This window comes from Telopea speciosissima, chromosome 4, assembly GCF_018873765.1.
Source record: "Telopea speciosissima isolate NSW1024214 ecotype Mountain lineage chromosome 4, Tspe_v1, whole genome shotgun sequence".
NCBI classification, from domain to species: domain Eukaryota; kingdom Viridiplantae; phylum Streptophyta; class Magnoliopsida; order Proteales; family Proteaceae; genus Telopea; species Telopea speciosissima.
Window position 1 is genome coordinate 2524821 of NC_057919.1, and position 144179 is coordinate 2668999.

The 144179-nt window shown below is 39.6% G+C and overlaps 10 protein-coding genes and 1 pseudogene across 14 annotated transcripts in view; 3 read left to right on the top strand and 8 right to left on the bottom strand.

The window, feature by feature from the left end:
• The window catches only part of LOC122660404 (thioredoxin H-type), a 9668-nt gene extending 4991 nt beyond the window's left edge, over positions 1–4677 (bottom strand). The window contains exon 1 of the mRNA XM_043855703.1: positions 4517–4677. Within this exon, the coding sequence (XP_043711638.1) occupies positions 4517–4603 (87 nt within the window). The 5' untranslated portion in view covers positions 4604–4677. The remainder of the gene's footprint in view (positions 1–4516) is intronic.
• Positions 4678–7426: 2749 nt separating this feature from the next.
• Positions 7427–21666, bottom strand: LOC122660409 (protein RTE1-HOMOLOG). 2 transcript variants are annotated; one of them, XM_043855712.1, is made up of 3 exons: positions 21624–21666; positions 7983–8313; positions 7427–7883 (listed from the first exon to the last, which is right to left on the bottom strand). In XM_043855712.1, the coding sequence occupies exons 2-3, from the start codon at positions 8253–8255 to the stop codon at positions 7461–7463; spliced, it is 696 nt and encodes a 231-aa protein (XP_043711647.1). In that variant the 5' UTR covers positions 8256–8313; positions 21624–21666; the 3' UTR covers positions 7427–7460. The 2 variants fall into 2 exon arrangements, with proteins under 2 accessions (XP_043711647.1, XP_043711646.1); XM_043855711.1 differs by having other exon boundaries at positions 7427–7886.
• Positions 21667–22007: 341 nt separating this feature from the next.
• LOC122659820 (chromatin remodeling protein EBS-like) lies at positions 22008–30115 on the top strand. Of its 2 annotated transcripts, XM_043854956.1 has the most exons (6): positions 22008–22207; positions 22336–22678; positions 23126–23194; positions 24235–24370; positions 25070–25140; positions 29978–30115. In XM_043854956.1, exons 1-5 carry the CDS (start codon positions 22135–22137, stop codon positions 25094–25096), a joined length of 648 nt encoding a protein of 215 aa, XP_043710891.1. In that variant the 5' UTR covers positions 22008–22134; the 3' UTR covers positions 25097–25140; positions 29978–30115. The 2 variants fall into 2 exon arrangements, with proteins under 2 accessions (XP_043710891.1, XP_043710890.1); XM_043854955.1 differs by lacking the exon at positions 29978–30115 and having other exon boundaries at positions 25070–25585.
• Positions 30116–30176: 61 nt separating this feature from the next.
• Positions 30177–31338, top strand: LOC122659818 (lon protease 2-like). Of its 2 annotated transcripts, none has more exons than XM_043854951.1 (2): positions 30177–31211; positions 31247–31338. In XM_043854951.1, exon 1 carries the CDS (start codon positions 30326–30328, stop codon positions 31205–31207), a length of 882 nt encoding a protein of 293 aa, XP_043710886.1. In that variant the 5' UTR covers positions 30177–30325; the 3' UTR covers positions 31208–31211; positions 31247–31338. The 2 variants fall into 2 exon arrangements, with proteins under 2 accessions (XP_043710886.1, XP_043710885.1); XM_043854950.1 differs by having other exon boundaries at positions 30227–31217; positions 31253–31338.
• A 2839-nt stretch (positions 31339–34177) lies between these two features.
• On the bottom strand, positions 34178–37967 carry LOC122659817 (low-temperature-induced cysteine proteinase). The gene is made up of 5 exons (XM_043854949.1): positions 37483–37967; positions 35381–35616; positions 35103–35243; positions 34584–35012; positions 34178–34347 (listed from the first exon to the last, which is right to left on the bottom strand). The coding sequence occupies exons 1-5, from the start codon at positions 37916–37918 to the stop codon at positions 34249–34251; spliced, it is 1341 nt and encodes a 446-aa protein (XP_043710884.1). The 5' UTR covers positions 37919–37967; the 3' UTR covers positions 34178–34248.
• A 1846-nt stretch (positions 37968–39813) lies between these two features.
• Positions 39814–48767, bottom strand: LOC122659819 (glucose-induced degradation protein 8 homolog). 2 transcript variants are annotated; one of them, XM_043854952.1, is made up of 7 exons: positions 48632–48767; positions 45813–45954; positions 44677–44824; positions 44531–44606; positions 41396–41507; positions 41124–41215; positions 39814–40177 (listed from the first exon to the last, which is right to left on the bottom strand). In XM_043854952.1, the coding sequence occupies exons 1-7, from the start codon at positions 48662–48664 to the stop codon at positions 40100–40102; spliced, it is 681 nt and encodes a 226-aa protein (XP_043710887.1). In that variant the 5' UTR covers positions 48665–48767; the 3' UTR covers positions 39814–40099. The 2 variants fall into 2 exon arrangements, with proteins under 2 accessions (XP_043710887.1, XP_043710889.1); XM_043854954.1 differs by having other exon boundaries at positions 40177–40248; positions 48632–48766.
• Positions 48768–50886: 2119 nt separating this feature from the next.
• On the bottom strand, positions 50887–70210 carry LOC122658532 (WD repeat-containing protein 13). The gene is made up of 12 exons (XM_043853538.1): positions 69826–70210; positions 64785–64894; positions 63469–63538; positions 60274–60418; positions 60020–60157; positions 54164–54303; positions 53457–53504; positions 52887–52997; positions 52616–52797; positions 52388–52509; positions 51428–51504; positions 50887–51323 (listed from the first exon to the last, which is right to left on the bottom strand). Exons 1-12 carry the CDS (start codon positions 70009–70011, stop codon positions 51213–51215), a joined length of 1440 nt encoding a protein of 479 aa, XP_043709473.1. The 5' UTR covers positions 70012–70210; the 3' UTR covers positions 50887–51212.
• Positions 70211–78694: 8484 nt separating this feature from the next.
• LOC122658533 (protein WALLS ARE THIN 1-like) lies at positions 78695–81210 on the bottom strand. The gene is made up of 7 exons (XM_043853539.1): positions 81135–81210; positions 80882–81103; positions 80707–80769; positions 80474–80590; positions 79957–80365; positions 79709–79860; positions 78695–79034 (listed from the first exon to the last, which is right to left on the bottom strand). Exons 2-7 carry the CDS (start codon positions 81097–81099, stop codon positions 78812–78814), a joined length of 1182 nt encoding a protein of 393 aa, XP_043709474.1. The 5' UTR covers positions 81100–81103; positions 81135–81210; the 3' UTR covers positions 78695–78811.
• Positions 81211–91067: 9857 nt separating this feature from the next.
• LOC122657934 (transcription initiation factor IIF subunit beta-like) lies at positions 91068–120137 on the bottom strand. Its single transcript, XM_043852731.1, has 6 exons — positions 119919–120137; positions 95061–95169; positions 92455–92585; positions 92300–92368; positions 91820–91969; positions 91068–91358 (listed from the first exon to the last, which is right to left on the bottom strand). Exons 1-6 carry the CDS (start codon positions 120096–120098, stop codon positions 91239–91241), a joined length of 759 nt encoding a protein of 252 aa, XP_043708666.1. The 5' UTR covers positions 120099–120137; the 3' UTR covers positions 91068–91238.
• Positions 120138–125269: 5132 nt separating this feature from the next.
• On the top strand, positions 125270–127640 carry LOC122657932 (cysteine protease RD19A-like). The gene is made up of 4 exons (XM_043852729.1): positions 125270–125761; positions 125938–126057; positions 126913–127159; positions 127310–127640. Exons 1-4 carry the CDS (start codon positions 125285–125287, stop codon positions 127585–127587), a joined length of 1122 nt encoding a protein of 373 aa, XP_043708664.1. The 5' UTR covers positions 125270–125284; the 3' UTR covers positions 127588–127640.
• Positions 127641–137577: 9937 nt separating this feature from the next.
• Positions 137578–144179, bottom strand: part of LOC122657930 — a 23736-nt pseudogene continuing 17134 nt past the window's right edge.

The window sequence follows — 144179 nt, forward strand, 5'->3', positions numbered from 1 at the left end:
TAAAGCCTAATGATAGTAGATACTACCTATCTAGAAACACAGGCAGAGAATTGTAAAAATAGGGAAAATTACACTGCCACCCCTGAGGTTTGTACTAAATACAGAGCGACCCCCTGTGTTTCTAAATTATACAGCTGCACCCCCTGAATTCCCACTCCGTTAGTTAGTGTTACAATGTTCGTTAAGTTTACCTTCAAATGACTAATATACCCCTTCAAGGTGAACTTACCATTTTGCCCATAGGGCATCATCCCTAATTTCACAACCCCCTCTTCCCCTGGTACTCGAATCAGGATGGTTTCATCCTCTTCAGCGTTGCTTCTGTTACTCGAATTCAGTAAAGCACGAAGGATCTCATAGCTCACAGGCAGTAATCTATATATTTCTGAAGAGGGAAAAAGGCTGTGCAGAAAAAACCCAAGCTTCACTTGGTGGTAGCGTTTCCTCAAGAAGGTGGGAAGTACCATGAGATGATAATCATGAACCTACACAAACACCTCATCTGGGTTTATCACCTCTTATCACTTTATCTGCAAAAATCTTGTTGGCGGAAACATAGGCTTGCCACAGAGCTCGATCGAAACGTGCTCCATGGTTAGGAAATATGGGTAACATGTAACGGAACAGAGGCCATAGATGCTGCTTACAAAAACCATGATAGAACTTATTCTGAATATCGGGAGGCAAAAAGGTAGGAACGCACTGAAACTTGTCGAGAAGCAATTGGGCTACCTCCTCTTGCTCTGAAACATCGATCTCAGCCTTCAAGCAACCAACATAAACAACTTCGACATCAGCAGGGAACCCATCTTTGAGCTGCAACACAAGCGCGTCTTTATCCCATTCAAAAGACCACTTATTAGTCTCCGAATCACGCTGAGTTTTAAAAGGGAGCTGATTTGCAACGATAATCCTTCTTTCTTGAAAAACAGAGGATACAACATCAGAACCACAAGAATCACTCTGACCCTCGTCGTCATAATCATCATCAAAATCAGAGATTATCCCAGGAACAGTCATGACCTTTGGAAGTCGATTCATCGTTCGACCGATATGGGGCAAATCTTCCCCGGAAGAGACCAAATTCAACAAATTCGCACACGGTCTAGAGAACATCCTTTTCTCTTATAAACACAAAACTAGACTAAAAAAAGATCGATTTTCAGGCCAAAATAAAATCTGGAATTCTGATTACTCTGGCAATCTGGCACCATGAGATGATAATCATGAACCCACACAAAAACCTCGTCTGGGTTTATCACCTCTTATCACTTTATCTGCAAAAATCTTGTTGGCGGAAACATAGGCTTGCCACAAAGCTCGATCGAAATGTGCTCCATGGTTAGGAAATATGGGTAACATGTAACGGAACAGAGGGCATAGATGCTGCTTACAAAAACCATGTTAGAACTTATTCTGAATATCGGGAGGCAAAAAGGTAGGAACGCACCGAAACTTGTCGAGAAGCAATTGGGCTACCTCCTCTTGCTCTGAAACATCAAGCTCAGCCTTCAAGCAACCAACATAAACAACTTCGACATCAGCAGGGAACCCATCTTTGAGCTGCAACACAAGCACGTCTTTATCCCATTCAAAAGACCACTTATTAGTCTCCGAATCACGCTGAGTTTTAAAAGGGAGCTGATTTGCAACTATAATCCTTCTTTCTTGAAAAACAAAGGATACAACATCAGAACCACCGGAATCACTCCGACCCTCGTCATCATAATCATCATCAAAATCAGAGATTATCCCAGGAACAGTCATGACCTTTGGAAGTCGATTCATCGTTCAACCGATATGGGGCAAATCTTCCCCGGAAGAGACCAAATTCAACAAATTCGCACACGATCTAGAGAACATCCTTTTCTCTTATAAACACAAAACTAGACTAAAAAAAGATCGATTTTCAGGCCAAAATAAACCCTGGGATTCTGATTACTCTGGCACTCTGGTTTCTTAGGGTTTGAGACTTTAAAAGGGTATATTATAAATGGGTATTACAAACAAGAAGCGAAACTCTGATGGGTCGAAGAAGAAGAATCAAGAGAGAATGGAAAAAACCCATAAAAAAAACCGTTCAATGAGAGCAGAGGAGAACAAAAGAAGAACAGAACTTGATAAACAAGGAAGGTTTATTTGAGAATCTGACGAACGAACACCATCATCATGAATGCAAGTTCACTCTCTCTCTCTTTTTTTTTTTTCTTCTTCTCCTTCAAACCCACAGCCCACCCAGAATTGAAGTTGCAGGAAATGTAAACTGGGACAAAGAAGAAAGGTACAGAAGCGACGCTGAAGAGGATGAAACCACCCTGATTCGAGTAACAGGGGAAGAGGGGGTTGTGAAGTTAGGGATGATGCCCTATGGGTAAAATGGCAAGTTCACCCTGAAGGGGTATATTAGTCATTTGAGGGTAAACTTAACGAACATTGTAACACCTAACTAACGGAGTGGGAATTCAGGGGGTGCAACTGTATAATTTAGAAACACAGGGGGTCGCACAGTATTTAGTACAAACCTTAGGGGGTGGCAGTGAAATTTTCCCTAAATATTTTCCAATGCAGTAGTATTGGATCATTAATACATACAAAAATTCTGCAATGAATATAGATAAAGAGTGAATCATTATAAATATGATAGACACCATGAATCATTTTGGATCCCGCGCAAAAGCAATGATCCTACATCGGATGTGAATAGCCAATACGAAGGCTTATAAGGACTTGGGTACCCTCTCCTTAATGACTAGCTTTTAAAGATAAATCTTATCTACGCACCAGCAATTGGTATCAAAGCTGGGGCATGGCAACTCTGGTGTGCCTCCGAGGATGGAGCAAATCCCTCAAAGAAGATTTTAGTTCTCACAGTGTGTTCCCACGAGGAAAGGGAGATTGTTGGGTTTCCACGCAAAAGCAATGATCCTACATCCTACGTCGTGAATAGCCCGCTGTGAAGGCTTATAAGGACTTGGGATCTCTCTTTTCAATGGCTATCTTTTAAGGGTGAGTACTACTTAATCCAAACAAATCATTACCATTTATCATAGTAATGGTCTAAAAACTCATCTTAACTGATAGAATGGCAAATAATATCATACGGACAAAGTTTTCCTTAACCCGTGGAAAAGAATCCCTTCTCTACTGATACTGTGACCTCATTTTTAGAATCTTGTGTCATAAAAAACTCCCACACCCCGTATTGTATAGGGTCGGACACACCCTTCCCTAGTCCAATCAGATGGGACCGATGGCAATAGTGAGGGGTCTCCTTCTCCACAAGTGAAGGGAAACAGGATCCATATCATTTACATTCAAATAAATGGATGGAAGTTGGAATAGTAGTTCAGAAATGGAGCATAAAAGGAGTGTAGTTAGACTATTCTGCTCTACAAACCATCAGTAATGATTCACTAAAACCAAATGTTAAATAAGTAGCTATAATCACGGGCCCATCACGACTCTACAGTTAAGCATGACCCCTACTTGTAAATCGTAACACATGACCAACATGCAGGGGCTTATAATGCAATTATATTGCCCTCGTCTCCTTGCTGCTGGAACTTCTTCACGATTCCAATAAATTTAATAAATATAAAAAAACAACTCTAAAGATAGGAATTAAGACTAACGGTCATCAACTCAGCGAGCATGTAGGAAGTACATTTGTCAGTATTATTCTACATAGAATAAAAAAAATTAAAAAAAAAAAAAAAACTCAGGGCAACAAGTTTGGATCTTAGAATCGATGAGCAGAGATTTATGTGAATAGGTAAAGAGCCACAAACACCAATTTTGATCTAAAAATACCAAGCAGAAGAGGGATAAATTTTATTTTATTACCCTTTATCAAACATGGACCGCGCCCGCCTCTCCTAGAAGAAATCTTCACAAAAATACATCACCCCAGGATTCACCACCAATAACAAAGAGCCGAATATCATCAATACAATAACATCGATCAAATAAGGCCCAGTACCCAAAAAAAAAAAGAAAAAAAAAGAGAGGCTCAGAATACTAAGAAGGGTCCTGAATCAGAGTATAAGAAACGACGAGTAGATGAATCGGAGAGCAAGGAAATAGGAGAAATAATTCAGACTGATTATCGAAACTCAAAACATAAAGTTCAATATCAGAAACATCAAGTAAATCAGATGGAAATAAACGAAATAAGTAAAACTCTCATAACATCCAAGCTCAGCATAAGGTGGAAAATCAAATTGTACCATAAGACCAAAAACTAAAGCAGAACAATCATTTCAATTCAGCAGTTATTGACGATGAGGGTGAAATTGAGATCGTACCAAAAGAAAACCATACAGCCCTTCGAGACCTAATCCCACCGCCGAAGACAAAAGTTAGAAAGACAACACAATCGAATAAGTCTAACCGGGAAAACTACCACAACACCTTTAACTAAATTTACTGAACCCATTATATCAAACGAAGAGGGAATCCCCATGGTTTAATAAAGAGAAAATGAAACGATAAGAAATTTATGAGAAGGAATAGATACCAGTTTCTTGGATTCGTTTCCCTTTTGAAGTTGTTCGTTCCAAGCTTCAACGGTGTGACAACCGATCACTTGTCCCTCTTCTGCCATTTCCTCTTCTCTACTTCCTCTCTTTGGAACCAAAAATCGAGTTGAACAAGGAAAAATGAAATTCAGATTTCCAACGCTTTTACTTCTCTTTACATCAGTCTGGCCTCTCTCTATATATGGGGCCAAAAGGCCTGTATCTTTCCTAAGAAGAAACTATACCTACATGTAATTAAAATGACGATATTGCCACTCGCGACAGAATCGTGCTGATTGTGTTCGTATAATATTTGTTTTATAGCGCACGGAGGGATGGTGACCTCAAATATATCGTGTGGTTGCGACAACAGAATAGTACTCCTCTTTACAGTTGGATCTGGTCCCACACTGCACACGCACGTATCCAACCTGTTTAGCAGGAGATAAAAGGATTAACATAAGAAGCTGACTCCAGGCACGACGTGATTCACACCCACCTTAAAATAAAGTGCCCATAAGAGACATATCCTCAGACATGGGGGTGTCAAGTCAACCGTCATTCCGTCAAGCACTTGGTTTGTTTTAAAATTATAGAACTTAGAATGTTGAATAACAAAAAAATAAATAAAGAAAGAAATACAAATTGAATGGTTTAAAATTTTTTAATGCCTATTTGTTTAAAATTTTTTTTCTACACTAGTCAATACCTAAGTTTTTGTGGCTTAGAAGGTGATAATGGCAATTTTGACCATATAAATATCTAGGTAAAGATGAGAAGTAGCAATACATAAAATTTCATACTTAGATGTAGGGCTGCAACAGGATTGGGTTGGGTTAGGTTTTATAAAATCCTAGTCCAATCTTGAGTCCTCTTAGCTAGGCCTAGACTTGAACCGAACCTGACTCAGGGTCTGAAAAATCCAACCCTGACTTGCCCTTAGGGTATGATCGGACTGACCCTGATTGGCTCTGATCATAGGGAGGGGGAAGGAAATGCATGGACTGGATTGGTCCGGGGAGAAAATTATCAATTTTACCTAAAATAGCACTGTAATAAAATATATTATATTACTTATTATCTTCATATATAATATATTATATAACAAAATGTGGGTGACGTTTAAAGTTTATAATATATATATTATATTAATATATATATTTAATAGTATAACTTAAAACATAGTCGGGTCGGGCTGGGCTGGGCTAGGCTCAGCCAGAGGCCTCAACCCTAGCCCGATCCGACCTTGACTCAAGGTCAAAAATTTCCAGCCCTGACCCACCCTCAGGGCCAAATATCTCAGCCCAGGCCCTGTTTGGGCTCAGGGCGAGTTCGGGCCGACTGGGCCAAACTTGCACCCCTACTTAAATTCAATCATGCAGTCTCCCATATATTTGGAGATACTCTCTCTCACCACTTTTGGACAATCTTAAGTTTCCCAATGCTTTGTTAAGCTACTTGGCAAATTTCAGTTAGGTTGAAACTTGACATGTGAACAAAAGATCTTTAGGTCTTTCTATCGGATAAAAATCCTTTGCAAGCTCGACACATGGACACAACGATATCCAATGGTGCAAAGCTCAAGAGAAAAAAAGAAGTGCAATCGAGCTAGCATTGTTGGATGTCGTTGCATCCACGTGTTGAGCTCGCAAGGCCACACCGCAATACACCGCCAGATCGATGAACTGCAGAGGATTTTTTCCCCCTTTCTATCCACCACAAAACTATGCTTGGAAGGTGATGGTGGTAATTTTGACCATATGAATATCTACATTTAATGAGAAATAAATAATTAGTTGATGAGTGATTAATGGATGCCTACTTTTGTCTCTATAATTAAATAGCTATAGTTGTTTCCCCGTAAGGATAAATAAGATGGGTTTTATTAAGTGTGAACCCGCTATGATAAGAAATTTGGAGGGGGGGTTGTTTCATGCACGTCTTATAAGGGGTGGATTACGCAATTTGGCTCTCCTCTAATCGTGGTGGGAACTGGATGCTCCAGCCCAGCAAAACAAGGGGGGAGGGGGGGTTTGGTCATTTCACAAGTGGAAGCCTTGCCAAGGTTGGAGGAGAGCCAAATCATGGGGTACGATATGTTAAATAGGAGGACAGGGTTTTGGTCATTTCAAACCCCTCTTCTGCAATGGTAAAGATATGTAGTTGATCGTGCATAGTGGTGGCCCGTGCACACAGCCTATTACCTAAAAAATTTCATAAACCTCACAAAAAGTGGGACACAAAAAAAAAAAGGGAAGGAGCAATTAAGTGGTCATTTGATTCCAAGAGGTGTTATTTCATTTTGATTCCGCAATATCATTTTCTAGATAATATGGGTATAAAGTAGTTATTCATAACTAATATTGTAACAATTAAGTATCATTCTTAGAATGCATTTCAGGTTAATTTTACATTCTTAGATGATAAAAATAATTATTTTTAACGTTTAGAATACAAAATCGATTCAGAATGCATACCAAACGCAGCCTTAATCAATGCTTATACCAATCAAATCAACTTAAAGGACCGAAAGTGGTGGACAATGCATTCAGCCTTAATGGTGCCATTGGACAAAGATCATCTGTTGCAGTCAGGCTACATGTTAGACGAAGACCACCTCACAAAGAGAACCCCAGGAGCCTATTATTTCAATTTAGTAATATCCATTTTGACTACCAAAGAAAGAAAGAAAAATCCATGAAAGACTGAATTTTAATCCCCCTAGATGTGAGCTGATTTTGTTGTTAGGGCAAAGAATGAAGACTTCACACAATAAAAATACAACAAATTGTAATTCAAATTTATTACTATCTTTAAATAAATATCTTAAATTGCAATTTAAGTTGTTGAACAATCATTGCACAAATTTCATAATACAACTGTCACTAAACATGGAAGTTTTATCTGGTAAAGCACCAGGATTTACATTCATAACAGGAAAAGCTACAACTGGATCAGACCCTGGAAGAAATACGTACCAAGAAGAAACCAACCAACAAGAATGAGGGCAAAGAAAGCCAACCCAATGAGAAAGGTCCAACCACCGAACATTAGCCCTAGGCTAAGAACTAGAACAAATGGTAAAAAGGACTTCACAATAGCTCCTTTACTAACCCAATGTCCCTTGAGAAAGATAAATGTTGCCAGGTTCACCACATTCCACCTGCCAGTGCCACCATAGCCCAACCTATTAAGATTATTTGCAACAAAGGAGTGGCAATTACAGGTAAATAAGCTGTATGAATGGTGCTGGAATTCCTGTGTGCTCTTCCGTAGTGCATCATCCCATGTCATCATCTCAGTAACAAGATCACTCTGTCCATATCTATCAGGAATTTCATGCTCAGCAAAAGGAGAAACACAGCACTGCTGACAGGTGATTTTTATACACACACATTAGATATCACTGATAATTTAAAGACAACTACTACATGGTTTGAGTAAAACAGGAACATGACATGTTACCTCTTCTCTGTTTAACTGGATGTAGCGGGCCACTGCCCCAAACGTAAAGTTGTCCACACATACAAAATTGGGTCCTGCAAAGTCCAAGATGACCCCATCTTCTCGGCAGATACCAATGTGGCCAATGAAAGGTAGGAACCATGAAATGACAGGGAGGGGTGTCCATACAATACAGAAGGGAAAACGAGCTCTTCTTGGATCAATTTGCATTTTTTCTAGAATAATTCTCTTGGGCATTAGCTCATCATCAGGATCTATATTTAATTCCATCATTTAAAACTTAACTATGTTGTATTGCCTCGTCACAACTAATGCTGTAAAAAGAAAGGATCTTGGAGTAAGCATATCTGACAAAAAAAGGATAGTGGGATGATCACGCTAAAATTCTTCATTAGTGAAAGCACATTTGACTTAAATCATGACATAATTACATAATGCGCCTTTCTACCATGGTCCTCGCACTTTAAGATGGCCAGATTTACTAACAATAACAATGCTGTCTGTGATAGATCATACTATTTGCATAAAGAACGACATACAATACAATAAAGCGACACAATCATCAACATCTCCCAAAATCTTAATCAGAATTCAGAACTGAACAAAATTCCTGATCATAGGTAATATATATTGACTTCACAACCAAGACACCGAGTCGTCTCAACAAACCCCTGCAAAAGGCCGAAGTTCAGCTGAAGCAAAAACGTAGGAGCAGCTACCAGGGCCACTGGCAGCTGCAGCAGCCATTCCTCTCCTTAAGAGGGCTAAGCATCGCCTAGGCACCTAAGGCGTGCATGAATGATCGAATTTGAAACAATCACTGAGGTAACTTAACTGAGAACATATGCTATAATCATTGAACAACTAGGACCAACTATTTATGTAGCTAAACAAAATAAAACAGCAACACTTACCACAATACTAGCAAAGTTCAGTTAACAGAACAGAAAGAACAAAAAGATTCTTCTGAAAAACAAAGTTCTAATCTCAATTAATATCTGATGATGAAAATAATATACATACCATTAAATGATTCTTTCATATCCATTTCAACAAAACCAAACAAGAAATACTTGTTTGCATGACAGAATGAGTATCAGAATTCAGAACACCAAAACAGTCCAGTCATGCAGCTGAAAGCCCACCAAAGAAACCAGAAAGAAGAAGGGGAAAAAAAAAAAAAAAAAAGAAGAACCGGAGTTGCAAGAAGAAGAATCGTAATCATAGAAAGAAGGAAGAAAGAACTAGAGTCAGAAGAATATGAAGAAGAAATCGGAGGCTAAAGAGAAGGAAAAAAGGTAAATTAAAACTGGGGTGCCTAATGTTTAGAAAAAATACGGCTGGGGTACCTCCCCTTTGATATATTATGTTTGGGATACCTCATGTTTCATAAATGTTACGTTAAAGGTACCTTCTCTTTCATATTTTCAATTTTTTCCATATCCCCTACATCCCTTTCTCCCTCTCTAATGGAAGGGAACGAAAACAGCCTGTGCTCTTACTACCACCAACAGCTGCAGTACCATCATCAGCAGCATCGACACCACCACAGTGACAATGCCGACACCACCACAGTGACAATGCCACCACCACCACCACCACCGCTGCCAATTCTCTCCCCCCCCCCCCCCCAAATGGTATATTCTCCAATGCCAACCACAACGCCTCTTACTCCACTTCTAAAGGGACTCCCCTGGTCTTCCCTTCATATACCGCGGCAAAGCCACTGCTTTGCCACATAAGGCTGTAAAGAAGAAGGGGGAGAGAAGCTCAGCCCAAGTTAAGAGAATCACAAAAAAGAAACAAACGTGTGGCGGTGAGTGGCTGATTGCATTGAACTCTCTGGTGCAGGAGGGAGCAAAGAATGGGAGAGAGAGAGTCTAGGGTGTTGAGTTTCCAGAGGTAAATTGGTCTTATGGGCTGTGACACTGAACACGTGAACAGTATCGTGGGTACAGGGGTAGTTTTGTCTTTTGTACTTTGTTTATTTTATGATTCAATAATATATATATATATATATATATAAATATACCTGCGGCAAATTATTCTATTCTTGCCACAGCTTGTCCTCTCCTCTTTGGACAGCTTTGTTTCTCTTTCTTTTCTCTTCTCTTCTCTCACTCTAATCTGGTTACAAGGTTTTTGATATTCTAGAATGGTATCAGAGCACTCTTGTAATCAGATCTGAGAATTTTTCCAATCATTCTCTGCTGGTTCCTCTTTTTCGATTCTCCCTGTGGCGGGCAGCCACCTAATGCCGCATCTCTTATGAATTAATCAGTCCTTCATACATGGAGTGTATTGTACCTGGTTTTACTCGAAGATACTGGTGCTGACTGCAATCTACATTGAAGTCTGCTCCAACCTCGATGGATTGATCTCTAGCAAAACCCTGATAAATTCGATCTCTCCTTTGGCTGCTGTTTTTGGTGTTTTTTTTTATGAAGCTTATGGATTTGTGGCTCCTTGTTGCTGATTGTTGCTGAATCTACTTTGAACTTCTTGGCTCTGCAATTTTATGTTATCGATTTTGGCTACTTCACCAAAACCCTAACAAGTTGATTTCTTCTTGGTTGGTTTTCTGGAATTCCTTTATTGTGGTGGAGCCTTTCCTGTTGCTGGTTGTGCTTTCCAGCCTTCTTTTTGGTGTATTTGGACTGCTCCTATTACCTCTTTAATCCAAATCGATTTTGGATTTGTCATCACATTACTTGCTATCGATTTTTTGGAGTAGCTATTTTTTTTCTTGTGACATGGCTAAGAACAAGAATACTACGGACAATGTTACTGTCCAGATTACTTCTATCAAGCTCAAAGGCAGCTCCAATTACTTGCTTTGGGTTCAAGCTGTTTGAGTTTAGATTATAGCTATGGATAAGCTCCGTTATATTTCTTCAAGTCCTCCTGCATCTGATTCTAAAGATTATAATGAATGTGTCAAGGACAATGCAATTATTCTCATTTGGTTAGGGAATAGTACGGAGCCCGATATTGCTGCCAATGTCAAGTTTCACACTACTGCAAAGGGAGTGTGGGATGATTTGAAAGTTACATATTCACAAGAGAAGAGTATGACTCGAATCTATGACCCGTATGAGAAGCTGTTCCAATTTCAGCAATTTGACAAGTCTCTGCAGGAATACTACAGTACTTTCAAAGGTATGGTTGAAGAGCTGAATTTGATTCAGCCACTTACTACAGACATTGAGAAGCTTAAGGCCCAAAGGAATGAGTTTTTTGTGTAAAAATTTCTTGCTCGTCCGAATTCTAGTCTGAAGGCCGTAATGGGTCACTTGCTTGCTGGTGAATCAGTTCCTACTCTCAATGACACCTATTCCAGACTTCAGCGCATTGCTTCCCCTTCCAAGTTTGATTCTAACACTAAAGAAAATTCGGCATTCACTGCTGAACGAGGCTGTGATTCTGGTGGGCAGCATACTGATCATGCTAATAGACAGTGCTCTTATTGTGGGAAACCCAATCATACCATTGAAACTTGCTGGGCCAAGCATGAAAAGCAAGAACGGGCCCAACACTTGGGCAATCATGCAGCTCCCAATGATGGTTCTGATGTTGTAACCTCCGATGACACTAAATCTGGTCCCTCTTCAGGAGATTCTTCCTCCATCCTTCGTGATGAGGTTCATCAATTGATGCATCGCAGATGAGGGAGCAGTCCTGTGACAAATTATTCTATTCTTGCCGCAGGCAGTCCTCTCCTCTTTGGACAGCTTTGTATCTCCTTCTTCTCTTCTCTTCTCTGCTCTTCTCTCTGTCTCTCTCTCTAATCTGGTTACAAGGTTTTTGATATTCTAACATAGGAAGTAGAAGGGGGGCATTGCAGGGAGGGAGCAAAGAATGGGGATTACGATGGTTTTGAGAGAGAGAGAGAGGTGGCAGACAATTTACTTTTTCTGTATGTCCTCGAGGCCTGTGCCACTATTGTTGCCATCGAAGAAGGCATCTTGATCCACTCACAAATCCTCAAATATGGATTCAGCGAGAATTTTTTTGTAACAAATTCTCTCATAGACCTTATATTCTAAACTTGGGTGTCTGCAATCTGTCTGAAATTTTTTATGAAATTACCAAAATGAAATCTGATTTTAGGAATTGCATCATTTCCAGCTTGAGATTGAATGTTTTCTTGGATTCTGCATTGGAATTGTGTAGTTCACTGAAAGTGGAAGGCTTGAAATTAGCCAAAGTAGGTCTGAAGAGTGTTCATCCCGCCTGTGGTCGGTTGGGTACACTTCATCTTGGAAAATCTGTCTATGCGCATACTTGGAATTTAGGAGATGATGATGAGAGAAAAGGAGAAGAAGAAGCAGAGAGTGAGTTTGGTGGAAAGTTGGGAGAGTATTCTCAACTCTCCCATATATTCATTCACTTAACTTAAAAGACCAAATTACATTCTTGCCCCCCATGCTAATATAAGATAGCTAAGTGAGGTAAAAAGAAAAGAAACACATTACATCAAATTACAACATAATGGGCATGTGCCTAAAATACCCTTATTAATTCCAACACTCCCTCTCAAGCTGGAGAATAAATGTCATACATTCACAGTTTTCATAGAAAGGTACTGAATTGATGAGAATAAGACCTTTGGTGAAGATGTCTGCTAATTGATCACCAGTTCTTACAAAAGGAGTGCATATGTGGCCGGAGTCAATCTTCTCTTTGATGAAGTGCATGTCCACCTCAATATTCTTTGTTTTGTCATGTTGCACAGGACTGTGAGCTATACTCATAGCAGCCTTGTTATCTCAATGAAATCTCATAGGTGCTTCAGTATTGAACCCTAACTCTTGAACTAGTAATGTAGTCCTAGATAGGTAGGAAACCTACTAGGAGCCAAGCAATAGGATCTAAAGAGGGGCCATGGGCTCGAATGGGCAGGATTAGGGTTTTTAGGTTAAATTCTAGGGTTAGGTATGGGGGAATGGGATAATTTATATCTGATTTGAATAGGCAGGCTTAGGGGAAGCTATTAAGACAGATTTGACACAGATTTGAATCAAAATTCAGATTCCAAAATTTTAGGGTTAGGGTTTTGGGTTTTTTAGTAAAACAGCAAAGTAGTCAAAACTAGGGTTTATAATGGGAATCTGAACCAGGGGTTAGGGTCGAGTGTTCAGATGTGTAGGAGGGAGGTTCGAATGAAAAGGGCTTGGATTTGAATGGCTGGAAGTATGAGATCAGGATTCTAGGGTTTGGGGTTTTAAAAATTCAAACAGAAAATAAGAGGGATTGAATGGGGGGAAGAAGAATGGATGGAATAGAAAATCAAACTTCAAACTCACAGCAGATCTCCACCGGCAGCAAGTCTGACAAGGGTTGAAGGATAGAGCCAACTTCAGAGAGAGAACCTCCCAGCCGTCTCGGCATAAGGAGTCATAGGAGATCCACCTGTCTTTCTTCCTTGATAGATCCACAAGGCAACACTCCAAATGAGCAGCAACAGCAGCAATCAGCAACCAACAAACAAATCAGTCTTTTTTCAAAAATTCAATTGTGGGGGAGCCTCCACGATTTACTTTATTTATAATATGGCTTTATGCCAAATCCTAATACAACTTAATGACTTCTCCTTCACAAAATCGTGGAAGGGAGAGGATTAAATCTAAAATAATTAACTAAAACAGAAAATGACCAAGATACCACTACTAACTTAAGTTAAGAACTAACTAGCTAAATAACTTAAATTGGACCACTTGAACCAATTGGATACAACCAATTCTAAACCGGTTCAATCTAAAAACAGAAAATTAAACTAAGTATGGAGAATACTAGCAAATAAACCTAATCTATGGCTCCCTAGTTAAGCCCTAAGTTCAGGACTTCTTCTTCCTACTTAGAGCTGCATCAACTAGCCTCTTCAACCATAGGAGTTCACAAACTCCATGAGCCATAACCCTAAACTCAGCCTCTGCACTAGATATGGCCACCACAGGTTGCATTTTGCTCCTCCAAGTGACCAAATTACCACCCACAAATGTACAATAATCTGATGTAGATCGTCCGCTTGAAACTAAACTAGCCCAATCCGCATCAGTGTAGCCTTCAAGTCTCAAATGGTTGTGTTTGGCATATAGAAGGCCTTTTCCTGGATAGGACTTCAAGTACCTGAGGATCCGGTATACAACATCCAAGTGCCCACTCTTGGGAGCATGCATAAACTAACTCACTACCCCAACTGCATAGGAGATATTTGGGCAAGTCAAAGAGAGATAAATCAACTTTCCTACAAGTCTCTGGTATTTCCTTGCATCAACAAGTGAAGGTCCACAATGTTCCCCTAGTTTATGATTCTGATCAATAGGAGAGTTTGCCGGCTTGCAACCCAACGTTCCTGTCTCTTTAAGTAAATCTAGCACAAACTTCCTCTGGCATATGTTTATTCCATCTTAGATCTAGACACTTCAATTGCCAAGAAATATTTCAAAGGTCTAAGATCTTTAATCTCAAACTATTGGGCAGCATATAAGAATCATTCCATCTGTTGACTGATATGGTCAAACGTATGTCTAGCAGAGTTGTGCCCTAGAACACATGGAGTCAACCCATTCCCCCATGCCTGAAAACTTTGAAAATCCCAAAATTGATGAGGGAATGCCAGCCCATTCCACTGCCAATAATACCATGAGAGTTATAAGGAGAGGACCTCAGAGTGACCTACACAACAGCCTACTTTACAGGATACCCTACACACTTTACTTGAAACTGGGTTGCCTACTCAACGAACTGACGATACACAGAAAATCGAGTTTGAACTAAAAGAGTGTAGTGGGAAATTAGACCCCCTAAGTATTCTACGATTGGCTTGCTAATCTGGACAGCTATTTTCATTAGTTCGGCTTAATAGAGGAAAGGAAGCAAAAGCTTGCTTGAGATAAATTGATAGTAAATACCATGAGCACAGATTATAGATACATGGTACAACACTTATAATGTAGTCCTAGATAGACAAGGGATCTACTAGGAGCTAACACAACCAGGATCTATAAGTTGCTGGTTCGATGGGAGCAGAATTGAGGGTTTAGGTCAATTTTAGGGTTAGGGTTAGGGTTAGGATAATGGATAGGTATCTTATATGGTAAAGCTAGGCAGGTGTAGGGGAGTCTAATGAACTAGGTTTAGTAAGTTTTGGATGGTTAAAGTAGGTTAAATGGATTCGGGCAGTAACTAGAGTTAGGGTTTAGAGGATTAGGAGGAGGAGGATGATTGATGATATTAAACACCAACTTGGAGTTGCAGGTCTTCAATGGCAGCAGCTTCAAGACAATTAGCATATCCTCCGGGTCTACAAGACACAAGGAGTCAACTGGAGATCCACCAGTCCCTTCACCTTGATATGACTTACAAGGCAACACTCAATAGAGCAGAGCAGCAGCAAGCAAAAGCAGCAAGCAAAAGCTTTTTCATTAATCAGATTCGTGTTCAATACTTTGCCCACTTACAATCTTATATAAAAGACTCAAAATTAGACTCCTACATTAAAAAGAAAAGGCCTAACCCAATCCTTAACCTATTAGCTAACTTAAACTGACTAGGAAACTGAAATAGACTCAAAATAGAGTCCTAATCCAGTCCAACTAAACAATTAAAAGACAAACTACTAAAATCAATTAAATTGAACCACTGGTTCAAATCAGCTTTGGACCGGTTCAATTTAAAACATTAAAAACATGAAAATAAAACTAAGTATAGGACTAAAACATCTAATCTCGTATGCAACCTAATTACCCATATTTTAGGCCCATAAAAGTGGCCTATTACATAGAAAACCCATGGGATCAAAGGTCAAATATGTATATAACCTAACCCTAGACTTATTCCTAATAAAATAAGCCCATTTCAGTGATGAATCTGCATTAACCTACCACATGAGCAGAGATGGAGGAACTGAAAAACAAGTATCTTACCCAAACATTCAGAGCTCGTCTACATAATAAACTCAACACTCTACAACAGGACAGCTTATCAGTCGAAGAGTATTTGGAACAGTTTGATGCTCTTATTTCATGTATAGGAATTGAGCAAGATGACATTCAAGTAGTTTTGTGGTTTAAGACACGACTGAATCTCGAGGTTCGAAAGAAGCTAAATGTACATGCCATCTATGACATTCAGGACTGTTTTCAGAAGGCTTTGCATGCAAAGGAAAACTTGAAGCTTCCCTTAAGAAGTTTGCTTCTCAAGCTGAGGAGTACAACTAACCACCCACAGTTAGTGTTGTTACGGATAGGATACACAGGTCGACCTTCAAGTACCACTCTAGCTACGGACAACAAGGGTAAGGCACCTAAGGCTACTGCCAGAAACAAAAAGTGCTTCAATTTCCACAAATGTGAGCACGCTGCCAAATTCTGCCCTACGAAATCGAAAGGTAACACTAAGGGTGTCAAAACTAAACCGAAACCGTTTACCGAAATCGAACCGAACCGTTTAAACTGAAACTGACAGACCGTTTAGTTAAATGGTCTGGTTATGGTTTTAGAAATGACACCGTTTATTTAATCGGTTTGGTTCGGTTTAGGCCAATTAAGCCAACGGTTTCAAACCGTGTAATCCAATTAAAACCGATTATAACCAAACCGTCTAACCCTTTTAAAACTTAACAAAAAAAAAATTTTAATTAATAAAAAGTCAAAACCTAACAAGTAGCAACTACTAAGGAGTCATGTTTCTTCATTAATGATTTCCTTTTTCCAAAAAAAAAAAACTAATTAACTTAGTAATAAGTAATAACTATTAATTAGTAACTAGTATGCATAAATAGAGTAGAAAATGTGTATAGAACCGTCTAACCAAAACCGTGTAAAAGCGTATAGAACCATTTAACCGAAACCGTTTAACCAAACGGTCCAGGTTGTGATTATGAGACCGTTTAGTTAAACGGTCTGGTTATGGTTTCTACCCTCAAGCAGTCAAAACCGAACTTAACCGAACCGTTTACCCGAAACCGAACCGTTTAACACCCTTAGGTAACACTATAGAGGCTGTCATAGATGTCAAAGTGCCGCCTAGGCATCCAGGCCCTTTATTGGGACCAAGGCAATAGCACACCTTGCTGGCACTTCGCGCGATTATGTTGATTTATGTTTATTGTTTTGTTTTTTTGATGAATATGCTTATATTATATACTTTTTTATTATTATTCTATGCTGGATTTCTCATATTAGGTCATTACTAGCATAATTATATCATACTGCATTGATATGGCTTCTATGTTGCATATAATCATAATTATATAATTATCATCGCTATATTTACATATACTAATATAATACACGCCTAGGGCACCGCCTTGAGTTCCCTAATCACCGTGGCAACTATAGTGGCTACAATAGAAGCAAATGCCGCAATAGAGTTTTGTGAGCCTCATCCACCTGATGCTGGTAATGATGCACTCTATGAGGATGAAGATGGTGAGGCGACTCATGATGTCAATCTTATATGTTGCATGGACCCGTCGACTGAAATTGACGAGGCTGATTTTGAAAACACCAAGCATGTTGATACAGTGGAAGCTTATGCGATGGATCAAGAAGTCAGAGATGCAGTTGCAGAGGACTCCTCTGCCACACCATTTACAACTGACACAGTTTGTAAAGTTGAGCACATAGAGTTCATGAGCATAGTTATCATGGTGTCTAGGCGAACTAAGAAATTGGAAGGGGCTTGGACGTCAAGGAGACACCAACAAGTTGCCTAGACGTCACTAAAGCACCACGCCTTGACAACTATGTTCATGATTCCACCACAGTTCTTTGAAGAGAAAGCTTCATAACTTAAAGATTGCAATCCTAACATCCGTGAGCAGCTAGAGTTTTATTATGGACTGAAGCTGAATGTACATCGTGTGAAGTTGATCCCTCGACTTCACAAAACTCAAGGTCGAGTTTCTTCAAGCCCGAGAGAGTTGTTGTCAATCTCAGCCACAAGGAAGAGGGACGTTGGCTGTATAAAATCAGCCTTTTTCTTGGTCCTGAGGTTCTTAAAAACTAAACCAGTTTTGGGTTGGTTGAACCAATGATGGATTCAGCCCAAAATGTGGGCTAGTTTTAGGAGGAAATTTGTTTTAATTTAATCATTTAGTTACTTGTTTAGTCATGCTAGGAAACTTCTTATAAGTTCCAGCCTGTTTGGTTTCATTTATTAGAGTCCAAGCCAGTCCCAGTCACTCCTATTATTGCTCACGCATGGGAGTTCCATATTAGTTTCTGTTTTGTTTTTATTTTCCATTTTAGAGTCTGAAACCACTAAACTCAGCTCTATATAATAATTGTAAGGCTATCCAGCCACATGATCTCTTGAATCTGGCTTTGGTTCCCATATCTGTGATTCTGGTTTAATGGTGTTCTAATACCTTACCCTTTGGTGCTTTAGAATCTCATTATGAATCCTCTCAGCATTGGTGTGCACCCTCTTGGTAAGGCCTGGATTTTTCAATGCTCTACCCTGCTACTTGTCCCAATCTGCCTGGGATGAAACTCGACATGTGGGCAGGGAACTTTGAGGTCTACCGATGTATGACACTTCAACCCCATTTGACATGACATGTGGCACAACTAGGCTTAGGAGTCGATGAGTGGCAAAACCAGGAAGGATAAAATAAGGAATGACCATATTAGAGCCGGTTTGGGAGTAGCCACGATTCAAGATAAGCTACGAAAAGTCACCTGAGATGGTTTGGCCATGTTCGACGAAGACTACAGTTTGTGGTCCCTATTTACAAAAACAAAGGAGATATTCAGACCTGTAATAACTATAGAGGCATAAAGCTGATGAGTCATATAATGAAGTTATGGGCGAGGGTTATTGAAACCCACCTAAGAAAAAGGAGACTACTATTTCAGAAAACCAATTCAGTTTTATGCTTGGAAGATCCTCGATGGAGGCAATTTACTTAGGAGATTCATGGAAAGATATAGAGAGAGGACAAGAAGGATCTACATATGGTCTTCATAAACCTAGAAAAAGCCTACGACAAAGTCCCTAGAGAGTTAATCTGAAATATCTTAGAGGAGAGAAGGGTGTTTTGTAAATACATAGACATAATTAAAGATATGTATGTTGATGTGGTGACTAGAGTTAGAATGGGGGGGGGGGCAAAGCGGTGAAGGATCCGCCTTATGCCCTTATTTGTTTGTGTTAACATGGACGACCTAACCAGACGCATACAAGAAGAGGTCCCTTGGTGTATGATCTTTACAGATGATATTGTTTTGGTGGATGAGACTCAAGCAAGGATTAACACCAAAGTAGAACTATGGAGATCAACCTTGAAATCAAAAGGCCTAAAGATAAGCAGAACAAAGACCGAATATATGGTGTGTAACTTTAGTAACACTGGGATGGATAATGAGGCGGTGAATACTGGTGCAGGGGAGATCCCACAAAGTGAATATTTTAGATATCTGGGATCAAACATTAATTAGGAGGGCAACATAGAGGATGACGTTGTCCAGAGGATTAAAATACGATGGATGAAGTAGAGAAGTACGTCTAGAGTTTTGTACGATCGGTGTATCCCTTTAAGACTTAAAAGGAAATTTTTATATGACTGTCATTACACCAGCTATGATGTACGGTGTGGAATGCAAGGCTATGAAGAAGTGCCATATAAATAAACTTGGCGTGGCAAAGATGAGGATGTTGAACTGGATGTGCGGGAAAACTAGGAAGGAGAAAGTAAGAAATGACCATATTAGAGCTGGTTTGGGAGTAGCCCCGATTCATGATAAACTTAGAGAGAGTCGTTTGAGGTGGCATGGCCATGTCCAACGGAGGCCATTGGATGCCCCAGTTCGAAGGAGAGACCTGATCCAAATTGAAGGAACCAAAAGAGCTAGAGGCAGGCCTAAGGTAAGCATAGGAGAAGTGGTGAAGAAAGACATGCTTAGCTTAGGCCTTGCTCCTTGTATGCTTCAAATAGAGCTGAGTGGAGAGCGAAGATCCACGTGGGCAACTCCATTTTAGTTGGGCTATGATGTTTGTGACTAGTGTTAATACACTCCTCGAGGCCTGAGGCTCAGTTATGATATTGTTCGTTGTTAAGACGGGTTGATGCCCTAGAGCTTGTGTCATTGTTGTGTGCTTCCTCCGTTTTTATATTATTAATTTCTGATACTTCTGGGATCCATGTAGCCGATGCCATTTAGTTGTGATAATACTGAGTTGTGGTTGTTGTTCTAGTAATTCTTGTTCTTTGTAAGGATCCGTGTAGCCAACCCCATTTAGTTGGGATAAAGCAGAGTTGTTGTTGTGTATGTGGCACAACTAGGTGTGCGGTCCATAGATTCCATGGCGGAATGGTGGATGAGTCGACTAGGAAAATTCCTCCTAAAATAAATATAGAAGTAGAAATGTGAAAGAAAAAAATGTAGATATAGTGTATTTTGTACTAGGGAACAAGGTGATGAATCTAAGCAAAGAATTGCAAAGAGGGGAAAATTCAACAATTTTATTATCCAGTTTTCCATACATCAAAGTTCTAATTATCTCTCCGATTTCTTCTTATTCCTCTTCTTTTTTCTTCTTTAGAAAAGGGAAAACACTTGCGGAGGATGAATTAACTCAGTGGTACACCCACTACCAAATCCGTCTCCCTATGTTTTGATACGCAATTTGTCCCAGGTATTGTGGCAATGAATCTCGTAAAAAGTTCCAAAGATAGAAAAGATTAACTATTTTACTACCTAGATATCTCCAAAGCATATTTCAGATTTTCTCTCCGGTTTATTCTTATATTCCTAATTTACAATATTTACTTTTTCTTTTCAGAATTCTACAAAGATTTCTCGCACATTTATTGTTACTTCTTTGGAGTGATCCAAGAGATTATTGACTCTCCAAAGTGACACTATATAGAATTGCATTACGTGAAAATTTTGATTCTTCAGACTGGATTATTTTGTGTTCTTTGGGAGTTTTTTTTTCCCATCCCAAAGCATAATATTTCTGCTTCTCAGTCTGAGAATTACTTCCTCATTTGTTGTTATCAATTTTGGCCATAGTTTTATTTGTTTAATTCAAAAATTGAAAGGAATCTCAGAGTTCTGGAAATTCCAATACCCATCAAACATCAACAGTTTAACCAATACCCATAAAACATCAACAGTTTATCCAATACCCATCAAACATCAACAGTTTACCAGTGCATAAATTATGCAGGCCATAAAGAACTGTGAAACCCACTCCTTTTTTTTTTCTCCCCTGGCTGAAATACTTGAAATGAGGACTCCCAAAACCAAAGACAGACCTTGAATCCAATAATTAAAGCAATACAATAAGGTAGCGTATCCAAGACGCCTTTGGTGGGAGATTGCACATTTTTTAAATAAACCTACATTTTATTGCGATTTGTCAAGTTCCAGATCAAACACAAACCCTAGACTTTCCCCAATCCCTTATGGTCTCATACTCTACCCATCGAAGCTCGTAAACTTAATCTTACAGCAGTTCTGTTCGAGTATAGAAAAACTAATTCGGAAGAAAAGAAAAAAAAAACACAGAAGGCCAGAACAGAAAAGAAATGTGTAAGTAGTCGAGTCCAAACTCCAAAGAGAGGGTTGGAGGTATGCATACCTGGAGGATGGTAGACGAGCAGAAGGCCAGCCGTGAAAAGAAAACCAGAAACCCGAGCCTCCCGTGTTCGTGGATCTTGAGGTCTTCCAGTTTTTCACTCTTTCTGCTCCTCTGATGTCGCACTCGAATTTCTACCATTTCTTCTTCCAGTCCCCTGATCCCATGAGACTCAGGTGCACCTTCCTAAATCCCCCAATCCCCATAGCCGTCTGATGGACGGTATTCATACCGACTGTTGTGGGATAGATGTGCGACGCGTGTCATTTCCTCTTCGTCCCGCCTCTATTTCTGACCCTACCATTTTTTCGCGTGCGATGGACGGTGATGGGAACCTCAATCACAATCAACTATATAACTCGAGAAGAGATTAGATTATTGCTTATTTAGTTCTCACTGCCTCTCTCTTCTCTCCTGTTTCCTCTCTCCTTCTCTGCTCGTCTATTCCAGAAAAAAAAATCAAGTCTTTGTATTTCTTTCTGTACTCAGCTCTTATAACTCTTAATATAAGAATAAGATAGTGTATGTCTTTCTTGTTATTGCGTTCTTGCTTCTGTTCATGGCGAAAGCCCGGCCACCGAGAAGGACACTAGATTCCTACACGATTAAAGGAACCAACAAAATCGTTCGAGGTAACAAGCACCACTTGTACTACTTTTTTTGGGGGAGAATTCTCTTTCTTGTATTTTTTTTTGGGTTATTGTGTCTTAAGCTTAACATTTAACAAGTGCACTCCTTGGGGCTTGGGTCCTTCCCACAGTCGGAGACTGTGTGCTTATGCGGCCTTCGGATTCTTCGAAGCCCCCTTATGTGGCCAAAGTGGAGAAGATCGAATCGGATAGTAGGAGTCATGTGCGGGTTGAAGTCCGCTGGTATTATCGCCCGGAGGAGTCGATCGGAGGCAGGAGGCAGTTTCATGGCGCCAAAGAGGTCTTTCTTTCCGATCACTACGATCTCCAGAGTGCCGATACAATCGAGGGCAAGTGTACCGTCCACAGTTTCAAGAGCTACACTAAGCTTGATGCCGTTGGTAACGAGGATTTCTTCTGCCGCTTCGAGTATAACTCCTCCACTGGAGCCTTCAATCCGGACAGAGTTGCTGTGTACGGTTCCATTTTCACTCTGTCCTTCACTCCCGATAATGCAAGTTCTGATAAATTGCGAATGGGTTCTGATTGCACGTCCCCTTTCTGGGGGAAATATTTGTTCTTTTATCATTGTGACTGATAATTTGATCGTAATGAAGTAGGAGTGATAATTTTTTGGTTCTCTAATTATATGCACCTTAGAGTTCCCACATTGTTTGCGACTTTCCGTGTCTTCCATTATTGTAATTTTGAGGAATGGTGATATTCTTTAGTTCAGTTTTAGTAAGTCCCTTGTGGGCTCCTGTTTTGATTTCATTAATTTGATTGGAAATTTATGGCAATTTACATTTTGGGGTTATTCAGAATTTAGCTGATGGTTGGTGACAGTTTGGAAAGTCCTGCTTTTAGATATGTTAACTTTGATCAACCTTCCTATTTGTTCATTTGTTTACTGTGTGGCAGATACTGCAAGTGTGAAATGCCTTACAATCCTGATGACCTGATGGTTCAGTGTGAGGGCTGCACTGATTGGTAAGTTGTAATCCTTTTAGATTGTGACTTTGCCCTTTCTTTTTCTCCCTTTTTTTTTTTTATGGTTTTCTGCTTCATTTCATGGATGATAGTTTTTATTGACTTGGTATGAATTTTCTTAGAGTTGTTCCATTTAGGTTATCCTAAACCTGCTCGGAAGTTTACTTTGGACAGAATGTATTTTATCTTAATTTTTCAGTGATGTGAAAATAGCCTTTATATAGTGAATATGATACCAAGAATTTTACCACAATCAAGCATTAATGTTAATGAATGGCCAGCTTATTGCTTCTAATATCTTTTCTCCTTTGCATGATAGAGACCATGGTCATGCCAGGGGTTTGTGAAGTTTAAAAGTTGGCTTGAACGACGGAGTGGGGGGGGGGGGGGGGAGATGCTGCTAGCCCTATGCAACAAATGCATGCTTGTTAATTTCTTCTGGAATGTGATTTTATTTCTGACTCAAAATAATTATTTTCAAATAAATGATTGTATTCTCATTGAGCCTTAATTGTATGTGTGAGGTGTGTGAGAGTACGTGCACCCTCGATATTCATTAAAAAAAATCTTGCTAGTTGGTTGATGCCTTTGCTTTATCAGGAATGAATCAGATGCACTTGTACCTGGTCTAGTGAATGCCAGATATCCTTTTTGAATCCTTGCACTCGTTTCTTGCATGGATGCTTGTTAGAGCAATAGTCTACTATGAATAAAACTATACAAGAAATTATTTCATTGTTTGGCAACAGGAGTTTATGAGGTTTGTTATCTATCTCTGCAGAAGATGTGGAAGATGTGTTTTACAAAATTGAAATGGATTATATTATCTTCTTGAAGACTTGGTTTAGAATTATGATGCTAATAGTTCTGAGGAAAAAGTCGTTGCTTCAAGCAACCGCCACTTAAGTTGTTTTGGATACTGCAGACTACCTTTCTAGTTGGATCCATGTGTTTGTGCTTTCGCTTCCTAGTTCTATGAATTTAGTCTGAAAGTTATATTTTAGACCGTTAAAATGTACAGTATACTGCTTCTGGACCAGGTTCCACCCCCATTGTATAGATCTTACTCCAGAGGAAGCGAAAAGACTTGAACATTTCTTCTGTCAAAGTTGCTCTGCTGAAGATCAGAAGAAGCTGAACAGCTCTCACAATGGTTCTAGACACCCAGAGACAAAGGTAAATTTCATGACGTTATTTTCCCTCCAGTGCTTTATTGTATTTGCTCCATAGTTGTCAAGGCGCCAAGGCAGTGGCTAGGCGCCTTGTTACCTAGGCAGGCACTTAGGCGACCAAAGCACATAGAAAGAATATACATTTAGGTTTGAGTCTTAGGGTTTAGACCTCATAACTTACATGGTAATGTCAGTATATCTCATTGCATTGTAATATTGGTTATGATAGCATCTAAACCAATAATAGTTTTCAGAAGAAAAAAAAAACAATTGAGGAATATGGCACTGAGCCTAGGTCAAAACTTTGCCAAGGTGCAGAAGCCGATGCCTTGTGAGCACCATATTCACCAAAATAAAGCAACCTCATGCCTTGCCCATCCAACACGCAAGGCGATGCCTTGCAACTATGATTTGTACATCTCATGTTTAGAGGGTCCAGACAGTTTTTAACTGTCGAATTTATCATTTATGCCCCTTTTGGAGCCTTGATTCGCCATTCTAAGTAAACACTTCGAAAGAATTGGTTATGATTTTCTGTTCAAAGCTGATTAGTGGTGCCAGGAGGGAGTGCCTTTTTTTTTCTTTCTTTTCTTTGGCTATAAAATCTGACAGCGTGTCCAGATGCTCCTATGATAACTCAGCAATTTACAGCCCAGACTTTTCCATGTTCATGTACTTAGCACTATTTCATGGTGGTTTTCAGGTGGATACCAAACGGCGAAGGAGGTGATATGGTTAGCTTTACATACATATGCAGCAAGATAGAGATATTCTCTCTCTCTCTCTCTCTCTCTCTCTCTGAGGTTTTAGGCAACAGAATTGTAGAAAAACTTGTCATTAGCAGCATGTTATGGGAATGAAGCTGGATCACATACTGTCATATCAAATTTGGTCTGGGTGTATGTAAAGTGGCACCTTTCCCATGGGGCCATAGAAGTTCAAAGAGGTTCTTGTTGGTCTGTAAATAGGTATCATCATTCTCCCGTTTTCTGGGTTTCTGTGTCCCTTCTTAAGTTCTTCTCTCTCTATATATATATATCATTCCAATCCATAAGATGCAAGACTGTTTAAGATGTTCATTTATTTTTTTTTATTCTCTTTTGCCCTCCAACTCTGCCATTTTTATTGGATTGTGTTGAAAAGAATGGGTTTCCCCCTTGTTGAGGGGTACATAACATTTAAAGGGAAAGGACTTTTCTGATATTTTGTTTGGTCTTTATTCTGGATACTTCTCTTATGTTTCTCTTAGATTCCCTTTATGATGGACATTGCCAGTGCATGCCACAGTGAATGCAAAATTAAGAAGTGAAAGGCATCCAATGCGTAACAGATGAAACCATCCTTCAGAGTTCTAATGCTCTATCAGTCTATCCAGGTCTGCATGCAGGGATGTGAATGAGGTTGTAAATTGGGTCTGAATCTTTAATTAGGGTTTAGGCATGTGGCTTGGACTTTCACATGATTCAGTAAATGCTAGAAATCCCTACCTAGACATGGATTTCGGTGATCTTGCTGACCCTGCTCTGACTCTTTGGCTGGTGCGTGCAGAACTGGATTTGAGCCCTGTAAAATCCAGTATTATGATTGAATGTTTTCAAAAATTTGGGTTTGAATTTAGCCATAATGGATTAGAAACAATCAGAGATTAGGAATCTATGTGGAAAAATAAATAAAGTGGGTGGAGGGGGGGGGGGGGACTAGGAAGAGTTTCTATATCATGCTATCGGGTCTCTAGTCTGTTAGTGTAAAGCTTGATAATGCTTGGGGAATTTGATGAGCCTAGACTTGAAATTTCATGATTTTATTTCCAAACATTGGTCTTAGATCACTTACAACCGTTGTGTGTTTCTTGTGCTATGAGCTGTGCATGATTTTTTTGGTGGAAGGTTGGGTAACCTGATGCATACGCATGGCTAGCCCTTCTTTTTCCCTGACATTTTTCCCTAGTGTCAACCATCGAACTAGGTCTTCATCATCTACCTACACCTCTATTCTTTGGATCCCTTTTGCCGGTACATGTTGCAAACCTTGCAAGATACTTCTGGCCTTTTGGTGCCAGCACATGTCCTTCAGTACATGCCTCACCATAACATAGGTGAAATGCAGTGTTAAAAAAGAACAACAAACGCCCACCCAACTATAAACATCTTAGGGTCATAAAAGCCATCATAAATAAACACTGATTTATCCCCAAAAGGCATGTCTAGGTAGACATGCCCCCCCCCCCCCCCCTTCCCCCAACCGGATGGTAGGAATCCCCAACCAACGCTAAGTACAAGCATTTCAAAGTAGAAATTCACTTGTTAATAATACTGATCATGTTGGGGAAGGGAAAATTTTTTCAAATTAAAAACTCGATTACCCATCTAACCATTGAGAATGGATCATCTGCACGTACCAACAGGTGAACGTACATCTCAGTGCTAATCACATTTTAATGTTGTTTCCTTAAAAACCCCTCCTCCCCTTGTAAATGGCAAAAAAAAGATAGGTGGTTGGTTCTCACATGTACATTCACCTATTGGTATGTGCTGAGAAACCGAACTCCTCGCCATTGACCAAGAATTTAACAACACTACAAGTTGAAACAACACCCTGTTTAGATAAAGAAGAGAACCAACCCAACTGACTTGAGGAAAAAATGGGGATCCTTAATCCTAACTATTGCCTCGACAATAGGGAGAGGAAAAGCAAAGAAGATTAACTCCCGATTCCAAATGGAGCTGCTTTTATTGTTGCCATACTTGTAAATTGCATGATAAATTATGACTCTTAGTCGCAAAATTCTCAAATTATTGCAAATAAAAATTTAAAATTAATTGTGTCATCACTCTTCAGGAAAAGGGAGGGATAAGAAATGATAGGGGTGAATCATGTGTACAGTGTAAAATTGAATGAAAATAATTATGTCAATCTTCCATGCAACAGCTTAAGTAGTTCTCACCCATCCTTTATTTTTGATGGGATTTTTTTTTTATCGTCCCTTAAAGATGTTGAATAATTTATTAAATTCTGTTATTTCACATTTGTATTCAAAGATCGTGGGAGACAATGATCTCTTGAAAATGATATGTTGGCAAGTCATTTCAAATTTTTTTTTTAATGAAAAAGAAACCAAACCTAGTTTTCTTTATAAATAATAAAAATAAACATCAGGTATGGTACAATATAAATGTTTCTCCCAAACATACTGAGTTAAACCATGAACTATGATTATAAGAGACTTATATGTACATTCTTAAAAGAGGTTCTCACTTTACCGTGGGTTAGGAAACTCCCACCCTTTCGTAGGGGCGGGGTAACAAGAAATCCTAATTCCTAACCCACCCCATTTGGGTAGACCAGGCAAACCTCAAACCCATGGAATACTCCACAACCCATATCCATCAGGAAAACCCAATGCCCATGATTACCATAGAACCTTGTGCATGTGGCCTCAAAAGGTGGAGAAGAGTCGTTCAATTCCTCCACTTCTTGAGACATGGTCTCTTTCCGACTAAGCTACAGTTGGGTGTTGGGATTATCAGTCTATGCTAGTCTAGCTGCTTCAGGCTAGTGAGGTAGAACCTAGTCTTTAGGAGGTTTCGAGTTAGAGGCCTTCTCTTCCTCATCTGGTCTTGAATCCTCCCCCCACCATCACACACACACACACACAAATAAACAAAACTCTGCTTCTTGAGGCATAGTCCATTTTCGACTAAAGCCCCCAGCAGGTTTCAAGATCGAGGCCTTTTGTTCCTCGTCTAGTCTAGGATCTCTCCCCCACCATCCCAACATCTCTATTTTTTTTGGGGGGGCAGGGAAGGGGGTGGGGCATGGTCCATTGCCGACTGAGCTACCCATGGGCCTTGGAATTTTCGGCCTTTGCTTCTTAAAGTTATATATATAGTAAGATTCCGTGATGCTGATGTGCACAATACTATCTTATGGAGGAGAATCTTCTGTGTGCCGCAGTGCAAGCTACGCCCAGGCACATGGGTCTACCACTCAAGGGAGCAGGGTGGTCATTGAGCCCATCCCCATGTGCCTGGGCTCAGCCTCCGCTGTAGCATAGAGAATAGCGCCCCATAAGTAAATAACACATTGAACTCTTTATCTAGACTCTAGACTTAACCTAAATTACCAAAGATTTAGTTCACGGTATCAGCAGTTTCAGCGCCAGTATTGATTGGCGATGATACTAATATCACCATTGATTCCTTAACATATCGGTCATATCAGGCTGATATAAAATCAAAACATCATTTTATAAAAAATAAAAAAATAAATAAAAAAATGCATGGATTTATTATCAACTATTAGAACAAATCAATTGATACGGTCAATCCGATAGCGATACCTAAAACAGTGTATGGTGTATCTTCTTGAGACACCCTCTATTGCTTCTGATTTTCTATGGCCTCTTAGTCCTGGATGGATTCTTTACCCAAACAATGGTCCTGGATGGATTGATATTGTTGTATGGCTCACATTTGATGCTTCAATAGGGGAAGGGGCCCGCCCTAATTGTAATCTTCCACGGGTATATTGAAGCATCAAATGTGAGCCATACAACAATATCAATTCCAGGGTCTAATTAAAGTGTGACAAAAATGAGACCAGATTGGTTCAACTGATCGAAATTGACCTGATCCAATCCTTTTATCAGATTTGTATTGGTTTTAGATTTTAGAAACAAACCAAAATCGACTGACCGTTTAGACCAAACCCCCCTTCAACAAAAAGAAGAAAAAAAATTACAAAAATCAATAAGATTTAATTTTTTTTTTATTCATAAAAAACTATAGAGCTGCAACAGGTCGGGTCTTTTAAAATCCCAGTCCAACCCTGAGTCCTTTTGGATGGGCCCAGACCCAATCAAACCCTGATTCAGGGCCAGAAAATTCTAATGAGAGCAACAATAAAAAACAAAAAAAAGAAAAACAAGAAAAGGAAGATAGAGTCAGGTTAGACCGGGTCAAGCCGGGCTCAACCCAAGACCTCAACCCTGACCCGGTTTGGCCCTGACTTAGGGCCAAAATTTCACAACCCTGACCCGCCTTCAAGGCCAAGGTATCTCAACCCAAGTCCTGTTCGGGCTCAAGGCGGGTTCGAACGGTCAGGGCCAGACTTGCACCCTTAAAAAACTGAAATCAAATCGATAGAAGACCGATAAGAGCATATCCAAATCGACGAGGACCGATAACTCTTGGTTTTTGGATGGGACTTCTGTAAATGGAATTCCTTTAATCAACTCAAAATTGAAACAATCCAAACCGGATGAAAAGACCGTTTGACAATCTTACACTTCAATATAGGTGTGTCTACTCTAGGGTCTAGCCCAAATCGATGAAACCGGCACCAATCAAACCGATATATCATCCTTCTGAAAGTTTGTTATCCCCAAAAAAAAATATTTCATAACGAAAATATCTTCTGAATTTCTGATACATGAACACACGTGTCACAGAATAATCAGTTGACACGTGGGAAACTACAAATCACATCAAACACCCAATCAAAACTCATCTCATACTCACACTCACACTTATCCCAAACATGGGAAGGGCCCCATCACTCGCTAGGTCTCTCTATTTTCTGTCGCTTATGATTGCGGTGCTCGCTCGGCTTCGAATCAATCTCTCTCTCTCTCTCTCTCTCTCTCTCTCTCTCTCTCTCCAATTCCACGCCCACCTCCCGCTATATCCACAACATCCATTCCCCCACCCTTCAAATCCACGCTAACCACCAGATTTTGTAGAGAAATTGAGGCAAGCGATAACAAAAAAATGGAAGCATAGCATATCATCATCATCACTGTATCATTACATTTGCAAATGGAGAAAACGAAGAAGAGTTACACACAATCCTCTTCAGACTTGTACAGTGTCTTCTATGCTTCTCACTGTTCTTCATAGAAGTTCCGAATCTGTCTGAAGAAGAAACCCTCGACGACGGAAACGGATTGGAGTTACAGAAAATGGCACTCCCTCAGCTGGTACCTTCCTCATCCTCAACCTTCACTTACAAACCCTACTTACACCACCCTCTTCCTACTTCCACCTTAAACCCTGATTCCTCCAAGAATCTCAATCGTCTCTACAAAACCCTAGCTTCTCCTTCTCATACCCATCGTCTTCGCCGTACACGCAGTCTACGTTGCTCCGCCTCCTCCTTCTCGGAGAAGCATCACACCGGATCCCCCAAATCCGATGACCTTGTGGAACTCCCTCTCTTCCCTCTCCCTTTGGTCCTCTTCCCAGGATCCATCCTCCCCTTGCAGATCTTCGAGTTCCGATATCGCATGATGATGCACACCCTCCTCCAGACCGATCTCCGATTCGGTGTCGTCTACTGCGACATGAACTCCGGCACCGCCGAAGTCGGCTGCGTAGGTGAGGTTGTGAAGCACGAACGCCTCGTCGATGACCGATTCTTCCTCATCTGCAAGGGCCAGGAGCGATTCCGTGTCTCCAGTATCGTCCGCAACAAGCCTTACCTGGTCGCCAAGGTCAACTGGATGGAGGATAGACCCTCGGCGACAGACGGCGATAACAACGATCTCGAAGCCTTAGCCAAAGAGGTGGAGACCTACATGAAGGATGTAATCCGCTTGTCTAACCGATTGAATGGTAAGCCGGAGACTGAACCCCAGGATTTGAGGCGGAATTTGTTTCCGACACCGTTTTCCTTCTTTGTGGGTGGTACTTTCGAAGGGGCTCCCAGGGAACAACAAGCTCTATTGGAGCTGGAGGACACAGCAATGAGATTGAAGAGAGAAAAGGAGACATTGAGGAATACCCTTAACTATTTGAGTGCTGCCTCCGCAGTCAAAGATGTCTTCCCATCCTCGTCTGTGTGAGGACGGAGGACGGAGGACTGATGAGTCACTGAGGTGAGGTGAGGTGAGGGAAAATAGAACCTTGTATCTAATGCACAGCATTTCACCTTAAAGATGATTAAGGAATGGAATTTAATCGTGAAGATTGTAAATGTTGAAGCTTATTTTGATTTCCCTCCAATACACATTATCCATGCTTGCTAAGAAGGAAATGGTTTTTATGTTTTGTTTCCCTACTCTTGACCATCAAATTCCTGGTCAGATACCTATACATTTTTAGGGTTTTTAAGATATTTGAATTGGTTTTCCATATTTATCCTTTATCAACGTTGTTGCGATTCTTGTTTAGATTTTAATGCCAATTCCTCGCCTTCACCCCAACAGTGGAACAACTCTGTTTAATTTTGACTCGGTACAGAATGGATGAACTTATTATAGCTTGGAATTGTTACAGTAACAAGTCAAAGGGATCTTCATCGAGTATTCTCGTGGACTAACAAGGTCGTCTAATTTGAAGAATTCCATGAACATATGTGGGGATGGATTCATCAAGGAAGATTAAGCACAAAGGCATTCATTCATGTATGATAAACGAGAGATGTTTAATTGAAAACCGAACTTCTGTTAGTCTTATCTTTAGGATTTTTCTTTGTCTTCAATGGCCCAATTTTAGGGGAGTCATCTCACCCCGGTTCTAATACCACTTACTTATTGAGACTCTGAGTGACACTCACCATTACAAGCTTACAAGTCTTGACATCAAATATTCACACTGTGAGATCGAATTCCCCTATCGTTAGCGTTCTGTGTAAATTGATTTGCGGAGGAGATGTTATTTGTCCAGACACTGGCAATTTATGAGCACAGACACTTGCTTTGGTCGTTCAATTTTTTTCTCTGAGGTAGTAAACTTGGAACAAAGCGAAACTGAGATTGGTTGTCTAACAACCATTTTCAGCTGCAATTCTTCTGTGTAAAGATATAAACAGAACGGCTTGTGCCTTCTCACAATGCATGGCACGAAAAGGGCTTCTAACAAGAACCTCTTCTGTTGAGCAGCAACTGAAATTCCTTATTTTTACCTAGTCTACATCGAGAATTTAAGTAGTGAAGTAAATTTGTCACAATTAGTGGTTCGAAAGTTTTGAACCGACTCACCATCCGAACGCAGTATAACGACTTGTAAGCTTGTTCGTCATTAAGTTTAAATGGGATCTAAGAACAGTAAAGAGCATTTCAAACCTCCAACATATAGGAGAATGGAATGGTTTGTGATTACAAAAAAAAATACATTACGCTGTGCGTGGGTTTAGCACTTTAGCCCCCACATCAGATGTGCGAGTGTGGTGTGTGGTGTGTGTTGTGTGTTGTTTATATTAGCCATTCTGCGGTCCCAAAAGTTGGTTAATCTTATGGGATTGGCATATGGTTTGTGTGATTACCAAAAAAACATATACGAGGAGCCAGGTAATAATGACGGTGGATGGTTGAAGAATTCACACTGGTCTGGAAAACTCTCCTTTTACAAAATTTAGAATTAATCAATAATTAGATGATGCGGAAGCAACACGTCCACAAGATTTCAGAGTCAAGAAAAATGCCCATCTCCATCGCTATGGGGATTTTCTTTTCCCACACAACAAAATTGATCTATATTCATCCCCTAAGGCAGAGGGGTTTAACAGAAAAGGGACGAGGTGAAAACAAGATCCAATCCCAAGTCTACTGGAACCAGTCGAAACCTTCATGCACTTTGGTTAAAGTGGCCAAGTGTGGACAAAGAGGTGATAACATGCTCCCGTATCCCCATAAGACTTAGATAAGCACCATCTGGTTCAATAGGACTCAACTGATTCAACCATTGCCGGAGTGAAAGAAGGGATATAGGGGCAAATCCCCTCCCCCCCCCCCCCCCCCCCCCCTCAGACCAGCTCAGGTTCGCTCACGTACGAGATTCATCTTGTACGCCTCTTAGGCGCACGAATGAAATCCACTTCAAAGTCCCCTTCCCCCCCCCCCCTCTGCTGAGACAAGCTCAGGTTCACGTACGAGCTGGATTTCATACGCCTCTTAGGCGCACGGATGGAATCCACTTTGAACCTGAGCCAGCCTCCTCTCCCTTCCGCTTTTCTACACTGTAATAGTATAATTAGATTCATAATAGGCCAAGGTAGGGCAATTGCCCCTGAAATTTATGTTTTCTATGCTATACATTTATTGCCCCTCTCCAATTCTCCATCTAAGTTACTTTTTTTTTTAGAAAAGGAAATTTTTCATTAAATATACAAAATAGATTAAAAAAAAAACTTGCATTAGGTTCTCTGTACAGTGACTTCTCATTTCCTAATTCTTACCTGTACAGCCAGATGGTGACCCACACATATAACAACTTCCCTACGTTTATTTTAGTATAATTACAGCATAGAAAGGTAAATGAGACTATAGCGGGTGCATGGATATACACGAGAGGTCATGCCATTAGATGAAAGGGTCAATGATTGAATTTGAGGATGAAATTTCACATGTGGCCAAGCTAGTAATGCCCTAAATATCCAACGATCAAATTTGCCATATCATTCTTCCATGTGGCAGAATCAGGCCATGGTTACAAATCTAATCATAACCAATGTAGTTATAATTAGGTTTTCCCTTATATTTCATAACCAATGTGGTTATAATAAGGTTTTCCCTTTTATATTTCACAACCAATGTACATATTATTAGGTTTTCCCTTTTATATTTTATATTCTTAAGACTGTTAAGATTTGAGACTTTCAGAAGAAAGGAAATGAGAAATCATACAGGTTCAATCCGATCATATAGAGGAAAGAATGATACCGGTTGACAGGATGAGCACACCTCATTTCAGTGATCACACCATGAACTATAAGGTTAAATTGAGCATAGTACAATGTCTCAACAACATAGAGAATTATGAACCAATGTAAAATTGTTTGCTGTGTAATGTACAGATAATTCGAAGTAACAGTAAAGAAACAATACTGATGATCATACCAAAAACAATAAATAATAATAACAGCAGTACCTTAAAGCTATTCATTTTACCAATTCAAAGCCTCAAGAATAGAATTCCAACCTCCAGACTTCCAGAAAGAACTTGCCTTCTTAATCCCTTTTACTCTTGTGAAGTTCCCAGTACTCTGCAGGCATGTTAGTCCAAGTAAGCACAGGAAAAGAAAATCAAACTCTAGTATTCTAGGTGTTCAGCTTGTACCAGTATCAAGCAAGGCAAACACCCATTACTATGGTTGCAGTGTAGTACTTTCAACCATTAGAGCTTAGGGGATTAATCACAATTTAATGATGTGCTTGTCAATATTTCTTTATTAACATTGGCAATCAGTGTTTTATCAAGTGAAAGAGAAGAAATACAAACCTTAAGGCATTGTTTTCTTTGGGTATCACAAACTGGATAATCATGAGGGCAACAAGAAAGGTGATCCTTGCAACACACCGCTGAATCCAGCTCGCAACATTTCCATGAAAAGCATACTCCCAATAAGCGCCAACTACAGCAGCAGGTTTCCCCTTCTGAGCAGTAGGACAGGATACTGCATCTAGTTGGGCCAGGGGAGGGTGGAGGGGGGTTTGGACTAGTCTTAGTTGGATACGAAGCTAGCATGTTTATACCACAAACCCCTTGTGTATTGCCACTGTTTCGCACCATGTGAATGTAGCCATTCATTCCCCAACCTGTTCCCCAGGAGTTCTTCACAATCCAGTAATTAACTCCATTTTCGGAACCATAACCAACAATCAATACAGCATGATCCAAAGAAGTTGAACATGGGCCAGTGAAGATCCCCTGTCAAGAAAGTATGGAAAATCTCACATCACATCTTTTGGTTCCTAATGGAAAAGTATTTTTTAATTGACTATTGATTTAAGAACACACCTTTGAGTACAACTGGAAAGCTCTTTCACTACCACATATACCTACACTCACAGGTTGAGATGCAACAGCCTGGAGCAGTTGTTCCTCGCTATTGGGAGGCACATCAACGTACCCATCAATGGTTACAACTCGTTTTTTTAACTACAACAGATAACGTATCAGAAGAAACCAATCTAACAAAATAAGCTTTTAGCATGATCCAAGTGTTTTTTTTCTCTTTTCTTTTGGGGGTTGGGGGGTTGGGGTTTGTTATGGGGGGAGGGTGGAAGGACCATTACCTTATTTTTGTTACAGGTCTTTTCTCCTCCTTGATATGGATAATCCTGTTCTGTGTCAATCCCATGATTTTCTATAACCCATTCAAATGCGTAGTCCATAAGTCCACCACCACACCCAGAATCATAAGATCTGTCACAATCAACTAACTCTTGCTCCGAGAGGCTCAAAAGAGATCCTGTGGCAATCTGATTTATGCCTTCTATTGCACCGGTGGCAGAGAAAGACCAACAAGCACCTGGGAAAGAAACCAATTAGAATAATCCCCAGACGAGGCTAAACACAGAAACAAGAACCTGCTACCAGTTACAGTCATGCAAGAGTGCAGAACCAACAAAATGAAGAAGAAGAGAAACAATGTTGTAGAAAATTATTAAAGTTCTCATCTTGAAGTATGATTGTATGAACCAAACAAATTTTATTTTTTTTTTCCTTTTTTTTATAGGGTGGGGGATGGGGAAGTAGGGGGAGGCAAACTTAAATGACTTTGAATGTCTCAATGAACCATATAAGGCATCAATGCTATAAGAGTCAGGCATTAGTCATGACTTTCTTATCGCTGATTGTTTGGGTTTTGTTGGTTCACCCGACTAATTCTGTTTACTCTCAATACAATTCCATATTTACTCCTAAAATAAATCATGAACCAAGTAACTCTTACCAAGATCAACATTACACTTTACTCTCTTTGATGTTCCTTAAACTAAGAAAAACATGGCAAGGAAAGATTCTATTGAGGTCTATTCCATGAAAAAATTATTCAATATATGCATTTCTTAATTTTCTAGAAAAGAAAATACTTGGCTTCAGTTGTCTGTCCCAAAACATCTCTTTCTATGAGGAACCAAGCAATGTTCATTTTACATGACTAATAACCAATGCTCCCACAAAATGAACTACCATAGTCCTGCGTTCAGAAGCATAAAAACCAATTTAATCAACAATATCTCAGCTATGGTTTCCACATACCCACCTATTCAAAATTCAGCTAACTTTCCACCAACCTAACCTGGAGTGTTTTTTTTTTTTTTCTTCAATGGACCCTCACTTCTTCAAGGCTTCAAGAGTTCATTGTATTGACCGATTGGGAGTGTGAATGTTGATTTTTATTAGTTTCAGCTTGAAGTGGAAGACATGATTAGTTCCACCCTAGTTTTGAGAACTTGATGGAATTATGATTTGTGATTCTGTCGAAGTCACTTTTATGCCAGAATTAAATGTTCAAGTGCAAATTATTTATTTTCTGTACCTTATGATATTCTGAATGGATCACTCTGGATGTTCATTAAAATAACAGGTTTGTGCAAATCCTTAAAGACAGGCACAACAAAATGGTCTGGAGCTCAACTCTTAAAAGTTTTGATTCATGAGCTTGATTCAACTAAGCCAAACTAGGGATTCAAGTCAACCGAATCTGGGGTTCAGATGATGCCATGGATCTAGTACATAAGACTTACAGTAGACTGCACATGTATTCTCCTCATTCCAAGTTATCTTTAATTTGGGATATCAAATTTCCTGTTAGGGTAAGACCAAGCGACTGTTTTAAGTCCAAATGGACCTGCAAACTTGATGGCCTTGTGTTGATAACAGGAGGGTTTTCTTTTAAAGAGTTTCGTCTTCTATTTCGTGAAGGAAGAGAATCATTGTTATTTGTCTTTTCAATTAAAGGTTGGGTAATGCGAAGGCAAGACCCACTGATTCTGAAAACCCAAAACAGAAACAGGGATCAAGGGAGACACCAACAAAAGGTTGCCCTAAATTGGACAATCGAATAGGGGTGTTTTAACAGATGCAATATACATTAGAGGAACTAAACTTTTAAGGGTTATAGATGATTGAAAAGGAGGAACAACTCAGGTTTGGTGTTTGTGGAGACACTGACTGTAATGCTTTCACAACTAAATGATGACTGGGTATAGAATATATAGAATTAACAACAGGAAATATATCAACTGTTTCCTTAGTATTTATAGTTGTATATGAAGTAAGGAATCAAGCATGGATGCATAAACAATAATTTTTTTTTTACCCAAAGGGTACTCAAAGCAGATGTTCTATTTAAGATGCAAGTGAATAGAAATAAAGAACCAAAGAGACATACCACAACTCCCTTGATCTTTCACCTTCGTGACTGCACCTTTTCCCCTCCAATCGATGGAGGATGGAAGTTGAGCTGAGAAACCGGGAATTTTGAAAGATGAAGAATCTCGAGGAGGAGAGACAAGGGCATCGGCAGAAGCGAGGCTGAGGCCCAACCGGGAGGTCTTGAACTCATGGTGGGTGAGGTCAGCGAAAGCATTGAGGGAAAGGGTAGAAGAGGAATTGGCCACACCGTTGTGGTGAGTAACAAAGGCGAGATTGTCTTCAAACACGCGGAGCCTGAAGAGCTTCTCTACCTCAGAGGAGTAATTCTTGCCATACTGTTCGCACCAGCTGTCGAAGATATCAGAAGTGAAAGACTGGCCAATATGAGCAAAGAGAAGCAGAGCAAGAAGAAAGGGTATTTTTAGAGGCGGAGGTGACCAAGAAGAACGCATTTTGGGAGAGGAAGAAATAATTGGGAATATTTTTTTTTTTTTCGTGGTTGGATGATGGAATTTTCCTAAATCTGGCAAGAAGGGGGTAAGACTTCCACTCCACCTCTTCCGAAGAACCCTCCTTGTTCTTAGGGTCTTACGCTCTCTCTCTCTCTCTAAGTCACCCCAGTGCCTCGTCTCGCTCTGCTATTTAACGGGCAAGCTGACTTTGATTGTAGCTGTCCGGGAGTCAATAATGAAGAGGTGACTTCAAACTTCAAACTTTGCGAGGGGAATGTTACTACTTGCTATCCCCCAATGACAAAGGCGACGGCGCTCGAGTAAGGCGGTCTTTTTCACTTTGTTGTACGTGCCGGTTAGACGGAAGTAGACGATTCGGAATCCCAAAGGGCACCCTCTTACAAGAAAAAAAGATTAGCCCACGATATAGGTGGGAGCCTGGGAGGTCAGTTTTCTTCTATTTTTTGGTTTATCAAGAATCATAAGCTCACTACAATTAAAAAGGAAGGTTAAGACAAGCCAACAAATCTACAATTATCAAAGGAAAAGGAAAGGTAATAATGTGACCTACAGAATCTTTCCCATGATCTTTTGGGGGATATGCATTTCAATTGACAAGTCACCTCCAACTGAGCAACTAGTTGTTCACATGCTTGTTGTTCACTTGTGCCTAGGTAAGACGAAAAAGGAAAAGACACACCTCTCAATGTGCCATAGCACAGGCAACAATATAAAAACAAGGAAGCCCAACGGAGAATTTCATCACATTACCAACTATAAGGAATTTTTTAATGAGTACTGGATGAGGATTTGGACCAGAATTTGTTACCACACATATATGAGGTTTATGTTGCGATTACATGAGAGAGTTTTCCTTCACCATGGGTGAACGAAACACCCACCCACCTACGGTTATTATTATTTCTTCCTATTCAAAAATATTCTTCCCTGTTCTTGGCATCAATCCAATGCCAATGAATGCCTCCTTCACCATGGCTCAAGTAAAACTCAATCCATGATTAAGCATGTAAAAGGGGATTACCTTTCTAATCTTATTTAAATAGATCAAGGTAAACCCCATCCCCCAGTTAAATGAGAAGAAAAGTCAAAATTTGACCTGGTAGCCTTTTATATATAACATTCCACGGTATTGTTGTAAATTGGCAAAAGGTTTAATGAATGATCCTGTCCCCCCTCGAAATGATGAATATGCCAAATCATCCATTTGAAAAAACTGAAAAACATGATGGAAAATGTCATTTGTACATACAGCGGTAGAAATTTTTTGTTTGTTTGACGGGGAGAAGGGGGTGGAAATGTTGTGGGAGTGAATCCCATAGTATAGTGGATTCCAGAACAAGGGTGAGATTTTTACTTTTTTCATGATTAATAACCAAAGCCTTTTATTTTTCATGGGACTTTGGATAACATTAGGATGGCATTTTAAATGCCACATCAACAAACAAAGCATTTAATGTTGTTTCCTAAGGCTTTTGTAAACTTACCATCCTAAGTTAAACAAACAAGGTTGAGATGGGATTTTGACGTATCACATCAACACTTTTCCACCCCAATTTTCTCACCCCACCTAAGTCCCCGTCAGACAAACAGGATCTAAAAATTAAGAGGTTTACCAAAAAAGTGAATGTTCCTTTATTAGAGGGATCATCGGATCTCATGTTACCGAAAATGTTTCCATCATTCCTTTACCAAGAATCTTTTTCTACCAAAACTTATCAAGTTCAGGACCTCCTTGGTCCTACAGCCAACAGAGCACTCTCATGCAACAATTTAATTGGAACTACACATCAGTCAAAAACAAAGTAAAGCAAAACAACTTTTCCCTCCCACACAATAATTACATGCAATTGATTTACAAATTCTTCCAACAAAGGAAGATTGAGGTTCCTATTGTTCTCATCATCTCATGTCTACCAGTAATGGTGAATCAACCACCAAAAATAAAATGGAAAAGCTCACTCTTCAACCAACAACATGCAAACAGATACCTGCCACACCCTCAAATCAGCAAGACCAACATCCCATAAATAGGCAACTTCTCACTCCGATACCAACCCCATTTTCATTCTAGCCTCTTAATGAGAAAGGCACATCTCACCAAAATGCCAAAGACTGGATACATGAGTCCTGCGCAGTTAAATCTTTAAATATGAGCACACTTCAAAGATTATACTGCACCCGTGACCAAAATATTACACCAAACGATCTGATGTAAACGCAATATGTCCCATTGTTTGCCTGCGGAAAATTTCAGCCACCTCTTTTCAGCTCTTCAGAAAAGACGTTAAAGAAAATGGTGGAGGTCCATCCTGCCAGCTCAAGAGTTATCCGAATAAGTGCACTAAACCTATGAAATTAACACTACTATTTCTGCATTCCAGCACCATAGCTGTTAAGGTGACTAGGCGACCCAAGGTGCTGGAGAGGTGCTTAGGCAACAAGGCACCCGCCTAGACGTTGCCTAGGTGCCCTAGGTATGCATTAATGACAATGTAATATAGCAATGATAATTTTATATAGAAAAAGGGACTTTATCAGGAAGCATGGTGGCTGCGCTCAGACAAAAGATGGGGCGAAAACCCCCATGAAAGTCAGAAATCCTGCCTCTGTTGATGCTTCTGCGTGCTCTCCCACCACGCTTCCGGACAGAAAACTCTCCATCTTTTATATAATTATGTTTGGAAGTAACATAGAATACATATCAATGCAATATGATATAATTATGCTAGTAATGACCTAATATGAGTAAACCAACATATAATAAATAAAACATAGAATACAATATAAGCATATTCACCCAAAAAACAAACAAAACAATAAATATAAACCAGCGTAAACTCCTGAAATGTCAACAATGTGTGTTGTCGCCTTGGACCCAAGAAAGAGCCTAGACGCCTAGGCAATGCCTTGACAACTATGTCCAACACATTGTCAGACCAGAACTGCTCAGTTAGACTGAGGTGTTATAACAAATTACAGCTAAGAACATGAGAGCATATCAGCACAACAAAAGTGCAGAGGATGAAACACAGTTAAATTAAGAGAAACTAAATAATAATTTCAGATGAGGTAAGCAAGGATTCTCCGCAAATCTATTTCAAGAATAGGAATGGGTCAGCCACCATGACAGCCTCATTGTATCCTAGAAGAAAGAAATCAATTTTCTTTCATTCGCAGTTTTTACCTTTCCAAGCTCTTGATGCAAGTATTGCCTGACCACTGTGGTTTGTTGTATCAACCTTTCCATTGCAGAATAGCTAGGCAAGTTAGCATGCGCTGGCATTAATCATGGAAAGAAAGATGGCGGTAAGTTTTAAGAGTTCAAGGTAAGAACAAAAACTCAAAAAGGTATTAAGGTATTTCCAAAATGATATCAATTTGTAATGATTACTGGTAAAGAAAATCTTAGAGCCAAATATAGTAAACAAAGACAAGTTGCAAAAGGAAGAACCTAACCCAGAATTGCTCTATTTAGATTATCTGCAACATGCTGCCGGTAATCCAAACTAAGCAGATGAAACATTGGTGATTTTTCTGGCTCCTCATAAGCTAGCAAAGTCATGAAGTCCTGTAGTTGTGGCAAAGCATAGGGGTGAAAAGCCTAATAATTATAATGAAATAGAAATGGATGTATGAGAATGAGATCATGTTAGCATATGTGCACAATTTATATTATGATCCCCAAAACAAAAAATGATGATGTGGTCCACTGCAGTATCTTGAAAAATCCCTGACCACTGAATTATAGAACACAACCTACAAAACTTAAAAGTTCTATAGCAGCACAACCCATTGAAAAACAAAAGGGGGGAGGGGGGAGGAATATCTCTCATCCTGACAACCCTAATGCTTCACAATATCGAGGCACTTCCATCCCAACAAAATCAGGCGGATTTTATCATTCTGGATTGAGACCCATGGTAATCCAGATAACACAAAAGATATTTCAACCAGAAGACACCAACATCAATAAATTGCAATTATTCATCCTAATAAATAGCAAAAGAGAACTCAAAATTGCTTGATGGAGAAGGCAAAGTTGTTTTTCATTCTCTACAAATGCACATTTGCATTGGATAATGTCACAATATAGAGGACTTTCTATATAAAATATCTCAACTTTGTAATCATGGTAAAGTTGTCCTTTTTTCTATAAATCTAGTAGGTTGCAATCTATGATATTTTCGAATATTTTTTCCTTCAATATCATACAAATCATAGTTATCAAGGCGTCACCATGGCGTCTAGGCTCCTTGATCGCCTTGGACGCCTTGGGCGCCTTGCCGCCATGGCGCTGTCTCCTTGAATTTTGCCCCTCTAAAACGCCATGGTCTCTTTCCCGCCTTGATAACTATGGTACAAATGCAACAACCATGGGTCCTTATAAGCTATCTATAAGATGGCTAAAATGAGTGAAAGGAAGAGTAGAGATCTTGACCATGTTAGATGTATTAAAAGTAAAGATGGTAAAGTACCAATAAGGTATGAGGACATTAAGGAGAAATGGAAAGATTATTTCTACAGCCTACTAAATGAAGACACTTCAAGTAATAGTGTCCTGGAAGACTACATTACCCATCAAGACACCACATGTAGTAGATATGTATGAAAAATTAGGGTAGTCTGAAATAAAAGAAGCTTTAAGGAGATGAAAGTAGGTAAGGAACCATGCCCATATGAGGTCCCAATAAAAGTTTTAAATTATTTCTCCACCCTTGTCCCCCTTTGGATAGTCCGCCGTGTTAGAGCTCCTGTTTGATATACATATTGTTTCCTCCCGTTCTTACAAGGTCGGCCTTTTAGAGGAAGCGGTTCCAACATGGTATCAGAGCAGGCAGAGGTCACGATCTCGAGTCCCCTAGGAGCGGGCAGGTGTTAAACTATTTATCCACCCGTGTCCTCCTTTGGATAGTCCGCCGTGTTATAGCTCATGTTTGATAATTGATATACATATTGTTTCCTCCCTTTCCAACAAGGTCGGCCTTTTAGAAGAAGTGGTTCCAACAAGAAATGTGGAAGAGCTTCGTAATCTGGGGTTTATCTTAGCTACCAAGCTGTCTAATAAGATTATGAGCACAAGAAAAATGCCAGATTAACGGAGGAGAAGCATTGTGGTTCTAATTTACAAAAATAAAGTGATATTTAGAGTTGTAATAACTATAGAGGCATAAAACTAATGAGTTATGAAATTATGGTAGAGGGTTATTTAAATCCACCTGAAACAAGAAACTACTATTACGGAGAATCAATTTGGTTTTATGCCAAGAAGATACACGACATAAGCTATTTACTTACGGGACTCATGGAAAGATTTAGAGATTGCAAGAAGGATCTTCTTATGGTTTTTATTGACCTAGAAAAAGCTTATGAGAGAGTCCTTAGAGAGTTAATTTGGCAAATACTAGAGAAGAGAAGTGTTTCAAATAAATATGTGAACATAATTAAAGATACGTATGATGGTGTGGTGACTAGAGTAAGAATTGTGAGGGGTCAAGGTAGTGAATCCCAATTTCAATTGGGTTACATCAAGGATCAGCTTTAAGCCCTTATTTGTTTGTGTTTATCATGGATGATTTAACCAGAGACATTTAAGATGAGGTTCCTTGGTGTATGCTTTTTGTTGATTATATTGTTTTGTTGGATGAGACAAAAGCAGGGATCAACGCCTAGTTGGAGTTATGAAGATCAACCTTGGAATCAAAAGGTTATAAGATAAGTAGAACGAACCTGGAGTATATGGTGTGTAAGTTTAGTTACACTAGGATGGATGAGGAGGTGGTAAAAATTGATGAAAGGGAGATTCCGCAAAGTGATTATTATAGGTATCTAGGCTCAACAATAAATAAAGAAGGTGATACAGAGGGTGATGTTTCACAGAGAATTAAAATATGATGGATGAAATGGGGAGATGCATCCGGAGTATTGTGTGATCGACGTATTCTTTTAAAATTGTAAGGAAATTTTTATTAGGCAGTTAAGAAGCATCATGTAGATAAACTCAGTGTAGTAGAGATGAGGATGTTGAGATGGATGTGTGGGAAAACTAGGAAGGATAAAATAAGGAATGATTATATCAAAGCTAGTTTGGGAGTAGCTCCATTACATGATAAGCTACAAGAAAGTTGTTTGAGGTGGCATGGCCATGTTCAACGGAGGCCTTTGGATGCTCTAGTATGGAGGAGTGATTTGATTCAGATTGAAGAAACTAAAAGAGCCAAGGCAGACCTAAAATGACCCTAGGAGAAGTGGCTAGGAAAGACATGCATAGCTTAGGCCTTGTATCAAGTATGACCTCAAATAGGGCTGATTAGAGGGCAGGGATCCATGTAGCTGACCCCGTTTAGTTGGGATAAGGCTGAGCTGTTGTTGTTGTTGTGCTTGTTTCCCAATATTAAGGATAAACATATCAGAACCTGGATGAAGCCTAACATATTTTAAGCTTGGATCTATTATTAACAGATACCAACAAATCTCAAGATTGAATCAGATCAAGTAGAGATATAACCAAATAAAAATTACTTAATAACAATCTATTAACAAGCCACATGTAGAGGATGCTTAAAGGAGATCTGTTTCCTTCTGAAAACATACCTCCAGTTTCTCGACATATTTGTGAACCTTCCCAAATGGTGTCAACTTGGTCTGAGCAAATTCCAGAGCTTCTGTGCTGCCAAGGAAAATTGAATTCAGCTCAAGAATACACATAATTTCTAGTCATTTCTTTGCAGTTTACTCACCATTTTCTGGAGCAAACAAGCTGAACAAAATGAAGGCTCAATAGATCAAAATGAAGGCCCTTGTTTTCCTCAAGTAAGTTGTGTGCCAGCTGTTCTGTCAATTCAATGGCCTTGAGAGCATTTCCCTCCAATGCAAAATGGACAATTGCTTAGATAAAAACCAAAGAAAACATTCAGTTCGAACCTCAGTTAATTGTACATTTCAAATAAATCCACAAAATACATATGCACCAAAAGTCACTAGATTTTTAAACACGAGGATGTCTTGGTTAGAAGATATGATGGACAACTGAATGGGGAAGAAAAAAAACTTTTCCCCCCTTTCAAGAAACTGATTAATCCCTCAATTAAGGGCTTCTACATCTGGTTGCCGAATGCAGCAGTAAGATCAAGATTTTGAATCAGGTCAATGACATGATACAGTCATTTAAAATTCAGTAGGACTTGACTGGTTGCTATATATTGGACTTAAGTCAACCAGCAGTCCAGCACCAAGCAATAGCCTTTGTGATGGGCATGCATAATGACGTGACCGGTCACAAAATAACCATAACTCTTTTCCTTCCCGTCATCTCTAGCCATGTGGGGGCGCAGAATCCTCACTAGATTCTTTCCTCAAGAAATGAATGGAAAACATTTGATTGGTTGCTTTTCAATAAGAGTTTTCCCCCAGAAAACCACCACTATGTCTAAGGCAACCAATAGGAGTCCAATCCATTCCATAAGACAACATTTCATAAAAGCATTTTCTCCTCATGGCTACATGGGCGGTTCCTTATTATAGAGGACCTACACAGCCACATCCATCACAGTGGTCAAGTTCTGCCACAAAAAAAATTAAAGACAATGCCTCAAAATTGAGACCAAAGTGTCAGGAAATTATAAATGGATTACTTTTTTTTGTTGGGTGAAATTCAATAAATTACAAAATCAGCAGCAAGGTTATATCGTGATATTTATCTTGAGGATATCTCGAAAGTGAGACCAGAGTGTCAGGTAAGTCAAAACTCATGTTCTGACCTACAAATGTTATCCATATTGGGATCAAGACTACCACTGCAGGCACTCCAAATGGAAGGCTTGAGGCCATTCATCCACTTTACCCACCCATCAAAAAGAAAGGAATAATCACCTACGTTTTCTTTTGTCCATGTCAACAGGATAATCAGCAGGAAGTTTCATCCCAGTGCAAGAAATGAACGATTCTGCAGTCTCTTTGAAGCAATTATGTACAAGATATGATAAGACAATATTGCGGACATCATTGTCATTATTAGCCTATCAAAAAGGAGCAACACAAAATTTCAAGTCATTTTTTATTAGGATAAATCGTACTAAATAAAATGAAGTAGCAGCTAGCTTAAAAGCAAAATTCAGTAGCTCATATCCATCAATAGATAACTAAATTTTGATGCATATAAACAGAGAAAGAAATGAAATGGAAAATATATAACAGCATGTCAAAAGAACGGATATGAGTACTTTCACACATTATGACAGGAGAAAGAGAATTGCATATGCACATGCACCCAAACATCACTAAGCTATGGATTTGTATGAGAATTTGTTCATGTAGAAGCACAACATGGCCAACAGTGTTCCAAAATTTCACCGGTATTACCATAATATTTCGGCAAAATAAATATCAAATGTTGCATGCCAAATTTACCGAAATATTTTGGTTTCGGCAGAGGACGAAATGGGGGCGAAATCCAAAATTTTGAATCTTGGTTAAAAATTGGCCAACTAGTGAGGGCATTAAGGGAAGTGAAATAAACCAGCCAACAATAGGATGTTTTGGCAAACACCCATTTAGGCCACCAAATGTGAGATCCCTGTGCTGGTAAGATATCTTGCTGCACAATTTGTCTAGCAAACTAACTTTCATAAGGTTCTATGAAGGAACCCTTTCCCTCACAGTCCACCAATTTGAGCCACATGGAGGGTGTTGTCTAAAACCGAGTACACAATACACTCCTTCAAATAGCCCCATTCAAGTTCCAGGTCACACCTCAAACTTATGGCTCACCAGGTATTGAAATTTCAACATGTATTACCACCCGCTCAAAGATGCCAAAGCTGACTTTTCCACCATCTTTCCAAAACTTTATATTGTCATATTGGAAAACATATTTGGGCTGAAACTTACAAGATGGATAGACGATGCTCTTGGATCATATGTTAACAGAGAGAGCGAGAGCATGATAACTAAAAACATTGTAAACAACAACAAAATCGAAGGTTTGGACATGTGAGGACTCCTATAGTAGTTAAACTAGTTTAGTGCTTCTGATTAAAAGGATACAGATGAGGAATTAACGTGATGTTCCAAGTAAAAAAGTTCACTACTAATCAACTGAAAATAGGAAAACGCTTCTCAATTTAGGAAAATAACTGCATCGTAAACACCTCATCATGAATAGCATAAATCATGCTTCTCAAACTCCAAATAACACTGAGGATCATCCCTTGATCCTTTGGATTTAACATGACGCATGATACCTTTTTAATCATTTGAATTTCAATACAATGAACCAGAAACCAAATTCAATGTGTGATTCATGCCACCAAAGAAGATTTATAGAAGAATCAAAATCCCAACTAATCATCCAGATACAGTTTCATTCAAAAGCACCTCAATTCAAATCTCAAGAGTAATGCCTCAACCAATTGAATCATAAATGACACATCCAAAGTTCTATACTCCACTCTGATGCTTGGACTAAACACCAGAAATTGCAGTTTATCCTCCACAAGTTCCCGCTTACTGGCATCCATCCAACATTCAAAAATTAGCATCAAATAGCTCAGTTTTGCATCCATATATGTACGAGTATTTAAATGCCCATCTTTAAGTTACAAGATCCTGAAACTTGAAGAGATTGTGATGTCAATTTCCCATAAACAACTTCATGCCGCACTAACCAAGGTTAACACATAAGTGGTTGATGAAGAGCATCATAATTAAGACTGATGAAAAGGAGTCAAAGCTCTATACCAATTTCAAGCAGATAAGAGGTTTCTCAATTCAACCATGCCTTATCCCAACTAAATGGCGTTGGCTACATGAATCCGGTTTCACCATCCAATTCTATTCATAGCCGTACTAGTTATCAAATTACAAGCAGATGAGGTTTCTAAATCCTATTATCCAGAGACCCCATTTTTTTTTTTTTTTGCATTAACAAAGGTCAATCTGGTAGAGGAGAAAGAAATCTATGAAGAAACCAATTTCTTTGGTTTACAAAAAATAACAAACGTGTAACAATGCATCATAGATGCTGCTTAAGCAGGATAGTTCCGTTGAAAATGAGAACCATAAAGGGGTACTTTTGCAATTATGTTGACTGTTGAAATTTAGTACCATAACGGTTAGTCTTGATAAATCTGCCAAGACAATTGTCAGATAATCAGTCCATCACTTAATTCCATTCTTTACAAGTTAACAAGGTTCATAACCTCCGCGTAATTTGGAAAGACAAAGACCCAGGCAAAAGAAAATGGATACAACTTCGTAGGGAGATCAAACCAAAAAGGGGAAACAAGTTCATTGTTCTTTAATCTCCTCAATCCAACTTGAGTGTTCACAGTGTTCCTTATAGCCAATCAAGCAAACTCTTAAGCAAAACAGCACAGTACGAAATTCGGAGTACACTGTTTGGCACCTCAACAATTCCTCCCATAAAACATTCAATGATTGATTAAATGAACTTCTCCCCAGTGAAAAACGAATAAGAATCCCAAGTTCCAAACCATACACAAACGATCAAACAAGGGTTTCAATTACCAAACTCAAGCAACTAGAGATTTAGAAGAAAGAAGAATGATCAAAGACAACAATCCATCAAAGATTAGAGCTTTTCTCGACCAAATGTCCGTATACAAGTCGACAAGTTCAAAGGCGACAGAGTTTCTTCTTATATGGAACAGATACACGAATGTAAAACAAACTTACAATGTGCTCGTACTGTCGAGGATCTAACTCCATTACCGAGAGTTTAAAACCTCGAAAAAGACATTAATGATTTCCTCTTCGGAAGAAAGCAGAGGATTGATTTCTCCGCTTTCTTCAATCGTGACGAATCCAAAGCTGGGCGAAGCTGTAAGGATTTATATACGAATGTGATAGCGGAACATGTAATGTGGGACCAAAACATTACCGAAACGCGCGCGTCGATTTTTTAAGTGAGATCTTGGCGTCAAAGATTCAAAGGGCAACGGATCCAGATCTTCTACGACACGCTGTCCGTAGCAGTGCAACATAGGGCACTGTAATGACCGCCTTATCTTTATTCCGGCAAAGCGTTCGAACAGGAATAAGACGGTCATTGTGTTGCGCCCAGTGTCTACGCCGCTCAGGCCACTATGGACAACACACTGTAGAGGATTTGAATTGATAATCAACAGCATGGAAATTAAAAAAAACCTATTAATAAATTATTATTTTTTTAAAAAAAGAATGTCATATTATATAAATAAAAAATAGAAAAAGTACAAAAAATGGGCGCGCTCCCCAAATAAAAAAGAATGGCTTGGATCTCAATAATCGAGAAAGAGGGACAACAGTTGCAATTACAAATATAACATTACCTGAGTTATTCCGGGCAATGCAACAAAGGTTGTATCTAATGCATAAGACTCCCGTGTTTAATAGTGTCTAAAGAGGGTCTAATGTACGCAATTTTACTCCCGTTTCCAGATAAATTGTTTCTGGGCAATGCAACCATACCCCCTATCCTCATAGAAAAACCAATCCCAATTAATCACGATACAATCACCTATAGGAGGAGACCATAACACCTATCAAACAGATGGATGGTAGAAAAAAACAAAGATATTCCAATATGAGCATATATACTTCTATTACTAGTAGAATCTGGGACTTTAAAACTCATACCTCGTAGCCGACCTCAGATATCAGATAAGATAAGAGATGCTACTTGTGAGGGTGTGTACTTACTTAAAAAAGAAAGCACTAGTATTCCTAGAAGTGATATTGGAACCATTGATTTTTTTATTTTAATTTTTTGGTAGAAGGAACGATTGATTTAAATCACTCTATTGGGTACCACCAATATTGCAGATCGGCCATATCAAATCGTTTCAGTTCAATTCCAAATTAAGCAGACATTTTTTTTTATTAAAAAATACACATCCACGATTTGAATCGGCATGATAGCAATATCAGGTCCAGCCAATACCAACACACATCGGCCAATACATCAGTTTTAATTCCACGATTGGAATCGAACAGGTGTGAATTCACGATGAAGCGATCAGCTAACTAATCCTAATGACCATTGCCTCACAACCTCAAGGGTCAGCTCAGTTGGTAAGGGAGCACACCTCGCAATAAAGATTTTAAACTCATAATCGGGGATCGAATTGATCACTGTAGATTATGATCCAGATCGGATTTGATCCCAAAAACCCTAGATTCGACTGCTCCAAAATGGTCAAAATCAGGATCGATCACGTCAATTGGAATCAAATGACAAAATCAGCCGATTCGATCAATCCGAATCCAATGTTTACAACGTTGGCTCCTCGTCCAGTGTTTTTTATTTGTCCATGTCGATTGTAGGGTACCTACTGGGGGGCCATAACCATAAGTTCGTCGTTACGCACAGCTACCCTCTCCCCCTCCCCTAAAAAAATCCTAATGCAATATCAAGGGAAAAGGAAGGCTGTGTGGCGCCTAAACCAAGACTAACCACCCCACCCCTGTGGAATGAAAAACCCACCCTTGTTGAATGTCCAACCCCCCCCCCCTTTCCCACACGCGCTCATTGCGGGACACTGGTGCAGGGCCACGCAGCCTGGCAGTGATCCCCCTTCCCAATATCAATTATTGTGATGGGCTGCCTTTTAATTTCCTTTCATACTTCTGTCTCATACCAATATATCAACCAAAATTTTACTCTTATGACCTTATAAGAAACAACCACTGCATACGTGATTGACTGTTTTTTTCTTTTTGGGTTAAAGTGATTGACTGTTGGATATATAGGAAATGGTTTGAATAGACCATCATATCAAATTTCACCCTTAAATTTGATCATTTACTCTCCCATCTGATGCCATACCCGTGCATGTCCTTGCAGCCAACTATAGCCCTGTTTTCATGTCCTTGCACCCAACATTTTAATGCCAGATCTGCTCGAGTCATACAGCACCTTCAATACTGTCAATACCAAAAATTAAATGAAATAGTTCTGAATATGTGAACATAATTATGAATTCTAGCTCAAACTTCAAATTATGCACCCAATCAGGTTTATGTTGCCATTGGAAAAATTGATTCCAGTCGGTATTTCATTTCTGTAATGAAATGGTACATGATAAAGAATCAAATACATTCAGTTATTATATCTCCTGTATGTGTTCCGCCAGATTGACAAAGAAATGGCATGGCCAATAGACTGACATTCTTGTAAACTTCACTCGTTGGAAGGCATGGCCAATAGAGCTGACTTTCCTGTAAACTTCTCTCGTTCTAAGGCTTTAGAATTCCTACCTCTCTGTATAAGATTGCTTTAACTTGCCTTTGCCCGCTTCCATACAATCACTGTCCCATCAGAATCAGACGATGCTAATAGGTTCTCCCCATTGTTCCAAGCAACACCTATGACCGGAGAACCATGACCCTGCAGTCAAAAAGAGAAGGAAAAAAAATGAAGTCTGTTGAAAAGAGACATGAGAAATATTTGACAAACCACATTATTGAGGATGCAAATGTGAGTAGATGGACCTGTAGCTTGTTCACACACGTGTGCTTTGGCCGAGTCAAGTCATAAAAGTACACATTTGAATCCTCACTTCCGGAAACTTCATGTTCAAAACAAATTAGATCAGCATGCTGAAATGGACCACCAAACAGATTGCAAACAAGGAACAACAAGGAATAAGAATGATACTTTGGTTCGACATGACATATAGTAAGGCAGGCATCCATCCTACAGTACATAGTACACATCCAAACGAACTCAGTGTTGAAATTATCCAACCAAAAAGTTTAAGCTATCAGGTGGACATGCCCAACTGGTTTATGGAGCCATCCAAGGTCCCAAAGTTAGCTGAGGTAGGATTACTCCAACACCCAGACACCACAAATGGATTTCCAGCATTCATTGGCTACACATCTAGCTATCAACCATTAAATTATCCTCATATCTCATCTATTGACTCCACCTTGGGATCTGGTCTTCATTAAAGAAGCCAATAGATTGGGTGTTGTTAAAATCATCCAATCAGTCCATTTATATATATATATATATATATATTTGATGGATATATAACTCAAGGATACAATGCTACGAGTCCTATAGAACAGATAGTAAGGACGTCAGACCAATAGTTAGTTCTGTATATTCCCTAAGTGGGCCATTTGAATGTCCGGTCAGAACCCTTCTAGATGTGCATCAGAGGTTAGTGCTACACTGCTACTAAATTGTGTATGGTTCACATACACGCAAAATTTTCTAGTGTGGTCCTTGGAGGGTCTGTGTGGTGGGTGTGGGTTTTTAAGAAATCATTGGTGAATATAAATGGTTAGGTTTATTAATGGAACCTAACAATAGGTGCTGAAACACAGTTTTGGGTTCACAACAAAACCATCTACTTTGGACAAGGTCCCTAACGACCTAAAGAATACAAGACTTTACCATAAAGAAACAAAATTCACAAGAACCTTTATACCATGCATACAGACCTATAAATTCGCCTTTCTCAAGGGACAACAGGGGGCAGAAGGAAGCACGGATACTGTGCACTCGAGGAGCCAATTTGAGAGAACAACGAAGAGTCAAATAACCTTGTACCTGCAAAGCAACACTATTGCAAACAACATTCTAATTTTCAAAATAATACTCATCCGAAAAGGAAGCCATGAACAATGCAGGAAACGAAAGAATTATAAAAGAGACCAAGCCAATCATGCCTGAAGAAAGAAAGACTTCCATCTTGAGTGCATGCCAACAGTACAGGGCCCCGTGCCAGCAGAGAAAAGGTCCGATATTGCACGGTTGTTATCGGTGACTTGCGCTTACTGCTATTTCGGTTGCGATGAGATCTGGATAATTCTCCTGTACGAGAGTCCATACCTACAGTGTATATGCATCCCTGCAAATTTCAGCCAGTTGGGCATATATGTTTAGGTATGATATGTCTTCACCAAAGCCTTAAAGCCCAAAATGAATGACTATGTATACCTGAGCATCCCCACAGAATATGAGATTTCCAGTATGATCATGATCCAGAGCTGTAACCTCATTTTCAAAGACTGCTTTATTCATGATTCTCCCAGTGCTGAAATTGATTACCTGGAGTTAAATTTGATCAAATAATCACGACCAAGGGTGAGAGTGTGAGACCATCAGAAGCCAATAACAATAGATATACAGAATTTGCCAAGTTGAAATGACTAAGCCAAGTTTATTTGAGAAATTGCAACAAGAACCCATTCCTCCAGTTCAAATATGTAATCAGTAAACAGCAACAGAAGCCTAAGCTGAGTAGCATCATTGCTTTTAGTCGGTTGAGTCAGTTTAAATTGGTGATATTGCTGGTTAAATTGCTATGGAACACTTGTTAGACTCTAACACCACAAGTGTTGTATGATGAACATCAGCTACATTCCATCAACTTCCACAAATACTTGGATGAGACCTCCAAAAACTCTCACCAAACAACAAAATAACAAACCAGCAAAGCAACAACTATCATTTAACTAGAGAAAAATACATTTGAGTATGAGGCTACTTAAGATAAGGAATAACTACCGTAATTTCTCTGTTTGCATTGCCAACTGAAAGGAAGTTGTTGTTAACCTGTAGCCAAACAAAAGAAGAAACAGGTGAGGAGTGGATTTCTGACATAATAGTAGTTTATTGAGACGAGATGTAACTTAAGGTAGGAGTGAGATTTTGTTGAGTTACACCATCATTCTAAACTGGTTTCAAAACTAGTTAAAGTATCTGTAGGCCCTAGTGATGAACTGTTTGACTCATATTCCATCTGTAAGACAAGAAGCATCATATGTATGTATCAGGCAACTAGCCCCACTCACAGTAAGCTCTATTATGCACCTTTAATACCATGAGTTTATGCAGCTGAGAACTGGGTTTTGTCTTGACAGTAACTGAAATATGGAGAATAATAACAGGGTCGCAGTCAAGGTTAATGCTTGGGTGCTCACAGGTTTTTTTTTTTTAAAGAAAAAACTCGCTGCTGAGAGGTTCTTTCACCCTTGCCCTACAGCAGCTCTGAATTTCCCATGGTGGCTATCACTGAGTAGTGAAAAACAACCTCCAAATCATAAAATGATAGAACAATAGCCTCAGGCTTAAAATATAAGAACCTAGTGAATGGTAGGTAAGAAATGTATGCCAAAGACCACAAATATATTGTATTTTTTAACTACACAAATGAAATGAAATTGGATTCTGATGATCAAGAGAATCAAGTAGCACATATCATGTCTACTCACTGGGTGAAAACGAATGCATAGTTGTGAAGAGACCCCATAAATAACTCGAATGCAATGGCCTTTAGATATCTCCCAAATTCTCACTGTTTTATCCATTGATGATGAAGCAATGTACTGGTTGTTGGATGAAAAGTCAAAATCTGCAATAAGATAGGAATTTAGAAATGAACAGATGTGATATGTATGTCAAACATATGAAGATAACACAGCACAGGGCTACATTTTATCCATATTGCATTTCCCTCTGGTAAAAATCCCACTAGTTACTTGAGAAATGAGAACCCACTTACAACCAAACAAAAACAAGAACACATACTCTTGATATGTACTTATTTTAGGGAATAGGTCTAATTTATTCCTCCGTTTCTATTAAACATCATACTATGGCTCTAAGAATTTTTTTAAAAAAATTGTGAACACTATTTACAAAGAATTGATGCAGGACAATGGGGCTTGAAGAGGAATGACAACAGCCAGTCCTGCTTCTATCGAACCAGCCCAGCCATGGGACCAGCATGGCCAGCATTAATGGGCCTGGTGGTTTCAGTTTTTGGGCCCATGAAGTGGCTTGCGTGGGTCGTTTTAAGGAGATCTTATTTTATCTTTGTTTCTATTTTTAAGTATCTATTCAGTTTCTAATTTTTATGTAACTAGAAAGTAGAAATTAGGAAGTATGCTAAGCTAGATTCTATTTTATTAGATTGGTATCTTGTAAAGAATCTTCCCTCCAGGCAAGTGAGGTTTGAGACTATTAATAAAATAGGGGCTGTAGTCGATTTGAAGTTTTGAAGAAAAAAAAAAGTTGTTGCTTTGTGCTGTGTGCTTCAGCTATGGTGGGAGACCAAGGTCACTGAGAGACAGACCAAGGCCAAAGGTGAGAGACCTTGGTCATATCTCCCCCCCCCCCCCCTCTTCCTTTATCTGTACAGTTTCTATTTTATTAATCCTACAAAAATCACCAGCACAGAGGAACCAAGACCCTTGTCTCTGTTTTTGTTGTTGTTTTCAACACTACTAGGCTGTTCTATCGACTCCTCCAAGAAGCTGGTGTCAGAAGACTCCAATACTACCAGTGGCACCCCCGTTTGAAAGCTTTCTAGCAGAAAAACTTCAGGTTCCAATATCTTATCATCTGTCCATCAATTGAAAGCCAACTTCTGGTATTCTTCTGTCCATATCACAGGAACCCTTCAACAGTGAGTTCAAGCTCATCATTTGGTTGGAACTCTTAGGCCTGTAAACTGCTAAAACTGTGCTTTAGTTTCTAATTTTGACCAAGAGTCTTTACTCTCAATCTAGCCATCATCTGTTGCCCATCCATGATGCTGATCAGTTTGCTATTTTGGGATTTCTTCTATAGTTTTAGTTCTGGCAAACAGATGTAACCAAGTTTTTAAGGGCTTATTATTGTACACATTACCTACTGTTGGTGTTAAGTTGACAGTGTTCTGACCTAGACATCAGGGGATTCAAATAGTTTCTAATTTTGGCAACAAGCTGCCATATCCAGTTAATCTTCTGTAGGGACCAATCTAACCCTTGAATTGTGTCTATAGTTTGAGTCCATACACTAGTGTCGACATCCTTACTGTTGACCCAATTGTCAGCCCTATCAGAACCCCTATTGCTGCTTGTTCTTTAAGGGTGTAACCTGCTGTACTTCAGTGCATTCGATCTTACCATGGGGTTTGGGGTTGTGAAAAATAGTGACCCTAGTCCCTTCAAGAATACTCTACAATTGAATCCCAAATGGTCTCCCTACTTAAATTGCAACCAAGGAGACATGAATCTGAATCGGGGTAAAGATAATGAACGACGAGCTGACAATGGTGATCAGTGTTACTTGTCACAACGGGTATAATGGCTGTCATAATTGCATGTTGTTTTTCTGATCTTCATTTTTTACTTCTTCAGTCTTTTTTCAATTAAACTTTAACAGAATCTTAAATACTAAAAGCGCATAGCCCAAACATCTTACTTGTGGCATCTCCGTTGGCATTTAAATTTTGTGGACATGTCATCCATGTCATCTATTTATCTGGTAAGTTTCAGCCCAATCCCAGCGTGGAGATTTGAAGATTCTAAAATTGGTATAAAATTCAACCTTAGCAACTCTAATGTGACAACAATTCTCTTGAAAATAAAATGGTAAAAGTTCTAACAGTGGGCCACACAGTAGAAATGGACCTGAAAGTCTGAAACTTGACACATGGCTAAATCGCACAGGGTGGGGGAGGGGGGGCACTTCCCATTCAATGGTCAGTTTGACCAAAGGAGCACCCAATGTGGCTCAAGAAAGGCAGACCATCAAGAGAGGATTCATGGTCTGTCAAAGGTATCTTTTCCCATATTATTTACGTAATATAAAAACACTATAACTTTGACAGAAGTTTGTTCCTTGCAATATGGTAATATTCTACAAAACAAATTGCAATAGCTGTCCAGCCAACATGGTATGAATTTAACACAAAGTAGTCCACTTCATATTCTAAAATTTAACATAGTATGAAACAATAAACAAGGAGTTTCATGAATGCAATACAAGAGAACTTGTTATTATCCTCCCGGGAAGTTAGCAAATTTGAAATTAGTACCTTATGAACCCAGCGCTATAGGGATCTTACAATCCAATGGCCGCTACTTTGGGTTTGAAAAGTGGGGATGTTGTTGAGAATAACCTGCATTCTAATTGTCACACAAACCCAATTATGTGGAATCTGAGTATCACAGTGATCCTGAATCTTGGAAAACCATGAATCAAAATGAAGAGGCAAGTTTTCAAGATGGTGATACAATGGAGGAGGATCTGGATGTTGTCAAAGACTAGATTGCTTAAGGCCTAGATATTGATGAATTAGCTGCAGATATACTTGATATCGTAAGGTGCATATATTTTCACTGGGGGTGATGAACACACTCTTAAAACTTTCAGAGTTAGGAGGAAAGGGATCATAGTGGGGACTAATATGGATGTTATTACTGTCATATCAAATGATCAAAAAACAGAAATGAAGCAGCAAATTAGATGGGGAATGGGAATTATTAATAATTATGATGAAAGTTGACCTTAGTTGTAATTAAGGAAGGAAGATTGTCTTCAACTTCACGATGAAAACACAGCGAGCGGTAAACCAGTCCGCAAGTTAAGCTATAACTTCCTAAAACTCAACCGATTAAGAATGGAACTTCACCAACAGAGTCGTCCAGCCTTGGTGGACAGAACCAGCCCAGAAAATATTATTTAATGGAGTCTGGAATGGTGCAGTAAACAGTTCCAGGAAAAATCAGAAAACAAAACAGGTTATTAAATCAGAAATAAACTGATGTAGAAACTGGTAAGTGCAGATAGAATCTACTAGAGATTGATGCCAAAAGGGTAGATACCAAGTTTCAGATCTAACCACCAGAGAACATAGAAGTGAAATAGCAATCTGAAACTGGTTTCAGAAACAGGGGTACCACCTGGACTATAAAGAAGAAGAAAAGAAGAACACAGGACAAATCGAAGATTAAAAAGTAGGAAACAGAGAACAGTAAGAAGACTGATGAAGCCAAGGAGGAACAAGAAGAAGATAGGAAATCAAACCTGGATAGAAGAGGATCAGTTGGGTGTTGTGCACAGAAGAAGAGGAAGAGATAGCAGCATCAGACACCCAGTCCACAGAAGGCAACCTAAGCACAAAGCACGTTTTCCAGAAAAATTCAAAGTTTCTATTCCCAAAAATAAGAATCTTGATGGGATTGTTTACATATATAACAGGAAAAAAAATTCTTAATCATATGCTAAAACTGAAATAAATTGAACCCAAACTCTATCTCGAACGATTCTGGCTAACAAGCACCCAAAAAAATTACAAAATAACCCATAAAAAAGAAAAAAAAAAATACCTTAAATATCCCGAAACAAACCATAACTCAGGTTTGGACCTGGTTCTTCTCGATCTGAGTCCACTGACTGGGTCAAGCCGGTCGAGACATGGAAGTGCAACTGCATCATGATCGGATTTGGATTATGGGTAGGTCCAACAAATCCTGACCCAATCCACTGTGCAAAAACTGGATCTTAAGTCTGTTACATACAACCATTTGTCTAGATTGGATGATGCCGACTAAGAACAGCCGTCAATCCTTGAAATCTAGGTCACCATGACACGGTCTCAAATCAAGATATTGGCCAATTGATATGTTTGTAATGTAAGACTAAATTAGGGCAGATTTAGTCCCAAGTAAACCCACAATAATCAGTTAACAAACCCTAGTAGAAGAGTATGAACCAACACAAGTTCAGAATTAAGGTATATGCTGGAAAACAGGTTTCAGCCAGTAGAAGGGGCTGATATTAGGGTCGAATTCAAGTCTGGGCCAAGCAGCAATTTGGATCCACACTTGGATCAAGTGGAGGTCCAATGGAGGAGCACCTATACTGTAAATCTTGTGCAATTCTGATGGCTGAGTTGAGAGTTGCAGAGGTGACACCAAAATAGAAAGTCTGGATGGATCTTGCAAACCAGAGGGAGTCTGATCTCCAAACCAGGTTCGAGTGTAGGGCCTGGTTAGGGTACTCTATGCTCCAAACTCTGCAGGATCTGATGAAAGATTATGGAGTTGTGAGTTCTTGAAGCTTGCAGCCAAACTGGAGCAGAACTGGAATCCACAGGGGGTGAAGTCTCCTTGTTTGATCAGCAACAACAGAACTCAGAAGTGAAGGAGAGATCACAGCAGTCTACGATTGATGTTTCCAGAGCAACAGCAGTTCAACAGAGATCGAGCAGGGTAATGAAAGAAGAGAAGGGGGGTAAGGGAATGGCTCTCTCAGCCTGGGTCTCTCACCCACAGCTATCTCAGCTGTTGAAACAAGGAGAATCTCCCACAATTCGATGCCTAAATTGGCCAGAAAATTCTATTCACAAAATCTGTTCCTTCATTGCAATGTGAGGCCTACTAATAGCTTAGGCAAGCTTACATTAGAAAATAGAAAACTTCTAAAATAAGAACTAGTCTAAAATAGAAACTTAGGAAAATAGAAACTACTAAATCCTAAATAAAATAGAAGGTAACTAAATAACTACTAGACTTTATAATTCAGCCACATGCAAGGAACAAATTAGAAACTACTAAACATGATAACTACTAAAGTGGACCAATCCTAGTTCACTGGTCAAAGAGGAATCTTCTCAAAATCGTGGGGCATAATTGGTGGGATCTTCTCAAGATCGTAGGCATATTTGGTCCCTCCTTGGCTGGCTCGAGCTGGTCTAGCTCTGACTCAAAAAGGGGCCTGGTTCAATGGGTCTTTTGCCTCTTCCTCTGGCCAAAATCTACATCAGTTAGGGTTGAGAAAAATAGGGAAATGATATAAACTATGAAGTTAATGAAGAACCAGAATTGAAAAAGATAAAGAAAATTGATCATAGGGACCACAAAAGCCAAGTGTGCTAGCCTAGGCATTGATGGAAACGGTTTCAATGTGGTTACGGTTCTAAAAAAAATTAAATATTATGACTCATATGGAGGTATTTATAATTTCAGAAAATACTACACTTGGCCACATCTAAGTACTCTGTGTGAGTTGCTCATTTCTCTTCTTGTTGTTAGGTTATAATAGTCTGTTCTGAGGTCTGAGAAGTTATTAATATGCATGTAATAGCCACATTTCTTATTATGAATGAATAGAGTAGCATTAGAATAAAATAACCAATGAAAGATTAGTACACACTGATAATTGAAATTTGAAAACAGTACAAAATGGGCAAGGAAGAGTATTTCTGCTAATTCTTCAGAATAAGAATTTTTTTATTAAGCTATATAACAGATTTGAGAAGAAAAATAAGTGAAACAAAGACCACTTAGTCCAACCTGTGACATCTTTGGAGTGCCCTCTCAACTGCTTGATGATTGAAGGTGGCTGAGATACCGTGCAAACAGTCAAGGTTCCATCAGATGCTCCATATGCAAGTAGATCAGAACTCATGTGCCCAAATTTCAATACTGTAACTGAAAACAAAAACTAAATAGTAAGCCATTTTACAAAATAAATTCAGCATCCCACAAAGGGAGGTTCAACCAAATGGAATAGATGAAATTTCAGCTAATAATCAGTTGAAAATTACCTGATGCTTTGCAATTATCAAAGATACAATGCATTCCTACAAAAGAATAAGCAGGTTCAACCTTGTAACGTACACGTTCAGAATCACTTGTACTAGAGCTAAAACTTGTACGGTGGCTTAGAGATTGATTGTACCCTCGCAGGTCCTGTAAAGAATGAACCACTTCCTGAATCTCCAACCTATCATAAATTACAAGGAATAAAAAAAAAATGCAAAACCACTCTGTCACATGGAGTAAACTGAGATAATGTTGTCTATAAATGTGTTCTCTTAGAGACTTTGCCTATAAATACATTGTCTTAGAGCTTCCGCATGCAGTTGGAAGGAACTACTATTTGGTGCATCACACCTAGGATGTCCCTGACACCAAATCTTGATGATTATAACCATCTGATCTACAAAACAAATGGGCTAGGAGAAATGGTAAGCTGGTCCTAGGTCATGGTGTACCCTTAGTGGTTTCCATTGACTCCACTTCACGCCTTTCCAAAACTAGCATCCAACGGTCAACAAATTTGAGTATACCATGGTCCTGGGAAGCTGGACCCACCCTAGCATTACAGTAAAATAATTCAGGAACATGCCTGTAACAATAGAGCTAAGCCAGACAAGTATTGCCAAGCGCAAGTCCTAACATGCGAACTGTTCCAAAGGACAGTTAACTGGAACATTAGATACAGAAAAAAAATTAATTCATTAATTTCCAATCACCTTTCTGTACTTTGTATTCCATTACATTAATCAATTAATATCTTTCACACCAATAGTCCCTATTTTTTAATCGTTGAGCACTTAAAAAGACACCAACAGCAGTAGGCACTTAAGCCACTTGTCCTTGTATGAGTCCTAGCAACGGACTTAAAACAAGGAAAATTAAAGAGAGACAAAACATATATGTAATAACAAGGATCAAGGAAATAGTAAGAACAAGCTTAAGGTGTATGCTTGATGTTAAGAGTAATAAACAAGAGAACTGCACATAGCACCCTCCTGAACCAGGCTGAGGTCAGTGCAAGTCCAGCCAATCTAAAAAGCATAGATTTGGGGCAAGGCCGAGGGCTAATTTTATCCAAGCAATTGATCAATGTATTTGCACTGTGCTTGAGCCACCCTACATCTAATAGGCATTGAAATCCAGTGCTTTATCGAGTAAGGGTTGCGACATCTTTTTAAGAAATGATGACATCCTCTTTTTGACTGGTATCTGCAATTACATATTAATGTGTTGCGTCTAAAATATCTATATGCATTTGTATATGCATACATATAAGCTGTGGAATAGCCTTGTGTTATCTCAGGATGTCAGTTGTCAGTCATCATGACTGACATTAACTCCAGCATTTCAAAAACCCCTACTTGATACATAACCAGTCAAGCTTATGACTGTGAGGGACATTAACTCCAGCAAACCAGAAAGAGAGAAAATTTCATACCCAGAGTATCTGAAGGGAAAGAAGCTAGACAAAGAAGAAGAAGAAACTTCTGGAGTCGTATTTATGTACAAAAAAGACTGAAAATACCAGATAAACATAAGATACAACACCATCCCAATACCATGTCGACATATGATATAACACCCCCCTTCTAGTTTCCATAATGCTGGAAAGTATAAGATAGAATAGACTTGGCTCTTGCCAGAGGAGTTCAGGGCTGTTAGCAGTTCTTCCTATTGTGGCCAATTGGCTTTCATTGCTGGAAGAGAATTTAAGTATGAACAGAAAATTTAGAATAGTTTCTTATGCTATACAGAGTCACAGACATAAAAATATGAAACGGCTTCAGAGAAAATGATGTCTTGATCAGGTATATTATTGAAGGAATGCTTTGCACACGGACCATTAAGGAAGCCTTTTCTTAACAGCCGGCGAAAATCTACCACATGGCAGATCAGATGGGGCCCAAATTTTGTGCACATATAGACCCCGAGGTACCCGGCCCACATGTCGCTTCAGCCCAATCAGACTTTGTCAAGTGGAAAAACAGAGGTCTAAAAACCAGGACTATGAGAGAGTGCACATTAGTGGTCAGAATACCATACCCGTGCATGGATATACATGGAATTGTGTGCCAATACGCTGGAGGGTATTTGATGAATTAGGCTCTGAAATTTGACATGTGGCTAATCCACACCATATCCTCTCTATCCAATATCAAAATTGCCACATGGCACAATGATGGTGGACCATGAAGGAAGCCTTTCCTTTACAGCCCATGTAAAAGAATTTTTGCCTAATTTGAAATTTTTTGTTGTGCAAATGGCATGAAGATGTCGCAATTCCAACTGTTGGATAGATGGGGATGGTCAGAATTTGCAACGATTTTTCAGAGCCAATTTCAATCAGAAACCCCCCCCCTATTGGCATGCACCCTATCTATAGTCCTGGATTTTCAAAGCTTTCTACTTGGCATTTTGGCTGAAACTTGACATGTGAGGCTGTGAGCAGACACCTTGGGGTCGTTCACAAAATTTGGGCCCATCTGACATGCCACATGGCAGATATTTTGGCCGACCAGATAGACTTCCTTCAGTAGGCCTACTACCTGATAACCTTTGCCCTAATAAAGAAGCAACAAAATTGTGATTTTCTAACAAGAGGATGTTGAAGCAATTCAGCAAACATTAGAAACAATGGTATTCAGAAAGAAATCTTGTGGAGAGGGGAAGAGGAAGAAACAACCTTTCACTTTCATTTTCATCTATATTTAAGCCAATAGAAGCCAGTAGACTGGAATGATCTACATATGTTAAGTTGTTGAGACTTGAGAAAGCAAATATTTTAAGAGCGACAAATGAAGCCACGTATCTCAAAAGATGCTAATTCATTTTATCATAGTGATTTATCCAGCACACATCTAGAAAAGTTTTCATATAAAAGGCATCTAGATTGCCCAAGGGCTGGCAGGGAAAAACAGCAGATGGTTACAATCATCAGAAATGTGATATGTTTTAAGCAGGCTATGATGTGGCAAATCCTCTTATTGCATAAATGCTACTTCTACACCACTTGATCTAGAAAGTGCATCACTCAGACCCCAAGAATAATTGTACCTACAAAATGATGGTCCACATCCAACACAGATGGTCCAAGAACTTACTCCAGATTCCCTAACGCTATATCAGTATATGTAATCAAAAGAGTATAAAAAACACTTTCTGAATTTTAAGAAATTAAACTTCATAATTATCATACGTACCCTGCTAGAACTCCAGCTATCCACCTCAAACAAAAGAGAGGATGGACCTGGAGATGGAACCCATCGCCCACTGATGCATCAAGCAGTAAATTACCCTGATGTCAGAATTGTATGAAACATAAATTCACAGAACACTCATACACAAGTAAACTGACGTGTTATTAAAACTCTTACAGCATAGGATATAATATTATAAGCAACAGAAATATGGATAATGAAAATTGTTCTGAGAACTTGGAAGAGAATGAAGTTTAGCTAATGCAAGAATAAGAAATGAAAGAACCGACCAGATAGTAAGACTCCTTCCCTTCTTTCACGCATCTGAAGGAAGACTGATAGCAGAATTACTTTCAGACCATTTATAGTCTTGAAATTTTTACTACCACTGTTGTCATTACAACATCATCATCAATTTTCACTGATAGAGCAAAAGACAAAATGCATGACAACCTAATTTCATTCCTCACTATTGCATCAAGTAGATCAACAGACGCAAGGCCATAGAACTCAACAAAGGATTACTGATTTCAACACCAGGCAATAGCTTCGAAGCCTCATACTATATACCTAAGGCAACTGTATCCCAATTCTACCCAACAGAAAATTAGGGGTGGCAAAAATTCAGATAAATCTACTCTGGTCCAGGTCAGAAAATAGGCCATGCTATAGCGATTTGTCTGACCTGGACCCAGTCCAAACCCATAATTTGGACAAGGTCATATGTTCTTGTCTGAACTAGTTTTAATCTGGGTTATCTGTGTCCAACCCAGTTCATCCAAAAATATCACGGAATGCACAGTTATCATACAAAGTATGTTGTTGATTAGAGTATACCTATAATGTTAAATATTCTGTTTTCAGTGTTTGAACTCAAAATCTAATGGTCAAATAATAAAACTCTTACCAAATAAGTTAGTACTCGTATTATATCTGAGAAATCTATTACTCACCATATCTTAATATTTTCAAATTTGGACAACCAGATCAGCTTGTCGAATAATCAAACCTGAACCCGGCCCAATTTTGAATTCAAACAACTTATTATTGTCTGGGTGTGGTTTTAACTGGGTTGGACAGAATCAGTCAGATTATTGGTCTAAATTTTGCCACCCTAAAGAAAACAACACCTCATCACAACAGGTCACCTATTTATCATTGTTTTGATTTTCTCATTAAATTATATTATTCACAAAACAAGCCTGCATGTATACTTCCATTCATGAAGTTACCAAAGATAAATATTTAGCGGCAGTTACCTCAACTACATTAGAGGCTTTGTCAAAATACCAATGGTCATTGACTACAATTTCACTAACCTTTGCCCAGGTGTGCTTGGATGGCTTGGTATATGCAAACTCTCCCAATTCCTTGGCCTGCGAATGTAATTACGGTAGGCTACATAACCTTTTCCATTACATTTCCAGTCCTTCAACATGAAATGAGGGTGGGTAAGTTACAAATTTATCTATACTTGTACAAATATCAAAACTCCACAAGAGAATTCCATTTCCAAGGACATTGTTTAATGGTTTTGTTCAATAGGAACTATATGTTCAAATATCCTCATAAAAGACAATGAAGAGATTAATGCACAAATAAAGTTCAGATGCTTAATATTTCTTTTCTCCCCCCCCCCCCCCCTCTCACTTCTTTGATAACTGATTTAGAAGCAAGCAGTGAGCAGCCACAAACGAAGGGCTTTCACTTCTGAACAAGACTCAAAAGAGCTATATAACAAACCCAAGCAAACAACGTAACTCTAAAACTTTATGCAGATATCAAACTCACTTCAGTATACCTTGAGACCGCAAACTCTATGCAGTTAGCATCCTTCCATGCAAAAATCTGATTTATTGAAATTCCTCAGAACTAAACAAAGAAATTGTCAACTCCAAATGCAACCCAGAAACTACCAAATAATTACCCTTATATAATCCATAGATTCCTTTCGTATTAACTAAAGGAATCAGAGGCCAATTTTAAGTGGATGCAAAAAAAAAAAACTCCAAGACAAAAAAAAAACTCCAAGACAATGATCAGTCATCTTTCTAGAACAATGCAAGAACAGCAGACCAAACTCCTCTTCTAGGGCTTTAGACTTCAACACATAGTTGACCACAACATCAGCATCCATTTTCCGATAACTTCTTTGATCATTACCCTTTTTTTCACAATTACTAGAATCTCCCTGGACATAAAATTCACCTCATGAGGTCCTGATGCCCATCTGTGGTACAGAATCACAGCCCATTCACCGCGATTGTTCTTTAAATACTATTCAGAGTGCTGGTTGTCTTCACCCAAGAACAATGACCCAAATCCCTAAGCACAAGCACTTGAATGAGAACCATAATATCACCTTTTAACTATGCTAAAAAAAAAAAAAACTATGCTGATGTCACATCTTCAACAAAAAAAAAAAGGTGCTGACCCCTCTAAATGGGTCAGGGAAGCAACCCTAGAATGACTTCCAGGCTCCCCCTATATCCCCTCGTTTTGGCCATCGGGCCCAGGCAAGCCCAATGCTTGAGTAAGGTTGGGATCTTCAGCTACCCTGCCTGCTTGACCTTGATCAGGCAGGCCCAACAGCAACAAGTATCACTCACCTCAAGTTAGTTATGAAACTAGACTTACACCCAATGGTCCACCATTGGCTGAACACCCCCCTCCTCCTCCTCTATGATAGCCTGAAAACTATCAAATATAGTTTGAGCTTTCTTCCCTCTCAAATTCACCCCCTCCAAAAACACTAGGGAAGTAGCAGATACATGCTAAGTTGACTTCTGTTATGGCCCTTGTTTATGCCAATTTCAAATTCAACATGTGGCTCAATCTCAACAGTTTATTGGAGTAGGTCTCAACAAATAAGTGAGCTGCATGGATCCCACCCTGAGCATCCTTGGTTACAAGGTTGGAGTATTGGACTGGTTGGTCAAGCCAAACAATAAGTACAGTAGTAACCTGATCTCCACAAACCAGTCCCCCGCCATGAAAACAGAGTCAATGGGGTACAAATTCTAATCAGGTGAGGATATGTCTCATTCTTAGCTACAATACTGAAAAGGTGATGTAGTGGGTCACCTAAGTGCAATAGCCTCTCCTCCCAAGCGTAGTTGTCAAAGTGTCATCTAAGCATCCAGGCGGATTTTCTGGGGTCTAGGCAGCTGACACCTTAGTGGTATTGAACACCTTGCCTTATTTATGCCAAATATCATTTAAGTTCATTTACTTAAGATATTATTCATAAATAAGCAAATAACCCCCTATTTGAATCCAATAAAAATAGTTAAAATATCAAATTCCAATAGGATTAAAAATCAGCCCCTAGTTCAAGAACAAAAACTGAATTTTTTACGGTAGGTGAAATTTTCAACTTTCTAATGTGGGGGTTCTTCTCAAATCTAAAAATTCCATAAATCTTAATATGGTAAAACATTGCTAAAAACCAAAAAGCAGTAAAATATATTCGTTTGTTTTGATGTCTAAAAAAATATTTTCAATAAGGACAATTTTGACAGCATTCGCGCACACCAAATAAGGTTTGACTGGAACATAACTCCTTCAATATAAATCAGATTTAAGCAATCTTAGATTTGTTGGAAAGCTGGTTGTGTACTCTACCTAATACCAAAAAAAAAAAAATCATGTAAAAAATAAATCATTTGACCAGTCAAACTTCTTGGAGAACAAGAACAATTCTCTAAATCGAGAGCAATTTAATTACTTGTAGATAAGATCATATTTCCAAAGAACAGTATAAACCAAATGTGAGACTAGGTATATCATGACAATGACTAATTCCAAGAACAATATAAGCCAATTGTATGTTTTGATTGTTTCAAACTTCCAATAGCTTGCTTCTTTAGTTCTATTGTCTTCTAGTTCTATGTTTATTTTTTATGATTGATGTGGCTTAATATTGATTTTTGGTGACTTAATGTTGTTTTTTGATGACTTGATATGGCTTAATGTTGATTTTTTATGATATAAGGTATATATTGTAACATACTAAATTATGTCATAAAACAAGGGAAATAAAAAATAACATTTGGGCGCCTTGTCGCTTACGCGCTTAGGCACCCCTCCACTGCCTTGGGTCGCCTTGCTACCTTGACAACTATGCTCCCTAGTAACATAGCTCCTAACTGCCTTTCTGTGGTTCCTCAAAAGAGAAAACCATCCCCAATAAAAACCAAAACGAGAGAAATTATTCTTGCCAACTTCCATCCCTCCACAGAGATTCTAGCCCACCAAAGATGGCAAGAAGGCCCTAGATTTTGAGGCCTGAACCGGATTTTGCTAATTAGTAGGTCCTTTGTTGGGGTTGGATACGTTAGCAGCCAACCATGAATGCCAACCGGTCAACAATTTTCTCCTAATACATATAGGAACACACCTGAAACACACTACAGCCCTACTCCAAGCCTGGAAAAACATTTTTATTGCATTGGGTCTTTAAGCTTTTGGTGCCTTCCAAGGAAGTGAGGAAAGGATGACCCATTGCTAAAAAAGAAATAGCTGGGAGGTCAAGGACTTCGTAGGAAGTCTTTCTCAGGATTTTGAAATCGTTAATCCCCTGACAACCTTTTGAATCTCTGTTACCATAAACATCTGGCTTCTTTCCTCTCTAAGGCCTCCGAACTACAACAGATCCATCTAGTTGGAAGTGTGGTGTGCAGCTGAGGTTGTATATCCCAGTCATCTGTTGTATAGACTATGCCTTCTAGGAGATGATATTGTCATTGGGGATCAGAAAGTAGTTCTCTGTTATAAACAGTGGTTAAATGATCTGGGAATTAGCTAGCTCAGCCGTTGAATGGGTGCATTAGCGCAGTAGTTTGATTGTTGGGCAAGCTAGAGCAGAGAAATGAAATGAAATTAAAATAAAAATAAAATAAAGCTTTTCTAATCAATACCAACAATGATTATGTAACTAACTCAAATACTTACTAAATATAGTACTTAAATTTTACTTTGCTTTTCAACAAAATTCCTTGGATTTGAATAGAAAAATATGATATGGCTAAGAAATCTGTTTGAAAATTTTAATTACCATATCTGATAAGATTTTAGGTTAGTTACGCAATCATGATTACAAAAGTTTATATTTTTATTTTCTAAATAAATATTGCTTCCCTTCATTTCCTATACTTGTAACTAGATGGAGCCTACAAGAAACCCTTAACTCTTGCTTTCTTCCATATTTGCGTTTTAAAAATCTGCCCTGCATCATTTTGATTTCTCATCAATCTGGAGTCATTTCCTCCCTTTATAGCTTTGTTCAAGGCAATCTACCAGCCATGCAATGTGTGAAGTATGTTCCATCTCAATGACCCAAATAACAAGAGCATCATTGTCAAGTCCCCATTCAAGATCGAATTTATTCTTCAGACAGAAAATAGGATGAAATGAGGTATTACAAAAACATAATTGGTTTTGACATGAAGTAACTTTCAGACAATTCTTATGAAACGACAACCAAGAAGCTATGAGAAATCACACACCCATATCATAGTCAAACACAATGTCCTTGGATCTGCCTGGATTCATCCACATCTGTACCTTCTTTCCATGCCATGCTTGGAATTTATTGGCACAGTTAATTCATTTATATACTAATGGGAACATATTGCTTCCTTGAACATTCAGATGGAACAAAGGGTAATATTCTCATGGCTAGTGTGGATTTTAGCGTAACCACAGCACCTCTCAACTAATCAACTAGCTCTAAAAGAAATCAAGATGCATATACTTCTTTGATAGCACCCCAGTACTCAAAATTGTTTTGTCAAGACACTTAATACTTTAGCAACTGTCTACCACACCCTCCCCTCTTCCCTCTCCCCTTTAACCTCGATGCATTGGAGAATTAGATCATCCAATCCACATGCACTATTCTATGGTAAGGTCATTACTAATACATTGCAATGTGGTCAGATTCCCGATGAAATTCTTCATAGTCCCCTATTGGCAACATCTATGCTCAAGCTGATTGATCTTTCTCTTTTTCTCAATCATAAGTTGTAAAAGTTGCACAGATCAGTGAAGAAACAAACTAGCTAGCGAAAGTTGTCGGTCGCTAGTTCAAATATGTTTGACGATCCACTGCTACTTGCTTCCTCCATTCACCATGCGATAATGACTTCTCAGTACCTTAAGCATAATATAACGCAATGCATCATCCAAACTTCCCGTTTTCATCGAAACTTACGGGTTGATCAAATGCAAAGATTTCATAAATCAATCTGAAAATGTACTGAACAACTCAATCCGTAGGAATGAAGCAAATGATATAAAACGAAAAACAGACAGGTCAAAACTCAAGGAAACGGTAAACATGGCGCAGATAACGCAAACCTTACGCCGATCAACACCATGCTCAGCCTTCCTATTGAGAAGAAGCCGGCGAATTCCGACATAGTCGGGATCAGCATCGGCATCGTTACCCGGAGGCTGGAGTAGACAGCTAAAGAACTCCGGATCTACGTTCTTCTTCTCATCCTTCTCTTCTGAAGAACACTTCTCCAACGTCTTGTCCGCCATTCTAGAAGATCTTCAGAATTGCCTTCATCAAATTAGTGTTCAATAGCATTGGGCGATAAATCCGAGGATCATTTCGCGGGATCGAACTTCAAATCTACTCTTCAACCAACAAATAAGGCTTTTATCTTAGAATTCTTGCAAATGTCCTCTACTTTTTTTTTGCAGCTAACTATTTTCAACGAAGGAGTCGTCTATTGTTCTTCGTTCGGGCCGCAGACGCGCAAACTAGCGATGGAGCCGTGGAAGCTCGAAACCCATGACACAGCCAGGGATGTATATATCACAGAATTGGCACCAATATCGGCGTCGGTAATACCGATACTAAATCGGCCGTACCGGATCGTATTGGGCCATTGCTGGATCAAAATCCATTCCCCAAAAGCCCCAACCGGCAACCCCACCCCCCCCCCCCAATGGATGTCCGTAACTGCGTATTGTATTGCAGTGTTCCGAAATTTCACCGATATTAGTGTAATATTTCTGTGAAATAAAGGCTACCCACTGCACGAGGCTCCGGTCACTAGTCACTACAGCTCTAGGGAGGGTTATAATGTACGCAGCCCTACACCTGTTTCGCAAAGATGTTGTTTTCAGAGAGAATCACGCCCGTGATCACTTAGACACAATGGATCAACCTAACCGTTACACCTAGGTCCGTGATCTAGCAACCTAACCACACCAGAGACTCGAACATGTGACTACTTAACATAATATTTTGGCAAAATAACTATCGAATTTTGCAAGCCAAATTTACTGAAATATATTGGTTTCGATAGAGGACGAAATGGGGGTGAAATCCAAAAAGTTGAAACTTGATTAAAAATTGGCCAAGTAGTGAGTCCCCCAAAAGATTCAATGTTAAGTGGCCCTCTCCGAGTTAAATAGGTCTCTTTGATTGTTATCATGTAATATTCTTTATTTTCTATCTTATTAGCAATTTTTTAAGATGAATAAATTTGGTAATTGTTGCGTCTAAAAAAAGGATCAGATGAGCAAGGGAGAGCCGGTCTTCTCCAGCGAGGGACTCTCTGATGCCTAAGTTAAGTCTTTGATAGCAGCAAACAAGTTAGAAGAATTCAAGATGATGTTGTGATCTATGGATCCACATCCTCTACTTCCATCGATAGTACTTCCATCCTACTTCCACGACTTCTCAGCGCGCCACGTGTCTTTTTGACCATCCAACGGCTTGTATTAAATTCAAAATTTTGTTGAAAAAATCTGATGAGACCTGTTTGAACCACCTTAAACCCCAAAACTAACCCACCCGACCGGTTTAAACACATCCTTAACCCAATCCCTACCCTAATCTAACCCATTCTCTCTCCTCTATCACTCCTCCCCATCCCTCCCTGCCTGGTTTCTCTTTCTTTCTTTTTCTCTGTAGAACACGTCACACCTGCAACTCCGGAATGGCTCTTCATCTTCAACCTTGGGAACCCTCTTGGCGGAAAACTCAAAATTAATTTCGAGAGAAGAAATCACTTGATTTTATCTCCTATGGATTTGAACCTTCAGGATAAGGCTTCTGACCCATAGCCCTATGGATTCCAGCAAGAAATCAATTGATTCAACAGCTTGATGACTAATAGAACTTTTCTGAAACGTGAACCAGCGGGAGTTGCAGGTTCAGATATGGATCCAGATGGATATCTCACAGCAGGGATGAAACTAAGGGAAGGAAACCTAAGGTTCAGATCGCCCTAGGATGTGGATCTTATGCCTAAAATAGGAGGGAGAAAGAATAAGATGCGAGGGAGAACAGCCACCAAATTGAGGGTGCAAGTACCACAAGACCCACCATCATTTTTCAAGGTTCACATTCTATGAGATTATCTGTGATTTTGTCTTATGTCTTATGTCATCGTTTTTCCTTCTCATAGTATTTGATATACAAGCTATGTATAGAAGTATAAAGGAGAGATATTCAACTATTTTGAAATCAATTAAAAAAATGGAAAAGGAAAACTAATACAAAGAATACAAATCTCCCTCTTCGTCTCCCTCTGTCAAAACATAAATCCAGAACATGAGACAAATTCTTTCTAGTTTCTGCTCCTCCCAAATTTTTTCTTTTCCCTTTTTAAACATTCTCATTTTTTTGGTATTTTTTACAACTTTGAGCGGTTACTGACTCAGCCATGGTTTTGAGGAAGAGGCCAGAGATCTTCATTCGATGGAGTTGCTTTGAGTTTTTTGGAAGAAGAAGAGGATAAATTCTGATTTGTGGGAAGTTGGGTTTGGGTGAGTTTGAGCCGGTTGAGTTGGGTTGTTTAGGGGTTTAAGGTTTGGTTCAAAGGTCTCATCAGGTTTTGAAAAGCATTTTGAATTTTTTTGAATTGTTTCACTTCTAGACATTGGATGGCTGTCAGGCCACGTGGCGTGATGTGAAGGCTTGGAAGTAGGATGGAAGTAGAGGATGTGGATCCTATGATCTATACCTGAGTATCTATAGAGTAGACTGTAGATAGAGGTCGTGATGGAGAATCCCGTATCTTGAGTATTCTATTAATGGTAGGAGATCTCGTAACAGAGTCCTCTTGGGAAAGTGTTTCCCTAATTAGAAGGAGTCCATTAGCATTATGAGTTTCCATATTGCCGTTCTACGAGGGATATGGCCTCCTTGTAGGATTGCAGTGCTAACTGACTGTGATATACTAGGACTTGGATAGGTAATCTTCCATGTAGGGATGGTATCCCTTTATAACTGAATCTCCTGTTCCGGGTTGGTCTGGTATTGTGTGGGCTTGACCTGCCGATGGGCATATATATCAGACTGTCGTGCCACCCTTGGTTGGCCATGTTTAGGTATATCAGTAATAGAGCAAATTTACCAAGTTGATTCAAAATTTAAAAGCACACTTGACAATGAAGTACATTACCAACAACCGAATCACCACTTCAATTGCCATTTCAAACTCAAAGACAAGTTCTTTCAAAACAGGGGAGAATGATGTCATGATAATGAGTATTTAATGTTCACTCTACTTTCTCCCTCCTTTTTAACATTTTTTTCAAACAATAATTCCTTTTTTCAAGGCATCTAGCGGTTATATTTCAATGGTTATATTCCAACAACTTTTTTTCAACAGTTACATTCCAGTTATATTCCAATGATACTTCTTTGTTATGCATATATTTATCTTTTGGTTTGAAGAGATATAAAGTTGATATCCGCTTGTAGTTAGGGATGTAAAAGGATCGGATTCGGATCGGATACGGATCGGATGTGATCGGAGCCGGATATTCCCTGGCCGAATACGGATACCTCTAAACGGATTCGGATGCGGATCGGATTCGGATTTTCGACCATCCGATTACATATCTGCCTTGTGTAACCCAGACCTTCCTCCCCCTAGCGGATACAATTCTCTCTCAATCCATATCTCTTAGATCATGATTCTCTTTTCATCATATTCTAGAACTTGTTTAATCTTCAAAAACCCTAAAAATCATTATTTACTTAATTTTTTATTATTAAGTATTCGGATTTTTTTTCGGACGGATTTTAATCGGAGTATTCGGATTATTTTCCGGATATCTCTAAACGAATACGGATGCCCCTAAACGAATACGGATGCGAATTCGGATTCGGATTTCGGTTATCCATTTACATCCCTACTTGTAGTGTGTGAGTCCTTAAAATAGCCTTGAGTTATGTGATTCTCTTGACCCTTGACTTAAAGTGATATTCTTTGACTGTTGTGATCTTGTTAATTTCTTCTTATGTTGTTTGTTTTAACACAAAATGAAAAATAATAATAATAAATATAAAAATTCATATGATGGAAATTTTCATTTAAAATATTATTTGTCAAAAAGAAAATTTACAATGAAACAAACATAGCATTGACAAAAACTTGGAAAAAAGAAAAACAAAAAACAAATCATAGATTTGAGGGGAAAACTATGGAATTTACCAAGAAGTTACGATGGTTCTTCCAACATATTTTTTCCCTTTTGTGGTGCTTAATCAGGTTTAAATAACTTAGGCAACTTGATCCATGGAACCTTGGAGGTAGGGCAGAGAATCCCAACGCAGTCATAGTTCTAAGCATCGATATCGTATTGTACGTATCGATGTATTAGTCAATATTGATATCATCAGAATCGGTATTGTTATTTTTTTTTGTTGATGAAAATAGAAAAAGTTACAAAGTAAAATTTATATCATCAGAATCAATATGATATCAGTCGATATTGATATTGTTGGAGATCGATACCGATATGAATCAATTATACCGGTCAAAAACTTGTCCATTTTTTTTTATTTTACCACGATGCCAACCCGATAGATCGATTCAGCCAAGACCAATACAAAATACTGATAGATCCGATACCTATAACCTTAAACACAGTTACTTAATTATTAAAAGGGTAGAAGATCGTAGCCAAGCTACATGGCTTGCTCAAGTGTGGGGCCAATGAGAGCACTTGGATGGGCATCAATGGGATGAAATATATTTTCATTTCAAGGGAACGGTCATTTCACATGGTCTTAGCACAAGATCATTGTCAGGTTGCATGGCCTACACAAGCACATAGACAGTGAGAACGCATGCACATCAATAAGGTGGGATTTTTTCATTTCAGGAGGTAAAACAAATGAACAATCATATCACATGGTCATATATTTGGGACAAACTGTACGCAACCTGACAACCTTCTTCTTGCCTTACCGAAATGGCCTCCATCATTCATTGAAAGTATACTAAAAAAGTGGAAAAATGGATTTGTATCCTCTGCAACTGGGGGTTAAGCGGTCATCGTGCTGCACTCAACTCTCGTAACCCGCCACGTGGATTTGATGCAAATCCATTGGTTGGTAGATGAGCTCAATTCAAGATTCAAAATTACCGATTAAAATTCAGAAAAATATCAGATCATCAACTACCAACCATTAGATTTGCATCAAATCTACCTGGCGGCCTATAAGTTGTGCGCAGCATGATGACCGCTCAACCTCAGGCGGCAGAGGATCCAAATCCAGTGAATAATATAGTAAATCCATAACAGGTACCAAACATACACGTGTAATGATATGTGTCACGTTAACGCCCCGCCATTATCGCACGTGGACACAGAGTTTGGGAGGATTCATGGAATTGTAACTTCTTTCACCTGGCTTCATCAGTTTCGGTTACTGTTTGACACCTGAATAGGCATCGCGTACTCTGCCACTGCCACAGAGAAGTAACTATCACTCCACGTATCACGGACTCATGAAATCCTTTTGAGATTAGCGACTTGTTTTGGAGTTTTGAGTTTATCTTGTACAACCTCCGGTGACAGCTGCCTGCCCATGCACGACAGTAGAAGCGCCTGCAAGTCGACTAGTCTTGATAGTTCTTTGATCCTTCCTTCTATAAAGAAAGAACGAGTGAGGGAAGTAATGTGATTGACGAGCCAACCTGTGTAACAATTGAACCAGGCCAAGTGTATCTCCTCGTCATCGTAGCGGTTGACAAGTATCAAACCTGACCAAACAGCAGAGTATCAGACAAGTGTTGCAAAGCCCTTTCACCTGCCATTTAAACACCCCTTATCCATGCTTATTGGGAGGTATAAGAGAAGAAGTCTTTCTATCGATCGATGAAACCGTGCTTATCACGAGTAGAGTAGTACCGTTGCTGGGTAAGATGGGAGTTGGAGAGAAGAAAGTGATGAAGCGATCCTCTAATAATAATCGGATGATGACTCAGATTCAAACACAGAGAAGTTCGAGGAAAGGGTGTATGAAGGGGAAAGGAGGTCCAGAGAACGTTATGTGCACATACAGAGGTGTTCGACAGAGGACTTGGGGGAAGTGGGTGGCCGAAATCCGAGAACCAAATCGTGGCGCTCGACTCTGGCTCGGCACTTTCGAGACATCGCGCGATGCGGCACTAGCCTACGACGTTGCCGCTCGCAAGCTTTACGGCTCCTCCGCCAAACTCAATTTGCCAGAGTTATGGATCGACCGGAACGAATCAGAACCAGGACCCCTCGATTCAAATTCAATTACAGTTTCAACAACCACTATCACCCAATTCACCCAACCCAAGCTAGAACCAGAACCACTACCGTGTTCGTCCTTGGAACCACCCGTAGCAGTAGTGGAGTCGAGGTCGGAGTGCCTTGAAGGTGAAAAGGTGATCAGCAGTGATAATAATAATGATCAGTCAAATTACTCGAACTGGGCTGGGTCATCGGGTAGCAATGGATGGGAGATTGGGAAGCAGACAGGAGAGGCAGATGGATCAGGGCAATTAGGTGTAAGCGTTTGGGGAGAGATGAATTTGAGCTTGCCAGAGACAGAGGTGGTGGGTGAGTCAATGCTGTCTCCATGGGACCTAGATGAGATGCCAAGGTTGATGGATTTTCCGATATCAGGAACCACCCATTACCCGGAGACTTCGACCTGTGAGTTAGCGTTGGGAGACGAAGGGTTAAGTTGGGACGCCTTGCAGATGCAGTGGTGTATGTGAAGCTTTTGCTTCTCTTAATTGCTGTATAATTTCATCGTATTTCCATCCAATTGTGTATTAGCTAGTATATGTATATAGATAGTTACAAGTGACGTATATAAACTTGATAGAAATTTTCTCTGTTCCCCTTTCCCTCCATAGAATAGAATAGAATAGAGGCATTAGAGCAAGAGAGATATAAATAGATATTTAGTCACTCATATAGGAAAGGCTTGTGTAATTTTCCATGTGAATATTGTTTGATTGTGAATACAACACGTTCATGAATCCTTGTACGTACACTTCTACTAAATCGTTTGCTCCTTGATACTCATATAGGAAGGGCTTGCGTAATATTTTTCCATGTGAATATTGTTCGTTTGCTTCTATATTTTTTCTCTCCATGATTGAGGGAAAACTTAAGCCGTAAAGAAAGGATCCAGATCCTCTACGGTGCGTTGCCGTAGCGGTCTGAGCAGTGCAGATTAAGCCACACGTGCAAAGACCGTCTTATTCCTGCCCAAACATTTTGCCCGAGCGGGGGGTAAGGCGGTCATTGCACACACGGTCCAGTCTATGCCGCATAGGCCGCTACGGGCAACTGCACTGTAGACGATCTGAATTGGTAAAGAAATGTCACTTGATATGGACTTTGGTTCCTCTGCGAGTACTAACAGGTGAACTCACAGGTGAACGAACTCACATGTACGTTCACCTGTTGGTACGTGCATATGATCCATTCTCTTTGAAAATATCAAGGGTTAACTCCAAGGGGCAGTGCAATTGGCAAGGGACAAGACCTAAGGAAACTGAAGGTCTTGAGTTTGACTCCGCTTCCCCCTTTGGGGCCACTCGCCTGAGAGGAAATTCCCTGGTGAACATGGGGGTTCCAGTATCTCTCGATTCATGTGTGTTGCAGGATGATGCATGAGCCCTGGAGGAATTAGTTTTGGCCGGATACTTCCAATTTCCAAAAAAAAAATATCAAGGGTCCAACCAAATCAAGCATTATTTTTTGGGAGGGGGGAGGGGGGAGGGGGGAGGGGGGGGGGAGGGGGAAGAATGATCTAATGCATCATGGGTTAGGCCGGTACAGTTTAAGTCTGAACTTCTCTTGGTGGGGATTGGATAGTGTAGAGCCAAATATCAAACGCAAATGTGGAGTAGTGGAGAGAAGTGGATAGCAACATATCTTTAATTGAGAAGCACATCAATGGAATTAAATCTACAAAATCTCACGATGGGACTGGCCAAATCATCCTCAGTCATGCTATGTGCGGTTCAAATTCCATTGGTAATATGCATTTGATGTACGTAGCGAGTGATCCTCTACTTCCACCTGTCTCTATTTTTGTGTGCGTCTTACACACAACAGAGCGTGCAAAGATTGCCTTACCCCTACCCCAGTGCCTTGCCCGAATAGGGGTAAGACGGTCTTTATGTGCCTCGTTGTGTGTAGGGTGCACACGAAAGTAAGGGTAGGTGGAAGTAGAGGATGTCGATTCGAGTGTGTTTCATGGTCAGGACTCAGGAATGTGAGCTTAGTCTTACATGGTGATTGTTCTAATGACTTTGAGTAAAGGTTTTTCTATCTTGAAACTTGAGTTTGGGTTGAATGTTGTTAAACAGTATTAAATTGGGTTATTCGTGCGAGGGCCCTAGGGGGAGTTTATGCAGCAAATGTGCTTCATGGACAAGAATGAAGTTTAGTCTTACATTGGTCTTGTAGTGTGCGATCATTGTTGATCGGGCTTGTGATGAGTCTAAAACGGACATCTCCATTATAAAATTCAAATTTATGGAATGAATCATATAGTATCGGATCTTTATCACCTCCAGTTTGCTGACCGGCCCAGTTCCCCAGTTCCTCTAACAAAGGGGGGCTGAAAGGACCTCTCTACCCATGCCCAAACACCCTGCCCGGGTGGGATCCACCATCCCCCTATTAGAGGAACTGGGGAACTGGGTCGGTCAGCAAACTGGAGGTGATAATTTTCCTATAGTATCAGAGCGGCGGGTTATTCGTGCACTAATTAGGGAAGTGTTGAGTTTATAGAAGTTAGATCGGGATTTCAAATTGAACGCCATCGACATCGAGAGAGCTTTGACGTCATTTCCGTTCCATGAGATCGAACAATATATGTTGAAATCATAATCAATCTCTTTTTAAAAAGTAGAATAACTTCATAAATTGATAAATAATACACACAAGCTTTCTCCTCTCTTTTTCAAAAGTAAAATTAAACCTGACTTAACATAACTAATTAAACAAGTTCGTAGAGAGACCCATTTAAAAACTGTAACATTTTAAGTTCGTGGGCTTTGTCTCAGATCACAGTCGGATGAGTTGGAAATCAAACACTATCAGTAGCAGTGGAAGAAGGGAGAAGTGGTTGGACAAGGGAGGAGGACTTGGCATGGCTAGCTGCCCTATTGTTGATGATCCCATGAGAATGCTCCGCACCGGGAGACGATGCAATCACATTCACAGCAGCTTCCTTTGCGAATTTTCTCTCCGCGTTCTTCCCCCATAGAACCAGATACAATCCTGTGATAATCAATGCCGCACCTATGATCCTGTAGTGTAGTGCGTACGTACATCAACAACTCATCCATCCGTTAATATATCAAGCAAAAGATGCCAAATCAAAAGCTAAAAAGAGATCAGTGAATTGATTGAATGTTGTATCTTCAAAGCATACGTGACGTGACGTAAGAGAGATGTCAAGTTGGGCTGGACTGTTGTGAGCCTGTTAATGGGTGGGTGACAATCTGGTCCAAATAGCAGTGTTAAAAACCCGGAATAGAGATCCGGATCAGAATCGGCCCAAATGTGCCCTAATCTTAGTTTTTGGAAAGGGTTTCACGGAGCGGGATCAAGCCTGGTCCAATTTAATCCAAAACCAATCGTTTAGGCCCTAGCTTGGTTTTGATCGAATAAACCGGATCCATACTGGTGGTGGACCAAAACTCCAAATCATGGCAACCGACACTAAAGCTAGTCACCACCACTGAGTCCGTCACTTACTACATTCCCTGGGCCTGCTAAGCTATTAAAACAAAAAATTATTATATTATTTTAAATGTATCATTGGATCAAAAGGGCCACTAGGGTTCTCCCTCTCAGCCACATGCGATCTGTAATCTTTGATCCAACGGCTGGGAGCAGCTATTCATGAGGCATGAGTAAGGGACCCACTGAGGGTCTAAATGGATAGTAGGAAGGAAGCACAAGGTAAGTAAGTACATACCCGCCCAAGTAGAACTGCTCGCCCAAAGCAATGGAAGCCATGATAGCGACAACTAAGGTCTGCACGGGTTGATACACTGCCACAAACACTGGGCCTCCCCTGTCAATGCACCAGATCTGAACAGCAAACGCTATTCCTGAAGCCACCACTCCCTGCAAGAAGCCATTAACACAGGGTTCATCATGTTCATGGATATATCATTCGAAAGGAAAAGCTTTGAAAGGAATAAGGATTATTAACAAACAAACCGCATAGAAAACACTGAAGAGTTCGGCGCCGGAGTGAACCAGCCAGGCTTGGTAGTTCCTTTCCATGAATAGAGCGATGGCTAAGAACTGGAGCAAACCGAAGAAGCATGTGTAAGAGGTAACGGAGAGCCTTGCCGGGTATTTCTTCAGCACTGGGGCCTGCAAGACAAGCCAAGCAGACCAGGAGAGACAGTGACCGATGAGGTAGATACAACCCAAGGTCCAGTTCTTCCCTTCGGCGTCTCCTAGGGACAGAAACAGTTGATGCGTCTCCTTTAAATGTGGTGCGACTGGACCAAATAAGGTTGGACCCTTGTAAAGTGTGATGACCGAAGCTCCAGCCACACACGACAGGGTTCCTACCATCTTGGCTATGCCATCCCTTCTATTTAACCTCACCTGTTCTATCCTGCAATAACCAAGAAAAGATACATATATGTATTAAAAGGGGAAAAATTAAGCTACAAGAAGAAGATCAAGAAGCACTAGTTAATGTTGCAAGCTAGTGCTTAATTGCCTGAGTATGGCAGCCATGAGAAAGGTGATTGCCGGCACAGAGTTCTGTATAGCAGAGGCAAACGTGGGTGAAGTGTAATCTAATCCCAACAAGTAGAATCCTTGATTCGCTGTTATTCTGTAGATTAAGATGGCTCAAGAAAACTCAATTCAGAAAGCAAAATTAAGTCTTTGTAAGTCATGCAATGAAATTAAGGACTGATCTTAGGTTTTGTTCTCAAATTTAAATCGTACCCAACAAGTGCAAGGAGGAAGAACTGAACAAGAAAGTTAGTTGTCAGGGCTGGCCTCTCCTTCCTGCACACACACACACACACACACACGTATCGTATAAATCCACATATAGAAGATGGTGGAAATGAACATTAAAAGGGTTTATGTTATAATGTTAGAGAGAGAGAGAGAGTACTTCTCTAGGAAATAGGCGAAAGGAATGAGAAGCAGCAAAGCGATGATGTTCCTGTAGACAGGGAAAACAAGTTTGCTGATACCCATATTAAGGGCAGCTCTGGAAACAACATGAAAACCAGCATAACCAAACTGCAAGGCCAACATGGCCAAGTGCAGCTTGGCTCGTTCAGGCACCAAACACATTCTCTTGGCAGCCGCAGAACCACTATCCGCCATTGAACTGAATTAAGCAGGGAGTTTGTACTAAGAACAGAGAGCGAGAGAGAGTACAGAGAGACTCAGGGGATGGAGAAAGACAGAGGTGAGAAAGCTCGTGTGATCAGTTGAGTTCTACTCCACCGAGGAAGAGAGTAGGATGGGGGGTTGTAAATATAGTGGAAGGGCCATTGGAGAAAAAGACTAAAAGAGAGTATGTGTGGAAGGGTGTCCTACATTGAGGCCCTAAAAAGAAGTTATGTCAACTGTTACTACCCCTTCCATTGTTTTTGGTTGTCTCCCACTAAGTCTTATCAGCAGGAGAGAGAGATGCCTAACCCCAACACTACACTAACAGTCACTAACAGTACTCCTAGAGCTGGTTAGCCCTTAGTAGTTAGCAGGTTCTGTTTTGGCTGCATGCCATTAATGATGATAATTGAAGAGAAGGAGAGCCGCCATTGATAGATAGCACGCACGAGAGAAGTTGGGTACACCATGCGTCTCTATCCCCATCAACACCGGACCCCATCTCCTCCCCCCCACCACTTCATAAACTTTCCTCTGCCCCTCTCTCTCTCTCTCTCACACCCATTATTTTACCTCTATGAATCTATAGAATTCCTATTTTACAAATGGGATCCAACATTCCAACCAATGGAAGTCCATTAAGGATTTAAAAAAGATGAATCTTCTTCTCTTCATAGATCTCATGACTTTTTCCGAAAAACTAAGACACGTATCTGCTAAACTATCTACTAAATTCTTTATTTTTTTATTTTTTTTTTACTTTTGTTTCTGCGGGTCTTAAGTCTTGAGATTTGAGAGGAGGCAAACTGCAGGTACAATACTGAAAAGGTCCCATTGATTTATTGAAAAGAACAGAGGAAAAGAACCACTGTTTATGTATTCTTAGTTGGAGAAGAAGGAATCTCCCATCTGTGTGTGTGTGTGTGCGCACAGTAGAAAAAGAACGAATGAAAGAAGAGAAAGTAACAAAGAAAGTCATGTGTGAGTTACTCAGTTAACTTACTTTAGGGAAATATTTAGGTGGTCCTTTAAATCTTGATATTTAGTTAAAGATGATAATTAAGTCCTCCACATGAGGAACCTAATTAAGTGTTTCCACTAATGATATCCACTCCCAAAGTTGCTGTGGTGAGGACTTTGTTTTGGCACAGAAACCTTGCTTTAAGAGACATGATGCTTGCTCCATTGAGACCACAGTACCACATCATCATTCTTCAGATTTCATCTCTTCCAAAGAAGTAAAAAAAGATAAAGAAAAAGAAACAAGCTATATCTCTCTTTCTGATCTCACCAAACATTTCTCATCTCACCAAACATTAAATTATTAGATTACCCATTTCCTATCTTTTTCTTATAATATCAAAAAGGGATCCAAAAAGAAATAAATAAAGTGTATTTGTCGTGGAAGAGGCTTAGATAGACCAGAGTTGACCCGGACGGTTTCAACCAATCTCAGACACCATTTTGTCCATTCCAGCTTGCACTCTTCCTTTGCCTTCCAAATCAATGCTACTTGCTAATGCTGTCTTTCTCTCTGTGATCCACTCGATCATGTTCCCTTGTTACACTCTCCACCTTCTTAGTTCTTCTTTCGGTTCACATAAGTACGTGGCAGACAGGTAAGATAGGAAAGATTATGGATATATTGTATCTGTAACCCACACGTTGCTGCACTTTTTCGTATTTGGCTCGATCTCCTCCAGCCATGGTGGGAGCTGGAGTATTCAAGCAAAAACAAGGGTGTTTTGGGTCATTTCAAAGGCGGGCTTCCCTATAAAATGACCAAACCTCCCTGTTTTTACTGGACTCGATCCTCCAGCTCCCGCCATAGAGGAGAGCCAGGTCCCATTTTTTCAGACTTGGTTTTGAGTTATTTGAATTATCAAAGTTCTAACTGCAACTCATCTAGCTCGGCTAGGCTATCTCACATGATTAAACTACCTAAACATTGTAATTTGTAACCGGCCTCTTTTTTTATTCAAGATTGGTCTAGTTTTAAGAACCACATGTTCTTTTCATCTTAAAAAGGCCGTACCTAGTTCACAAGGCTCCCGCGTTTAGCAGGGTCCTGGGGAGGGTCAAATGTACGCAGCCTTACCCTTGTTTCCAAGGTGGCCGTTTAGTATCCTCCAATTCCATATGTCTATATTTAGTTGTTTCCCTAATAAATTTAGCGTACTCTAAAAAACCCCTCTAGACTTATCAGTCCAGAAAAACTTATGCAAAAGAAATTCTAAGAATTGAAATTACATGAGGGATACATCAACTTCAATGAACCACAAATTTCACAATTGAGTAATGTAGAGAGTTCCTTCTTAATGACTAGAGCATGCATATTGTTCACTATGAATCATATTCTCAAAAGTAAGACCATGAGAGTAAGGAGTTCAGATCCTCTATCTACATGTACGTATGGATGAGGCATCAAAGAGTGCGGATCAGGTTTTCAGATCCACCCACATGGCATCCAAAAGGCCCATAGAGAGGGCAATAGATTCCATGTGGGTGGATCCGAGCTCCTAAGGATGGTACTCATACGAGGACCTGATCCAAGCTCGGCGTCAACACCTTTCCTTTTGTTTCCATAAATATCTCTTTTAACGTACCCTTTAAATCACAATAAGTGGAACATATGTTGGCACCTCACCTATATGTGCAGTGTAATAGGTGTTGGCACTACACCCATACGTGCAGTGCAATAGATGTTGGCACCTCACTCATACATGTAGTGCAAAGGACTTGGGTCCTCTGTAGCGCAACATAGTGTGTAGTGCAAAGGATCTCAACTCAGTAAATCCATGGTAAAGGGAGGAGGAGCGGAAAAAGAACTATTGCCATTTTGATGAAATGATCAATAACATCCAAAAAATAGAATTAACCACAATACCCATATTATGCCTTCCCTCCAATGTATGTCGCGTGCTTGACTATCTAAGAATATGCTTTGGTCAGATACTTGATGGCTGATGCCGTTGAAATCATGAGAGTGAGACTGAGACTGAGAGGAAGAGAAAAGTAAATTTAAATTATTTCATAATTGGATGTTATGTTTTTTTTATTAATATTCCTCACTTATCTTTTAACAGGAAAAATAAAAAGAAGCAACAATCCATACACTAGAAGACGAGTAGGTTTTGGCCCTTCTGGTTGTTTTCTCTTCCTTTAGGCTGGGATGGCTATCCTTCTGCAGCCATATAGAACCATAAATATCCTCAAGTAAACTGAAATAAAAACAAGAAGATCTCCTTGGAGTTGATGTGGATAAACCACCTTGAACAAGTGGATTCCACGTGGATTGATTCTTGTAACAAATCACGTGATAGTTGTTTAGTCTGTTAGTTAGTTATCCTCTCTCTTTGTTTATTTATTTATTTATTTTTAAAATTGTCCTCTCTGTTAGTCTCTCATGTAATCTATATAAACCTTGTAACCTCTTAACCTTTTATATCAAGCATATTAAATTCTCTTCAGAGAAAAGCTCGTTAGAGTATGTTATGCTTCTTAGTAAATTCTCACTAAGAATGAAAACTTTCTCCCGAGCATGGTTTTAGGTATTGATGAACCATAACTGTGGCCGACCAATCGTCAAGTGGCACATCACCAATTAGGAGAACGGCCAAACCGACCACCCGAACAAGAGTGAACCACACACGAATCTTGGGCAAACCAAATTGTGCCAAACCATCAGACTAGATATCGGGAATAAACTCGGATAGATCACTCCAAAGAACGACTACCAAGTCGACCAGGTGACAAAGGTCGGGGATCGGCCCAGTCCACTCAGATAAAACCTAAAGCTTGAGCAACAACCATCGAAGTCCACGTGGTTGGTTTACCTGACCATGGCCTGGGCTAGTTAAGGTCACGCTTTCCTTATGGCTCCCAACCCAACAAGTGTCTCACCCTAGGGACGACAACAACTCCTATATGAGATTTTATCTATCATCTCCGATCAGGAAAATCATATACCAATCTATCATCATAATCCTATAAATAACAACACCTACTCCAAGTAAAGGAGACTCTCATTTTCTTATTCTTTGGATTTGAGTATTTTATCTATTATAGAAATCTGATTTAAACATCGAAGTGTATTAATCAGGTCGGCCTAGCAGACCTCAGCTCCCATTTCACAGCAATAGGTATGGTGTCGACAGATTGATATCGTTGTGTATTGACCAGATATCAGTATTGATGTCAGCCGATACAGATACAGATCGGCCGAGGACGTTACACCTAAAACCATGCTAGGATGAAAAAAAGATGGATGTGTCAGTGTGTCACCCCATTTGCATGTACGTTTGGCCCACATGTTGTTTGTTGGCCTGTTATATGTAAGTTTAAATTGAAAAGTAAAAAAATTCTTTTCTACAAAAATAAGAGGTCGTACAAATTAAAGCGACCGATGTTGCATTACAAATTTGAAAGAGGACATGGATCGATTTTCTTGGACTATGAAATCTTTCTTCCAAATTTCCATCATGGCTGATGGCAGCAAAGAGTTTGTTATGTTTGATTGATTGTGACTGATGGAATATGACATTTTCCGGTGCTTTTCACTTTTTCCACTTTTCTTACTTTTCTTTAACCTGCAGTAACCCTAATTTCTTCCCTCCAATGGTTTGGCAGACCATTTGACCGGGTTTGCCGGATCGGGCTCGGATTATTAGAACCGCCAGCCTGGAACATCCAGGGTTGAGGGCTGTGTTTAGTATGCATTATAGGGATAAAGTTCTCTGCAATAGGGGCGCTATACGGGTGAGCAAAATGACCAACCCACCCCCTGAATAACCAAAATCTCGTCCCTGTCCCACCCCATGTGTCTGGACTCTGAATGCAGTTCCTGAACAGAGAATATTGCCCTTTTTTGTTATTTCAGAATGTGAAACCGACCTAAAATACAAATCAAACACAGTTGAGGGCACTCTTGAGCCCAGCGACTTGACATTGCTCAGTTGAGCATGTCCAAGAGTTTGGTCAGTGGATCGACTCTTCTGAAAGTGCACCATAGGTGCTTGGCATATACACTACTAATACTCCTTTCCAACCACCCATTAGTTGGAGAGGATCCAGATCCCGTCCCATTTCCCTTGGGACACGGTGCCGGTAGCATAACCCAACATATAGTATATCCAACTTACAAACCGGAGGTTCGAAAAAACAAAAGATAAAGTTGTAATGGATGGGTAGAATCCATCCATGAACTGGATATGGAAGGAGCAAGCACCTGGTGGTGGCTGCCAATGCAATAGGTCGCTGGTTTAACTCAACCCGCCCCCCCCCCCCCCAACCCCACCCCCTTACAATCGCATGTTAGACATCCTTATTCCCTCCACACACCCCCCCTTTTTCCCCTTGGCCGCCCTCTTGGACTGTCACCTCTAATGGCCCATGGGCCCTCAGTAGGACCTGTTTACAAAAAAAAACTAGCCATGGAGAAAGAATCTGTTAGTTCATGTGGTTATGATCATCTAATCAGAATCTTAGATCTGCAAAACAAGGGGCAGGAAGGACCAGTTCTATTGTGGTCCAGCTTTAAAGTCCCAATGCTTGCCCGACTTTAGTCTCTACCCCCCTCAGAAACCCCCTCTCTCTATTTATTGGGCATAAAAAAAAATGACACAATGTGCCTTGACATCCTAGTTCGTGAGAGTGACTATCCCCATTATCGATGCCTTTAAAATGCACCACGAGGAGAGGGGTCTCATAAAAGCAGGAAATTAGGCCCACCATCACCAGATAAAGTTCAGGGCAAGTTGATCCAAACGCTCAATTTGAGACGATAGTAATGGAATCTTTAGGCAAGAAAGATGCTTTAGAAGACAATGTGGATTCCTAGTAGGTCTTTTCAAGATCTTCATCGTTCTCCCCAGGTGTCAGACAGGTAGCGATAGCCACTACGAATCAGTGGGTGACACTTCAGTGGCCATCCTTGCACTGCCAGAGTTTGGTTAAGGCACTCCAGTGTCGCATTCAAATACAAGTTCAACTATCACTCCATGAATGTCTTCTACTCATTCTTGAGCGTATTTCTTAACATGTCCCTTGCGTCACGCATGTCCCTTTAGTCACCTCAAAAGTTACAAGTTGCCTCATTCACTATGCTTACCATGGCAAAAATTTAAGCATGTTAGCATGTTTCAGGCAAACTGTTCCCCTTCAACTTCTTCATTTCTTCCATCCTTTAGTCACTTCAGTGGAAGTAATAATTTTCATCATCAGTGATTGAATGATTATCATTTAAGGGTATGTATACATGCCTGAAGGTAATGTTCTAGGAACCAACTTTTGTTTTCATACACAATGTGGAGAAAAAATCCACACAAATCCCAAGTTACAGGCATTACAGAGACGGTTCATATGCATATTAGGCTCCAGATAAGTGGTAATGGTTCCAGAGAAGTGGATCGATAACTGAGAAGCATCAGGGTGAAGAACAGTTGATCCAAATTTTTTTTTTTTTTTTGTGTGTGTGTATGTTTGTGTGTGTAAACACTGGACCAATTGTTGATCAGACTATATTAATCAAGTTCTGATATGCTAAACAGAACCTAGCAAATTATGAAATGCACAGGTAAGACTATAACATGACTAAGATTATACAACGTAATGCGGTGATCTAGAGGAAGGTCGTAAATCTGAAGTGATCACCGCACTTGTCACTGGAGTGCGAGTAATCATTATACACAAGAAAGGGGCTCATTTTGTCCCCACATAGCTACATTTTGATGTTATGTAGTCTTTTCAATGGCAGCCAACCAGCTCCCTTCCCTTCTTAGGGTGAAGCATTATAAACCTTTGAAAATAGTATTAAACAAGGTGACCACTTTTTCACTATCTCAGTATATGAAGCAGTAACTAGTAACTCTCCTATGGCAATGAGAGTTTGAAAAAAGCGCCCCCAAACTGATTGAATCTACAGCTCCACAGTGATGGATTGTATTGTCTGTAAATGATCAAGAAGATAATCTTGACAGACCTGTGTTGTTTTTCTAGTACTTGGAGCAAAGTTCTGCCTGTCTGCAAGTGTAATGTGTTCACATACAGAACTGAAGTTTGTGTTTCAATGAATCATTGGATTCTAAACTTCCTACATCACAATTGTCCTAATTCATAAGCACCCATGGTTTTAATTCTAGAAACCAACTGTTGTGTTCATACACATTGTTGTGGAAAGCCCATACAAATCCCTACTTACAGGCATTACAGATAGGGTTCCCCTTGCATCTTAGGTTCTAGAGAAGTGATATTCTAACGGTTTATGACCCAAATCCCATTTATCAATCAGACGACTGAGAAATATCCAGGTAAAGAACACTTTGACCCATAGTTGATCAGACTATAAATATATATATATATATATATTAATCAAATTCTGGTATGCCAACCCAAACCTAGCAACTAATAAAATGCACAGGTGAGACTATATCATGACTAGAGATTATACAACATAATGCACTAATTGAGAGGAATCTTGTGATGTGATCACCGCACTTGTTGCCGAAGTGCGAGTAATCATTATACACAAGAAAGGGGCTCAATTTGTCCCGATGTACACGTCTAGCTACGCTACATTTTGACATGCAATCCGTTCACTGGCAGCCAACCAGCTCCCTTCCCTTCTTATGGTGAAACATCATAAAACCTTTGAAAAGTATTGAAAAAGGTTATCCCTTTTTCACTATTTTATTAGTATGAAGTATTAAGTCTCCTATCACAATGAGGGTTTAAAAAATGCACCTATTTTTATCCCACTGGTCGGGTCTATAGCTCCATAGTGATGTATGGTATTATATGATCGTTGAATATTCTATTGTCACTAAATGATTAAGAAGAAAATCATGACAGACCTGTGTTGTTTTTGTAAGTACTTGGATCAAAGTTGTGTCTGTCTGCAAGGGTAATGTGTTCACATATGGACCTGATGTTTGTGTTTTTAATGAATCATTGGATTCAAAATTTCCAATGTCACAATTCTCCTATTTTATAACCACCCGTGGTTTTTAATTTTTTGGTGGACCTAATTTGTAGGCACCCAAAAATCAAGTGCAAGAATTTAGCTATTTGTTATATTTGATTTATAAAAGAGGAGTTAATTTCATGATCTAAAAGAAAAGAGAACTGACAAAGAGGTGTTTAATTTAATGATCAAAAGAACTGAAGGCAATTAGTTCCAACCAAAAAATTAAGTTAAACATATGGTGTGAAACACAAGTAACATTACATTAAGGAAACAATTAAAAGAAATAACTAACACCTTTAATAATATTAAACCTTATTCAAAAATGGAGAGGTCTCACTGTTAAAAGGGATTTCATAAACAGTATTTGGTTTCAAGAGAGGCTTAGATTTTTCTGTCACAAAATACTACTGAAGAGAATATTTTGCATGAAGTTTGCCAAAACTAGGTCATTATTCTACCAAAATTATCTAACCTATTACATCTCCTTCAGGGATTTTGTAGGAATCCTCCCTCTACAGCAAGCAACAGAGAAAACAGTTCGGACTCAATGGCAGAAGCATGATCAACAATGTAATTGACTCATATTGTAACTTCAGGAAGGGAAAAAAAGGAGAAGAAGATTGAGGAATGATGGACTGATATGATGGTCATGGGGTAAAGGCTCAAAGTGAGGAATCCATGCAATCACTTCGTACAAAGAAGATGGCATGGACCAGAAAGAAAGGCTTTGGAATGGATAGATGAAACTCTGGTTTAGGCAGCCACAGTATGCACAAGGAATAGGCCTGAGCTTTGGACGAATCTTTAGCTTAGTCTCCAGGCTTTAAAGACAGATCCAAGTTTTCTATATCCATCAACAGTGGGGGAAGGGGGGGAGGGGGTTGTGCCAAATAATATTAACAGATAAAATGTTTGAAACAAAGGTTATCTGGTCATCCCACCTACAGAGGCATATCAGCTTATCTGATCAGCCCAAAATATCTACCATTTGGCAAGATAGATGTGACTAAAATTTTGTGGACAGGTAGCCCAACTGGAATTCACCAAATGGCAAAAAAAAGCTCAAAAGATCCAGAACTAACTCAGAGGGTGAACACCAAGACGGAATATGGAGAGGGTGTGTGTGCTAATTCAGAGGAATGTTAGGAGGCATTATATAATTGATTTTGGCTTTGAAATACATGCACAGCCAATCAGCCCATGCCTTATCTATCCAATGATTGGAATTGGCATATCATCCTGCCATCTGGCACAACTAGGTGGAATGTCAAAACAGCCTTCTCTTGAAATGACCCTGTTTTGGCAATAAGATACAAATGCTAAAGAAAAAAGGGAGAGCTGAGCATTGCTAAAACTTGATATAGATGCAAGTATGTAGATAGCCAACCCCATTCAGTCAGGACATGGGACAAGGTTTAGTTGCATTGAGTCGTGATGTGCAACAAGGACCAATAACCATATAGGTAGTAAGAAATGGAACCACGCAAGTTGACAGTGTCGAAAGGTCATGGGGAAGAATGAATTATGTGACTTAATCACAAGGGAAAAAAAGGAAGAGAAAGATTTAATGGTATATATGACCCTAAAAAGAGTGAAATGAAAACAGGATTCACATAACTAACCTCAAGTAATTGGGATGAGGCTTTGGTAAAGTTTTACATGCAGCTAATCTGTATGAAAAAGCCTGGCCCTATTCTATTCGCATACAGAGCAACTGTCCTCTTTTAAAAGAAACCTCAATAGTGAAGCTTGTTGTAGTCCAACATTTATGTGATTTATATCAAGTGAAGCTTATATTACTCTAGCAACTCGACTATGAACAGTAACTAACAGTCCATTGGATCCTCCATTTTCAGAAAAGAGCTGAAGCAGCTCTATATATCTGAAAAACTGGTTCACTCACTAGCCATCATGCACTTAAAACTTATATTAGGGTGATGTGGCAATCAAGACAGTGCATCCATAAGCTATGCTTTGGTTTGAAAATATTTATTCTGTATGCCTTTCTTATTTTCTATTTTACATCTAAACTATTCCTTTGCCTCAGTTGGGTTATTATTACATTACAGATCTTAGAGGATGTAGAGTCACCCCTAAGGTGAAGCTCTCCTAGAAACAGTAAGTCATGCTAGCTTGCACGATCAGTGAGTTTACCCAAAGGAATACTTTATTCAGCATCAACATCCGAAGCGGATTTTTTATATTCCGGCTTGAGCTCATACGTTCCTTGATTTGTTCCTCTCTTATTGTACACACACAGCTCGTTCAATATCTCTTTCAAGAATTGCTGCGAAGAAAAGAAAATCAGAGCTTGAAGAGTTCACAAGTTCCAGGAAAGATCTAAGTACTTATATTGTAACAAGCCCCTAGCAACTTTGCAAGGACCAGAACATTATGCCATTTGGTTATAGGGATGAGGTGAAAAGTGCTGCAGTGCATCTAAGTGACATTAGAAACTCTATCTATTTAAATGACTACATTTGTAATTGGCTTGTCCCGAAGTGTGTGTGTGTGAGTTAGAGAGAGAGACCTTGGGGTGAGACATCGAAAGTTTGTTTCTGAAATCACTTTTTACATATTCGAGATTCCATCTCTAATCAATATTATTTTTTTATCAGTATAACAGGTTTATTTATACAAAGAAATAAGCACATAATTTACTCATGCAAGCGTTGTTGCCCAAGAATGAGTTGTGATTTTATTGCTCATGCAAAATCATGCAAAAATATAAGAAATATAAGAACATACCGCGGGTTGGTCAGTTTCTTGGACCAGCTGCTTTAATGCCCAATTTGGTTGCCTCTCAAAGAGCTTGAACATGATGTCTTCCAGTTCCCCACGATCTCTTCTTGTTCTTTTCATTTCTGGTCCTTTCACAGGTGTTGCCTTCTTCTTATCCTGATCAAATTGCAGAATAAAACTTCATATAAGAAATGTTTGACAGCAAACAGTAAGTGATGGGATCTTTAAGATGTATACACTTCCATAATTTAGGTCATGGAGGAAAGACTAAACTAATTTCTTTAAACAAATCAACTATGATTTACAAAGGATAAGTAAGAGATGTTTCCTTTCTTCAGTTTATTGAAGGTGGGGAGTGGAACCTCAACAAAAGATTCTTAAAAAGTCAAGTAGAGAACAACAGTGTGAAGGCAGAAGCTATATATTAGGTAATCAGTCAGACAGAGAGGCAACTAATTTAAGAAAGAGAAAAGTACAAATAAGTACCTTAGAATTGGGCAACCCAACCATTCCAGGCATTGGCCTCATAAGTACTCCTCGGTCATTGTCAATCACCTTTCCAAATATAATAGTTTAATTAAGGAAAAAGAGAAGTAAAATTCAATTGGAAGTATGTAGAAGATAAACTGTAAAACCCCGACCTGTATTTGTCTAGTTTTAATCATGGATTTGTTTGTCCTTTCACGACACAATTTTCCATACTCCTCAATATTGTCATTATGGGGCTTCATGTCAAATTTATGTTCCACTTTTCCTTCGACTGCAACCTTTCCTACAAAAGACATAAGTCTCCTGTAAAGTGCTTGACTAGCTTAACAAGAAGCTCAAAAGTAGATCTTCAAAGAAAATACCAAGAAATAGTGCAGTCCTCAATTAGATCAGAAAATAAATGGGCGTCCAGACGCAGCTCCATTAGTGCTAATTGATCTCTAGCAATGTGCATCCACGAATATACACAAAAACCTTTTGCTTGATATATTTTCTGGCACCGAGAACCAACATGCAGTTCTACCTAGATCCTCCTACATTTCAAAGACCACATGAAGCTGAATGCAGAGTGTGCATTTTCTTGCAGGAATTTTTAAATTATCAGTATGAAAATTTGGGCATCTCAACTACACAGTTAGGCAATCCTCTGTGCAGATAATACAGTATGACTCCTGCAAACTCCCAAATTATATACAATTGAAACGTTGATGGCCAGATCTAGTGTGGAAACAAGGGATGAGAAAATTGGACACACTGGAAGAGAATGATGTTTCTAACATCCCTTTTTTCTTTTAAGCATAACTGACACAAAAAAAAGTTACTAACATCCCTTTTTTCTGTATCGCGCAAATGACATCATCCAACCTATAATATAATAAACCAGTTCATATGCAATTAACATATTACTATGTTTACTTCATTATTATTCTGACTTCTAAAAGAAAATTATTTTTAAACAATTTGTATTTTACTAGAGGTCATGATTGATGCAAGATCTCAAAGATTAACTCTAAAATACATTATAGATAACTACCTAATAGAAAAAGCACTTGGTACAATATTTTGTTAGTTATTTTTCCAGGTTTGTATAATGGGGAAATATTGGTGTCACAATGGAACGTGATGTTCCCCAACATAACAAGATACCAATTTACCCCTTACTAGTTGTTCAATGAACCATAAATGGTAGGGGTAAAGATGTCATTTTAGTATGAGCAATCCTCTCTCTCTGGTAAGTGACTTTCTCCAACAAAACCAGATATCAATTTACCCCTTACTAGTTGTTCAATGAATCATTAATGGTAGGACTCCGTAGGAGTAAAGATGTCATTTTAGTATGACCACCTTCCCTGATTCAGTGATACAACAGCGTTTGACAGCAAGAGTGGACGACCCATCATTTATAGCAGCAGCAACAGCCTCCTCTCCAGGCAGTTCACTTTGTCAATCTCTTTCTTCTTCAACTTCTCTCCCTCTCTTCTTCTACTCCTTCAACCTCCTTCCCTCTTTGCTTCCCCTTCGTTCATCTTTAAAGGATTACTCTGTTTCCAAAAACTGTTGCAGAGGACGATTTATTTGTCATCAGCAACCTTTACAACTCCAATTCACATTAGGGGTTCATCTATCCTATTATTTTTCAGATTTAGATTTCATATTTTAAGGTTTGGGTGTTTTATTTAAGATTTAATGGTTTAAGCTTCAAGGATATAAGGTTTAATGGTGTTCTATAAGAAGTTTACTGGCAATTTTGCCAGAGGAGAAGATGATGTTTTACAAGCTCTGTAAAATGGATGGTTTAGATGGAATGAGCCTTAAATATTGATGGTCCAAATTGATGCAATACAAGGCCAGAGTAGAAGGAAGAAGGCCCAGTCCAATTATGCCCCTATCTAGCACCACAGTTCAACTTAAAACCAGGCCCATACACTGCCATAATATGGCCTGCGCATCTAGAAATTGAATGAAGAGTGTGTGCCACATATTTGCATGGAGAGGAGAATATCTAGAAGATTCGGTTGCTGGAATATTCCTTTGACTAAAGATTTGATTAGATTTGATTGTTTCCATTTCTTGTAATAGCCAAGTTAGTAATTTTATATTTCTTTGTTTTTGTTCTTTTGTTTAAGCATTGTACATTTGTACTGCTGTAATGGAAGAGGGAGATGGAATGAATGGGTTATTGGCTTATGCCTTCGAGTGTTCTGTGGTGAGTCAAACCTTTGCGGTGTTGTGATGCAGAGACGATCCTGTTATGGTGAATGAGTGAATCAATAGGTTGGGATTGGCGGTGATTCCATCCCCACAGCTTTTAGTGGTGATTCCGAAGTCATATCCTTTTAAAATGGGGGAAAAAAAAAGTGTTAGAAATTCTGTTATCAAATTGAGTTGTCACATTTTGTGATTGATCTCTCACTAGTTCTTCCCTGGTTCGAGATCGATTCTGCATTACAGATCCATTTGTGAAATTTAGGGAACCCTAGTATAATTCCAAAACTAAGCATTATATGTGCGTATGTATGACTGTATCAACAGTAACCATGCATATCCATGTGTATCTATGTGTATAATTACCGATATGATCTATACATTCAATCAACAGTATGATACAGTTGGACTTTTTGTCTATACTTTAAACCTTAGACATCGCATAATGAAAAATTGAATCATCACAATTTACAAGGAATATGGGATAAGGAATAACCTGAAGAATAAAATGAATATAAAATATCAATTATTTAAAAAGAAAAACCATCCTCACCTTGATTTGTCTCTGAAAAAACAGACATTGGGACAAAGTCTTTAAACATATTCAGGGAGTAGTTCTTTGGCATATTTGCAGACTCAATCCCAGCCAATTCCATTGTGAACTGATTATCAATTAAGAAATGTGTAAAAGAAATACAAAAAGTGATTCACAAAGAGAATGAATCTTAATAACAAAAATTTAACACCAAATTTAAATGGGATAATGAATAGGAATAAACATAAATGCCTATACCTCCCGGAACAAAATGCATTTTATACCAAGAATGAAGAATGCTTTTTAAGGATTTAAATTTGAAGGTGAACAGAATGCATTTTAATCCAAGAATGAATAACACTTTTTTAAGAATTTAAATCTGTAGGTTTACTCATGTAAATGAGTAAATCATTCCACCAGTGTTTTTACGCAGATGGTCCCATGCTCAAGTTAGGGAGGAGGGTTTCTATCATTGTCACACTCCTAATTAAACCCAAATACCCAAAATAACACTACCACAACCAAATACTACTCCAGATACCTATTAACAACGTAAAAAATGACCCAAACAATTACAAGTTGAAAACCAAATTCTCCTCATCCTATTTAGTACTACTCTTCACGACAAATAAGCTAAACAGACTTTCTATACCCAAATAGTTCAAAACAATAACAGAGAACAAGAAGAAAGGAAAGAGGATGAAGAGAAGACAAGAAAAATAAAAGAGAGGTTTGCACAAAAAAACACATGAGGAGAGATCTGTTAGAGTTTGTATTGTAAAGGGTATTTTGGTCATTGTCTTGTTATAAGTCATGTTAAGTTGTATTTTTGTCTTTTTGTTCTTTTTACCTTTTACCTCCCTAGGGAGGCTTGTGTAATTACAAGCATATGTTAATAAAGGAAATAGGTGAGTGGAGATGTTCTCTCACTCACAATCAATTCTCTCTCAACTCTCTTCTTCTTTCTCTCCTCTCTTCTTCCTCTTCTTCCTTTTTCCCTTGCTGTGAATCTTGTTCTATTGCTTGAATCGATCCATTCATAGATTCCAACTTGGTATCAGAGCTAGGTCCTCTGGTTTGAGAGTCAACTAAAGCTCGGTTGTTCTCTTCACCTCTTCTTGGAACCCTAGAAAGGTAGAGGGTTCCAATAGAGGCTATACTATGTGAAATACTACACATATTACATTCTTTGGAGCTATATCCTTCAAACCAACATCAATGGAGGGAGATTAGCAACCTACAAAGTGGATTTTGTTATGGCCAAAATACCGTGGGGGTATTCTGGTCCTCTTTCTTTTGTTATTTTATTTATTTCGTACATGTGGTTTAGTCCCACATTGCTAATGTACAATTGTTTCATTCTTCATTATGATTATAAATAAAGATGTGCTTGGGATGACTAAATCATCCAAGCCTTTCCCTAATTTAAGTCTCTCTACATGGTATCAAAGCCAACTTCGAATTAGGGACCCCCCCCCCTTTTGATTTCTTTTCCCTTTTTTTCCTTCCATCGTTTTTTTCTCTTTGTTTCTGCTTTTTCCTCCTTGGTTCTCCCTCTTCCATAAGGTTAGCACTACAAGAGGTGATCGTATGATCTAGTGGCTGCCCCTCCCTACCTCTTTTTCCGATTTTTTTTCCTCATGAATTAATACCTGCTCAATAGCTGCTGGACATCACTTGCCGTATTGAAGCCTTCAAGTTTTTTGGAGATCAGCCATTATTGCTGGCTGTTTCTCACCTATTGGAGCTTCTTCAGCACCCTTTCCAGCATCTGTCCAGCCTTTTTTCTCATTGATTGAAGACCCCCACTCCCAATCGATCTCCATCTTCAGGGTTTTTTTCAAAACCCTGATAATTGTCGACTTTGGGTGTGGGGCTGCTTGTTGCTGCCGTTTGGTTCTGATTTTTTGCAGGGTGTTTCTTCTATCATAGAGGGTCCCTCGACCTCAGTTGCAGCCACTTCTCTGTAGATTTTTGACACCTTATTCCCTTCATCGATTTCAGCATTACAGGGCTTTTTTCAAAACCCTGACAATATCGATATAGGGTTTCTATCATATAGGATTTTGGACCTGAATTTCTGCAGAATATTTTCTACATTATACAGTGTTATTCAACTACCGTTACAGCCAATCATCTGCAAGTTCTGTCCCTCACTTGTCCCTTTATTGATTTCCACAATTCAGGTTTTTTCAAAACCCTGACACTATCGATATAGGGGTCTTCTTGTGCTGCTGGTTCTGATTTTTTGTGAGGTGATTCAGCCTTTACTTTGAAGTTATTATTGGCCATATTTGCTGTCAGTATGGGTGATTCGACCAATTCTTCAGCTACTTCAGATCAGGCACTTAATGATGGTCACAGCAAGATAGAGTACCATAGCTTCCCACCAAATCCTATTAAACTAGATGGCTCGAATTATCTTCTCTGGTCCAGATCTGCCTCTTTTGCCATTGCAGGCCGTGGTCTCACCAGTCATATTAATGGCACTTGTGTTATGCCTACTGAACCAGGACCTGATCAGAACAAGTGGCTTGCCAATAATGGTGTTCTGATGTCTTATCTGATAGGCTCTATGACTTCAGATTTACAACATAACTTTCTTCTTCTGGACACTGCCTCTCAGATTTGGGCTGCATGCAAGGAAACATATGGGCAGCTTGGCAATGATGCCCAAGTATATGAAATCCGGAAGAAGGTCATTCACACCACTCAGGGAGAACTTTCAGTGTCCAAATATTATGCTACTTTGCGCAGCCTTTGGCAGCAACTGGACCACTTTTCTGACTTTCACCCAAGTACAGCTGCTGATATTACTTCTTACAAACAACATATGGACAAGATCAGAGTCTATGATTTTTTGGCAGGTTTGAATGTCGAGTATGATTAGATTTGGGTTCAGGTGTTGGGTCATAAGCCATTTCCCATACTTGAACAATCCTATGCCCTGGTCTCCTCTGAAGAAAACTGTAGGGCTGCCATTTTGCACCCTCCTATTACTGACAGATCGGCACTTCAGGCTGCTGCCCCTGCCATTCCTGCACCTAGTGGCACTACTTCTCTTGGTGATTCTACTACTGGGTCTATTGTTTGTGAGTACTGTCACAAACCTTATCACACCAAGGAGACATGCTGGAAACTTCATGGGAAACCGGCTGACTTTGAAGCTAAAAGGGCTGCCAAGACCAAGACAAAGACTAAGACCAAGGCCCATCAGACTGAGACTATTACTGCGGCCCCTGCTACTGACCCTGGTCTATCCCAGGATGATCTATAGGCACTCCTTCGTATGCTGAGATCTTCCGCTGCTGCGGCCTCTACTACATCAGCTACTGCCAATTCTTCTGCTACTTCAGGTTCCCACTTTGCCTGGTCAGGTATTCTATTTGGGGGTCATTGTGCTTCTGTAGCTTCACATCCTTGGATCATAGATTCTGGGGCTACAGATCATATGACCGGTTCCTCTGGTTTGTTTCATAGATATTCTCCCACTTCTGGGAAAGACAAGGTCAAGGTAGCTGATGGTTCCCTTTCTTCTATATCTGGAAAAGGAATCATCAACTACACTTCCTCTCTTCCATTAACTTCTGTTTTGCATATTCCTAATTTTACTACTAACCTTTTTTCCATTAGTAGTATTACTCGTGATCTTAACTGCAAAGTCACTTTCTTTCCTTCTCATTGTGTGTTTCAGGATCTGGACTCTGGGAGGACGATTGGATTGGGTAAAATGCATGATGGGCTGTACCTGCTTGATGATGGTCGCTTCTCTCCATCACCATTGCCTTCTCCACTACACCAGAACTCCATAGTCTCTTCTGAACTCTACCAGTGGCACTCTAGGTTAGGTCACCCCCCTTTAGGAATTTTAGCACATTTATTTCCTAGTTTGGTCACCCTTCGTACTAAGGATGACTTTTTTTGTGAGGCGTGTGTTCTGGCCAAACAGACACGTTCAAATTATCCTATTTTAAATAAAAGGAGTTCTTCTTGCTTTTAATTAGTGCACTCTGATGTTTGGGGCCCTAATCGTAAACCCTCTATTTCTGGTCATCGGTGGTTTGTCTCTTTCATTGATTGTCATTCTAGACACACATGGGTGTATCTTTTGCACACAAAAAATCAGGTTTTTTTATGTTTTCAGCACTTTCATAAAATGGTCCAAACTCAGTTCCAGGCTACTCTCAAAATATTGAGAAGTGATAATGGGACAGAGTATAAGAATCGCAATTTCAAAAATATTTGGCTAACCATGGCATCATTCATCAAACTGGTTGTATTGATACCCCTGCCCAGAATGGTGTGGCAAAAAGGAAAAACCGCCACTTGTTAGAAATGGCCAGAGCTTTGATGTTTGCAAAAAATGTCCCGTCTCAATATTGGGGGGATGCGGTTCTTACGACGGCCTATCTCATCAATAGGCTGCCCTCTAGGGTACTCAACTCCCGTGGCCCCTCTGATATTTTGATTGGTAATTCCTCCTTTATTGTGCCTCCCAAGGTGTTTGGTTGTGTGTGTTATGCTAGAGATACCAAATCTTCAGGCAAACTTGAACCTCGGGGGCTCCGTTGTATTTTCTTAGGTTATTCTCCAACCCAGAAAGGCTATAAATGCTACCATCCCCCTTCCCGCCGTACCGTAGTTAGTATGGATGTTATTTTCCATGAGTTCATTTCTTATTATTCTTCACCACCTCTTTAGGGGGAGAGTGCTGGTGAAGATGTGGCTTTCGAAATTCCTTTACCTGAGGTGCCTCTGGCTGCCCAGCCATCTTTACCACCCTCGGCTGCTGTCCAGCCCCCTTTACCACCCACGGCTGCTGCCCAGCCCTTTTTGGATGCTTCCCATCCAACTTTGGATGCTGCCCATCCTACTTTGGAGACTGCCCAACAACCTCTGGTTGTTCCTCCCTCAACTAATGGGAATCCTTTACAGGGGGAGACCATAGAAAATAGTGTTGTTAATATTCCTATTCAGGGGGAGCTAACTCCAGTCCAGAGAACTATTGGTGAATTTCATAAGAGAATTGACAACTCCAACATGATCACCTATACAAGGGGCAGATCCACTAGAGGGCGTTGCATCCCATCAGTAGCACCAGTACCCATCCAATTGCCGGCTCCAGACACGGATCCTACATCTCCTGGTAATCCATCTCCTTCCGACCTACCTATTGCACTTGCAAAGGTACTAGGACTTACTTTACATCCCATATCTCATTTTGTTTCTTATAACTCTCTTTCTCCCTCTTTTCGTGCATTTGTATCTTCTCTTTCCTCTATCTCGATTCCTAGAAATTGGTAAGAAGCATCTACAGATGGAAAGTGGAAGGCAGCAATGTTGGAAGAAATGAGAGCACTACACAAAAATAATACGTGGGATCTTGTGGCTCTTCCTCCAGGGAAAAAACCAGTGGGATGTAGATGGGTCTTCGTGGTTAAACAAAAAGCTGATGGCTCAGTGGATAGGTATAAGGCACGTCTAGTTGCAAAGGGGTTCACTCAGACTTATGGAATTGACTATCAGGAGACCTTTGCACCAGTGGCAAAGCTCAACACCGTCAGGGTGTTATTATCTTGTGCTGCGAATCTTGGGTGGGATCTTCAGCAGTTAGATGTCAAAAATGCCTTCCTCCATGGAGAGCTTGAGGAGGAGGTATATATGGACATTCCACCAGGTTTTTCTGATGACAGGACTAAGGGCAGGGTTTGCAAATTGAAGCGTGCCCTTTATGGTTTGAAGCAGTCACCTAGGGCCTGGTTTGGCAGATTTCATAAGGCTATGATTTCAGCAGGTTACAAGCAGAGCAATGCTGATCACACTTTGTTTATCAGACGACTTGGTAACAAGGTTACTCTTTTCATAGTCTATGTGGATGATATTGTGGTCACGGGTAATGATGATGCTGCAATCAGGGATTTGAAAATTCTTCTTGGCCGTGAGTTTGAGGTCAAAGATCTTGGTCCCCTAAAATATTTTCTAGGGATAGAAGTTGCTCGATCTTCAAAGGGCATCTTTCTTTCTTTAAGAAAATATGTCATTGATCTATTGACTGAGACAGGGCTACTTGGCTGTCATCCTTCAGATACTCCTATGGAAGCTACTACAAAACTTAGGGAGAAAGAGGGTGAGCCTGTTGACAAGGGTGCTTATCAGCGGTTAGTGGGCAAACTAATCTACCTTTCTCACACACGCCCTGACATTGCAGTTGCTGTAAGTTTGGAGAGTCAGTTCATGCATGATCCCTATTCCTCTCATATGGATGCAATCCGTCGTATTTTGAGGTATTTGAAGTCTGCTCCAGGAAAGGGAATCCTTCTATCTCCCAATGGTTACTTGAAGATTGAAGCCTATACTGATGCCAATTGGGCTGGTTCTCCTGACAGGAAATCTATCTCTGGCTATTGTTCCTTTGTGGGTGGGAACCTTGTCACATGGCGCAGCAAAAAGCAAAATGTTGTGGCAAGGTCTAGTGCTGAAGCCGAGTTCTGCGCAATGGCACAAGGAATTTGTGAACTTCTGTGGCTTAGAGGATTATTGCAGGATATTGGTGTTGTTGTCCATCTTCCTATGATGCTTTATTGTCACAATAAAGCCGCGCTTTATTGTGACAATAAGCCGTGCTTTATTGTGACAATAAAGCCGCCATTAGCATTGCTCATAACCCTGTCCAGCATGATCGTACTAAACACGTGGAGGTTGACCGTCATTTCATCAAGGAGAAGCTTGAAGCCGGCCTCATTTGTGTTCCCTTTGTGAAGTTCACTGATCAACTGGCTGATGTGTTCACTAAGGGGCTGAGTAGCAAGCTGTTTCATCCTATCTTAGTCACGTTGGGCATGCATGATATATATGCACCAACTTGAGGGGGAGTGTTAACTATATGGCCAAAATACCGTGGGGGTATTCTGGTCCTCTTTCTTTTGTTATTTTATTTATTTCGTACATGTGGTTTAGTCCCACATTGCTAATGTACAATTGTTTCATTCTTCATTATGATTATAAATAAAGATGTGTTTGGGATGACTAAATCATCCAAGTCTTTCCCTAATTTAAGTCTCTCTACGATTTAAAGCCCTAGAAGCTGGACAGCAGATTACCGCCAGCCTGTAGAGTCTTCTGTTCGATTCTCTCTCATCCCTTCACTATTTGGGATGAGGATAGGAGCATTTGGTTCGCCTAAGGGTCCTCTTTCAGACTGCCAACAGCTCAGTTACTAAGAGGAGCTGATTGAGGAGCATAGCTTAACTCATTGGTACTCCCCAGGTATCGTCAGCTTCTGGTTTCTCTTCTTGTTGAGTTTTCTATTGGCTGTAATAGGTGGAATGATCCCTATTGGTTGATAGTGTCCTATTTGAGTGTCTTTGGCTATCATGAACTGAAACCAAAGTGCATATTGAGTGTTTCTTGTGATTTTTATCAAGGATTTGCTCTCGGACTGCTTGTTCGCTGGACTGTTGTTAGCTGACTTGCCTTCTTTCGTTGGCTGGACTGTTGCGCAAAGGCTTCTTTTTTTTTTTTTTGGTTTGTTGAGTATTTGCATATCATGTCTACCATGTCTGGATCTGAGGTTAGTGGACCTTTGGAAGCTTCTGCTGGTGGTTTGGGTGGTCTCCACCCCACTATCTCTTCATTTGATAACCCCAATACCCAGATTGCCCTTGTGAAGTTGGAAAACACCAACTATTTGGATTGGTCTCACTCAGTGAAGCTGTCATTGAGGAGCAGGGGAAAACTAAGGTAGATTACTGGTTCTATCAAGCCACCTGAAATGACTGATCTAGGATATCTGAAGTAGGAGACTGGAAACTTTACTGTTATGACTTGGTTAATCTTCTCCATGAAACCTGAGATAGGTAGGAGATTTATGAGAAATAAGACGGCAAAGGAAATTTGGGATAGTGTCTCCAGGACTTTTGATTGAGTAGGTGATTTTGCCAAAGTTTATCAAATCCTCCAAAAGGTCATCACTATAAAACAAAGTGACCAGAGCATTTCTACCTATTATAACACTGTCATTGGCCTTTGGGAGGAATATGATCACTACAGAGATCTTCATTTGACCAATCCTGAGGATGAGGCAAAGGTATATAGGACAATTGAAAAGGAACGTGTCCTTATGTTGCTTAGTGGACTTAACCCAGAATATGAGCTCATTCGACTATAGATCTTAGGGTGATCCCCTCTCCCATCCTTAGATGAGGTGTGCAATTACTTACAAAGTGAGGAGACTAGAAGAGGATCCATGGATACTGCACCCTCACTGGAGAGATTTGCTCTCATCTCTAGTTCTCATCGTGATTGAAGAGGTGGGGGAAGAGGCCAAGGGCCAACCTTCGGAGATCACCGAGAAAAATTTAAATGTGATCATTGTGGAAAGCTGGGGCACACTGAGGACAGATGTTAGGTTCTTCATGGCCAACACCCTAGTATGCATGGTGGATGAGGATCCACTTGTGTCCGTGGTGGTAGTAGAGGGGGTGCTAGAGTCCACACTGTGACAGCTGAGAGTGAGTCACCCAGACTACAGGCCGACATTGATTCTCTTTCCAGAGAGGATATTGTAGCAATATGAAGGATGATGTCTCGTCTAGGCCACTCTTCTACTACACCTGTGGAGTCAAATTCTTTAGCCTCAGCCTTGCAAGCCTCTACTTCTGCACCCTCCACTGCTCCTTCTTAGGTCATTGACTCTGATGCCACCGACCACATGACTGGTAAGTCTCAGTGTTATGATTTCTATTCTATATGCTCTAGTAGGGGCAAGGTTAGAATTCTTGATGGTTCCCATTCATCTATCTCTGGTAAGGGTAATATTCGAGTCACGTCTTCTATTTCTCTTGCCTTTGTTCTTCATGTCCCTAATTTTGCCACCAATCTATTATCTGTAAGTCATCTAACCAAATCCTTAAATTGTTGTGTCACCTTCTTCCCTTCCTATTGTCTTTTTCAGGATTTGGTGACGAAGAGGATCATTAGCAGTGGACGTGAGGAGAAAGGACTCTATTTTCTTGAGTCTCAGACACCAGCTTTGCCTACTGGTCAGTCTTATATGTGTGGCCAAAGCAACACTAGCACTATGGTACTATGATGCTTTGGCATCAACGTTTAGGCCACCCATCTTTTGTTGTTATGAAAAAACAATTACAGCATTTGTTTACTTCTTTTTCTTCTTCTCATGTTTTTCAGTGTGAACCATGTATTTTTGCTAAATAGTATCTTTCCTCTTATCCTTATCATGGTAATAGATCCACTATTCTTTTTAATATTGTTCATTCTGATGTTTGGGGACCTGCTCCCATTACCTCCTTGTCTGGATATCGTTATTTTGTTTCTTTTGTTGACGACTATTCCGGGTCCACTTGGACTTTTTTTATGAAACAAAAGAGTGATGCTTATGATGCTTTCAAAAATTTCTACCAATTGATTTTTACTCAATTTGGTACTCACTTTCAAACAGTTCATTCTGATAAGGGGGGAGAGTATATGTATGGGGGGCTCCAATAGTTTTTTACTGACAATAGAACCATACATCAAGTTGCTTGTGCTAACATCCCCCAACAGAATGGGGTGGCTGAGAGCAAGGTTTAATATTTCGCAATATCTCGGTATCTCGGGCCTACCGAGATATCCGAGATACCCGAAATATCACGAAATATGACCGAAATATTGCATTTTTTCTGCAATATTTCGGGGGTCCATCTCGGGGGGTATTTGGCCATATCTAGGCCTGAAACTTCATGGACAGCCTTATTTAAGCTTAATAAACACATTTAAACCATAAAATTGTAAAAATGTGAATTCAAATTAGTGTTTTGGGCTTGCACCCTTGATTGACATACGGTCGCCGACCCTAATGTATAAATAGTTAAATACACATAGATTCGGCAATTAATATTTAGTAATAGTATTTAACTTCATCACATATCAAGTTAAAGCCAATACACATTGATGAGTACCATGATTCTCATAAACTCCATATATTCAATAACTCGCTTAAAGCCTTAAAGGCAATACACTAAGTGTCAAAGTCAGTAAGTCACAAGACTCGCAAGTCACAACTCACAAGTTCATAGATCAATGAAATCACAACTTAAGTTACAAATTACAAGTGCTAAACTGCTAATAGTAGTTGTTGTGCCTCCCTGGATCAATCCCACTCATGCCTCGCTGGAGTCGACATCCATTGCTCTCTGTTTGAAGGACATATGTGGACCACAGTATAGAATCGGAGAAGAAACGAGTGTAGTCATCCACAAGTGTCACGTAAATGGAATCATCAACATATTGTAGGTAACCTATCCTAGGATATAAGCTAGGGTTACCAATCGATCCAGTCCGTGAAGAAGATGATCCACTGTGATATGATGTTGGCACCGGCGCAAGAGGCGATGGCATTGGCTGCATGTATGGCTGGTGAGGTTGGTAGCTAGGTCCGCTAGGGTATGCAAAGATGTTATCTACAAAAGATGATCCAGTATGTCCCTGGGACTGGGACTGGTAGTCATAGTCCCCTACCCCACTAAACTGCCCATATGATGATGATCCATATCCATATCCACCGTAAGGTTGTGATGCACCATGATCCGATGCCAATGGAGCGGTATGGCGTCAAAAGATGGGGCACGCCAACGTCGGTCGGTCCTCCCTCCCTATCACCCATACTCAAACCCCCAACAGAGCTAGATAGGTTATCAATGTCCATGTGATCAGGTTGCAATTGTGTTTGTCGACCCCTACGCTTCCTGTTGTATGCATGTAGGGGGCCTCTTGAGGGTGGGGGGTGCGGGGGCACGTGCTCCGTGGTCCGTATCTTGTGTGGCATGATCAAACTGTCTCTCCAGTGAATCGGAGTGGCTTTACAGGTGTCGTATCCTGGGCCTCTTGGCCTACCACATAACGCTCTCGCATGCCGTCAAATTCTTCACCAGCATCATCACCACCACCAGTATCACCATCATCACCATCATCATCATTTGAGGACTTAGATCAGTCTTCATCATCAGCAACATTGCCACCAGTGGGCTGGAATGGTATGGGTGAGGCTTCCCTTGCACATATCTGACCCTCGTCGGCCCATATACTCGCCCACATCGGCACCAATCTCGGAAGCTATCATGCGGTCGGGCCTACCTCCCTCCTCATCCAACAGCGGCTCACCTCTATCCTCACCTGATCCACAATAGGGTCCTCATCGTCCGAGTCAACTTGAAAGATGTCGCTAAATCAATGGTGCCCCCTCTGTCCCTCATGTCCCATGCGTATGTGTTACAGTTTCAGCCTCAAGTTGTAGTGCACATACACCATGTTAGATAAACGTTGAGACCCCAATCTGTTGCGCCTCTTGGAGTGGATGAGTGCAAAGGTACTCCAGTTCCTCTCACAACCAGATGCAGAACATGTTTGGGCAAAGACTTTAGTTGCTATTCTTCTTAAGTTTTCAGCCGATTCCCCATACAACACCCACCATTCAGCTACATTACAAGTTTACAACAAAAAAGACATGTGTCCAATGTTGTTTCAACTTTCAAATTTCAATACATATGTAATTTAAAACTTAAAAGAATTACCAGCATCACCACGTGCTGCGCTCAGATCGCGACCTCGGTTCCAAAACTTCCCAATACATCCCTAAATACCTTGATCTACACCCATGTGGAAAATTAGTAAGTACTTCTCCACTACTTATTTGAAAACATCAATAAGTTGAGTTTCCAAATGACCTCACCTCATTGTTGCAAATTGCTTGTAATGCACCATCTGGCTCCAACTTCTTCACTACTTGTTTCACAACATCAATAAGTTGAGTTTCCAACCCAAGCCTATTGTTATATTGATACTTAGGGTTCAAGTAGTATGCTGAAATATGACATATAGAATAGAGGTATTGTCAAATGCATAGGTAATTAGTAAATAATAATACTATGAATTAGTAAACATAAAACAAATTTACTCACCAGCCTTATGCAGTGGATGCATAAGTTGATTCTCCCAACGAGCATTTATGATATCTAAGAAGTGTTTGCTATTGCAGGAGCCACACTATAGGCATAATTATCTTTCATCAAGTCTATTGCGCATATAGGATTGGCATGGTTGGGCCCTTCAGAGAGGAATCAGCAACATGTAGAACTTTAACTACTGGCTCCAAAACTTTCACCACTTTGCTTAGTTTGGTCCAGGAAGTCCTCGAGATGACATCGTTGCTTGTGCTTCCCTCCCATTTGCGGTCTTGGAACCCTTCCATTCAAACCGCTCCTCGAAGCAAACATGCTTCTCGGCCCGGACCTTCTTTGTCTCGATGCTTTTGAGGGCAATGTAGTTGGTGGCAAATCTTGTGATGCTAGGCCTAACCAAGTCACCCCCACATTTTTCCCTCAATAGATTGAGTGCATAGGAGTGGTTGTATACAAAGTTGGTGACTTGTCTTGCACTTTCAACCACAGTCTTCACCAACTTTAACTTTCCCATATCTTTTACCATTAAGTCAATGCAATGGGCTGCACAAGGAGTCCAGAAGAGCCGGTACTTACTATTATTCATCATCTTCTCACCGGCCAGCTTGAAGTTACTTCCATTGTCCGTTATAATCTGGACAACATTCTCAATACCGACATCTTTTTCCACTACTTCCTTTAACAATCTGTAAATATATTTTGCATCCTTTATCTCTTTGGATGCATCCACAGATTTGAGGAACACTGTCCTCCCATCACAATAAACTATGAAATTGATGATGGACTTTCTTGTAGGCCCAGTCCATCCATCCGCCATTATAGTCACCCCATATGTCTCCCACATATTCCTCATCTCACTAATGTACTCATCAATCTCACTCTTTTGTTGAGGTAGATAAACATTCATTACCTCAAATGGGGTGGGGCCCTTGAATCCTGGGCCAGCCTCTGCAATGGTATCTATCATGGTATCATAATGGGGGCCTTGTGCAGTGTTTGCTGGGATGGTATGGTATAGCATCCACTTAGCTATTAATTCTTTAACCAATCCCTTCATCCCCTTCCATGCTCCTTTGATTACGGGTTGTTGCTTCCTTTCTTCTTATGCAATTTAGGATCGGATGTTGATGGTGGTGCGATCTTGGTAGAGGTGTTGGGGCTACCCTCACACTTTGTGATCTTCTAAAAGGATTCAAAGATCTAGGACCTCCAGAACTGCCAGCTCCTCCACTACCCCCTACTCTTTGTCTCTGCTGATCATCTTGAAAACTTACTCTACTCCTTGAACCAGTTCGCCTAAAATCCCTAGCCTCCTCTGCTGTTTGTATGTCATCAGGTACTGCAATGTCCTCATCATCATCATCATCATCATTGTATTGTCTTCCTCCTCCCATCGAACTCCTCACTGTATCCTCAAGTTGTTCTCTTATCCTTTGCTTGTCGGCCTTCCTCTTCTTCTTTCCCCTCAAACTATCACCAATCTCCCGGCTACTTGGTAGGGACCATATGACAACCTACAACATCTTTAGATCCTCCAGTCAGATGTTGTTTAAGTCTACTGGACCCACCTCTCATAAATTGCATGTGACAATAGTTACATATAGATTTTCTCTTATCCCCATCAATGGGAGTGCCATGTAACCATGCAATGTCACCCCTATGCTGGCTGGAAGGTCTCTCTTGTTCCCTCTGTTCTCTTTGTTCCCTCCGCCCCCTTTGTTGACTACTTTCCCTCACCTTTTGCTTACCCTACGCACGTTGTCTATCACAATCCGCCATAATGATACTTGTTTACTGCAATGTAAGTAACACAAATAATTAAAAAACTTAATGTAGATGCACTTCAATTGACACTTTTAGATTACTAATACACTTGTATAGTTATTTAATATTTTTCCCCTAACCCTTATATTTTTCACATAATTAAAACCAATTTTTTATATATAATGTTAATATAAGTATTGACCTAACACAACAAAACCAAAAATTAGTAAACATAATATACATGTAATGCATTTCAAAACATATAGAAATAACTTTCATATTTTTTCATTATTTTTTAAACTTAAAACTCATATTTTTCCTTATTTATTTCTGTTTTTTTTTTTTTAATTTATATATTTTTCTTAATTTCCGAAAATTAAAATAATTATTTAAGAGCAGAAAAATAAATCCGACACCGTGAAGCCGTAGATCGGCCATTGGTGTCTAACATATATTTAATTCATTACCATCTAAGTCATATTACCCCTAATTATTTCCTATTTTAATTGTAGGAAAATGAATTTTTAAAACCAGAAAATTTTAAAAAAAAATACATATGGAAAAAAAATTTCGACACCGTGAGGCTATAGATCGGCCTCCGGTATCTAACATATATTAATATCATCACCATCCAACAAAATTTGTACATAGTCTTTTCAAAAAAATAGTTTTAGAGAAATAAAATTTACCTTAAATAGTGGAAAAAGGCTTGGATAATGAGCTTAGATGACCCTCCGATGAGTTTACCGGCGAAAATCCGACAACAATGTGCTTGAACAATGGCTAGAGTGTTGGATGAGAGCTTGGAAGAGTGGAAGAATAGGCAAAAGACTGAAATTCCTTAGCAAATGCAGCTCTCAGTCGAAATATGGACCGAAATCTACGAAATATTGTATTAAAGCCCCCCTTCACGTGACACTTTAAGCCAAAATACCATATTTCGTCGATATCTCGTGAGATATCGAGATATCGACGAAATATGGTATTTTTTCATTTCGACCTGATTTCGCATCTCGGTAAGCTCGAGATATACGAAATTAAGCGATATTTCGCCGAAATATCGTGAGATTTTAAACCATGGCTGAGAGGGAAAATGCCATTTGTTAGAGGTCACTAGGAGTCTCTTCTTTGGCATGCATGTTCCTAAGACCTTTTGGTCTAATGCCCTTCTTGTTGCTGCCTTTCTAATCAATCGGATGTCAACTCAGCTCGTTGGCTCCAAATCTCCACTGAAAACCCTTTCACCTCAGAGTTTGGATCAGCTACCCACATGGGGACGGGTGGGGACAGAACTGACCCCTCCATGGGGCGTGGGTCCCACACCCCCATGGAGGGTTCAGATCTGTCCCCACCCGTCCCCATGTGGATAGGAGATCTGATCTCATCACCTCAGGCCCCTATTTTTTCCCTTCCTCCTAAAGTGTTTGGGTGTGTCTGCTATGTCCATGTCAATAAATCAGCCCGGACCAAGCTTGACCCCAAAGCACTCAAATGTCTTTTCCTTGGCTATTCCTCTTCTACTAAAGAGTATAAATGTTACCATCCTTCCTCCCGAAAGTGACTTCTCTCCAAAGATGTCACCTTCTTTGAGTCTATTCCTTTCTTTTCTCCTCATCAACATCCTCTTTGAGGGAGACTAATGGAAGTGAACAGGTTGCTGATGTCATTCCTTTTCTACCCAGAGACTGGCCGTTATATCAATTAGATGTAAAGAATGCCTTTCTCCATGGTGACCTAAAAGAAGAAGTGTATATGCAACCTCCCCCTGGATTTAAATTTCCCTCAACAAAAGGGAAAGTTTGCCTTCTCAAACTCAAGCAGTCACCTAAGGCTTGGTTTGAGCAATTTAGACAAGCCATTCTAAGGAATGGGTATTCCTAGAGTCAGGCTGACCACACTTTGTTTATCCGGCGAGGAAAAGGTACAGTCACAACTCTCATTGTTTAGTGATTGGGAATGACAATACCCAACAGTTTGAGATTAAAGATCTTGAACTTTTGAAGTACTTCTTGGGCATTGAAGTATCAAGATCAAAGAAGGGAATCAATATTTGCCACAAAAAGTTTGTACTGGATCTATTGAAAGAAACAGGAATGTTGGGGTGTAAACCAACAAACTTCCAATTGATCAAAACCACAAGCTTAGTGAAGATTGTGGTTCTCCTCTTATAGATGCAGGCAAGTATCAAAGATTGGTTGGGAAACTGATCTATCTCTCCTTGACTCGGCCTAACATCACTTATGCAGTTGGAGTAGTGAGCCAGTTCATGCATGCTCCCAAGAGTGGGCACTTGGATGTTGTTTATCGCATCATCAGGTACTTGAAACCTTCTCCAAGAAAAGGCTTTCTATATGCCAGGCATAATCATTTGAGGATAGAGGGCTACACGGATGCTGATTGGGCTGGTTCAGTTTCTCCCGAGCAACATGACCGAACAAAGAACATTGAGGTTGATAGGCACTTCATCAAAGAAAAGTTGGATTCGGGATACATTTGCACTCCCTTTGTGAAGACGGGTGATCAAGTGGCGGATGTCTTTACAAAGGGCCTCATTCCTAGCCTGTTCAATACCCTTATATGCAAGCTGGGAATGCATGACATCTTTTATCCAGCTTGAGGGGGAGTGTTAGAGTTTGTATTGTAAAGGGTACTTTGGTCAGTCTTGTTATAAGTCCTGTTAAGTTGTAGTTTTGTCTTTTTGTTCTTTTTACCTTTTACCTCCCTAGGGAGGCTTGTGTAATTACAAGAATATGTTAATGAAGGAAATAGGTGAGCGGAGATGTTCTCTCACTCACAATCGATTCTCTCTCAACTCTCTTCTCTTCTCTTCTTCCTCTTTCCCTTGCTGTGAATCTTGTTCTATTGCTTGAATTGATCCATTCATAATTCTAACTAGACTGTGATGCAGTACATGTCCATTGGGTGGGCTTCATACTTCGCCCATGTTATGGGCTTAATTATGTCTATTGAGCCATCATGTATTTAGCGCATATTCCGGGTTTGTTCAAGCCCATCGAACCAGTATATAGTCTGCCCAAGTTTAGCCATCGACCAGCAGCTTGAAGGAAGATTTTTCCAAATTTTGAGTGGGTCCCATGGCCAATACGTGGAGAAGGCTGGGAAGATCTTTTTCCAGCTTGCATGGTCCTATATTTTAGGGAAGATATAGTCCCTGCTTGGGGGGTTTATTAGCTAAAGATTAGTTTCTATTTTATAGGTTGTTTTATGTAATTAGTAGTTTCCTTTACTAGGATTCTTTAGTTTGTTAACTAGATTGGGATTATGCTACCTCATAAGTAGTTTCTATTTAGGATAAAGTTTAATTTGTGAGGGACTCCTTTCCACACAAGGAAGGCCCCTTTGATGTAGTCGATTTGAAGTTTATAAATAAAGAGCAAAGGCTGAAACAGCCAAGTCGATTTTGAGAAGAAAAAAAAACTGAGTTCAGTTTTAAATCATTAATGGCTGTGAGATGCCTATGCTGTGAGAGGCTTAAGGGAAGAGTGAGAAACTCAACCCGAATCTTCTCTCTTCTTTTATCCTTTATATTTTCTAACAGCCTCTCTGCGAAAGCAGGGGTAAGGCTGCATACATTATGACCCTCCCAGACCCCGCAGTGGCAGAAGCCTCGTGCACTGGGGACGCCCTTTTTTGTGTTGTGGGAATCTCATATTAACCTGCTGTTAGCTAGTACCTACAATCCTACTGTAGGTTAGGTTATCTTTGACCTAGCCCTACATGAAATTGGTATCAAAGCTATGGATCCGGCCTCAATGCAACAACTCAACTAGTGAATGGCGCAAATGGATGAACAAATGGCTGAAATGCAGCGACATGCTGGCGTCCCAGAATCCTTAATAGCACCTGTAGCACCACTACGGGAAGAGATGAGACCTCCTATCGAGGTGAAAGAACCTGAAGTCAAGGCTCCCATTGAAGAAATTTCAGAACCATGTGTTGCCGCAGAAGAGCCAGCCCTTGATGTTCCTATTGTTGAAGAGGTCGAGGTCAAGGATACAATGGAAGAAGACTATGTGAAAACAGTGGGGCAATGTGATATCACAGTTAATCACGTGGAATTCATCATACCACCAGAATTTTTCGAAGAACAAGACCCTCGACTACAAAATTTCATTCCTTACGTCAAGGAACTACTGGAATTCTACTTCAGTTTGAAGACGGATGTGCACAACACAAAGGTTATTCCCAGCCTTATCAAAACTCGTGGTTGAGTTTTTTCTAAGTGGAGGGGGGGGCGAATTGAAGCAGTATGTGTCCAACGGCTGGGCTTCATACTTGGCCCATGTTATGGGTTTAATTAAGTCCATCAAGCCAACATGTATTTAGCTCAGATTCTCGGTTTGTTCAGGCCCATCGAGCCAGCATATAGTCCGCCCAAGTTTAGTTATCGACCAGCAGCTTGAAGGAAGATTTTTCCAGATTTCGAGTGGGCCTCATGACCAATACGTGGAGGAGGCTTGGAAGATCCTTTTCCAGCTTGTATGGTCCTATATTTTAGGAAGATACAGTCCCCTGTGTGGAGGGTTTATTAGCTAAAGGTTAGTTTCTATTTTATGGGTTGTTTTATGTAATTAGTAGTTTCCTTACCTAGGACTCTTTAATTTGTTAATTAGATTGGGATTGTGATACCTTGTAAGCAGTACTTGAAACACTTCTCTTTTCTAGTACTTACCAGATTAACTCTCTAGGAACTCTGCCATAAGCTTTTTCTAAGTCAATAAAGACCATAAGGAGATCCTTCTTACAATAAATCTTTCCATAAGTCTGTTATCGTGGATCTTCCTAGCATAAAACCAAATCGATTCTCCATACTAGTAGTTTCTTGTCTCAAGTGGGTTTCAATAACCCTCTCCCTTAATTTCATAATATGACGCATTAGTTTTATGCCTCTATAGTTATTGCAACTCTAAATATTACCTTTATTTTTGTAAATCGAAACCACAACGCTTCTCCTCCATTCATCTGGCATTTTCCTTGTGTTCATAATCTTATTAAACAGCTTGGTTAGCAAAGATAAACCATAGATTCCTAAGCTCTTCCACACTTTTATTGGGACCTCATCTGGGCCTTGTGCCTTGCCTACTTTCATCCTCTTTAAAGCTTCTTTTACTTCAGATACCCTAATTTTCTGTATCTATGGCATATGGTGTCTTGATAGGTAATGCAGTTTTCTGGGACACTATGACTCTGAAGTGGTTTCATTTAGTAAGCTGCAGAAACAAACTTTCCATCTCTCCTTAATGTCTTCATCCCTTATTAATACTATACCATCTTCACTTTTAATACATCTAACATGGTCGAGAATCAAGATCTCTACTCTTCCTTTCCCTTATTTTAGCCATCTTATAGATAGTTTTTTCCCCTTCCTTTGTGCTCAAATTCTTATAAAGATCTTCTTATTTCTTCGCCCTTGCTTTTCCCACAATCTTCTTAGTTTCATTTCTGAAATAAATTATTCTTTTTTCTAAATCCTCCACATCCTTAGTCCTTTGCCATGTCCTAAAACTAGTTTTCTTAGTCTTAATGGTTGTTTGAACCTTATCATCCCACCACCCAGTCTCCCTAGAGGAATGATGTTTTCCTTTCAATTCGCCCAGAACATCTTTAGCAACCTTCTTAATACAAGTAGACATCTTATTCCACATCATATTAATGTCTCCCTCAAAGTCCCACTTTCCTTGTTTGACCACTTTATCAGTAAATGATTTCGAAGTATCTCCTTTTAAGCTCCACCACCTTATCCTAAGGAAAATAAGCTCACCTTTCTTACGATTCTGCATAGTGAGGCACATATCCATGACCATTAATTTATGTTGTGTGGTTAGGCTCTCCCTAGGTATTACCTTATAGTCCTTACAGAAGAATCCATCGGACCTTCTAGTGAGGAATAAATTTAATTGTCTACTATGATGCCCACTTTTGAAGGTAACTGAATGCCCCTCTCTCTTTTCAAAGTGTTTACAATGGAAGATAATAAGCCATCTAAAAATCTAAAACTGAGATCATAGTTGTCAAGACATCCTCTAGGCGAAGCCTTGGCATCCAAGCGCCTTTCTCTCACCTTGACTTTTGGCGTCGCCTTGTCACCTTGTTGGTGTCGCCTTGCTTTTTAGTCCTTTCCATCGCCTTGGTTCGCCTAGGTGCCTTAACAACTATGACTGAGATCCCCTCCTAATTCCTCTCTCTAAAACCATATCCTCCATGTACACCTTCATAACCTCTATGATCTTTCCCAGCATGTCCATTCATATCATCCCCTATAATAATATTTTCTCCTTCACTAAAACCTTGCACTAATCCATCCATGTGTTCCCAAAATTGTAACTTGCTACTTTCATCCAATCCTACTTGAGGTGCGTAAGCACTAATTATATTGCCGACCTCTTTCTCCAACACAAGCTTGATGGAGATAATCCTATCTCCGAATCTTTTAACATCCACCACATCATTCTTTAAATCTTTATCCACTACTATGCCTACTCCACTTCTATTACTTTTATCCACCATATACCAAAGTTTAAAGTCATCCAACTCCTTAGCTTTTTTACCCTGCCATTGAATACAACCTATCTATGTTAATTCTTCTTCTCCTCGTAACATATATCAACATACACACCCAAACACTTTGGTGATATTCGGGCACCTCACTCAAGTTGCAGTCAAATATTGCATTATCTTCACAACAGGGGTTTTGATAGCTTGAAAGAAGGCCCTAGGGCGATTCAAATGGGTTAGGACTCACCTTCAATGGATGCCAGATGAGAGAGAAGAAAATGCTCAAACACAGACCAGGCGGTACCCCTGTTTTTCCTTCTTACTCATTGATTTCTCTTCATAGCTTCAAGTCTTCATTATCAAATCTTCTGATTGATGGTTGGACAAATTAATCCACTCTTCTTACATAACGCAACTTCTTTTGAACCCTCTAGTATTCTAGGGTTCCAACTGAAGAGGCACAGCAGAAAGGCAAGTTGCTGGTCGACTCTCAAACTAGCTCTGATACCAAGTTCAAAACAATAACAGAGAACAAGAGAGGAAAGAGGATGAAGAGAAGAGAAAAAGAGGGAACTGAGAGGTTTGTGCAAAAAAGCACATGGGGAGAGATTTATTCCTCTCCCCTACATTTACTAACTTGATAGAAGTCAAACAATATTACATAAATACCACCATACTAACATGAGAATACCTAGGGAGGTCAAATACATGCTTATTTACCAAAGTACCCATAATACCCACACCACATGTACTCTAACACAAACAAAACCTTAGAGGCTTAGACAAAAAAAATTCTGGAACTCATGAAACCACCACAAGCTACAAGAAAATCAATCAGATTAAAGACAAAGCAAGGACCATGGCTTCCCCACCCGCTCAGTATGCTGAATGGGTCACCTGAGCTAATGGGCACATGGCCAAGTATCTCCTTTTGCTCTCTCTTCCTGCAGCTTCTAAAGAGGCTGGTTTTCCTCCAACCAGCAGAATTGTTCCATTTTGGGCAGGAATTTAAAGAATCAGGCAAGCTAGGCAAGTTTAGGATTCCTTAAAGCAGGTGGCAATATCTAATAAGCAATCAGTTAGCACTGTGTGGCCATATATCATATGTCAATTTAAACCTAACTGAACTTCTTAATTTTGTTTACTAGTATAGAATATACTAATCATGTAGCACTAAATACAGTAGAAACTGTAAGATTTGAATGCAAGTCAAAACTCAAAACTAAGATCTACAAGAAATGCCACGTTAAACTAAAGAGAAGTGAGTAAGGGACTGGGATTTCACAAAAAAGAAAGTAATAGCATACATAATGCACGTGTAAACAAACCAACTACTGGGACAAAAAGGATCTATAATATCTTAAATCACCCTCATAACAACATTGCTCATAGATGAATTACCTTCTTTATAGCTGCATTAATATTTCAGAATGCAATAAAATAAAGTAAATCAAAAGCATTACCAGAAATAGTAACTGATGAAATTTTTAAAAATGCTTTCATCCAACCTTTTTACAACCTATTACAAATTAGTTACAGGTACTATTTAAAGTCCTACTCAATCAAATAGGCAGACCTTATTTTATTCCATCCTTCTAGTCAGGAATAGTGGTCTGATTGGGCTCAGCCCAGAAAGAGCACCCAATGTCTTTCGCTTACAATCCAGCAATTCGAACCCCCCTTTATGATCCCACTGTGGAGCTAAAACCCCGCTTTGAAACTATAGCTTTAGTAACTACTGGTGCAGAAAGAACGCAAAGAAAGAAAAGAGGTGAATGCCAAAATTTTCAAAATACCCTAAATTACCAACCCACATGCTACTGGTTCCCTAGTGATCCTTCTTCAACCATGCACAAGCATAATGATGTTGAGGCAAGGATTACAACTAATAGAGAATTAGAGACAAGGGTTGAGCCAAATGAAAGGTCGGCAATCAGGATTTAGGATGCCATACATAAATAGATGAATGTAGTTGAGTTTAGGATGGTACAAGTAGCAGTATGAGTCAGGGTGGGCCAAATAACAAATATTAAACCTAACAACTTAACTTCTCCATTTTGTTTAATGGCATAGAAATTAATAATTATGCACCACTATATACAGTAGAAACTGTAAAAACAATCGGAAATACTAGACAGACTATATGGATCATGTTGATATCAATATTGGTGTAGCCCTCTCCCAAAATGCAAAATCAAAGATTCAGATATAAATAGCGGTAGCTTTGAAATTCTAAACATTGAATTTTCATAAATCAAAGAGTTCAAAAGAAACTTTCTCCTAGTGAAGGTGATACTGACACACAGATGGATATTCAGTCAGATGCCGCTTTAATTAGTAGAACCATCCACATGCCAGTGGGATTTAAGAAACTTCGCGATGCAGATACATCACCAAATGAGGCTTATTTTGATGGGAATGAGTCTAGGGTTATGTTATATACATGTTGGGTCTTTGATCCCATGGGTTTTCAATGTAATAGGTCACTTTTATGGACTTAAAGTAGTGGTAAATAGGTTGCATACGAGATTAGCTTCTATACTTAGTTTATTTTCATGGTTTAGTGTTTTAAATTGAACCGGTCCAAAACTGGCTTGAACCAATGGTTCAATTTAAGTGACTTGAGTCGCCTTTGTTTTATTATAAGTTGGGTCCACACCTCTCCACGAATTTGAGAGAGGCTGTGATGTGTAATTAGAGTCGGCTAGGAGATTTTAGACTCCGAGGCTGATTAGGACAGCTTTGGCCAATATAAATAATAGAAGTTGTGGGGGTGATCATTACCTCACAGGTTTGAAAACTTTGCTCTTGCAAGCTGCTTCAACTTCTCTTCTCCTTTGAAGAATCGTCTTGTGTTTGATCAAGGATGGTGGGATCTATGTTTGATCCGATTGACCCCTTGTGGTGGGAAGCCCGGGTGGTTCGTTGGTGAGATTGGTGTTTGATCCAATCGACACCTTGCAATGTGAAGCCCGGGAGGTCCTATTGAAGCTCCATTCAAGTTTTCTGTCCAAGATCTGATTTTTATTCAAGTTTCAACTTCCAACAAGCTGCTGCCAGAGAATTTCTGCAACAACAGTAAGTTAAAAGTGATCCCCATCCCCTCCATTCTTCTTCTAATCCTCTACAGCCCCAACCCTATTTTTTCCCCCTTTTGTTTTTAATTTTCCCATAACCTAAAACCTGCACAGACCATCACTCCCCTACCCCTTTGGAACAGTCGATCCAAATCCCAGCCACCATCTCCCATTAAAACCCTAACATCTTACCTTCTCAAATCAAAACCCAAAACCCTAGTTTCTGCCCAGCCCATCCTAACCATCAGAATTTCACCCAAAACTGGCTGAGTGCTCTATTCCCCCAAGGGAACACTCGATCCAAACTTGGTTCCAATCCCCTCACCCTAAACCCTAGATTCCTTTAATTTCCACTTATCAAAAACCTGAAACCCTAAACCTATTTTGCTGCCCATTCAAGTTTACACACTTCCATCCATCAAAACATCTCAGGACCTTCACTGGAAGACTCCCCTACCTGAACTTGACATAACCCATACATCAAACCCTAACCCTAATTTCACCAAAATCCTATTTTTAGCCTACCAGATTGGTGTTCATAACAGATCCTGGTTATTTGGCTCCTAGTTTGACTTTTCAAACCTAGGAGGCTAGGACTACATAACGTCATATTTCATTGGAGCTTAAGAATGACACCAAGGATCATAAGACATCTAGATACCACATGGTAACTTTTCAACCTGGATCCCCAGATGCTATTTGAGTCCAAATGGCTTGAAATCAATTAAGTAAAAAAAAATGAGCAGGAAATTCCCTGGCCTCCTCCTAACTAAACTAAGTGACAGACAATGAGAGACAGCATTTTGTTTCATTCAACATCAACCACATTCGACACTCTCTCCAACCTCCTCTTCCCTTCCCCCCCCCCCCCAAAAAAAAAAAAAGGAAACAAAGTCATTCTTCGCTTTTTATGAATAAAAACCAATCTTGTTTGAATGATGTAAGAAGGTGAGGATGGTGGTATGCACCAGCTTGACACATCTTTCCTTAGAGGCTGGTAGATGCCAGCCTAATATCAACCATCTCACATAATCTAGACCAAACAGTATACTTGAGATCTTAATAAGTTAAAAGTTTCCATCCACACAAGAACTCGACTTCTTGTTTTTTTACCATTTGCAGTACTATGTGATTTTCACAATCGAAACAAACGCAAGAACTCAATTGATCTCACATCAAGCAATAGGACGATGCGGCTGAGAAGTATACTCTTTAACAATTAAGTTCAGTATTAGTAGTCGTAGTCTACCAACCATAAAATAAACAGATTCAGGTCAATCATGGGCAGTAGCAGAAAGTGATGATCCTATTCTAGACACAAATCGAATCCTTCCCCTTACGGCTTACCTCACTGCTTCAATCACTTAAGAAAGAACATGCTCGATTCCACCACGTAATTTGCTAAATTAGTTTTCAACAAATTATGCTAGCACAATACTTTAATTCAGTTCAGATTTCTCATGCTTTTGTATAGGCTTATATATCATTTAAAGAGATTCGTGAAAGTTGCAACTATCCCTCCAACCAAATAAACACACCCATAAACGAGAGAGAGCAATTACCTGGAGGGAAGAAGGACCGTCTGAGCGGAGAGGATCCACAGAAAGGACGACCTTGGCGACGGGGTTAGAGTCGGAGGAATGGGCTTGCCATGACTTGGATACCACCAGCGGGCATTTCATCAGCCAGACCGATCTCTCTGCTTTCCCCGTCTCCAACTGCTTCTGCTCTTCCGATTCCATTACTGCAACTCTTGCAGCTCTCTGTGTATCTCACGGTGGTCACCCGATAGGAGTTTCCTTCCGATGCTCGCGACGATGAGTAGTAATGAAAAGTGAAAAGCTTGCCGTTTAAAATCTCTTGACCTGTTGACCACTACATCGCTTCTACAACCATTGGATACGAATAACTTTTGAGGCTTTTACCAATACATCCAGCACAATCGAAGGGGCATACAGCAAGATTCGGTGGTGGGACCTGGGGGTTGGGGTCTCTCCTTGTCGTCTGCTTTCCGTTTCGGACATCGGGACATGGCGTGGACCTGCTAAACAGTTTAGATTCGGTGATGGGATCAGTCGAATACGCTCTCCCATCTTTAGAGAAGTTATTTAACCTAGGTGGCTCGAGCGACCAGTATCTCTTTACCTATGGTGAATAGAGAATCTCTTCATCCACGAGTTTTTCCCCTTTGCTTGGATTGAATTAGGATATTTTAGATCTTTAACAATAGCTGCGGGAGTTAAAAATGGCACTCACTCTATGGATAAAGATACTCTCCAATTCTTTAATCGACAATTCCCAGCAATGCCACCTTCACTATGCAACACGTGGCACAAATAGATGTAATGGTCAAGAATGATTTGCACCATTTCATTCTCTACTAACCCGTTTTATTTACTTGATGGATTCGGCTCCTATCCTGCAGTGGCGGGAGCTGGAGCGTCCAGCATCACCTACGATAATGACAAATGTCCTTTTTTTTAATCCAACGGTCAACCTGGAAATGGGCAAAATTCAGATCCACTTTCCATCTCTCTCGTTTTACCATAACCCGACCCAAACAAATTTAAAACCCAAAATATCGATTAAAACCTCCCCTGTTTTTCCCTCATATCTTTCCCTCTCTTTCTGAAAAAATCAATTAAAACCCTAGGCGAGCTTCCATTGTTCCTTTAAATGGGCGACCGACGACCGGTGACGGCGAGGCTAGACATTGATGCTCCTGTAGCACGAGAGCAAGCAAGAGAAGAACTTAAAGAGAAGGATTAGGGGGAGTGGGAGAGAAAAATTCTATCTTCTGCTTGCAATTCAGTTATTTAGCGGAGAAATTGTGAAATCCTTTGGTTCTGAATCTTTCTTGCTCTTCTGGTTTTTAGTCTCATTGGGTGTTTGTGCTCTCTCTCCTCTTTGATTCCCATCTGTTTGGTTTGAAGAGAGGCATTAGTTCGTTTTCCTTTTTTCTTGGTTAGTTTTATCCCATATTTTCAGCTAATATTTTTTCTTGAATCTCAGGGTTGAGATTTCACTGCAAGTTTTGGTTGATCGTTTTATGAGATTTTTCTTTGATTTGCGGGTTTTTTTTCTTTTCAACTGGGACTTTTTTGACTCATTAAATTATGGGTATTGAGTATCTTTTGGCTTGTTTTTTAATAGTTCGTTGATCATTAGACAGAATTTCGTTTTTTGGGTTTTGGGATTTCAGTCGATTCATCTGTTTGCTGAAATAGAGGTGAAGGGGGTTCAATAGGTTCATCTTTTGGGCAAGTTCTTCAAGCGCAGGAAAAGGATAAATCGGAAGAGGGTGGGGGAAGAGACAGAGGAAAGATAAACTCGGTTTTGAGGTTTGGTTTTCGAAATTTAAACTCCACAGGTCGGGTTAATCTGGGATCTGGTCGGGTGAGAGAAATAATGGGATTAAAATAATATGTATTCATTTTCTATCGCTGGATTTATTGTTGTCCACGTGGAGGAATCTCAGGGGGTTGCTGGACGATCCAGCTCCCGCCACTGCAGGACAGGAGCCAAATCCTTACCTGATCCGAAAAACCCGATTGGCACCTCCGCCAAAGCAGGCGTCGTAGCCGCTAAACACAAAGCATAAATCGGAATATCGATCTTAGTCGGTCTCTTCCTCTTCAAAATCCTGGACTCTGTACTCTCCTTCTTCGAAACCCTGAAACAATTCCGTGGCTTGAAGGGCCTTGAAGGCTTGAAGAAGACTTGAAGGCTCAAAGAGGTATCGTATCCGTGTTAATGGCCTAGGAATAGTTTTCAGAAACGAGGTCTTTTTACTAAATTAATTTTAAATTCGTTTTAATGGTCAAGGTAAACTGTGTTGTTTGTGCTGTAATCCTCTGCTAAATCAAGAGAAACCAACCAAAGCCAACTCAACAGAGAAACCTCTCAAGTCAAATAAAGTCTCTATCTCAGCCATTCTCTTCTTCATCTTGTTCTGTTTTTCTGTGGTCCATTTTGATTTCTCTCCTGAAAAACTCTTCCACAATACCAAATTTTGGTTCTTCCTTTCCAACGTCCTCATCCTTATCATTGCTGCCGATTCCGGTACCTTCTCTTCTTCCAAACAAAAATATGATATCTATGAGGACTATTTGAAGAACAGCAGAGCAAGGACTGCTTCATCATTCGTCCTTGCTAAGACCAAACCCTTTTTTTCCATTGAAACAAAGCATGTCACTTATGAGGAACCAATCACAAATAGAAAGCCACAAGATGTCAGGCATTCAGAAAGTTTGGAAGAAAACACAACAATTGCAAGCAGAGAGGAAAACCATGTTGAAGATCATTGGGAAACAAAAGAAATTCGGTTTTGATTTCAAACCTTGAAGCTCTCCAATGGTGGGAAGGAGATGAACATAGAGAGAGAGAGGGAGAGGGAAAGTCGCTGCTTGAAACTAATCTTCCCCTTTCTACGTTTTTTTTCCTAATTTCCTCTGTTTTAGATTTGGGTGCTATTCGGGTTACCACAACCGTGTTGCCAAATCGGGTTGCGGCTCATGAAATGGTGCAGACCATTGTTGGCCATTAGATCTGTTTGTGCCACATGTCGCACAATGACGGTGGCATTGCCAGGAATTACCAGATTAAAGAATTGGAGAGGATCTTTATCCATCACTCTATAGCCTAACGACAAGAAGAAGTGATTTTCATCAAAAAATAGAAGTTCATGGAATCTTTATCCCCTCTAATTCGCTATCCGCTCTAATTCCTCCAATTCCTCACATAAGAGCGGAAATGATCATCCTATCCCTTGTCCGAATACACTGCCCAAGGTGGGGTAGGGTGGTCATTTTCTCTCATATGTGAGGAATTGGTGGAAATTGGAACGGGCAGCGAATTGGAGGTGATAATTATTCAAGTTCATGTTATGTTTGGAATGTAAAAAAACAATTTTTTATAATTTTGAAAAAGGAATATAAAGAAAGATACATAAATTCATCTTAATTTCATTATTAATATTATCTAATGGGAGAGGGTTTTCTGAGCAAACGTCATAGAAAAGCGTACTAATGAAGTACAACAAGAGTTTACAAAAAAAAAAATTGTACAACAAGTTGGTCAAGTACATAGTGGGCAATTAGGTCACTTCATGTGGAGGTGAAAGAGATAGACAAAGAGGTGCCGGCCAACGTATCTACCTTAATTAAGGGTGGTAAACAGTTCGGTTTCGATGTAATCAGTTTAGTTCAGTTCGGTGCAAGTATTTTTAGGTGAAACCATAACCAAACTGTTTATTAAATGGTTTCACTTATTGAAACCAAAACCATTTACTAAACGGTCTCGGTTTCTCGGTTTTTAAACAGTTTCGATTTATCGGCCCTAAATGATTTTAGTCACGGTTTTAGATACTTGATTCCTAAACGTTTTGCCTGTTTTACATCGAATTTAATGCTTGTTTGATGTACTCAACAAGCCACATTGAAAATGATATGGTTCTAATTTATAGAAAAACCAAAATATTCATAGAAACATTGAATACCATTATACTAATGTACTTGAATGAATTCAACCCCATTATTTCATTACAAATTTCACATATACACTTCTATCAATCCATGTTTGACTCTCATTGTTTTCAAATTTAGCAACAACCTATTATATTAAGGCACTGATAGTTAATTATTGTCATTACATATTATTAATATTTGCTTTGGTTTAAACTGTTTCTTAAACGGTTCGGTTTGGTTTAAATCATTTAACTAAACAATCATAGTTTTCAAAACCAAAACCGAATCATTTAGTAAACAGTTTCACAGTTTTCAATGTAAAAGATTCAATTCGTTTCTATTTGATTTTGACACCCTTAACCTCAATGGCTTCGAAAATATTTTCTCAATGCTCTGTTTGGTTTCAAGAGAAATTGAAGAGAAGTGAAATGAAAATTTCAAACCTAAAAGGTAAATTGTTGTAATAATTACTCCACGTGGTTATAAGGGTGTCAATTTATAATCAAAACCGAAAATTGAAACCAAACATTTAAAATCAAACCGAAGTAGATGGCTTCAGTTTCAGTTTAAAAAGTTGGATTTTTTTTTTTATTCGGTTTCAATTCAATGACTAAAACGGTTGAATCAAACCAAATTACCTATTTTCAAACTAAATAAGGAACCCTGAATAAAATTATATTTTTAGTTTTTAAAATATTTCAATCAAATGTGAAGGATAAATGTTATTCCTTTTTAATGTTTTGATAAAGTTTGATGGACTATGATCCTAACAAATAAATATTTTTTGTTAATGAATATGTTAGAAGTTGGCTTAAACCAAATAAATTTCGAAACCAAACTGACTAGATTCAGTTTTGGTTTGAAAATGTATTTCTACTATTGATTCGGTTTAATTTTAGGTTTTACATTTTATATCTTGAACCAAATTGATTGATATCCTTACATGGTTATATCACTAACTCCAAACATTCTATACATGATTTCTAAATTAATAAATTTCACTTTATTTTGCATCAAAATCAGTTGAATTTAAAAATAAAATAAAAACTGCATATAAAAACATCATTACTAAATATGATAATAAATTAAAATAGTTTATACAATCAGATTTAAAAAAAAAAAAGATCTACAGTTTTTTTCCCTTCCCTACAATTTTCCTTCAACCAAACGAAGCCCCAAAAAAAAATAAAAAATCGAAGGAATAATCAGTATATGACAATTTCCATTTACCATTATTTTGTCACTAACGCAAAAGCGCCAGTAAGGAACGAACACTTGTTGGTGTATCATTGGGGGATCCTCCATTAACCCCCATCATTTGGAAGCAATCAATGACGTGAAGCCTCCAACGACTGGGTAACGCCAAAAGAGTATCAAATATCCAATATGGGACCAATCCCCACATCTCTGACTCATTACTCCCTGCTAGGTTACTCCTTTATTCCCCTCCATCCTCTCTCCCAATGGCCATGTTTCCGTCTCTTCGCTTCGCTCTTCTCGTCTTCGTCTTGTCTTTCATATTCTGCTTCGCTGGAACAGCTTCTGCTGTTTCTCCGGACGATGAATCGGAGAATCTGGTGATCCGTCAAGTGGTGCCCAACGAAGATGATCTTCTATTGAACACCGAACACCACTTCGCCAGTTTCAAGAGGAGGTTCCGGAAGACCTACGCTACTCTGGAGGAGCACGCTTACCGATTGGGTGTCTTCAATGCTAATTTGCGACGTGCCAGGCGTCACCAGATCCTTGATCCCTCCGCTGTCCACGGCGTCACGCAGTTCTCCGACTTGACGCCCGAGGAGTTTCGCCAAAATTACCTCGGTTTGAACCCTCTCAGATTACCAGCCAATGCTCGTAAGGCTCCCATCCTCCCCACCAATGATCTCCCCACCGATTTCGATTGGAGAGATAGCGGCGCTGTTACTCCTGTTAAGAACCAGGTATCGTCACTCTTATTCCGTCAATACTTAATTCTTGATCAGGGACGATAATTCGATATTTGTTTAGTTCATCTTTAGATTTCGATGTCATTTTCTAAAACAAAAAACTATTACTGTAGATTACTTTGACAAATTTTCTTCTCCCCCCCCCCCTCCTCACTTCTTTGGAAATTTAGGGTTCTTGCGGATCTTGCTGGTCTTTCAGCACAACCGGAGCCTTGGAAGGAGCTAATTTTCTCGCTACGGGAAAGCTTGTCAGCCTCAGTGAGCAGCAACTTGTAGAGTGTGACCACGAGGTTCCATATCTATTACTTCTCTTTTTTTATTGGACACGTATCGTATCTTTTGCCTGTTTAGTGTTGATTTACCTGTTCAGTTGCAGTTATTTGTTGCCATTGAATATGTGCTCTGGTGTTCTTGAAAGTGTATATAAACCTAATTACTATCTTGTAATGTAATACAGAAAACTTTTTTCCACTGTTCTGTTTCATATGTCAGAAATTTGCACTTCATTTGTTCATTTATTGAAATTTATCTACTGCGCTATGTAACTTGAGATCTGTATTGATTGGGAATTTATTTCTGTGGACATTTTATGTTGTTGGAATTCCCTCATGCTAAAGTTTTACTTTATCGATAGGAGTGATGAATAATTGATCGGAGTGTGAAATTGAGGGGTTCTTTTCAGGAGCATTGGTGTCTCTTCACATTGAAGAAGTATGTATCTTTGGTAATCTGTGTTGTAGTGCTAGAGGGATCTATTTGTTTGTGCTATAACAAGAGCAATGACTTCTTTGAACCTTAAGGCATTTCAGCTCACAGAATAGGTAGCTATTTTTAGTTGCTTGGGTCATTGTAGATAGAATTGTTACTTGAAGCTGGTTCTTTAATTCACAAGGCAAGTTGTTATGTGTAGCTTTCAAATTGATGCAACAATATTCTGCATGCCCTTTTCATTGGAAATCTTTCTTGAGATAATATTAAAATGTTCCTTAAGGTCATGCAACTTGGGTGCTTGAGGTAGTTATGGTTCCAGATTATGTTTTCAATGTTTATTGGGTTACAGACTTGTAGTCATCGTCTTGTTGCATTGAGGGACTAGAAAGGTCTTCAATTAAGCAATATACTGAAAGACTTTCAATTTTTGGCAGTGTGACCCAGAGGAGCCAGGTTCATGTGACTCTGGCTGCAGTGGGGGGCTAATGACCAGTGCCTTTGAATACACACTGAAAGCTGGTGGGCTTATGCGAGAGGAAGAGTACCCCTACACTGGGACTGATCGTGGTACCTGCAAATTTGACAAGACTAAGATTGCTGCTAAAGTGGCTAACTTCAGTGTTGTCTCTCTTGACGAAGATCAGATTGCGGCAAATCTTGTGAAAAATGGTCCACTTGCAGGTAGGAGCCTTAAAATGTTGAGATTGCATCGAATCCACACATCAAATGAACTTTTTTTCGTTTTTTCTTTTTTTTTTTTTATTTTATAAAATGAGGGGTTTGTGACTTCGTGATCAGAATCATAATCTTTGTTGCTCTGTATGGATGCAGTGGGTATCAACGCGGTTTTCATGCAGACTTACATAGGTGGAGTTTCGTGCCCGTATATATGCTCTAAGCGGTTGGATCATGGGGTGCTTCTGGTGGGTTATGGCGCTGAAGGTTATGCTCCCATCCGTTTGAAGAACAAACCATACTGGATCATAAAGAACTCTTGGGGAGAAAGCTGGGGAGAGAAGGGTTACTACAAAATCTGTAGGGGTCACAATATCTGTGGGGTGGACTCGTTGGTCTCAACTGTGGCCGCTGCCCACATCTCACAAGAGTAGATTCGTGAATTACATTGTGGTTTCCCTGTACAAAAATGTTATTATGTTCTATCGGAGTAAGGAAAAAAAATAAGAAAAATGTTATGTATATTGTGAGAGTTTCCGAAGATTACCTTGCTTGCAAGATCCTGAACATATTTGCCATGAACATTGTGCATATGGTGTATTCTGTATTTAGTCTGTTATTTTATGATAATTTCAATGCTTAAGTGTATATGTTAGGTTCGTTTATCACTATCGCTATTCTTCAATACGTATACAGAGACATGCAATTTAATACCTGGATTGTATTGACCAACAGGGCTTGGGAAACATTTTTTGCATCTAGAGCTATTCTGTAGATTGCTAGTAGTAGATTGAAAGGGTGACTGCACAATTTTCCATTACAAATGATAATTAGGACAATTGGCTTCAAGAACTTTATCAAAATTGATTTCACTTTATCAGGAATGGGGTAACTCTTTCTATTGCAAATGATAATTGAGACACTTGGCTTCTTTATACAATTATGGCAAATGGACTTCCATGTGGAAGATTTTTTTTTTGCTAAATTCTATGTGATAGTTACATTAGCCTGTTTTACAGGATATAGTTTCTTGGATTAAGTTTTCCTTTACCTGTGGAGAAGAGAGAACTCTCCACTTGTGACCTTGTGATTGAATTCTTATATCATCATTAACTCTACCCCCTATTTTATAGGGATAGAAATATCCTTACATATGCCAATCAAAAAGTTCGAATCTCACTGGTGAAGAGATTCTCTCTTCAACTTTGGGTGAAAAAAAACTGGACTCCATTAAAATGGAAACCGAGTATAACTTGAAGGCGATTAAAACATGACAGAAATTGAGCAATAGTTCCAAGAAGATTCCCAAGGTGAACTAAAGAGACTGGTACGTTGTTGCTGAAGACAACTGCTAGGGCAGGGAACCCAGGAGATCATGGAATCAGTGCAGTTGGAGGTATTTCCTGCCAGTAGTAGGGGTTCCAATAAGTCATAGGGTATGGGATAAAAATCGCCACGAGCCCGAGTATTATTCCCTTCTTTAGTATATTCTCTCCTGCTCTAATGTCACAAGTCCCACTATTGTCACATTTATCAAGAAGTGGGATTCCCAAGTAATTAAATATTAGGGTTTTTTACCATTACCACCCCAAAAACTTTACTATCTACCATTACCCCCCCAAAAACTTTGAAACAACTGTTACCCCCCCGTGCTGCATACTAATAACCAACTGGCCCCCGCCGTTACAGACCCGTAACGGTGGAGGTTAGTCGTGAGGGTTTGCCGTTGTCACGATTTTATTAGGACCAAAATACCCTTAGTAGTGAAATAAACCATTGTCACAGATTTGTTAGGACTAAAATGCCCTTAGTAGTGAAATAAACCCTTGTTCAAAGGATATCTTCACTTTCTCTTCACCTCATCCTCTTCACTTCATCCTCTTCGATTGAACTGTTGCAGCAAACCAGAGGAAGAAGAAGAACTTCGGCTCAGCCCTCTTCTCAGGCCACCATTTCTTCCACCATATAGAGAGGTGCCACCGTTAAAGGAAAAAACGCAGTTGATTGCTCTCTGAGAAGGGAAGAGAGAAGTGAAACCGGAGGAAGAAGAAGAACTTATCTCAGCCCTCTTCTCAGGCCACGATTTTAGCCCTCTCTGGTTTAACTATCTCCATCGTCTCAGGTGACATTGCAATTTCCGGCGAAGTTAAGGTAATACATTCATGTCTTCTTCTCCTTATTTTCTCTCTTCGATTAGGGCATAAAATCACAATGTCTTGCTGTGCCCTTTTGATATTTGCTGTAAATGAAATTACCCAGCCCATCTAATTAGTCTTCTACTCCCGGTATCATTGTCCTTGTTTTTATTAATGAGAAATTGAAAACTCTTCTTAATGGTTTTTCTCTTCCAGAACCCTACCATGAAGATAGTGATTTTTAAAGTATTAGACATTCTGGCACACTTTAAATTGAAGGCATTGTTAGGATGCATACTTACTGGGAATTCAGTGACGACTCCATCAATATTAGTTGAGCTAACAAATGTATTTATCTCCACCATTGGGTCTGAGAAGAAGTCCCATGCTTAAGATACAAACTCATTAGTAAACAAATTTACACAGACTGAAATGTTATACAACTGAAGCTTCTTTACAATTTCAGTAGCACTAGTGAAGAATAAAGCCTGATTTTCTGGAAAGATGGTCTCCTTGGTGAGGGACACAGAATGGGAAAATCCGTTGATGCCTTCAATGGATGAGTTAAGGGCATCACGGATAGTTTCATCAACCTAGTATACAAGCTCATAACTAGTTTTCTCCTTAAATACCTTCAGTACAGAGCTGTTGGTGGACTGGATCATTACTTTTTGGATTGTCTGGTTATTGTAACTAGACTTGTCTAAGGAATCAAAAACTACATCAATTACACTTAAACCCTGATACTCTGCAAGGTAAGCTGCATTCTACACAAATAGAAAGCAAACAACAATTTTATCACACCTAAAGTAAAAGTAAATGAGGGATGGAAGTAACCCCCACACTATTGCAGGAATGGTATACATACAAGATAGTAGAACCCATCTCTCAAGCTAAATACTAAAATGAAAAGCATCATCTCAGAGATGATTCCCACAATTTTATCTAACTTTATTGTTGTGTTTCCCATCTGAACATCCAAAACAAAAATGTTACTGCAGGTAAGATGTCATCTGGGAGTGTGAATAGCGGCTGTGCAAGGTGGGTGAGGTTCCAAAACATGGAATGTTATTGCCGGAGGAGATCTGCTGTGAGGATATCAGAGTCAATGAACAACCCAGATAGGCTGTATTATATTTGTTTCAACAGAGATAATGGTGGTTGTAGATTCTTGGATGGGCGTACCCATTGGTGAAACAAGCCAATCTGTGCATGCTAGTGATGCACCAAACAATGAGGGTGAAATAGAGCAGCAGAGAAGTGAAGAGATTGGCAGTCTGAATATTAGATTGAATACTGTGGAGAAGACTGTAGCAAGAATGAAGATCACAAATCAAGTATTAATAGTTCTGATTGTATTGTACTGTATTTGGAACGTAGTGATTTAAGTCTGGGAATATCAAAGTCATTTTGTTGAAGTCTATTTTGGTTAGTCTTGGGTTGTAATCATGGATGTTTTTTAGTTTTGGGTTGTAATGATGGATGTTAAGTATGGTTGAATATTGTAGCAAAGTAGCATCTTGTCAAATGTTCTCTGTTATTAGAATATGTAGTAAAGTAGCATCTTGTGTAGTAAAGTTGCATCTTGTGAACTTCTTCCTGCAGCCATTTTGCCCACTTTAATGTCATGAGAATCAAAAGATCAGCCCCTGATGGAAGTGCATTGTGCTAATGATTTAAAGAGGGGCTGCAAAAGAGGGAATATGCCTCAACTTTGATCAAGCAAAAGAACAAAGTGCGATGAATCACTACCACTAACGTAGGAAGTAAATTTCAAGTTTTTAAGAGTATAAACAAATAAGGTGGAATGAATACAAAACAATAGAATAGGAAATGTGTTCTGCAAATACACATTTTTCAGGTCAAAGATGGATCAACCTAGAAAATGCATTGTTGCCGCAACAACAACCTGGAAAAATGCATTGTTGCATGAAATCTGTTTCACAAAGATGTGAAATCTCATGTCTGCAGTTCCCTCAAATCTGTTTGGAAATTTTCTGGCAGATTTTTCTTCTTGCAATTAATCCAAATCTGTTCATATATAGATGGGCAGTACCCATATACAAGCAAGACCTTTTGCTTTGAAGGTTCCTTATCAGAAGGAACTGTAGTCTGTATTGGTCATATGTGCAGCTTCCCCTCTTTCAGTTTTGATAAAACAATAGATCTAACAGAAAAAAAGTGTAAAGGCAGAAAAATGTTCTGCAGGAGGGTTAAAAAAATAAGTAATTATAGTCTCTCTAAAAAAACATGAAAATCAACAGCTCAATTCATGATTGTCCTTGAACAGCAAATAAAAAACAGCACAAAGAACCTCAAACACAGAGATTCACAAATAAAGTTACTGAAAATCAAGTCCAAAGGGCAGGATAGCAGTCAAGCCCCAAATAAGTCAAGAACCCCAGTAGGAGTACATGTAAATAGTCTCTCTAAAAAAGTCACAATGAAATTACAAAGACTCATTGTACTTAAAAATGTTACAAACAACCTATGACCCTGCACCTTAATACCAGCCCAACCCCAAGACATAATTGTAAATCTGAAAGACATGGTTGCAGCATCTCATTGAAGTTGGCTCATCAGCTCAAGATCACCTCACCATACCTACAAGTGATGAAACAAATTCCAAGTGACCAACTATACTTAAGTAAATGTTAAATGTTTGTTTTAAACAAATCAAGTTAATCAAGTTTTACACCCCATTGATAATTAGTAGGACTCATACCATTATTGTTGAGGGTTTGCTCTTCTGAATGCTATAACCTTTGCAGACTTGGCAGCCATTTTTCCCTTCACCTTCTCTTGTGCACACACAATGTCTGAAGTTGTAGTAGATTGCTGTGAGGACCTCTGTGAGGACCTGGTTATCCTCTGTGTAGAGGTAGCATCATCATCCCTGTTGTTTCTCTTTCTCTAAAAAAAGACAAGAACAAAAACATTACATTCTACATAGTTTTATCATGCAAAACTAAATATGACATTGAGTATGTTATCATGCCATACCTTAGGAGCACTGCGAGAAGTGGATGGTCTCTTGTCTTTATACTTGCAAGTCCTCTTGTTATGATCAGTACCTCCACAGAGTTGACATTTGATACTCCTTCTCTTCTTCCTTGAATTGCATGGGGTTGCCTCATCTGGTTCTCTTCTCCTACTCATACGAGGTCTACCAATCCCTCTCTTTAATATTGGAGGAAGCAAGTCAGTCTCTTGCAGTGTACTAAGATCACTCATTGGGTAAATGATTTCTTGATAGGCCATTAAATATCTTTCTGTGCTGTAAGCTGGATCACAATAGTCCTCTAAAGTTCCCCTATAATTTGGAATGCAAACTCCAACATGTTTACAAGGTAACCCCGTTGCTACCCACACCCCACACTCACAAGTTGACTCAGTCATGTTAACAACATATCTTAGGCCAGATCCATCTTGTATCTCAAACATCTCTCTACCTGCTGAAATGGGTACACAGTGCCTCATACCCTTCCGTACTGCCTCCAGTTTCTCACAAATTGTTGGAGTCAGCCTTGTGACACTGGTTAAGCCACTCTCATACCTTTTATGTAACATTTTCATCATCTTCACTCTAAGATCATCCACCAAAGTAAGGATAGGCTTACTCCTCAAGGGTCCTACCCAGTGATTGAATGACTCAGTACAGTTGTTGGTGATGTGGTCACTTTTGGCTCTATGATCAAAAGCATGTCTTGCCCACATCGGTATTGGTGTCTTCATCAACCAATCATAGGCCCCTTCATTATCTTCCTTCATTTCATTCATAGCTTTTTGGAATCCATAGGCATTATATGATTTGCATGCAGCCCAGAACTGACTCCTCAGTTGAATTGCACTACCCCATCGTGACTTGAAGTTATTGTATAGGTGTCTGCAGCAATGCCTATGGTGTGCCTTAGGGAATAATTTTGCAATAGCTTCAATAAGACCCTATATATGAAAAGAATATTCACTAGTCAAAAACCTAAATATCATGCCATAAAATCACAAATATAATGTCAATGATATTAGTCATACCTTCTGTTTATCTGTCATAAATGTATATGGAAGTCCTGTAGGTGTGACTGCACCTATGGCATCACGTAAGCAACTGAGAAAGAATAACCAACTGTCAGTGGATTCATTCTCAAGCACACCGTAAGCAACTGGATACATGCCATTGTTTCCATCCATTGAAACAGCAGATACAAGAACTCCCCCATATATTCCCTTCAAATGACATCCATCAAGGCCCAAGAATGGCCTGCATCCCTTCAAAAAACCTTGAACACAAGCATTAAAACATACAAACAAACGCCTGAATTGACGATCTACTCTGTATTCATCTCTGAATAATTCACTCTCTACCAGTCCATGTTGGAATCCATTCTGATATTCTATCGCTACTTGGTTCCCAACATTTGCTCTCATTATCCCGTCTGCATAACTTTCCAGTCTCCTAAATGCTTTTTTATGACTTGAACTATCTTCCCCTAGGGCAATCCATTTAGCCCTATACAATTGCATATTGCAGGTGTCCAATGAATACTGATCACTCAACAGTTGTTCCATGGTTTTCAGACTCATATCTGGGTCCGATCTAATTTTGGACCCAATCTTTCCTGCTATCCAACGTGCACTTACTCCCTCATTTCTAACCAATTTCACACATGTGTGAGTGGGAGTAAATGTCTTGATAGCAAATGTAATGCCATCTTTTAAACGTGAAGCATATATCTTCCATGGACACCCTTTTCCTGCACAAATTGCACTCACCTTTTTGCCCTCATTTTTTATCTTCAATGTCTTAAAACATTCTTGCACTTCATAATCCTTCAAAACTTCTCTGAAGTGCTGCCCATTCCTGAACAATTGTCCAACTGTCAAATGGATCCTATTGCTTGGATCCCTCGGTATATCAGACTGAGTATCATAATCCTCTTCCTCACCATTTGATCCCTCTTTACTGTTCTCTTCCTTTTCTGCATCACTTCCAAATTCTTCATAGTCTTCATCACAACTCTCTGAACTGTCACTTAAATCATCAGATTCTGCAGCTACATAATCAAAATCTGATGTGTCATTGTTCACTTCCTGTTCCTCACCCTCAAGTACCCTGCTAGCTGATGGATTGGTTGGATCAGATGATGGAATGATTGCATCATTACTTCCCAAATCTATAGTGGTAGTAGTAGTTGTAGTAGATCTCACAATACTAGCACTCCTACACCTACTAGACATACCAACTTCAGTAAAAGCAACCCCACTATCATGCATAACTGCAGAACTCCTATTGTCAAATGTGACTCGGTTATGAGATGCACTAGTTGACCCAAGAACAAGAATGATCGCTATTATGCATCAAAATAGCACCACCCTTCTGAACATTCATGTCACCATCCCTTTGAATATTTCTACCACCATCCCTTTGAGGATTACTGAGGCCACCCCTTCTTATATTAGCTTTTGGCCTAGTACTTGTAGACATATTAGTAAGGGGAATAGCTGGATATGGTGCTCCAATCTCTGGTCTATTTCTTGCAGTATCACCCACAAACTTGACATGGTGTCCATTGATGGTAAAAAGTCGTTGTTGTTACCAACTTGGACATTGTAGACATACATGTGGATACAATCCACCTGAGTACCAAGCATGTCTACCATTTCCATCACATCTTTATCTGTCTTCACTACCATATCTTTCATCTTGTCAACTGTCATATATTTGACATTGAAGTCCACAGATCTCCCTTTGGGAACAAGACTCAAAAGTGAATTATATATGTCAGATATCATATCTAGGTAACCAAATCGTTCAACATCAATAATCTTTGTAAATGTCCCTTGAAGATAGTGGTACTGTACTTCAGTTGTTGTCATCTTGAAGATTATAGACTGTTTGGCTGCATGGTTATGGATTTTATAGAAAAGTGGGAGAAACATCACATATGTCAAGAACAGTCATTAAAATTCAAGTTTGACAAATTACATCCAAGTATCAATATAAAACTTAACAGAAAAATCAGTCACATGATGTGAAGCTTATTAATGTGACATCTTTTAATAACTGGGGACCAAAAAAGAAAATATTAAAAAGATGAAGTAACATGGTTGGACTTCCATTTGATGAGCTATTATGAGTGAAAGATATGCTGTAAGCATCTTGTAGAAATTGGAGTACTTTCATGAGTGGTTATATTGAACATGCATGAAAGAATGGCTCATGCTTTGGGAATGACACATTAATAGGGAAAATATGAGATCTCAAAGGCAACCAACCAACCAAGCCCTCTATGGGCCACATATGCATGGAAACTAAAAGATAAAGGTTTTGCAAGTAAGGTAAGGGGAGAAGGCAATCAGAAGGTGATGTAGATGGTTCACTATAAAGAGTCAAGGACTGCCCCATAAGATTCTGTTGGGTTTGTTCCCCTTGGAACCATATGAAAAGGAAAGCATCCATCCTTGTGCTTTAATTGAAGGTTACTATAGCTATTGCATACCCCACAACCATCCCTAAAACAAGACAAACCCCAACACTTTGATAGAACTACTGTGGAACTCTAGAAGAGAAAGTTATGAGCCTCCAAAAGTTCAAAGTTTCAGTTGCTAATGCAGTTATTAATGCAGAGAACACCAGCCTAGAGACAATGAATACAGTCCAGTTGCTTGATCTATTCACATCAGCCCAGACCAGCAGAAAGGTAATCTTGACCACTCTCTACATTTTATATTACATTTTAATAAATGAAGAAAATTGTTACATATCTACACCGGAAAAATAAGTTACTTTGGTTTTTTTCGGATGAGGCATAATTAAAACCTGAATATACCCATGATTTTTTTATGGATTTAAAGCACAAATGCAAATCTCTCCCACTTGGTGAGGAAGACTAGATATTGAATTCTTTAGCCACAGTTGAGATTCTACTAATTCTCACTCTCACCTTGCCAAAATTTTGGACATTATTGGATCAACTAGGGTGCTACTGTTTCAAAGAGCTCAGACAGTAGCTTTGACGGAGACCCAAAATCAGTTGGTGGTGGGAAGGGGTTGAAAGCTATACTTGGTGGACTAGAGGAACTTTGGGATCAATCACAGTACACAGAGGAATACAATCTCAACCAGTTTCAAGCAAAGCTTAATGGAGCTTAACAGCTGAATCTAATCACAGCCAATGTATAATGTGTATTAGTTGTCTGTTGGCTCTCAATTTTGTCGTTGTTGCCCTAATTCTTTTTTTTTATATTTTTTATTTAATGTTTGTAAATGTTCACTGTATTTGTGGGAAGCTAGCTGAAGAGGAAAATGAGGTTTTCTAAATGTTCAGTCAGGTGGATATATATCTGGTTCATTGGAAATGCAGGAGGGCAAGAGGGGGGGGGGGAGGGGGAGGGAAGGAAATAGAAATTTGTATTCTTTGCATATTGTATATACCATCAACTTCTCTTAATGTAGTTGCACCCTCTTTAAGCTTTCACTGAAGACACTACATTTTAAGCAAATGGTTTTAGTTGAGAATCGAAGGTTAAGATGTTGACAAACAAGCTATGACTCAGGATCTCTATCTACAACAAATTGACAGTATATCGTTTCCCTATCCATACCCATCTCCCAATCCCCATTACCCTCCTCCTCGTCCTCGTCCTCCTCCCACTCCCCCTTTTTCCGATGACGCGGCTTATGATGCAGAGACATGGTAGCAACAAATTGACAGAATCTTTTCAAAAAATTCAAAATGAATAGAAATTTGAGTCGAAAAACCTTAGTTCTTAGCGAGTTTGAGCCGAAAAATATACCTTTGTGCCCTTTCTCGGTTCTCTTTGCGCTTCTTAGAGAGCAATCAACTGCATTTTTTCCTTCTGTCCTGCTCCGAGAGCTTTAACGGTGGCACCTCTCTATACGGTGGAAGAAATGGTGGCCTGAGAAGAGGGTTGAGCCGAAGTTCTTCTTCCTCTGGTTTGCTGCAACAGTTGAATCGAAGAGGATGAAGTGAAGCGGATGAGGTGAAGAGAAAGTGAAGGTATTCTTTGAACTAGGGTTTATTTCACTACTAAGGGCATTTTAGTCCTAACAAATCTGTGACAATGGTTTATTTCACTACTAAGGGTATTTTGGTCCTAATAAAATCGTGACAACGGCAAACCCTCACAACTAACCTCCATCACATGTCCGTAACGCGGGGCCGCTTGGTTATTAGTATGCAAGACGGGGGTAACAGTTGTTTCAAAGTTTTTGGGGGTAATGGTAGATAGTAAAGTTTTTGGGGTGGTAATGGTAAAACACCCTAAATATTATTAATACATATCATGATTGAATCCAACAAACCTACATACACAGAAGGCAGCCGGCCCTGGACACTTAATTTTTCAACAGATGAAGATCATAGGATACCAGGGTGGGGAGTTACAGAGTGTAAAACCCCTTCATCACTCCCCTATTGCTAACAGGAATAAACTGAATACTCATCCAAATGAAAGAATTACTTGATTCAGATCTAGGTAGGCACAGTCAATATCCTTAATTGTTTCTAAGGATTCACTGAGCTTCAGCCGTTAGTCTAGTCATGTTCTTCACGAAGCAATGTGAAGGAGAAGGGAAGGAACTTGTATCCATCTCCCTCGTAGAACATGTTCATGAACTCCACCCAGTGAAGACGTAAAGCATGTAGGAATGCATTGAGTGTTTCCATCACTAGCAACACACCAACCGTCGCAAAAATAAAAATAATGATGCCAATAATCAAGATTATAATGTTGTTGAACCTGCATTATGTGCACAGAAGAAAAAAAAATCATCATCATCAAAATTATTATTATTATTATTATCTCAAGCAAGGTTCTTTTCCAGGGTCCAAGACTGGGAAAGAATAAAAAAACAACTGTTGAAATCATGGCGGTAACTTACCCCCAAGCAAGAAGTAGAACCTTCTCGTAGAACACACTTGATAGCTCTGAATGAGCAAGGCTAGAACAACGCAAATCAGACAATTGCATGATCAGTGTTTACTAAGCAAAATGGATGAATGATAATATAAAAAGGAACTACATTATAAGGTTACAAATTACAAATGTAGTAGTTGATCACAAGAAGATGCATCTCACATAGAAAATCATCTGAGCCAAAAATTTCAACTTACCTTTATGTTATAAACCATCAACATATTGCTAACTATGACTTTCCTTTTGGCTTAAGCCAATGAGTAACGGCAAAACCCCTTGGTTGAACAGTTCAGGAGAGACACCCACGACATCCAATGCGTATAGTTTACCAGAATTAAAATTTCTGCTAGGTATCAAGAAACAACCCCCACCTACCTTACCCGCCTCTTAACTAAAATAATGCAACACCAAAGGAATTATTCTCCTTCAAAATCTTTGATCACTGACATTTTTGCCATATCTCCCCAAAAACTGAAACAAGGTAGGATACCCTTCAAGTCTTCAAACATGAAAAATGCATGTTCTGACCCACCAGGTTTAATCTAGCACCAATGACACGACAATACAATAGATTGCTAATAGCATAAAACCCTTCCCACTATTTACCAAAAGAAAAAAAAAACAAAACAAAAAAAAACTCCCCCTTCCTTCCAACCCCCACTGTGTGCAGATTAAAATCCTCTGCAGTGCGGGCATCTGGCAGTGCACTGCAATGCGGGCCTGAGAGATCGACACGTGGAAGAAGCTTCATCCAACAGTGCAAGCTTGATGCAAAGAAGTTTTTTTTTCTTCTTCTCAAGCTTGGCACCGTTGGATGTCGCATCTTCCACGTGTCGAGCTCTCAGGCCCGCACTGCAGTGCACCGCCAGATTTGGGCACTTCTGAGGATTTTTTTCCACTGTGTGCTGGGTATAAGAACCAGTAGTTAATTATTCTTGTATGACAAGGAGCCTTGTTACCCATCCTTTCATCCTCCCACAAGGATTCCCTGGATATTGACTGATGTACTATAAATGTCTCGGATCTGCAGTTATAATACATGTTCTAGGGAGTAGGGCCCCCAAAAATTTTCATGTCCCTCATATTTACTGGATTCATAGCTAATGATAGGTCCCACCTCAAAATATATCATTCAGAAAAAGTTCGTGATAAGATGATTATTAGATTTGAACTCACATATTGGAAACATTCTTTGGGAGTCCTGATACTCTTAAGACAAATTGGAAGCACGCTAAACTCAAGATATGTCCATACCATGTACTTGTATCCATTTGTGGATCTGAACAAGCTAAACTCAAGATATGTCCATACCATGTACTTGTATCCATGTGTGGATCTGAACAAGCCACAATCATGCATACATCATGCAGCTCAGGGCACCAGATGTGACGATTTTTTGAAGTTTTTAGTACCTGAGGGCCCACAACCGGAGATACGAAGCTGTTTTTGAGACCGATCCAAGGACAAACTCTATGGTATGAATGAGTTGGTGCACAAAAACTTCACTGAACTCAAATTCCTCGTGGCCATGGGAATCATGATGTGCCTCCACTTCTAAAGAATCATCAGTACTGTGAAGTAGTGCATAGGATTGACCTTGATGCCTCTGAAGAAACATTAAATTCAGGTGGTAAAAAGCATTTAAGGATACCTGGAAAACAAGTATGGTCCAGAAAGAATATCAACCAGAAAGAGGTATGAGCTTACTTCTTCGTGTTGCTTCCTCAAGAGAAAAGGCTTTGGAAGTAGCATCCATGGAACAACAACTAGGGCCAGCAATAGCAATGTAAGCTGGAATGGAAAAGAAGACTTGTTTTAGCATTGAAGGAAGATACTACTATAATAGAGACACCTGAAGGGTTTTCTGCCCAACAAAAAGCTGGTTCTCACCCAGATCATCTGTTGGACTCAGGAACATGTATATCATTATGTGGTATAAATCAGCTTGTGAACCAGTACACCACTTCACAATTATGAGGAGGGAAAGGTAGCCAAACAGACTGTTTAAGAATATCATCTGCGGAATAAATTGGAACCTGGAACAGTGCACAATGTACAATGATTACAACATGGAATCCGCAAACAGTCATGGTAATAATATAAACCAAATGCAAACACAAATACAGATGGAAGAATGAGCACTAATTCATCAAACATGCATACACAATACAGAATGTAAATTTCATTACGATTATGAGGATCAAACCTCACTTAAGGCATTTGAATGCCATTATTATGGTGGGGACAGAGGGGGGGGTCTTGGTGCAACGGTAAAGGTTGCTCCATTGTGACCAAGTGGTCACGGGTTCGAGTCTGGAAACAGCCTCTTTGCGAAAGCAGGGGTAAGGTTGCATGCATTATGACCCTCCCCAGACTCCGCAGTGGCGGGAGCCTCGTGCACTGGGTATGCCCTTTTTTAGTATGGTGGGGACATCAATATCCCTTCATCAGAGAATTGTACTAGATACTTGAGATTCCCACATCATCAGGTGTTTATTGGCATGCAATACATGCAAAGTGAGTTTGTAGACATGGAATACATGCAAAGTATGTATCTTAGTTTCGAATCTAGCATACCAGATATTCAGGCTATTTCTAAAGAATTAGGCATTAAAATAGCTCAACACGATTCCGAGATTCATCTGGGATACACCAATAAGTATGGACATCTTCATCTTCAAAGAATTAAGGAATGGCAATCCACTGCGGCTACCATGCCATTCAGGATCCACACCAAATGGATAAGTGGGACGCACTTTGATTAAGCCAACAGTAGAAGCATCTCTGCATCAAAGAGTTCAATAATTAAGAGAGCTCCAGTAAAGAACGCAGAATTAATGAAATGGTCAAATCATGGAGTGAGGCATAAAATAAGAGTTTAACATATTTAAGGATTTCATCCACACCTGCAGGAAGGATCACGCCATGCATAGGCAGATTTCCCAAAGAGCTCAAATGGGACTGAAAAAAATTCATTATAGATCAAACCCGTGTAAATTGAGAACAATGCCATCAGCATAAAATACAATACCGACCGCCAAAGATCATTTCTGTCATATCTCCAAGCTTCTGTTATCATCAAAAGGGGAGAGGAGTGGCAGATTAAGTTAGTGTGCAACACACAACTGGAAATACTTCAAGGGCAAAAACCTGGGACACAGGTAAATACTATTCAATGAATAAGAAGATCTAACAAGCTCAGAGTAGGTGAAGATACATGAAGAAATTTAAGCTAGCTGAGAACCAGAAGTGCTCTCTCTCAAAGGAATCATACCCATTGTCTGGCAAAGTTGGTATAGAGTTCAAAAGTTCTAGAGTGATCTTTTGTGTGTGTGGGCTGGCCGCTGGACAAATCTTGAAGGTGGATCACTTAGTTAGCGAAAAATGTTTCTTATGAACATCGCATCCCATGATTTGTATATGGTTGGTAAACAATCAATCTTTATTGTTTGGGGTGGCATAGCTCCCTTCCCAAAGCATAATATTAAAAATCAAATTTACTTGGTGATGCACAAGGCTAAGTTCAAAAGGTTCACATTCCAAGGTGCATCTTGGATGATGTCTTTAGCAAGTTGTTAGTTTAAGACTTTATGTAGGAAGAAAGAAAGGGGGGGGGGAGTTCGGTGTATTTACAGAGAATTTGTTGACACAAACAAAAAAAAAGAGTGGTGTTATCAGGTAACCAAAGCATTTAGTCAAGGTCTTTCAACACAGAGGATAGCAGGGCTTGGATACAGTTGGAGGATCTAGGACATTATACATCCACAGTGTAAGAGACAACTACAAACAAAAAAAGATACAATCAAATATGACATTTTGCACATAAACAGAAATAACACCCAATCACACGATTCATAGTCAACTAAAAAGGAGTAATAGAATGATTACCTGGCCAGAAAATTTCTTTTCTCTGACTATAAAGAACAATGCTGCAAGTAACAAGCATATGCCATGGCCCCAATCACCAAACATGACTGCAAACAGAAACGGGAATGTAATAATTGTATATAAACCAGGATTTGCCTCTTGATACTTGGCCACCCTGCAATTGCAAGAAACCATTGGCTAAATAATTCAATCAAGAACTCTTCCTTCAACAAAATTTCATCAAACTACTTAAGTAAGATATGCAAAACGACATATAAGGATCATATCAACATATAAACCCTGTGATATTCTCAAATTGTGTGCTCGATTGCAGTCTAAAATTCAACATAAACAGTATGTATGTAAATACTGCATTTCCCTAAACCAAAGTTTTGCTTCAGGTGAAGCAAATGAAAACATGGGAATTAATACTGTGATGCCCAGAAATAAAGTTTAGCCACCTATCATCGTACCGTTTTTACTTGGGTGATATTTAGAGCACTTCATTGTATCTTAGCCACATCAAGATAAAGGAGGCATTCTAACATTAACAAATGCCAACTGTGGGGAGGGGGAGAAAAAGTAGTTCCCTTCCAAAGTTATAAACAAAAAGATGCATGATAGATTCTTTTCATGCTAAATAAAAGTAAAATATTTCTAAGAATATACTATTATATTTGCCAACCTGCCAAGTGACTACTCATGAGTATTGAAATTGAAACAGTTTCACAGCCTCGTGTGCCCCAATTATAGCTTTTTCTTCTGGTCAGATCTCTCTAATACAATCTACTCTGTATCTCCTGGGGTTTGCCTTTGTCCTTGTTGCAGCCCTCTCTGACCCTTCCTCTTGATGGTTGGGAGTTGCCTTGTCATATTTGTTTCACTTGTATTCTTCTTTTCCCCTTTTGGAGCTTTTGGTAATGAATTCTTTGTTCACCCCCCAAAAAACATCTCACTTTCTTCATCCCACAATCACCCATCACTTTGAGAAATTAGCAAATAATATAGATCACTTGCGAAAATAAAATGAGATTGACACAACAGCAACAATGATAATACTGTAGTTATCAAACCTGGCATGTCTGACCATCTTCTGGCGGCCTTGCCTGGCCGCCCCTCCCTCTCCCACCGTTCTTCCTCTACTCCTAACCGTCCCCCCCAACCCCCACATGGCCCGAAAGCTTGGAACTCCCTATTCAGCGTTGCACCATTCTCAATCAGGGAGGGTCACTTGCTTCACATCGTCTCACCATCCCTTGTTGGTGACTCCAAAGTCGCTCTTTGCTCTACTGGACTGCTCAATTCAGAGATCTTTAAATGGAAAAATTGCTTGGTTGGCCATTTCATCGATAGTGGACCACCTTTCAACATCATCAAATTGTCCCTGAACAAACAATTGAGACAGCATGGGACTTTAGACTCCTACCTTTTGGACAATGGCTTCTTCATTTACAAATTCTCTGAGGAAGATGACAGGATGCGTGCCCTTGAGGATGGCCCCTGGCAAGTGGCCAAAATACCTATTTTCCTTTCGCAACGTGACCAATATTTGCAACTCAACAAGGTAGATCTCAACTCCTTTTCTCTATGGATCGTTCTTCCAGGCCTCCCCTTTCATTTTTTATGTGAAGCTAGGCTTAGTATCATCGGGTCAATGCTTGACAACCCTCTATATTCCGATGAGAGAACGAAAAGAATGGACAGACTGGCCTAGGCAAGAATATGCATCGAGGTGTCGGCCGACGTCCTTCCCCCTTCCTTGATTACTGTTGCGGATGATGAAGGGTCTCCTTCCGACAAGAAGTCCACTATGAGTGGGTCCCCCTCTTAATGCCTTATTCGCAAAGTATTCGGCCATCACACTAAAGTCTGTACTCCAAAAGCTCCAATCCCCGTTACTTCTCTCGAAGATCCTTTGGTTCTGCAGGTTGAAGATGGCCCTGCTACTTCCCTTCACGGCAGTACCATATACCCGCCCCCCCTTGAATTGCTGCAGCTCCAAACATCCATGATCCCAGCTGTGCCCGGAGAAGAAGCAGGCAGCGTAGGCTCAGATGGAATGGTAAACCAGCTTATGGTTCTCCCCG

Coding starts and splice junctions, on each gene's coding strand:
- LOC122660409 (XM_043855711.1), bottom strand. CDS start 8,255: ATGATGGAATTAAATATAGATCCTGATGATGAGCTAATGCCCAAGAGA. Junction 7,887..7,982: donor TCCAGTTAAACAGAGAAGAG/GTAACATGTCAT, acceptor ATCACCTGTCAG/CAGTGCTGTGTTTCTCCTTT.
- LOC122659820 (XM_043854956.1), top strand. CDS start 22,135: ATGGCGAAAGCCCGGCCACCGAGAAGGACACTAGATTCCTACACGATT. Junction 22,679..23,125: donor AATCCGGACAGAGTTGCTGT/GTACGGTTCCAT, acceptor ACTGTGTGGCAG/ATACTGCAAGTGTGAAATGC. Junction 24,371..25,069: donor CTAGACACCCAGAGACAAAG/GTAAATTTCATG, acceptor GGTGGTTTTCAG/GTGGATACCAAACGGCGAAG.
- LOC122659818 (XM_043854951.1), top strand. CDS start 30,326: ATGGCACTCCCTCAGCTGGTACCTTCCTCATCCTCAACCTTCACTTAC.
- LOC122659817 (XM_043854949.1), bottom strand. CDS start 37,918: ATGCGTTCTTCTTGGTCACCTCCGCCTCTAAAAATACCCTTTCTTCTT. Junction 35,244..35,380: donor AGACCTGTAACAAAAATAAG/GTAATGGTCCTT, acceptor TATCTGTTGTAG/TTAAAAAAACGAGTTGTAAC. Junction 34,348..34,583: donor AAAGAAAACAATGCCTTAAG/GTTTGTATTTCT, acceptor ACATGCCTGCAG/AGTACTGGGAACTTCACAAG.
- LOC122659819 (XM_043854952.1), bottom strand. CDS start 48,664: ATGGAGTTAGATCCTCGACAGTACGAGCACATT. Junction 44,607..44,676: donor CTTGTTTGCTCCAGAAAATG/GTGAGTAAACTG, acceptor TTTCCTTGGCAG/CACAGAAGCTCTGGAATTTG. Junction 40,178..41,123: donor TGCATCAAGAGCTTGGAAAG/GTAAAAACTGCG, acceptor AATTTTCCGCAG/GCAAACAATGGGACATATTG.
- LOC122658532 (XM_043853538.1), bottom strand. CDS start 70,011: ATGGCGGACAAGACGTTGGAGAAGTGTTCTTCAGAAGAGAAGGATGAG. Junction 54,304..60,019: donor GCACTCCAAAGATGTCACAG/GTTGGACTAAGT, acceptor ATCTTATTGCAG/ATTTTGACTTTTCATCCAAC. Junction 53,505..54,163: donor TATGCATTCGTTTTCACCCA/GTGAGTAGACAT, acceptor GTTTGGCTACAG/GTTAACAACAACTTCCTTTC.
- LOC122658533 (XM_043853539.1), bottom strand. CDS start 81,099: ATGGCGGATAGTGGTTCTGCGGCTGCCAAGAGAATGTGTTTGGTGCCT. Junction 80,770..80,881: donor TTCGCCTATTTCCTAGAGAA/GTACTCTCTCTC, acceptor GTGTGTGTGCAG/GAAGGAGAGGCCAGCCCTGA. Junction 80,366..80,473: donor CTCATGGCTGCCATACTCAG/GCAATTAAGCAC, acceptor TGGTTATTGCAG/GATAGAACAGGTGAGGTTAA.
- LOC122657934 (XM_043852731.1), bottom strand. CDS start 120,098: ATGGAATCGGAAGAGCAGAAGCAGTTGGAGACGGGGAAAGCAGAGAGA. Junction 95,170..119,918: donor ACGGTCCTTCTTCCCTCCAG/GTAATTGCTCTC, acceptor ATTGATAATCAG/TTCACAATGGAATTGGCTGG. Junction 91,359..91,819: donor AAGAAACTGACCAACCCGCG/GTATGTTCTTAT, acceptor TTTTCTTCGCAG/CAATTCTTGAAAGAGATATT.
- LOC122657932 (XM_043852729.1), top strand. CDS start 125,285: ATGGCCATGTTTCCGTCTCTTCGCTTCGCTCTTCTCGTCTTCGTCTTG. Junction 126,058..126,912: donor TTGTAGAGTGTGACCACGAG/GTTCCATATCTA, acceptor AATTTTTGGCAG/TGTGACCCAGAGGAGCCAGG. Junction 127,160..127,309: donor GAAAAATGGTCCACTTGCAG/GTAGGAGCCTTA, acceptor GTATGGATGCAG/TGGGTATCAACGCGGTTTTC.